Consider the following 144,179-nt stretch of genomic DNA (forward strand, 5'->3'; position numbering starts at 1 on the left):
AGCCTTAAAAATTGACTTTGCCCTGGTCGAGGTGCGGCCAGAGGACCAGATTGGCGCTTTTTGTTTCTAGGTGCTAAAAAAACACTTAGGGCCAGATGTAGCAATTTCCGAATCACAAATTCGGATGCAGAACGGTGTCTCAGACACCTTCTGCGAGTCGCAAAGACACACCTCATTAATATTAATGAGGTGGGTTGCATTTTGCGACCCCATAGCGATTCCCTGCACTCACAGGGATGGTGGCCTGCTGGAGACAGCAGACCTCCATGTCGGTGACTGCTATTTAAATAAAGCAGGTTTTTTTTTGTATTGCAACCCGTTTTCCTTAAACGAAAATGAGTTGCAATACAAAAAAAATAACAAAACTATTTGGTTTCGTTTTTTCAGAGTAGGCAGTGGTCCATTGGACCACTGCCTGCTCTGAAAAAACATTTTTGGCAACATTCACAAAGGGGAAGGGGTCCCCTGGGGACCCCTTCCCTTTTGCAAATGGGTTACCACCAGTGTGACACTGGTGGTAACTGCGAATTGCTTTGCGACCGCGTTCGCAGTCACAAAGCAATTTAGCATTGGGATGTGAGTCTCAAATAGGAAGGGGACAACCCTTCCTATTTGCGAGTCGCATTCACATTTTGCGAGACGGCACAGACTCGCAAAATGTGAATGAGCATCGCGATGCACATTTTGCATGGCGCAAACTGTGTTTTTCGCAGTTTGCACCATGCAAAATGCTACGTACGTCTGGCACTTATTCTATAAAAATTAATGTCTTTGGTTCACCTTGTCCGATTTTATTTGTTTTGGTGTCTTTTTAAAGATAAAAATATACTCTATTATTATAAATTGGTGTTGTATTTTTATTGTGTTTTGTGTTTTACTTATTTACTGTTTTGTAATTTTTAAATGCTTTACACACTTGTCTCCTAAGTTAAGCCTTGTCGCTCGTTGCAAAACTACCAAGGGTTGAGCTGGGTTTAATTTATTGAGACCTAACTGGACCTAAGTGGAGGTTAGTGACTATTGCTAAGTTGTAAGGGTACTTACCTGCCCTTACGAATAATCCACTTTCCAACAGCTGGCCGACAGCTACTCCCAATGGCGAACCCCCCTAACCACCCAAACCTACTCTGCACATGGCCCTTTGGCCATTTACGTCCAGAGTTGACCCCCGCTCATCTCTCTGTTTGTGAGAATAGGTGTAGGAGGATTAATTGGGGTGAGAGTGGCTGTGAGAGTTTCTGCCTGGGTGTGAGAGAGCATGCATCAGTGTCTTAGTCAGTATGTCAGTGTCTGCGCAGGTCTGTGAGTAGCTACATGAGGGTGTCAGTAGGTTTCTAAGTGGGATTGTAAGAGTTTGTTTGTGTCTGCGAGTGGGTATGTGACTGTCTGGATGGGTCTGTGAGTGGATGTCAATTAAAAACAGTAAGATCACCTTTCAGCCTTAAAGAATGGTAGTTGAAAAAAATGAAGGCAGGTAACAAGTCCGGCTGGACCCGAACCTTCAATGCTCAGTGAGAAAGTCTATGATCTTTACAGCTATTCTTTTATGGTTTTTTTAGCCCTTTATGGGCTATCCGGGACTCTGAAGGGCTTCCCATTGGTCCCTACTTTTATTTTATTTTTATATGTGTCCTTTACAGGCTATCTGGGACTCTGGGGGAAGTCTTGAGGCCTCCCCTGCGGTCCCATTGCTTCAGCAAGCAGGGATCTTCTTTAAGTAGCATCTCAGTGGTTACTGAAGCAAAGCTTTCATCTCTCTCATTTTCACACATACCTGTGTGCAGGAAACAGAGATGATACTCCGCTTTCTGACAACGGGACCTGCTTTTTAGCCTGGGGTGTTCCTCTGGGACCCCCACAACCATAGCTAAGTGTTCAGTGTGAGTGTACCCTAGCCCCTTTTCTTTTTTTTAAATGTTTTTTTCTGGGAATCGGCTGCCGAGTCACAAGATGGCTACCAACACTTTCTGTTTGAAGTGTTGACAGCCAATCATATCTCAGCACGAGACCAGGAGGGGTTGTGAATCCTTCACATCCCTATATATATACATTTTATTTTCCTCTTAATTTCTCAAAAACTACACAATGGATTTAAATCAAAACAAAAAAGGCTGGTTTCTGTACCATGAGTTACCTTTCTGCCAAATTTGGCGTAATGCTGTCCAGTATATTCAGCACTGTCGCTGTTCAAAATCCCTATGGAAAAATGAATGGGAAAAAGTGTTTTGTTGCATTAAAATTACACTAAAATGACAAAAATCCAAGAAAGGGAACTGGAGATATGAATTTCTAAAGAATGAATGTTTTTTAGCGCATGGAAACTAAAAGCTCCAATCTGGACATCTCTTTGCAGTCGACTGGGGCAATTTGAGGCCTACCACAATGGAGCCCTGATTAGCTACAGTTAGCGGGAGGCCTCAGTTAAAGTTTTACCTTTGGACTTAGTCTTTTTCCTAAAGATTTTTTGGACCGGGACGAAGTCACAAATTGAAGCCGACCTCCCTAGAGCCCTCCTCGGATCCACTGCATGGGAAGCCTTGGTCAACTTTTTATGTTCAGACTTAGAAACTGTTTTAGAGCTTATTCTTTCTGACTTCGGATGACCCTCCTCAGCAAGCCGATGTTGAGTCGACGTTGTCAGGTTGCCGTTCCATGAGCTCCCCCTGAAATCCTGGAAGTCTGAGGCCCCTGAGCTTTTCAGGGGGAGAACCTGCAAGTCTGGCCCTGCCGCGGTCGATGTAAGCCAGCTTGACTCATGACATCAGGCCAGTCCACTAACAGAGCTTTTTTTCAAAGTTGCTCGAAACGTCTCCAAACATATTGAGTTTCTTCCAGAAGGTCTTTGAAGGTTCTTGAGTAGTCCACAACTCACCCCAAGGTTCTGGAAGCTCTGCGTTCCTCCTTGGGAGTTAGGACTCCGACTCCCAGAATGCAACTAGTTCAAATCCAAAAATGACCACTGGTCAGCTGGTCTTCAGGGCTTAATGCAGGGGACTCTAGTCAGCTTTTTTCTACCCGTATCAAACAGGGAGTCCCTTCTTAAAGCAGTAGAAGCCAGACAAAGACCATTTAGTGGTGTAGCCCAATGGGGCAGCTGCTGCAGTCCTTCAGGGTGCAGTGTCCAAATACAGGCCAGGGGTCCAGCAGGGCTGTCCTCCTCTTCTTCTTCTTGTCCTGTTGCTGTAGAGATCTGAGGTGGAGTGCAGCTCTGCCATTTTACCCTTGCTCTTGGATAGGAAAGTAGGGGGGCCTCTTGTCAAATTATGTGCAGGCCACCTCCCTCTTGAGTGATCACTTCCTGAGAAGTGTAGCAAAAATCAATCCCAAGGAGCAACATTCTGCAAAAATCCAAATTTGCAACAATTTGATCTCAGGAGTTAGGTCTGGCTGTGCCCACTCACTGGTGTGGCTAGGTTCCCCTTGGCACACCCCTTTCCAGCCCCTCATAATCTTATCAGGGGCACCTGGATGTCAGGTTTTGCAGGAAATGGGGGGAGGTACAGTGGCTGTCCCAAATGTCCTTCCCTCCTTTCAAGACCAGATTGGCTGCTCTCACCCATCCTGTTCTACCATCTACTGAGACAGATCTCCTCCCACAAGTTGTTTCCTGCGTCCTTGTGTGCCAGCCCAGGCCACTACACACCTCATCAAGGCAGCCTGGCACAGGCTGCAAGAGGCTGACCAATCACAGAAAGGCACTACAGGGCCGAAGTTGGTAACTTTTATGAAGAGTTCTAGAACTCTTTCTAGGTACATGTTATATTAAATTCAACAGTGGAAAATTGTTGGATTTATTATAACTTTTAATTTGATAGTAAACATGCCAGATTTAGCTCCTTCCTATAAAAAATGAGACTTTATTATTTAAAAATAAGGTCTCTCTGTGTAAGCCTATAGAGCCCATTCACTACAATGGGGGAAAACAAATTTAGCAATTTTTCCCTCACCAGGACTTAAAAACACATTTTATTTTATTTATTTATTTTAGTCCCTGCTTATAGCTGAACAGCACCCAACCCTGGGAGCACCTACGGCACACCTTATGGGTGACTTATATGTACAAATAAGGTAGTTTAGGACTTTGGAAGTACATTTTATTCCAAAGTTGAATTTGGGGTTAACTGACTTAAAAGTGCAAGCAAGACAGGCCTGCCTTTATTTAAAATGACACGGGGCACCATAGCAGTGTCGTAGTTGGACTCTTGCTCTAGGCAAGATTGCTGGTTTAGGGCTGACATCTTTTTTGTTTTTAGGTGACTAAGCCAATCCTACAACATGTCCCAACTGTCAGCCCAACCCTCCCGGCTCACAAGCAGTACCTCCCCAAAAACCCAAACAGTAAAAAGTGATTTCTGGCAGTCTTTACGCATGGACTCTAGAGTGTGACATTTCATGGGAATTGTGGTTAAATGGAGATTACCCTTTTCTCACATGAGCAACAAGTCTCATCCACACACAGGCAATGAAAGAGATGCGGTAAAGTCTTCAATAGGTTTTAGTAACAAGGCTGCTATCTACTGTAAAATGCATCAGCTGCAATGATCAGGATAATGAACAATGCAAGAAGCAGAATTGTAAAACTGAGGGCCGTGATTACAAAGACCCCCACCCTCTTGCAAAAATCGTAAGATGTAAAATGGGCCCTAATTTTCTAACAAGGAGAACCTAATCTCTAACCTAAATCTAATCTTCCAGTACCATGTCCATGAGAAGCACCCCCCAACTCTCGTCACCTTGGAATGAGGTCTCTAGATCAGACTCCATGGGGACACGAAGGCTGGGTCTGCATCAAGGAGACGTGTAGCATAGATAGCGTTGATGGCATCTGGTAGGAATCCCTCTCATGATCGTGTCTGCGTCAAATGTATTTATACAGATCTTGTACGACCCCCAACACAGTTATGTTCCCAAACAATAGATAATAAGGCATGCTTGGGGTGGCAATTATATAAACAATTCTCTCCAAAAGTACATTATGTTTCTGTCACACATAAGTGGGAAAGGGACATGATGTGAATACCTACGTATATCACTTGTCTTTGATGCTGATAGTGATGCCTTTACAGAGTGACACTGATAAAGTGAAATCAAACGTCTTCCTAACTATAAACATAACAGTCATCTTGGAAGAAATATATAAATAAATGTGCTAAAACAGAGTAAGGTAAGTCGGTTAAAAGTCACTAGGTGACAGGGGCACAGGTCCGCAAACCAGAAGACTAAGAACTCCTGATTCCCAATAAAACCAAACAAGATTCACTACAGCCGTGCACCTGGAGGTGCACTACCTATGCTGGGGTCCCTAACTCTACATGCCCTACCATATACTATGAACTTATACGTAGGTTGATACACCCAGTATATGTATATATCTTCACACCAGTTTAACAATTAAGTCAAGGATGCAGCACTCACAGGATTTCAATCCGGTAAGTGCCGCATCCTTGACTTAATTGTCAAACTGGTGTGAAGATTAATATGGGGAACAGGTCCTTCCCTGGTGCAGGCACCGACATGAAGTGAGCGCGCCTTTTTGGACTTGTTGGAGTTGATATATATAATTTTCAAAAAAGCGGTGAACTCGATCAGACACCAAAAGGCTGCACAATATCGAAACAAGCTTGTGGAATGTAGAGAGTGAAATTGAAATTTTTTAAATCACTAATATACAAAATCGTCAGCTCCATTTTATTGAAAGAGTTCATATAAAGGGAAAAGTAATAATGAACAAAAATAAATAAATGAATGGCACTTTCAAAAATTATTCCTCAATGCAAAAATCTGTGAAGTGCCTACAATGAACAAACAAACACACGCTATCCCAGCCAAATGTCGACGCCGCTTTCTGCCGTGCTGGTATTACGACCCACAACTCAGAATCCGCCACAATACAGACACCCACACAAGTCTGCCACAACAAAGGTCAGTGATAAACTGGCAATACCAAAAGCTACACAGTCACGCCAACAAGAATACACCCACACTATCACGACCCACGAATCAATGTGGCAGTCTTTCAACCGCGGCAATCCATTGGCGGTACACACCGCTGTGCTCAAAATACACACACACTTACAAAACACAACCACATTGGACAATTCAAAATACACACACCTGATACACATACACACACCACACACACACACCACTATAAAACACACACCCACATTACCCACAAACCCTTACAACCAACAATTACGAAGAAGGCCAGAGAGAGAGATTAGCTAACACAACACCAGCATCCACTGACACACAACACCATCACTTATACAACATCCATGCACCTCAAACAACACACACCAACACATCCCCCCACACAACAGACCGCACCTCACACAGCACCCACACCACATCATGGCACCTCAAAGACACCCAAGGTTTTCAGAGGAGGAGCTCAGGGTCATGGTGGAGGAAATCATCCAGGTAGAGCCACAGCTATTTGGATCACAGGTGCAACAGACATCCATTGCAAGGAAGATGGAGTTATGGTGGAGAATTGTCGACAGGGTCAACGCAGTGGGACAGCATCCAAGAACACGGGATGACATCAGGAAGAGGTGGAATGACCTACGGGGCAAGGTACATTTTGTGGTATCAAGACACCAGATTGCTGTACAGAGGACTGGCGGTGGACCCCCACCTCCTCCCCCACAACTAACAACATGGGAGGAGCAAGTCTTGGCAATAATGCATCCTGAGGGCCTCGCAGGAGTAGCAGGAGGGCTCTGGTAAGTCAAAACGTAACTACTTTATCCCCCCCACCCCACCTGAATGCCATAACATACTCCCACCCTTACCCTCACCTCATCACACCATCATCTCCATATGTCCCACTATCACAACCCAAACATTTCAATAACAAGGCCCTGTATGCAACACCTATGCTTGGACCACCGTCACCAAAGCATGTCCAGTACAGAAACCCACACAGACCCCAAACCAACTATCACAAAAGGGCTAACACAATGACGCAAGCACAGGAGTAGAGGGTACCTCACCCAATGCACAAGATGGCACACACAGATACTAAAACTATGCATTTACACCCCAACAGGACCCCTACGCAATGTCACCGGACAGGAGGTGCCAGACATATCCAGTCCCCCCACAGAAGAGGCCCATAGTGATGACAGCAGCTCTGCACGCCTGGATCAAGATGACCAGCCTGGCCCATCAGGGACCTCGGGACAGTTGGTTCCCCTGACACAGTCCTAAACCACCACAGAGCCTCCCCCTCAGGAAACACCACCACAGCACCCACCCAGAGGGCCCATCCCTCTGTCCCCAGGACACATCAATCAGCAGTGTGTCCACCACTACAGGGACCCCAGGCAAACCCACCAACCAAAGACAATCAGGGACCTAGGGTCAGTGGCAGTGGGCACACGGTTCAGGGGACAGAGCTACAGAATAACAGGGAAGCTGGGAGGACTGCTGTGCGACAGGGGGAGGACAGGCCCAGGGAACCGACACTCCATGAGGCACTCTCCAACATCATGGGAGCTTACCACCATTCCCAGGAGACCATCGGCACGGTACTGGCCAAGTTTCAGGAGACCCAGCGGCTGCAGGAGGAACACTACCTGGGGATCAGTAAGGACTTGAAGTTCATTAACACCACCCTGGTCACCATTGCAGGGGTGCTGGCAGACCTTGTCAACACCATGAGGGACACAGTGGCGCACAAACGCGCCCCTGACACTAGCCTGGACGATTAACTGCCCTCCACCTCTGCCGGTGCTAGCGGACAGGAGGCACCGCAACAGGACCAACAGGCCACCAGCACCCCACCCCCTGCAGAAGGAGAACCAGCCCCAAACGGTCCCTGAGATCCAGGAACAAGACAGATAATATTGCCAAGACCCCGTCAGGAAATAAGACCATCCTGAATGTCACTCTTCTATCCCACTTTGTCACCCTGTCCACCTTAAACTGCCATAGCTCAACTTCCTATGCCCCATTGGACAATGCACCTGTGAGACCAAGAGACTGGACTCTGCCATGGACATTCCTCCAGCATCACCCCAGCCCATTTCACACCCCACTCCACTTATTTGCACAGAAATGAACACCCTTGAATCACAAATGTGTAATTGCAAAATCTCTGTATTATAGCAATGTCAACGTACTTGTTCACATACCAATGTTACACAGCTGTAGGCCAGGAGTAAACATAGCAGAGGGCACAAATTGGGACCCAGATCTGTGAAATGGAAAGCCAAAGTGACAAGTCAGGGTCCATACACAGAGGTAAAAAGGCATACTTATGCTAGGTCCTACAATAATATGAGATGCGGGAAGCAGTTCCATCTTCTTACCTGTGTCTCACTGGAAGTATTGCATGATGATGTTGTTTCGGTTGTCTACATCTTCTTCTTCTGCATCCTCTTCTTCACTGTCCACAGCTGCCACAAGACCACCATCATGCCCATCCTCCTGCAGAAAAGGCACCTGGCATCGCAAAGCGAGGTTGTGCAACATACAGCATGCCACGATGATCTGGCACACCTTCTTCGGTGAGTAGTATAGAGATCCACCTGTCAGATGGAGGCACAGGAATCTGGCCTTCAGGAGGCCGAAGGTGCGCTCTATTATCCTCCTAGTTAGCCCATGTGCCTCATTGTAGCATTCCTCTGCCCTTGTCCTGGAATTCCTCAAAGGAGTCAGTAGCCATGACATATTGAGGTAACCAGAGTCACCTGCAAATATTGAGGGACAACTGTTAGACATCCTCCAAACATTAGGGAATCTCACATACCCAGACAGCAAATGAAACTGTGTGGGGACTTTAGGCTCACCTATGAGCCACACACAGTGCCTCTGGAGTTGGCCCATCACATAAGGGATGCTGCTATTCCTCAAAATGTAAGAGTCATGCACTGAGCCAGGATACTTGGCATTCACATGGGAGAAGTACTGGTCTGCCAAACACACCATCTGCACATTCATTGAATGGTAGCTTTTCTGGTTTCTGTACACCTGTTCAATCCTGCAGGGGGGGCAAATGCCACATGTGTACCATCAATGGCACCAATGATGTTGGGGATATGTCCCAGGGCATAGAAGTCACCTTTCACTGTGGGTAAATCATCCACTTGAGGGAAAACGTTGTAGCTGCGCATGTGTTTCAGCAGGGCAGACAACACTCTGGACAACACGTTAGAGAACATTGGCTGGGACATCCCTGATGCCATGGCCACTGTTGTTTGAAAAGACCCACTGGCCAGGAAATGGAGTACAGACAGGACCTGCACTAGAGGGGTTATTCCTGTGGGATGGCGGATAGCTGAAATCATGTCTGGCTCCAACTGGGCACACAGTTCCTGGATTGTTGCACGATCAAATCTGTAAGTGATAATTATGTGTCTGTCTTTCATTGTCGACAGGTCCACAGGGGTCTGTACACCGGAGGATGCCGCCATCTCATCACCTGCCACAGCGGACGTGCCCCATGGAGGAGAACAGTGATCAGAGGGTCATACAACAATGAGGTATCACAATGCTGTTTTGCAAAAACGTAACAATTTCTCTATGTGTCTTTGCATGTCCATATTCCTGGCCCAAATAGGTGTGACGCAGTTATTTGGCCTGCCATTTGGCCCCCTGAAATGGCAGCTGCCTGACCTGTAAGGTGGAACAAGGGGAAATGAAGTAACTGTGCTGGCGTTGGACAACGTCGCGGTAGGCCGGCGAAAACCGTGGTGCAATTCAGCATTGGTTAACATTGGGCCCTATGGGTTCCAGGAGCCAATGACGGTACGCACCGCTGCAGACGTGGCCGCCATTTTCTAACTGTTCATTCACTTGATACCTGACCTTCAACAGGAAAGGACCTACACTGCAAGTGCTGCTGTGACCTGTGTCTGGAAGCGACAATGGCTACAGTGTCTGGGAAAAGGGCCCTTGCCTTCCCTTCGGAGGAGTTGGAGAAACTAGTGGATGTGGTCCTCCCCCAGTACACGCAACTCTACAGACCTCCAGACAAACAGGTGAGTACACTGTGAGCATGGTGGATGGGACATGATTGTATGGAGTGTCGTGGATGGAAGAGGGAGGGGATGGGGACAGGCCAGCATGTGAGGATAGTGTGTGTGTATGTATGTCTGGGCCAAGGTGGGAGGTTTTTAGGTAATGCGTGAGAAGAACAGTACGGGATAGTAACATCCATTATTACTTCACTTTTCCTCTAGGTCAGCGCCCACCAGAAGAAGGGGATTTGGCATGCCATCGCCAAGGAAGTGTGGACCCTGCGGGTCTAACATAGACGGAGCACCCGCTTCCGGAAAAGATAGGAGGACCTGCGCCGCTAAAGCAATAAGACGGTGGAGGCCCAGCTGGGGATGGCCTCCCAATGTGGAAGGGGTGCCCATCGCACCATGACCCCCCTGATGTACCGGATCCTGGCGATGGCATATCTGGAGTTGGAAGGGTGCTTGAGGGCATCACAACAGCAACAAGGGGGTGAGTACACTCTCATTCAATTGACCCTGCGCGCTTGACAAGGTGTCTGGGTGGGGATGGTGGCCTCTGGGCTCCCCTAGGCAAGGGCATACATGCAAAGCTAAATCCATTGTTTTGCAACCTCATTCCCAGTCCAACCCCAAAGGTGGTATTTGTCCTCTACACCTAGTCAGGCTCCCATGGGTGCCAGATGTGCATGAAATGGGTCTAGACAGAGTCCCCCTTGGGCATATGCTTTTCCCCTGCACTGTTAGAACATGGCTTAGTGCATAGGGCTGCTCCCTGTGTGTTGTGTCCGCCAACAGTAGTGGTGTTGCATGCACTGACCATGTGTATCTTCTGTCTTCCCCCCCTTTTTGTTTTGTCACCCTGTTCTTGTGTGCATTAGCATCATCTGGCGGAGGAGCAGTGGCACCGGAGCAGGAGGGAGCTGCATCCCACATGGCCCTGGAGGGTGAAGTAACGGAGTCTGAAGGCACCAGTGGGACAGAGGGCGAGGGGAGCTCCACGACAGGGACAGGAGCATCCACCAGCGACAGCGACTTCTCTTCTGATGGGAGCTCCCTTGCGGTGGCGGGCACCTCTGTGCCCACTGCATCAACAGGTGCAGCCGCCACCCCCTACCAGCACCGCCCTCCCAGCAGCCCCTCAGCGTGTGTCCCGTGCCCGCTCACCCAGGAGGGTGGGCATCTCCTTCGCCCCAGGCACCTCAGGCCCTGCCCCAGTCAGCCCTGCTGCCCTCAGTGAGGAGGCTATTGACCTCCTGAGATTCCTCACTGTTGGTCAATCTACCATTTTGAATGCCATCCAGGGTGTTGAGAGGCATTTGCAGCAAACAAATGCATACCTGGAGGGCGTTCATCCTGGGCAGGCGGCCCAACAGAGAGCATGTCAGGCTCTGGCCTCAGCTCTGATGGCAGCCATTGTCCCTGTGTCCAGTCTCCAACTTCCACCACTCAGACCCAACCCTCTGTACCTCAGCCTATCCCAAGCACACCATCAGACCAGCATGCACACTCATCAACACACAAGAGTAGACATGGCAAACATAAGCACCACACATCCCACAGGCACTCACACAAGCACCATCCCCATGCAGACACAGCAACATCCACTGCCTCCACTGTGTCCCTCTCCTCCACGTCCTCCTCCTCCCTCCCTGTCTTGTCTCCACTCACACCTGCATGCACTACATCCTCAGCCACTACCTCCATCACCAGCACGCCCATCACCACACACCGCTCAAGTGCGCTAACCACCCCACTACCATTCACACATCCCCTGTGTCTTCTCCCAGTGTGTCTGTGAGCCCTCCTCCCAAACTACAAAAATGCCAGCACACACTCACCCAACAGCCATCCACCTCACAACAGCCTCCGGCCCATGCACCTTCACCCAAATTCAGCAAACGTACACCTCCTACAACCACTACCTCTAACTCCACTCCCAAACCCCCTCCATCTTCCCATCCCAGTGTGTCTAAGAAACTTTTCCTGGCTAACATTGACCTCTTCCCTACACCCCCCGTCCTTCCCCTAGGGCCAACTGTCCAGGTCCCAGCCCATCACCTCAGCCACCAAATCCCCAAGCACAGTGGTCACAGCAACTCCGGTCTCATCACGGCCACCACACATCAGGGCTGCCAGTGTGCCACCTAGCGAGGCCAAGCAGCAGGCCATTCCGCCACCTGCCAAGGTGAAGAAGGTGCCCATATGCCGGAGGGAGAAGCCGTACCTACCAGCAAGCAAAGGCTCCTTCAAACCAAAAGCGGACAGTGGCAAGAGACCAGCAGCAACATCAAAGGTGGGGAAGGAACACAAGCCGAAGAGGAGGTCAGGACAGGGCACGGTGGCTCTGGCTGAGGGACCAGAGTCACCCCTTCTGGGTCCTGCAGCCAACCCCTGCTGTGTATGGCCGAAGGCCATGCACAGCATGGGTTTGATTAATGTAAAGTAATTAAAATTACTATACATTAAAAAAAAATATATACAGATTCACTGAAAACCCCAAAGGTTACAGGGACATTGTAGTTAGGAAATAGAATTTAAAAAACAATAGAAATTCACTTAAAAAAAAACAAAAGTTTACAGGGACGTTATTCACTGCTAATTACTCCACATATTACAGCATTCATGACACCTTTAATAACATCATTAAAAATATCAATGTAACTTTAGCAGTCAAATTATTGAAGAGAAAACTGTGCATGGTGCAGTCGTGGGTTGTAGTTCACTTAGGGCGCAAGTTCTAGTTACTTGAGATAATTATGACTACTAAATTTCCATGGTTTTGTGCGAGTAAATTCAGAACCTAACTTTACCGTCCCTCTAACCATTGGTTTTATAAGTGAATAAATATATATATATATATATCTCAAAACAAAAGATCATGGCCAGATATGGTGCACTCCAACTGCCTGTACCATTGGTAGGAGGTAGACCAATCCTCCTCAATATGTAAATCCAAAAGAAAGAAACCACTGCACCCCATTTCTCCAGAAATAATTACCAATATTTTACTCCATGCCAACAACAAATATCAATATATATATATATATATATATATATATTTGTTCCACAAATGCCACTCATGTTACGGAACACTTCGAGATGGGTGCTCCTTTGTGCAAGCAGCATGCACCTAAAATACAATCACAACAAAAGGCTTCACTTCAGAGTCATCAGGGACAATCTTAGGATTCACAGCCACATTCATTTCATTTCTCCAGCATGACACGTCTCGGTGACTAGCCTTTCTCAAATGCCGGTAGTTGAAAGACATTCAAACACAGGTGTTTAAGTACGTGTCTTTCATTGCTTTTAATCATTATACTCGTAAGTAAAATAGGGCTTCCGTTTCCCCTAAATCACATAGCTAAATCTGCCGCCATCATGACATATCTTATAAGTTGTTTCGTAGTCCCAGTTATGATTTCTCCATGGTTGATTGTAACACCCAAACGGTTCTGGGCACATCACTGTAACCATTATGTCAGGCACACTCTCAGACTTAATCCTTTACCTTGTTGTTAAATATTGTTTTTTTTAAAACATGTGAATGTCATGTTATGAATAAATACGCTGAGCCATATCATTAAGCTGTATATTGGCCACAATATATATATGTATATAAATATATATATATATATATATATATATATAAAAGTCATTTTGAGACTTCTAAAATTCCTAATTGGCTAACGGAGGGAAACAAGGGTTTCTTCTGCTGCAGAAAATGTGAAGCATGTAAAATTGGATGCAACAAAAAGGTCATAACAGATTTTAGAGGAAGAAAGATTGTGATTAGAGAAAGAATCACATGTGCATCATCTTTTGTGGTATATGTTTTGGAATGCTGATGTGGTCTCAGATACGTAGGGGGTACCATATGTCCCTTAAAAAAGCGTATCTTGGAACACATCAGGACTGTGCAAAATGAGGATACTACTTATGCTATGACCAAGCATCTAAAAACTCATTCAGAATTAGATTGTCTGTCCATGAAATACTATGGTATTGCAACAATACAGAAACATGAACGGGGAGGTGATAGGGTTCAGAGATTTAGATGTTTGGAATTGAGATATATCATCAGATTGAAAACTAAGATGCCATTTGGGATCAACTATGATGAAGAATTATATTGTCATCTCTAATTATGGCTGCACAATATGAATAATATTATACTGTCTTTGGAAAAAGTAATAGATCATATTATTTGTAAAAAATCGAATAGCTAAAAGTTACAGTAGTTGTGGTGCTAAACCCCATAGGGAGGTGATTGAATTTGAGCGGAAATCTTGTCCGAGAAATTTGAGATTGATCTGAAATATTGATCTACATAATTGTGACATTGGGAGTTAAATAATGAGGACAGTGTAATATCATAATTAATTGAAGTAATGAGTGAAGTACCTGTTTTTATGTTTGTCTAGTTGTTTGTTAGTTTTCTTTGTCATAGGTATGTATTGGTTGTAAATAAGGGTATTGGTTTAGTGTTGATAGGTGTACACATTATGTAGACTACATATCCCAGAATGCCACTTAAGGGCATGGCTGAGAGGATTAGTATAAATAGTTCACATAATGGACTGTGTAATCACCGTGATCAAGACCGTGAAGGTCGAAACGCGTTGGTGTTAGGTTGTTTGGGGTCATTTCATGTATTAAAAGAAGATTTATGCAATCCTGTGAGTGCCGCGTCCTTGACATCACTGTCAAACTGGTGCGAATATATATATATATATATATATATATATATATATATATATATATATGTAAATCCAAAAGAAAGAAGCCACTGCACTCTGTTTCTCCATAAATATATACAGTATATTCCTTCTGGTAACTGCCAGTAGGTAATATATATATATATATATATATATATATATATTTATATATATATATATATATAATATATATATGTATTACCTTTTGTCAATTACTAGAGGTAGTTATAGTTAGAATCACGTTTCCATAGAAAAGAAGTTTTTTTACTTGCCTATATATTTGGCACCATTTGACGAATCTTTACACATTTTTTGCAAAAAAGTGGCCTGCGGAATCTTGTTGCACACAGGGAGTTTTGGGGTCCAAGAAAACAAACATTGCATGTTATTTCCCACATGCCCTGTCCCCACATCTACAGCTCGAACCACTGGACAGAATTACACTAAATTTAGCAGAAAGCTAGCTTTCAGCATGCAGGTTGTGCTTTTTGTTATTTGGTGTAGATTTGTTCAGTAGTTTAGGAGATGTTTATGGGTAAATACGTTTGGCAAAGTGACTAGTTATAATTACATTAGGACAAGAGTTATAGCTACTTGAAATAACTCGAACCTATAACTGCTGAATTTCTATGCTTTTGTACCAATACATTCAGAACCTAACTATAACGTCCCTGTAAACTTTGTATTTTTCAGTAAAGGTAAGTATTAAGTATATGTTTTCTATACTTAATATGCCACATATGCCACATACGTTGACAATATATATTTTCCTGGGTGCGAAGATATTGTGATAAGAACAGCAATGCTATGTGCACTCACATTTCAATGTTTTGTCCCTCGTTATTTGGTCCACAATATTAGAGCATCTGAATACTTCTAGCCTCGATGTTCCGTGGTAAAGTCATCTGTTTTATCTTCAAGTAGAGAGACGAGTTCGCTGTTGTAAGAGATGCTCAACAACAATAAAAACAAGTTAAGACATTCTCTTTAGTAAGGTAGGGTGGGTTGTTTATCATTTCCGTGGAGCACCAATTGGGGTGTGCTGAAACTGACAGCATTTCCGAAGAAGGCGGCGGCAGTGGGGAAATGTGAATAAAAGGTTGACAGAAAGTTGAAGAGAAATGTCGTGAATATGGGCATTTTGTTCCAGAAGATACTGAAAGAGTAAAGTACAGCTACGAACAACTCAAACAAGCACATATTTAAAATGTAAAAGGAATCAGGAATATCCGCTAACATTTATAGTTTACATAAAGATGAGCTATAAAGCATAAAATAAATATTCCTGCACATAAAACAGAACATCATTTTTATGGGTAGCAGTTTATAGTTGGTTGTAAAGGAAAGTGATTACCATGATTCATTCCTTAAGCTACAAATGCGTAATATTCGCTACTTCATACTTGAATATATTAATTTTATGTACGCCCAAGTGTAAGCTCCATTGAGAGACAGTGGCCCTCTTAAATCGTGATACACAATTGTGAACTTAATTATGATGGGAATGAGGCTCTCAAGTTTCCTTGTTGCCTCGTCGAGGACACCAGCTTGACTTTCAAAGCTGCTTAAGCTGTCATTGATAGATACATTATGAGGTATTATCAAGGTGCAATAATACTACTGCATGTTGGCCTTGCAGAATTACCTCTGGTTTCAGAGTCCAGATAATGAAGAACATGTTGTAAAACCTGAGGAAGAGTGCACTAAAGATGGCACCTGCTATAAGGCACGATTTTCCGGATATGTTGAGCGTGTCTATTGCCATCTGGTTGCTGGCGGAAATTATGCGGTACTACCACATTAAACAAACTCAGGCCAACTGTGCAGTAATTAAATTACTGTGCAATTCTTCCATTAATAGGGGGTTCTAAACGAGCATTTTAGTGTTTTCTCCTCTGCACTGACAGTGCTGACACACGCTTGATCAGTGCCACAGATCTAAGCATGATCACAGTAGAATCTGCACCTACCTCTAAGACAGCACATTGGTGAGTAGGGGAAAGCGAGACCAGCAGCTGGATTTATATTATTGTTAAATTAATAGCGCATTATGGAACCTACCCTGAAATTCTTTTTTAATTAAGCAACATCCCAACCATCTTAAATGAGGAAATGAAGCAATGGGCAGGTAAATACATAGTAATGTAAACTTTACACTTGTACAGCATACTACTCACCCGTTAGGGTCTCAAGGCGCTGCCTGCATACCACCATGGAACCCCTCCTGGCTTTTTCCTGTGAGGCACCCACTCTAGGGCAACCCCCAGGGTAAAGCAAGGCATCCAAGCACTGTCAAGGCCACTGCAGAGATTAGGCAAGATATTGCCCAGAGTTACAAAGTGGGACCCATTAATTAGATTAGGCACCAAGGAGAGAATTATCTAGTCCAAGTGAACTGAGCCCAAGACCGCCAAGGTGGGAATTGAACCCTGGTCCAGGGCCAGATCTCTGCAATCAGGGTCTGTGGCTCTAACCATTGTGCCACACTTCTCCACTAATGTACAATATAGAAAAATATAGAAAAAGAGAACAATGTAAGGTAAGCCATATAGAAGGTCAGATTCTTTCAGCACTAGAAGAAACACTCATCACTCACATTTTTTTGTTCAACCAAGCTGGAAGTTGGCAGCCGCACACCACAGTTGGACTCATCGGAAAACTAAGAGGCATGTTTAAAAGCCCCTAGCGTCTCCTTGCACCACATTAGCATAATTTGTTTTTCACACCAAGGTGGTGTTAAGGAGGCATATTTGCCACACCATATCTACAAGGTGGCGCAATGCATGCATTGCACCACTTTGTAACCCCTTGTGCCACATTATACATGCATCAGGCATAATGTATGCAAGGGGGGCATTCCAGCTCCAGGAGACCTGCAAAAATGGTGCAGTGAAATTTACAACTTTTCACTGCGCCATTTTTGGCATCATTGTTAAAGCCTGCTTAAAGCAAACATTAAACTGATGCATCCATAGTAACCTATGAGCCTTCTTGCACTTTGCTCTACTAGCAACAACATTTTTGACACTAGTGTAGCAGAGCTCCACAAAGGCATCAAAAATTCTGACGCTATTTGCCTCACGACTGCCATGGTGCGCCGTATTGTAAATACGGTGCACCAATGATGTCCTTAGGTGCAGGTAGGGGGTGCAAAAAAGTGGCACATCATCTATGATGCACAGCTTTCTTGTATATATACCCTCTAAAGTGTAGACCTACATCACTCCTAGCCTGTTGACCAGCACTGTCTGCACCTCCAAAAGTACATCAGCTTCAAGACCTGCTGAGTCCCAGGCTAAGCACTAGCAACCACTGTGCCACCCCTCTTAAAAAACTCACAATCTCATATAATTCCTATGCAACACATAACGCCATGACATTATAAGACATAAGAAAAAACTGCAAATAACCAGAACAGTTTCTTACCTAGGAAAGGTAGGCTACTTTACTACTCCACATCATTAAGAATAGGAAACTTCATTTTGCAATGAGTACCTCAGTTTCTCGAAAGGAGAATACTCCAAGAACAAGTTTGTCTAAGGTAAAATTAAAAAAAGAATCCACCACCTTTTGCATTCGTACAGAGAGTAGAAGGTCCCACTATCATTTACACACCTGGAGCGTTAGCTAGAGCTGCAGTTTGAAGCTCCATTACACATGAATTCCACCCTGCACAGAGTGTAACACGTCTGCTTATAGTCTGATTGTGAGTTGTGTGAAACCACACCCAATAAATACCATTCACCTAGGGTCAAATATTTATTGGGTGCGGCGCATACCTCCTATTACATATTTCGCCGCAGGAATAAGGCACACAATGTGGAAGTGACATTCATCACACCAACATCTGCATGGTTGAATTGTTCCGGAAATTTCTCCACAATATTTTTCACCTACTAAAATACGTCAGGGGATAGCTCCGAGGTTGAAATAATTAGAGCAGGTGCCCCTGCTCAAACCTGTGTTTGCTATGGCATAGGGTTTTAGAGCCTTGCTCCTAATCTGGCGGTGGGGCTCTCCTGGTAGCAGAAGAGTGCAGAGGAAAGATCCTCTCTGTCCACTTTCAGCCTCTCCCCTTTCATGTAAAGTCCAGTCTTTGACCGCCTGAATTTATAATAAACAGGCAGTGGAAGAGGATTAACAGAAATATCTACTCTAGATCCTGTTTTTAACTTTTATGGCGCCAACACATTTTCTCTTAATCTGCACTATGCATTCGCAAGTAAATTGGTGTTGAAGACATTGCTATAAATATGGGAGTTACTGCCCTTATTCCCAACCCCTGCTTTAAGAATGATATCAGTATTTCAGATTTATTGTACATTTGTGTTGGCCACAAATAGCTGGGAGCGACATATTTCGAGGTAGCAGGTGGGTTTGCAATGCAGTAAATAGTACGATTTTTCAACAGAAACTGTGAGGTACATGTATTTTTCTCCTTTCTCAGTCATTGTAAATAAAGCTCTAATAAAAATACAAACTCTTTCTATTCTTACCACTATAGCACAAAAGAACGGATGACAACACTCAATATTACTTCCTTTAAGAAAGAGGGCGGGAGGGGTGGGGGGGAAGAGTCTCTTAATAACTCCTGTCAGTAATTAAAATTGACGACTTCATTTTACTTGTATATTTCTAGAGCAGACAAAATAATCCAATCAGGTATTTTACTAACAAAACAGATTTTGTGCTCAGTGATATTTCCCTTCATTAAACCGCAGATTGTGGAAATCTAAGAGGACTAACTTGCCCCTCACAGATACACAAGTGCAGATTTCCCGTTAAAGCCCCAAATTCGCAAACGAAGGTTATGTGCAAAGTGAGCACCGGCCAAGCAGCCCAAGTTCTGTGGCACCTTTCTCGGTCTGGCCCTTCTTCCATACTACAGCAGCGGGCATGGTATTTTAGTATTCATTGTCTACCATGTGCCACGGAGTTACAGTCAGGTACCCGTTTACATCAGCACATTTTCTCCCACATAGTCCATCTAGCGCATTTCCCTGGAAGACCTTAATTGGCCCAAGCAGAGAAATGTGCCATTTAATTTGGATCTTTAAACTAGATGCAGACTTTAGTACACTAATGATCTTAATGTTCCTTGATGCAGATGGACCTGAAAACATGCAAGGAGCATATTTGGTGGCCATATTATGATCAAGTTCGGAACCTACACACTCAGGCAGACTACAGCTGTGCGCACATTTGTCACAAAATCCATCTGTTTACAGTGCATGCTCCTAATCAGTAAAAGTGCATGTTAAAACATGAACTGCACACAGCTCAGCTCAGAAATGCTCACAAATATGGGAAAGCAATGAATGCTGTGTGTATCATGCAGGTATGGCTCCTCCATAAGGGCGGAGGAGCATAGCCCCTCCCGCCAGCAGCAACCACTGCAAATCCTTTCACAGGGAAGGAATAATATACTGTGTTTATTATACCGTCCTTGTGAAAGGGGCGGGGTATTGGGGTGACAAGCAGAGGGGAGTGCACTGTGCACTCCCTCCAGAGCGCAAGTGTGTTTCACTGGCCGTCTCGGGCCAGCCAAACACACATGCCTGTAGGCTCAGCTGGAGAGAGACTGCACAGCTTCCTAGTCTTCCTGGGAGGACCCTGGTTGGGTGCGCCCAACCAATCCTGACACTGCTTTGAGCAGAACCAGGATTGGCCACAGGGCAGGCAGGGAGCCTGAGCCTGCAGCCTGCAAAGGAGCGAGCAGCAGCACGGGAGCAGAGGTAAGTTTTTTAAAATATATTTTTTTTAATGATAATTATTATGTGACTCCCCTGTGCGCTGCCCCGTCCCAGGAATCCCCATGAGCCAAGACTGGTATCATGGGTGTGCTATCTGCAGTGCAAGTTCTAGCTTCTAGTGTTAATGACATCTTGTAAAAAGGTTTATGATACATCTCCAATGGGTGATTTTACATAAACAACAAAAAGTGCCCCCTCACATCGGACATGTGTTAATTACACGAGGGCGGCAGATTTTTCTAACCCCCTCTCAGTAATTCAGATAGTGTCAACACTCATTTTGCATTCTTGGGATCTTAAACCAACGCTCCCTCATTTGCATGGAAGAATGGCATCAAGCAGATGGGCAAATGACCTTGCCCTTCTGTCTGCACCGTAATATAGACGCAGCAGCTGTGACAAACAAGGCATCAACTGGGGGACTGGTTATCACCACATATGAAGTGGCTCAAAGTCTGTGCCCCCTATCCTGAGGAATTCCTATGAAAGGGGGGCATGTTGATCCCAGGGATCTTCATGCATTGCCCACATGGAGATGCAGGCACACAATGCACTAATTTACCTGGTTTTGCTTGAATTAGGATTTGCGATAAAAACAAGAGACAAGAGGCACCGGACAAAACAGGAAACAGTATGTTTATTTAAATATTACAACCAGGAGAGCAGTTACAGCACCAGGGTCTGAGGACTGTCTCTCATAGTACATTGAAATGACGCACATTTTATACATTTCTTTGGGAGTAATAAATCCATAAAGCATTCTTTCCCTGGTGAAATATGTGAACTGTTGAGAAGGAGTCATAGATACAATTTCCAAATAGGGAATGCAGGTGGGCATCGACCTGGCATGGACACTATGTGGCCCAGTGAGCACATGTCCAGATGTCCAACCTGAGGGGCACATGGACACTACATGTGCTGTGTGTGCTGTGCCCTTATGGCCTAAGTTTACATAACTACATGTGGCATCTTACTTTATGGTGTTTTGAGAATGCATACTCCCTTTGCCCATTTCTGTTTTGTTGGGGCCAAACTCTGGGGACTGTTGTAGTGTTGCTGCCTTTCTGTAGGATCTGATCTAAGCTTGTGTGTTTGGCCATCGGCTAAGTGTTACCCCACCTCTGACCTGTCAGTCATTAACCTTCAGGCCTGGGCGGCAGAGCCTGCTTGACGACGGATCTATGTGTTGAGGTTGACAGGACAGGGGAATCCAACATGGATGATGTGACTTTGTGTATAAAAATGTATTATTGTGTATAAAGGTGTCTTGTTGTCGTGTGCCTTGCGTAATCCAATAGCAACCCTAGGAATGCACCCCCCCTTTAAAAATAAGAATGTAGAAAGTGAAAGAAAGAGCCATTGGTGCACTCCTTTGCTCTCTTGTGAACTTGCATAGCCTTGCAGTTATGTTCAATAAATATATTCTCAATGTGCTAGGGTGTTCTCCCTGGTCAACCAATTTGCACACCTCTTTTCTGCATGTGTAGAATTCATTATAAAATCACAGGTAGCATTTCACCCCAGTGCATTTCTTTTCAGGGAGATAACTTGGTCAGTAAGATTGGGGGAGGGGAGGTGAGCTTCAGGGTTCTCAACAGCCATGTTGGCATATCCTCTGAAAATACACTACTAGAGAAGCAGGCCAGAAGGAGGGTTTGAGGGGTTGTGGAAAGGGAGCGGAGTGCAGATTGTAAGGGACACGTAAAACAAAATCTTTTGTAAAATAATTTAAAAAAAATGAAGGCTGTCAGAACAGATACAGAGGGCCTCATTATGAGTTTAGCAGTCTGACGGTAAGACCGCCGCTGTGGTGGCCACCAAAAGACCGCCATGTTGGTGGTAACCCAGCTGCTGTATTAAGAGGTACACTGAGAAGTCAGCCAAAAAAGAGCCACATTTCTGAAACCACCAGAACACTGGAGGATGCAAAAGAGGCGGTCCCACAACCAGCAACGCGGCCCTATATAAATCCACTCATCAAATTACGATCCACAAATCACAACAGCGGTTCATTCATGGCAGAAAATCATTTGCGGTGTGAACCGCGGCGGTCTCAACTTACATCACAAGGAAAACAGCACCACATTGGATAGTTTGAATACCCCACACCTGACACACATCCACACACCCAACACATCTACACACTGCAGTATATAACACACCCCTACACAATCCACAATCCTTTGTGACCTGAACACAATGCACTGCCACAGACTAAATTGTTCAAAGAAATAGAAAAAACAACATTAGGCATCCAAATACATTTCACTATGCACACATCACACACCTGCACAACATACACAACACATATTTTCCTATCACACTTAATCGACAACAAGCATCACCCACTCACATCACAGCACTTACACCTCACCATTTACCTTCTACTGCAGCCTTTTGTTCTTTTAACACTACCACACTGTCCTCACCACCACTACCATGTCCCCACAAGAACACCCAAGTTTCACAGATGAGGAGCTGAGGGTCATGGTGGACGAAATTGTCAGGGTAAAGCCACACCTGTTTTGAGCACAGGTCCAGCAAACATCAATTGCCAGGAAAATTGAGTTGTGGCAAAGAATAGTCGACATGGTGAATTATCAACACACAAGGGAGGACATCAGGAAGAGGTGGAGCAACCTCAGGGGGAAGGTACGTTCCATGGCATTAAGGCACCAGGTGGCAGTACTGATTACTGGTGGTGCGCCCCTACCTCCTCTCCTACATCTTGGGAGGAGGACTTACTGCATCCTGAAGACCTGACAGGAATACCTGGAGGACTGGAATCTGGCAAGTACCCCCAAATGTATGTAAACTAATTGTCATGTCCTGCATGCTCCCTCACCACCTTAACCCACTCTAATTCACATACCACACACAACACCTCTGTCCAAATGTTCCAATCCCATCTGGCATGCCACCTGTCCACTAAACTCACCTGGCTCCACAGCCCTTAAAAATGGAACGTGAAATACTGGCACCTCATATCACTACAATTCCCAGAATGCAGTATCCCACCACTGTGAAAATCACAACAGTCCACCAAATGTGAGATGTCATACTTGTGAAACTAACTACCAATATAAGCCATCTATATTGTGCAGGTGTGAAATAGTGAATGGCAATGACGGCAATGCAAAGGCCCACTTCCACTAACATCACAAGCAAAACACAGCTATATCTGAGTTCCCAATCACAATGCTCATAGAATAAAGATTCCTAAGACTGAAATATACCCACCTGGGTTTGAAATCTAGATGCCAAAGTGGATGCACATGCAGTACATACAATTACAGTACAATGTCTATTGCTTACTCCCATACTGTGTCACTACTCTTACACTATTGTGCTTTGTGCACCTCTTTTTTTGTTATGTATCACATCAGACACTTCAGTAGGCAACAAAGATGAATACCCATGCCAGTCATCAGACAACATAAGATGGTATCAGCAGTCTATTCACTACCAGCATCATTTAACAGCTACAAGCATGTGTGTATGGTACTGAAATTACGGAGTTTCATGATTTACAAAGCAAGATTGTGCAGCAACTGTCATTGTCATTTCTGGTAATCATGTTAAGGCACTGTCTGCATCTCTCACAACATCAATAATACCCCAAATGTAACAGCAATTCTGTGTTCCACTTTTCCCACAGGTAACCTTGCCAATGTCACCATGAACAGGATACCAGAGGAGACTGCCACAACACCTCTGCCTGAAGGCTCCAGTGAGGACAGCACCCCTGGATGTGTGGACACTGAAGAGGAATCTGACTCATCAGGGACACATGGTCAGTCAGCAACTATTAGCCTCGCTCTGCCCACATCCACTCTTAACAGCCCTGTTGCATCTACATCACAGGGAACCATTAGCCCCCAAACCTGTGTCCCAAAGACTGTATCATTCATTGTGTGCCCCACAGTACAGGTACTTGAGTCTCCTCTTGCCACCCCTGACAATGATGGCCCTGCCACCACTGGGAGTGGGCACACTGTGCCAGAGGCACAGTCACATGGAGTAGGGTACATGGGAGGAATGGTGTGGTCCAGCAAATTGGGGCTCAAAGGGACAATACTGACCAGGAAACCATCTCCTAAGTCTTGGGAGCATACTAAAGGTCCCAAGGCATGATGGCCCATGCAATCACCATGATGGGGGAAAACCAACAGCTGCAAAGGGAGCCAACATCAGGAAGTCAAGGAGCAGTGGCAGGCACAAAATGCCTGCCTTGCTTCCATTGCTGGGGTGCTAAGGGTCATCAACACTATCCTGAATAGGACTACACCACATATGGCCTCTTTCACTAGTAATGAGTCATCAGGCCATATGCAGCCACTTGTAGAATTGACCCCTTCCAGGGGAAGGACATGACTCAGACACCCCACACTCTGTAGCAGAAGAACCCCCACAAACATGGACATCTACCCCAATATCCAGGAGGAACTGATGTGTTCCCCTTGTGTGACATGGATATACCCCGTTGACTGTTCTTAAACCAAACTCCATTTTTCCATGGTACAAGAACACTCGACTTGTGTATCCTAATGGTGTAGCAGCTACCCTCAATATTCCAGCCACCATGACTGAACACTTCACTGTTTATATTGTGTTTTTGTCAGTTACTAGTCATGCATGTTGTTTTACTGTTTACAATAAACCACCCTTGAACACAGGTGCTGTGCATGTGTCATTTATCAACCATGTACAAATGTTATGCATGGCAGCTCTGCTATCAATATATCTCTCTGTATTGTACAACCTATGTTATGGACACCACACGTGGACTCTACCAGCAGCAGACTCATTAAATTAGGATTCCAATGTGGACAGATTCAAAAACTGTTGTAAGCTGCATGTACACACATTTATTGGTAGACATGCAAACAGCACATAGAGTGTAAGAGATAGTAACATCAGGATGTTTGCTAAGATGTCAGACTCTGCTAAGTCACAGGATCCAGACGTTAGAGACATGTCAGTGTTCCTACAAGCCAGAAGGCGTACAGATTCGTCCTTTGTATCACCTGGTAAAGCCTTATCACATTACCATACCTTAGCTTCCTAATATACATACCCCAAGGTACAGACAGATATCAGTACCGATGTCCCCAGTCCAGGGATCTTTCACTTACATTGGTCACATATCTGTAGGCTTGCCACTCACCTATGTCAGTCTACAAGTTATCTTGATGGGTAAACACAATTTTAGCCTGGTGTCCTGACAGTCTGGCCATGTTACTTACACTCCACATATTCATTGCAATCATTACCTGGTTTCAGCCATGTCCACTTCTCATGTGTGCCTGAAATTCCCATCTTCTTTTGACACTGTCTGTGACTTGCCAAGGATGAGCCACATTGGAACTCCTCGAATCTGTGATTGGCATAGATAGGAGCTAGGACATACCAGAAAACATGCCTCAATTCAGACAAGTCATGTTCACAAGAGTGACTTTGCATGTGCATTAACAATACATAACACTGTAGACCACTCTGTTCTGTCCACAACACCAAATTACAATCTGCCTGCACAACTTACTCAGAGGCATTGGCACAACCTATTACCTCATAGCTGATAGCAAAAAAGGAAGTGACATGCTACCCATCAACCCAAGGTTACTAATTCAACTCACTGCATCAAGAATCCATCTCATACCTTGAGACAGTTGGATTGCTGATTGATGAGATCTGCCCTGGAGTCTCCTGCTTCATCCTCATCTGGCTGATCATCAATTGGCAAATCTGCATTTCCACCAACAGATTCTGCTGGCTCCCCCTCATCTGGTAGGAATGGTATCTGACATCTCAGGGAAAGCGTGTGGAGCATGCAGCAGGTGACAATCATTTGACATACCTTATTGGGTGAGTAGAGGAGGGTTCCTCCTGATCTGTTCAGTCAGCAAAATCTTGCCTTTTTGAGCCCAATGGTCTGCTCCATGACATGCCTTTTCCTTCTGTGGGTCTCACTGTAGTGGACTTCCCCTGGCGTGATGGGCTACCTCACTGGTGTCAACAACCAAGGACAATTAGGATAGCCAGAATCAACTGTAAGAAAATAGGTAGAAATACACAAACATATATCGAGGACGTGCACAATTGTGATAGCAGGAGACAAACTTTAAATGCACACTTGTCAAATCTGACTTACCGACCAGCCATGCCCTCTATGTGTTGATTCATTGTGTCAGAAGTGGGATATTGCTGTTCCACATGATGAAGGAATCATGGAATGATCATGGCAACTTTCCATTGACTTGTGAAATATAGCAGTCTGCTAAACAGACAACTTGAACGTTGATGGATTGGTAGTTTTCCTGTTCCTAAATACCTGTTCATTGGCACTGGGGAGAACCAAGGCTACATGGGTGCCATATATGGCTCCACCCACATGTGGAATGTGTTCCACTGCATAAAACTCTGCCTTCACATAGGCCAAATCCACTCATTGGGGAAACCTGATGTAGCTGTCAGGTGTTTCAACAATGCTGACAGTGCATCCTTCAAAACCAAGCTGAACATGGGCTGAGACATCCCTGCAGTTAGGGCCACTATAATCTGAGAGGACCCAGTGGCCAGGAAGTGTAGCTCTGACATCAATTGAATGATGGGAGGTATGCTATAGGGATTGCGAATGGCAAGCATTAGATAAGGCTCCAACTGATCACAAAGATCCATGATTGTACACCTATTCAGCTGATATGCCTGGATAGTATGTCTCTCTTCCGTGGTCTGCAGGTCTACTAGTGGGTGGTATACTGGAGGATGTCTTCCTTTCCTCATGTCAGGGTAACTATGCGGAAACATATGGAATTTGTATGTAACATGAACAATGCACACATAAAGAACATATACATATACAACTCACACATATCTGCAATCGAGGTTGGTTACAACATCTGACATCTACAGGACCGCAAATTGCTATGCATCCTATGACACTCCCCTTGGTGCTCATTCCCTCAATTATCTAATGTACAGTGTTTGTTAGTCCAACAAACTTTACATGTGAATCACATTTTTAGCACATTATCTGCATTACCAACGCACTTAGTATGTTGAGAATAGGTGTACGTTTATATCAGCATAAATCCCTCTGTTACCCTGATTTAACTACTCACATGCACAAACAGACTAATAAGCCTGAATGTAGCACTTAACGATAAGTAGCACAATATGGGGATTTGTTAATGAAGCAGATTCAAAACCTTTTGTATACCTGAAATGTGCTAAAAATGTCAACCACCTCACCTACTGTAAGGGACATGTGGACGTGACCTAACTCCACCAGCTCATGTCGGCATGGGGGTATGTGGACACACCTGCCGTGTAAATTGTCATTGGAACACATTGCTGCCTTTCTTGGACTTGTGCCAGTGGCGATGTCCACCGGCAGTGATGGTCCTGCACGTGGTGGACATAACCGCCATATTCTGCAGTATTGTTCACTTGACTCCTGACACTGCTGCCAGCAAGGCCTCCTCTACCTGAGCTGCTGTTTAGTGCCTCCGGGAGCTATCATGCCACGTCCTGTGGGTGATAGGGCCCCAGTCTTCACCCCTGAAGAGCCAGACAAGGTCATACCCCTGTATGGATAGCTACATGGTACACCAGAGGAGCAGGTGAGTCCAATGGTATACCGATGTGTGTCAGCTGAGGTGTATGATGGTGTACCTGAAATGTGAAGTTGTGTTAGGTGTTAATGTATGCAGATGATTAACTGTGCATGAGTATGAACTGAGAGGATTGTAATGTTTGCCTACTTGCTGTCACTGTAGTGTTCTGTCCACTAGTGTTGGTGTGGTGCATGTGGACCTGACTTTTTGCTGTTATCTGTGTCATCCATGCAGGTCAACACCCATCACTAAAAGGGAACCTGGTGTGCCATCATCAAGCAAGTGCGGACACTGGGGCCACAGCTGGCAGAGCATCCACTGTAGGAAGTGGTGGAAGGACCTGAGACACTGGGCCTGGAAGGCCGCAGATGCCCAGCTGGGGATGTCCTCCCAATGAAGAAGGGGTGACCATCAGACCCTCACTCCCCTATTTGCCCGCATTTTGGTGGTTGTCTACCCTGAGGTGGATGGGCGTTTGAGGGCAGGACAGCAGCCACCAGGGAATAAGTACTGATTTAGCACATGTTTATGGCTATGCCAGTTAGGTGTATGATGTCTAAGTATCTCAGCTGTGACAATGTGGTTATTGGTACAGGTAAGGGGTCTCTTAGGGAAAAATAGTACTACAGTTGCCACCTTTGATACACAGATGTGGACATAGTATTGTGTATAGGGACATGTTACTCACCAATGTCAACCACATAGTATGACAGCATGTGGTGATGCACATGTGACAGTGTCATATGTGTACCTCTACACTGCTATGCATATGTGTTACCTGCAATGTCATCCTTCCGACCTAATGTTCTACAGTCCATATATCCAATTGGTAAGTTGTCCAGCTCTTTGGTCTCCGATCAGTCCTAATTCACTGGATCTAGCTCCATGTGCAACATAGGGTCTGCTAGATGAGTAATAGGGCCAAGTTATCCTGTGTCCTGATATCATTAGGAACTTCATGTGAGGTTGTCATCCCAAATCTGATTGTGACATGGCATACTTACCACACATCCTCTGAGGTGTAAGGAGGTGTCCCCATTGTTATGTCTGAACTACACATTGGTAATTGTGATGTTTGATCAGGGTGGAGATTCTACATTGAGAAAAGCATGGTGTTATAAAACATTAACAGCACCAGACATATTATTGACATTTGATTTCAAACATTTTGTACCATGTATATGGTGTTCAGAAGGTAAGTGGTTAGCCTGATGATCCCTTAGGCCATGTATCTTGCCAATGCTACGTAGGGCTGTACCATACCTATATAGGCGCAACATAAACTGTTTTGTTCCTACATCATGTATCACTTGTTACATTGTGCCTAGTGTTATGTTGAGGCCTCTATTTTGCCAGACTTACCTTTGCTAATATGAGGCAGTTGAGACAGATTTTGTAATTAAACAGATTATTTCTGCCTCACTTAAGAGTGTAGCTGGGGTTCCATTTGACAAACACATGTAGGATGCAATGCGATATTTTGTTAGTCAATTTGCTGGACTCTGGGTTATGTGTCAATCATGGTTACATTAGTAGCGGGTTACATCAGTGTTTCTTCCGTCCTAAGGTGTTAGATTACACATGTCTAGACATTTGTTAGTTATATAGGTGTTTTGATGTATGCATGTTAAAGTTTATATTCAGCATGAATAGTGGAATGGTATGTGATTGTTATGCACATGATTAGTGTCCATTGTATTGAAGGTGTTGGTATGCTCCCTGTGGTTATCTGTGGGTGTATCCTATGTGCTAAGTAGGCCACTGTTGCTGGACATGTAATTTGTTGTCTATGTGTCAATGAGTAAGATTAGTGTGTTGCCAAACTCTTTCTAACCCTTTTCAAGATACTTTTGATACATGTTTGTATGACATGCTGTGCTATTTTATGAGGCTCACAATTTGAGTATGCCACATGTAGTGGTTTCATCTGGGGTATTTGACATTGTGAATGTTATTGACAGTGCCACATGATAGGCATGCGATTGCAAAGCTACATGCTGTGCTGTATTAGAAGTGAGATGAGCTTACTTTCATGTAAAATGACTACTGGTGATGGACTGGGCAAGAGTCGATTAGGGTAAGACATGATATTGTTTTGTCAGTTAACAGCATTTTCTAAGGGTGATTTGTTGATACACGGTGGTGATCTGTATAGAGAGAGACTTTTGATGTGGCCAATTTATCTCTTTCAGGAATCGTTTGTGTTGCAGCTGGTTTGATGGGATGGTGATGTAGTGTTAAGATGGTTCCCTTATGTTGTGGTGATACAGTCGTCTTATTGGATCGTTGGAAGTATGTAGTTATGACATGATGTAGGCTCTAAATGGTTTTTAACTGGGGCTTTTTTAAACATAGATGTATTGTTAAATTACATGTTGTGCATTGTGTAATGTTTGTGTATATGTTATGAATGTGATAACCATCTCTCTCCCTCTGGTTCTCTGCATCAGCATTGTGGGGCAGAGAAGACAGGACACAGCCAAGTGAGGATACTGCTTGCCATGGGACCTGGAGTGCTGATACCACTGACACTAAGGGACCCAGTGTCCTGGAGGGTGAGGGGAGTGCCACAAGAGAGACAGGATTCACGTCTTCTTCTTTGAAATCCTCCTCCAGTGGCCACTCCCTGGGGGGCACCTCTGACCCTGCCACTGACAGCCCTGCTATCCTTAGTGAGGAGGCTATTGACTTCCTGAGGTTGATCTCTGTGGGTCAGTAGACCATCATGAATGCCATCCAGGGACTGGCAACTCAAACCGAGCTGAGTAATGCGTTCCTGGAGGGCATTAATAGTGCACTGGCTGGCCCACAGGGATCCTTTTAGGCTCTGACCTCCACCACAGCCAGTCACCCTTTGTCTACCATCTTCCCTCCATCTTCCTCTTCCAAATCCTAAACCCCTCTTTCCAGACCCAGCCAAAGCACACAGACAGACAACCATGCAGCCACCTCAATGTCCAAGGGTAGCTCTGACAAACACTAGCACCACAAGACACACCACCAGCATGCACACAAGCTACATACATCTGCATACACAGCAAAAGTCACAAAATGCCCTGACACCCCCACCACCCACATAATCACAGACATCACATCATTAGTTGTGCGTCTGTATGTGTGGGTGTGTATTCTGCTTAGGTTTTATGTGATGTTTAGGCAGTACGTGAGGTTGTATGCAGTGCTTTTGTATTAGAGTGGTATGGTATCCAGTATGGGATGGACATGTGTGTGTCTAACAGGTTTTGTTGTTTTGGTATTGTTTGTTATTTGTGTTGAGATGTGTTTGTTGGTGTGCTTTGTGGCTTTGTGTGCTTTGACCTTGTGCATGTTATGTGCATGAAATGTTAGATACGGTGTTCTTGGTAAGTCAATCTGTAAGTTGTGTGACTGTGTATTTGTATGTAATGTTTTGCCTGATAGTGTTACGTTGTGATGTATGTGTGATGTGTCCCCGGGTAGTGTCCCTTGTGGGTTCCTGCCAATTGATTGGAAATGGTGATGTTGTGTTGTGTTTGTGACTTGTTGTGTGGTACTGTGTGAGTGTGGGTGTGTGCAGTGTTTCTGTTCGTACCTGTGTGTGTTATTTACATGTGTATATGTGTGTGTGTTTGGTGATCGTGGAGTGTTTGTTGTGTATGTGCGAGTGTGTGTGTGACTGTATGTGTGTGTCAGTGTGAATTTACATGTGTGTGTCACCCTCACACCCCCTTCCTGAATGTCTGTTGTGTGCGTGTACAAAAATTGCAAATCTACAACAGTATCAGGTAAAACTGTGTACTTATGGTTGCTGTCGTCGTCGGCATTGCAGATTCCATAGTCTTTGGGCAAGCAGGAGTATTGGGAAGATATGTAGTTTGATTCCATGGAGGCTCAGGACGAGTATGTCCTCCTGAAGGTGAGTGTCTCCTTTTATGCTATTGGTTTCCTCTTGGGTTTCTCTGGAGGTGCAACTGTGGAGAAAATGTTTGGCTGTGTGCAACCTCGTAATCTGTCCGGTGGAAACATGGTCTCCGCTGGCCTGCAGGTGGCAACCGTAGTTTGTGGCAGCCAGACTGCAGTGGCAATGCCAGCGGCGCTTTGGCTGTATTATGTTGTGAATACCACCATAGTAATAATTTGGTGGTCTTCTCCGTCAGCCTGTTGGCAGTAAGACCGCCAATGTGGCTGTCCGGAGACCGCCAATCTCGTAATGAGGCCCTGAGTGTGAGACAAAATATGTGGGGGTGGTTTTTTTTGTCTGTGCATGTATGTAAAAATTCCAGGAGATATCCACAGTCTCCTTACCATTCCAACTGAAAACACCTGTACCTATTTACTAGAGAATAGATTTATTGTCAAACAACCCCCCTGAAGCTACACCCTGTTTCCTTTTCCTGTCTGTAGCCACGGGCAAAATTAGTTTTCTCTGCAAGATGCATACTTGCACATTGCAAATAAAATTGTGGTCAATCCAGCCCCTAGAATTCGGCCTGTCAGCTGAAGCTGGATTTTTTTTAATTGGGGGGTCAACATATATTAAAAGTTAATAAGGCTGTTTTCTTACATCAGGTGTAGCTTAAACAAACTTAGCCTAACATACATCAACATTTGGAATGCTAAGAGCTGGTGCCGTTCAATAGTTAAGCTCATATCTAGTAATGTATTGTGGATCAACAATTTATTCTCACCCTTCTCTGTTTGTTATCTCTCACTCTGATTATTCACATTCACCAAACTGCAGTAGCAGCAGGGGCGGCTCCTCCATTAGGTCGGAGGAGCGTCACCCCCCAACCCCCCCCACCACCACCAGCAGCAGCAGCAGCAGCGGCAAAACCTTTACAAGAAAACAATAATAAACTGTGCTTATTATTGTTTTTTTGTAAAGGGACGGGCAATGGGGGTGACGAGCAGTGAGGGGAAGTGCACAGCACTCCCCCTCAGAGGATGTGTGTGACTGGCCAGCCAAACACACATGCTCAGTTTACTGTGTTGCCAGGCTGGAGAGAATAGGCCCAGGCTCCCAGTCTGCCTGGGAGAACCCTGGCTGTAGCTCCCAGCCAATCCTGATGCTGCTATGAGTAGCCTCAAGACTGGCCACAGGGCAGGCTGGGAGCCTGTGCCTGCAGCCTGTGACGGAGGAGTGGAGTGATGTGGCAGTGAGTGAAGGTGTCTTTTAAAAAAAATGTAATTAATGTTTCTTCCTCCCTCTGCATGCCGCCCCACCCCTTCTGCGCCCCTCGAGCCGCGACTAAGTAACAGTAAGAACCGTTTCCGCAAATTAAAAAAAATACATGTTGCATCAATCCAGTCCATTCATACTTCTATATACGTACCACTTTCGGGTCCCTCTGGAAGAAGCTAAGCGCGGAAGGACATTTTATCGAACACCCTTTAAGGCCAGACAATACAGTGACCTAAATTTCATATTTTTGCTTAGCTGTGCACGAAAAGCGTTGTGATTTTTCTTTTGTAAAGTGTTTTTAAAAATAGAAAAACAACCGTTCCCCGTTTTCTGAGCGATTCTCGGGATTGTTAACCTAAGGCTCAAGACAATGGTATTGGCCCGCTCTAAGGTCAACCAGATACTTCTGTTTTAACTAATTAGAGACTTCCTCCTTAACATTTTTTGCATAATTTCTGCAGATGTTATTTTAAAACGCGTAAAATCTCTTGGGAGCTCATGTCGCATGATTACAGATTGCCTCTCACCTTCCCCGTGCAGGCTCGCGAGTGACTTGTGTATGAGACGACTACCCTCTAGCACTGGAAATAGACTCCGTGCTCTGCGAATATAACCATCCGTGAAAAATCACCCACGCTTCAAACAAAAAATGTGTTTGTTATGACTTAATTTATGTTGAGACTGCTGAAGGGTATTGCACTCTACTTTCAGGTGAACTTGAAGTTGCAGAGTCCAAAACGCGGAAGTACCCCCACCACCCTCCAAAAACATGATGCAATTAGTGTGAGTGCACATTAAAATTCACCTGTCCGGGAGTTTTCATTTATCATGATTATGACTGAAGCTAGCGGGGAAAGGTGCTGCTTCTTCATTTAATACAAAGTATGATTTATCGTCCTGGGTGTTTTTGGTAATGGTTTGGCTCTAATGGACAGTTCTGCATGACAAATCATTCATCCTCACCGCGAAATTAGACATGTTGTTCCTTCATGTAGAACATTTCTCAGCGATTCGTTGGACACATGATACTCGTAGCAATAATGAATTGCCCTGCAGCATATCCGGTTTCTGAAAATGAAGTCTCTATTCGCGGCAATATCGGTGAATGCTGTGCTGACATTTGCTGGTATAAAATTTTAGGCAGAGATCTTCCAGTAGGATTTACAGCGCAGGTAGGATTGAGCTGGTTGCAGTATAATAATTTTGTGTAAAACAGTTTTAAATCCAGGTCTGCCAGGCTTTATTTGCTCCAGTATAAACCGTTGGAATGTTTAACATCTAACACTTAGTTTTACTACAAGATGAAGGTAGAAACCTTGATAATTTATAGTATCTAAACACACCTAAGAGGCAAACATAGTTGCAAGGTACGAATGCTGATCTTGAAACAATAATTTGAAAAGTGTTTTAATTTAGTGTATATTATTTATGTGCTGCATGCAGAATATGAGCAGCCAAAAAACAACCTATGACTCGGTTATAATATTTGCACCGGTGTCAGACAAGTTTACAGTGGTACTGGTGCAATTTGCATCAAATGACAGTTGAAAACATATTTTGTGCATATACAGTTTTAATATGGTTTTGTGCCAGTCAGTTGCAGCACATAACAACTCAATCAAGGTGGAACCTGTGTTGTGCAGGCAGGTCATATTTTCTTCAACATACAAAAAAGGTGTACACTGTTCCAAATGGAAAAATATAATCACTAGGGGAACATTAAAGTTCAGGAACAAGAACCCTCACACATCCGAGAGGATGTCATGCTTCATCATCGGGTAGCTCTTCATCAGACCGGTGCTGCAATGTCTGACGGGCTCAACCGTAAGGGGGCTCTTTGCCGGAGATCTTTTAGGTAGCAGCCGTGGTAGCGGACACTACAAGACCTGGTGTTGTGGTCAGGCGCCAATCCTGGCAGGAGAGTGAAAGCTAAAATTGGTTCCCAGTCTTAATAGGAGCGAGTCAATTTAATTAATCAATGGAATAAGACCGGGACCAAGATTAAAAACAGAAGGAAAGTGTAAAATGAGGAATAATGCTCAACCACTTTCTGCATGGTGCTGGAGCTTAAGGAGATTATCGTCGGGCTCCTAGGACATGGTCAACATTTTTCGCGTACAGTGGTCTAACAAGATCCTATGACGCTTCTTCAGGACCATTACATAATAAGACTTCTCCTGTCTATATTACCGAAAGTTTGCAAAAATGTCAAACAAATCATATAGTCACTTACATTGAAGTTCACTAATTGTCAGAAACCTCTAATGGTCGCCCATCCCTTGGTACATGGGGGGCCCCTTGGGAAGTAGCATGCCGAAAGCGGTCACTATTTGTGGATGACGGCAGTCTGCAGGGGAACCTACCCTGACGTGCTCTCCCGAAAAGATACTTTCTTCAAATCACGTGTTTTGATCAGTTTGGCAATCTCATTGTTACATTCGAAGACCTATAACTTGATATACTTGGATGCTGGGAAGTAAATAACCCAATACGCAGATATAAGGTTTCGCCACACCAGACAATCGCAGTGCTCCCGCAGTGGCTGGTGTTTGGTCAGTGTGTCCTGCCCCTCTATTAACTCCTCCTTTCCCTCCTTTATTACCATGCTGGGTTTAGTTCTAAATCTGGGCGAAGCACATGTTGACACTCTGTCCCAGCACAACATACTCCCCCTTTTCCAATTTGAGTTTTTTTTCATCTGTTCAGTGAATGTTTGTGATTATTGGGTGGCTCTTGCGAATTCTTGATGTGCTAAGTGAAATGATTTCCTGATTCAAATGAGGACAATTGATGTTCTGAGTCCGCATCATGATACTTCCTGGAGTGAGATATGTTTTGATGATCAAGTGCTGACATGATGTGACTGAAATCAGGATTCCTTTCAAATGAGTACCATGCAGGGGAGTACTGTCACTCTAGCGGTACAGGCAGGGCACCGGGGGGCTTCTCGGGCAAGCCACCAACTGGGCTAGGCAGAGGGTCGCATGGGGGATCACTCTTGCACTGAGGTTCGGTTCCTTCTGGTCCTGGGGGCTGCGGGTGCAGTGCGTGGTCCAGTCGTCGGGTCCCTTGTTACAGGCAGTCGTGGTCAGAGGGAGCCTCTGGATTCTCTCTGCATGCGTCACTGTGGGGGTACATGGGGGTACAGGGGGGACGTCTCGGGCTACTCATGGGGTCGCAGTTGCCAGGGAGTCCTCCCTGTGGTGTTGGTTCTCTGGATCTCGAGCCGGGGGCATCGGGTGCAGAGGGAGAAGTCTCACGCTTCTGGTGAAGTCCTTTAGAAGTCACAAGGAGTTGCAATATTGTTGCTGTTTCTTGAGCAGAGCCGCTGCTCATGGGAGTTTCTTGGTCCTTAGGTTCAGAGCAGTCCTCTGAAGCTTCAGAGGTCGCTGGTCCCTGTTGGATGCGTTACTGTTGCAGGTTTTCGAGTCAGGAGACAGGCCAGGTGGGCTGGGGCCACAGCAGTTGTCGTCTCCATCGGCTCTGCAGGGCTTTCAGGTCAGCAGTCCTTCTTCTTAGTTCAGGTTGCAGGAATCTGATTTCCTGGGTTCTTGGGTGCCCCTAAATACTAAATTTAGGGGTGTATTTAGGTCTGGGGGCAGTAGCCAATGGCTACTGTCCTGGAGGGTGGCTACCCCCTCGTTGTGCCTCTTCCCTAAGGTGAGGGGGGCACATCCCTAATCCTATTGGGGGAATCCTCCAAACTTAAGATGGAGGATTTCTAAAAGCAGGGGTCACCACAGCTCAGGACACCTTAGGGGCTGTCCTGACTGGTGGATGACTCCTCCTTGTTTTTCCCATTATCTCCTCCTGCCTTGCCGCCAAAATTGGGGGCAGTAGCCAGAGGGGCAGGCATCTCCACTAGCTGGGATGCCCTGTGGCACTGTAACAAAAGGGGTGAGCCTTTGAGGCTCACCACCAGGTGTTACAGTTCCTGCAGGGGGAGGTGAGAAGCACCTCCACTCAGTACAGGCTTTGTTCCTGGCCACAGAGTGACAAAGGCACTCTCCCCATGTGGCCAGAAACTCATCTGGATGTGGCAGGCTGGCAGAAACTGGTCAGCCTAACACTAGAAGTCAGATTGGTATTCAGGGGGCATCTCTAAGATGCCCTCCGGGTGCATTTTACAATAAATTCCACACTTGCATCAGTGTGCATTTATTGTGCTGTGAAGTTTGATACCAAACTTCACAGATTTCAGTGTAGCGATTATGGATCTGTGGTGTTCATGCTAGACAAACTCCCTGACCAAATACTCTTATGGCTACCCTGCATTTACAATGTCTAAGGCTTTGCTTAGACACTGTAGGGGCATAGTGCTCATGCACATATGCCCTCAATTGTGGTATAGTGCACCCTGCCTTAGGGCTGTAAGGCCTGCTAGAGGGGTGACTTACCTATGCCACAGGCAGTGTGAGGTTGGCATGGCACTCTGAGGGGAGTGCCATGTCGACTTAGTCATTTTCTCCCCACACGTACACACAAGCTGTGAGTCAGTGTGCATGTGCTGAGTGAGGGGTCCCCAGGGTGGCAAAAGACATGCTGCATCCCTTAGAGACCTTCTCTGGCATCAGGGCCCTTGGTACCAGGGGTACCATTTACAAGGGACTTATCTGAGTGCCAGGGCTGTGCCAATTGTGGTAGCAAAGGTACAGTTTAGGGAAAGAACACTGGTGCTGGGGCCTGGTTAGCAGGGTCCCAGCACTTTTAATCATAACTTAGCATCAGCAAAAGGCAAAAAGTCAGGGGGTAACCATGCCAAGGAGGCATTTACTTTCACGAACCCACCCCCCCCCCACCAAGAGGATGAGACTAACCTTTCCCAAGAGAGGCTTCATTTTCTAAGTGGAAGAACCTGGAAAGGCCATCATCATTTGTTTGATACAGGACTGCTCCTATCCCACGCTCAGAGGCATCTGTCTGCACAATGAACTGCTTAGAGTAATCTGGAGCTTGCAAAACTGGTGCTGTACACATAGCTTGCTTCAGGGTGTCAAAGGCCTTTGGACAGTCCACGGTCCAGTTCACTTTCTTGGGCCTTTTCTTGGAGGTAAGTTCTGTGAGTGATGTCGCTATTGATCCATAACCCGTCACAAACATCCTATAGTACCTAGTCAAGCCAAGGAATGCCCTGACTTGAGTTTGGGTTTTTGGAGCCACCCAGTCCAGAATGGTCTGGATCTTGGGTTGAAGTGGCTGAACTTGGCCTCCACCTACAAGGTGACCCAAGTAAACCACAGTACCCTGCCCTATCTGACATTTAGATGCCTAGATAGAGAGGCCTGCTGCTTGCAGGGCCTGCAAAACCTTCTTCAGGTGGACCAGGTGATCCTGCCAGTTGGAGCTAAAGATAGCAATATCATCAAGATAAGCTACACTAAAGGACTCCAAGCTAGCAAGGGCTTGATTCACCAACTTTTGGAAGGTGGCATTCTTTAAGCCAAAGGGCATCACAGTAAACTGGTAGTGCCCATCAGGTGTAGAGAATGCTGTTTTCTCTTTTGCTCCAGGTGCCATTTTTATTTGCCAGTACCCTGCTGTCAAGTCAAAGGTACTTAAGTATTTGGCAGCACCTAATTTGTCCATTAGCTCATCTGCCCTTGGAATAGGGTGAGCATCTGTCTTGGTGGCAGAGTTAAACCCTCTGTAGTCCTCACAAAACCTCATCTCTCTCTTACCATCTTTTGTGTGAGGTTTGGGGACCAACTTCACTGGGCTAGCCCAAGGACTGTCAGAGTGCTCAGTCACTCCCAGCTCCAGCATCTTGTGGACTTCCATGTTGATGCTTTCTTTAACTTGGTCAGACTGTCTAAATATTTTTTTTGGACAGGCATTCAGTCACCTGTGTCCACATCATGGGTACCCAGGTGTGTCTGACCAGGGGTTAAAGAAAAGAGCTCAACAAACTGCTGGAGGACTTGCCTGCAGTCAGCCTGCTGTTGGCCAGAGAGGGTGCCTGAATAGATCACTCCATCTACTGAACCATCTTTATGGTCAGTGGAGAGGAGATCAGGGAGAGGTTCACTCTCACCTTCCTGTCCTCATCTGTAACCATTAACATGTTTACATCTGCCCTATCATGAACGAGTGTGAGGCGGTTCACATGGATCACCCTCTTGGGGGTCCTGTTACTGCCTAGGTCAACCAGGTAGGGGACCTAACTCTTTTTCTCAAGAACTGGGTAAGGGCCACTCCATCTGTCCGGAAGTGCCCTTGGAGCCAAAGGCTCCAGAACCCAGACTTTCTGCCCTGGTTGAAACTCAACCATAGCAGCCTTTTGGTCATACCACATTTTCTGGAGCTGTTTGCTGGCCTCAAGGTTTTTGCTTGCCTTTTCCATGTACTCTGCCATCCTGGAACGTAGGCCTAGTACATAGTCTACCACATCTTGTTTAGGCTCATGGATAGGTCTCTCCCAGCCTTCTTTTACAAGAGCTAGTGGTCCCCTAACAGGATGGCCAAACAGACGTTCAAATGGGGAAAACCCTACTCCCTTCTGAGGCACCTCTCTGTAGGCGAAAAGCAGACATGGCAAGAGGACATCCCATCTCCTTTTGAGTTTTTCAGGGAGCCCCATGATCATGCCCTCCAATGTCTTGTTGAATCACTCAACAAGGCCATTGGTTTTTGGATGGTATGGTTTGGTGAATTTGAAAGTCACCCCAAACTCATTCCACATATGTTTCAGGTAAGCTGACATGAAGTTGGTACCTCTGTCAGAAACCACCTCCTTAGGAAATCCCACTCTGGTAAAAATACCTATGAGTGCTTTGGCTATTGCAGGGGCAGTAGTGGACCTAAGGGGAATTGCCTCAGGGTACGTAGTAGCATGATCCACTACTACTAGGATGTATTGGTTCCCTGATGCTGTGGGAGGTTCAAGTGGACCCACTATATCCACTCTCACTCTCTCAAAGAGGACCCCCACCACTGGAAGTGGAATGAGGGGGGCCTTTGGATGGCCACCTGTCTTACCACTGGCTTGACAGGTGACACACAAGGTGCAAAGCTCCTTTACCTTCTGGGACAGATTGGGCCAATAGAAATGGTTGACTAACCTCTCCCATGTCTTGGTTTGTCCCAAATGCCCAGCAAGGGGAATGTCATGGGCTAAGGTCAGAATGAACTCCCTAAACTCCTGAGGCACTACCACTCTCCTAGTGGCACCAGGCTTGGGATCTTTTGCCTCAGTGTAAAGGAGTCCATCTTCCCAATAGACCCTGTGAGTTCCACTGACATTTCCTTTTTCTTGCTCAACTGCTTGCTGTCTTAGGCCTTCAAGAGAGGGACAAGTTTCTTGCCCCTTACACAGCTGTTTCCTTGAGGGTCCCCCTGGGCCCAAGAGCTCAACCTGGTACGGTCCCAGCTCCATGGACTCAGTTCCCTCAGGGGATAGAACATCTTCCTGGGAAGAGAGGTTTTGCTTCTTTTGCTGTGTTGAAGCTGGTTACCCACCCTTCTTTCCTTTTGTCTTGGAAGTTGGGGCCATTATTCCAGACTCCAACACTTCTTTTTCACCCTGCGCCCTGCACTGTGCCCTTGTTTTGAAACACACCAGTTCAGGGATACCCATCATGGCTGCATGGGTTTTGAGTTCTACTCAGCCCATGCTGAGGACTCCAGATCATTTCCAAGTGTACATTCTACTGGGATTGCAGAAGAGACTACCACCTGTTTCAGGCCAGAGACCCCTCCCCATTCTAAAGTTACCATTGCCATGGGATGGACTTTAGTCTGACGGTCAGCATTGATGACTGGATATGTCTGTCTGTCACAATAGTGACAGTGGCACCTGTATACACAGGGCTTCTACTCTAGTCCCATTGATTAAGAGCTGCTGCCTAAATTTTTGCATGTTAGGCAGGCAAGCAGCAAGTGTGGCTAGGTCCACCCCACCCTCTGAGACTAATTTATCTTCAGTGTGAACCCTGATTTGCTCTGGGCACACTGTTGATCCCATCTGGAGACTGGCTATTCCAGTTTTAACTGGAGTAGTAGTTGTGGGACTTTTCTTGGGACAGGCCTTGTCTCCAGTTTGGTGTCCATGCTGAGTACAGATGCGACACCAGGACTTTTTGGAATCAAAGTTTTTACCCTTATACCCAAATGAGGATTGGACCCACCCTCCTGAGCAGATTTTTGGGGCCCTGTAGAAGACACTTTGGGGGTCATTCTGACTTTGGCGGGCGGCGGAGGGCGCCCGCCAAAGTCCCGCCGTCAGAAGACCGCTGCGGTAATTCTGAGTTTCCCGCTGGGCTGGCGGGCGACCGCCAGAAGGCCGCCCACCAGCCCAGCGGGAAACCCCCTTCCATGAGGATGCCGGCTCCGAATGGAGCCGGCGGAGTGGAAGGGGTGCGACGGGTGCAGTTGCACCCATCGCGATTTTCAGTGTCTGCTTGGCAGACAATGAAAATCTTGGTGGGGCCCTGTTAGGGGGCCCCTGCAGTGCCCATTGGCATGGGCACTGCAGGGGCCCCCAGAGGCCCCACGACACCCGGTACCGCCACAGGATGGCGGTAAGGGGGTCGGAATCCCCATGGCGGCGCTGCAAGCAGTGCCACCGTGGAGGATTCCCCAGGGCAGCGGGAACCCGGCGGGACACCTTCCGGTCTCCCGTTTCTGACCGCGGCTGTACCGCCACGGTCAGAATGCCCAAGGATGCACCGCCAGCGGATGTCTCAACACTCTTCCCCTGGGGAGGCTTTGTGACCCCTTTCTTTTGGTCACCCCCTGTGGAAGTCCTGGTCACCCTAGTCTTGACCCAATTCTTGGGGAGACGTTGGACCTAGGCCTACCAGATGCTGATGCAGTTTGTCATTGAAACAATTACTTAACAGGTGTTCTTTCATAAACAAGTTATATATCCCATCATAATCATTTGCACCACTGCCATTTATCCACCATCTAGTGTTTTGACTGAGAAGTCAACAAAATCAACCCAGGTCTGGCTCGAGGATTTTTGAGCCCCCTTCCCCCCCCCCCCCGGAACCTAATCCTGTCCTCCTCAGTTGAGAATCCAAAGCCCTCAATCAGGATAGCCTTCATGAGGTCATATGATTCTGCATCATTACTAGAGAGTGTGAGAAGTCTATCCCTACACCTTCCAGTGAACATTTCCCAAAGGAAAGCACCCCAGGGAGATTTGTTTACTTTTCTGGTTGCACAAGCCCTCTCAAAAGCTGTGAACCATTTGGTGATATCACCATCTTCATTCTGTGTTACAATCCCTTTGGGGATTTTTAGGATATCAGTATTCTCTCTGACCCTATTTATGTTGCTGCCACCACTGATGGGAGCTAAACCCATCTCTTGTCTTTCCCTCTCTATGGCTAGGAGCTGTCTCGCCAAAGCCAATCTTTTGGCCATCCTGGCTAACAGGAGGTCATCTTCATTGAGGCTGCCCTCAATGCTTCCAGAGTTTCTGGTCTCCCCTGTGGAAGAACCAGACCAGCCTCTCTGACTATCACTTGTGGAGTCAGGGTTTGAGGGATCCTGGTCTCCCCAATTATGATAGGAGGGAGGGAGTCATCCTCCTGGTCACTAATTTCTCCCTCTGTAGGATTATCCTGAGAGGGGATGTCCGTTGCAAACTCTGCCAAAAGCTCCTGGAGCTTTACTTTGGTAAGGTTGGACCCAGTCTTTATATTTTTTAGCTTACAGAGAGTCCTTAACTCTGACATCCCTAGATGCAGGTAAGGAGGCGGAGGTTGAGTTCCACCACCATCTCATCTCTGCTAGACATTATTTCTCTAAAAGTTGGGATTGCTTTTTAAGAATCTAAAACTACTTCTAGAATTTAAATACAAACTTTTAGTAACTTTTAAACTCTAAAAGAAATGCTAACAGGGACTTACGCAAGGCTCTAGCAGGACTTTTTTTTTTTTTTAATTAGCTAAAATTTCGAAAATCAGTTTCTAATGACAATTTTTGGAATTTAGTTGGGTGATCAGGTATTGGCTGAGTAGTCCAGCAAATGCAAAACCTTAGACCCCACCGCTGATCCACCAATGTAGGAAGTTGGCTATGTATATACTATCTCAAAGTAAGAGAGTGTGCACAGTGTCCACAGGTTCCCCTTAGAAGTAAGATAGTGGCAAAATTAGATAATTCTAATGCTCTATTTTGTGGTAGTGTGGTCGAGGAGTAGGCTTATCAGAGGGTAGTGTTAAGCATTTGTTAGACACACACAGGCAATAAATGAGGAACACACACTCAAAGACTTAACTCCAGGCCAATAGTTTTTATATAGAAAAATATATTTTCTTAGTTTATTTTTAGAACTACAAGTTCAAGATTTGAAGTAAATACATAAAATGCAAGGTACTCCCCACAGGGAAGTTAGGAACTTTGAATTAGAGCAATAACATATGCAGTTTTTGTAAAAATGGCAATAAGCTGTGCAAAAATCAACAGTTCCTGGGGGAGGTAAGTATTGGTTAGATTGTGAGGTAAGTAAGACACTTACAAGTCTCAGTTCCTGGGCTTAGACAGCCCACTGTTGGGGGTTCAAGGCAACCCCAAAGTTACCACACCAGCAGGTCAGGGCCGGTCAGGTGCAGAGGTGAAAGAGGTGCCCAAAACACATAGGTGCCTAGGGAGAACAGGGGTGCTCCGGTTCCAGTATGCCAGCAGGTAAATATCTGCGTCCTTGGGGGCAGACCAGGGAGGACTAGAGAACAATTACCGTCTTTGTTAGGCATGTGTGAATTTTTTTTAAGGATTTTGCCAAGAATACTGAATGTTCCAGGTCATTATTAAAGAAAGGAGCTCTGTTCACATGGTCTAATGAATGTGAAACTATGTTGTTTCAAAATATAGAACAGGAAATGACAAGTTCTGCACCATTGCAACCATTTGTGGAAGGGATGAAAACCATTGTGACAGTGAAAGCATGTGAATATGGTTTAGGAGCAGTTCTGTCACAAAGTGAAGGTAAACATCAAAATACAATAGGTTTTGGTTCAAGAACTCTACGCCATTTGTGTGGAGTGTTGAGAAATTCAAACAGTATCTAAGGGGCAGATCATTTGTTTTGAAGACTGACCATCACCTGTTAGTGGACATTTTGGCTCTCATTACGACCCTGGCGGTGAGTGATAAAATGGCAGTAATGCCGCCAACAGGCTGGCGGTAAGTTCTGCCAAATTATGACCATGCAGTGATAAGTCCCATAGACAGCCAATGTACCGCACCAACCGCAAGGGCGGAAACAACACTCAACAAAACGGTAGCCGCCAACAGCCAGGTGGAAGACAAAGTACCGCCCACCATATTAAGACACTTGAATCCTCCACCTTTTCCAGGGCGGTACCAATGCCATAAAATCCCTGGAGACACAGAGAAGAACTACGCCACCATGGAACCCAAACTGCAAGTCTTCCCGATGATCTTCTACCTTATGCTCCACCTGGAAGACCAATGCCGATGAAGACAACAATGGTGAGTAAAGACGCCTAGCACACAAGGGAGGGAGGGTGGAAAATGAGATTGACACACAGAAACGCACAACACACAACAGACACACACACATTATACACACAACCAGCTGCACATGTAAACCAATGGAACACGACACACGGCATAATAAAACAAGGACCAGATTTCAGAAGTACTGACAATGTATTAGCATAGCAAAACCCACCACACAAACCAAATATAAAGGGCACACAAGGCCACAGGGCACAGTCCAAGACCCAACTTGTATCCTGGCACATCTGGAGAGAACACTGCAGAGGCATCATTTTTCAAGTGGGCAGGCACCTCAGGGGGGTGTGGCGGCAAATCAGCCGAATATGGGAACTTCACCACTGGTTCTGGAGGGGACTCCATGCCCATTTCTCTTTGTTGGGGAGAGCAAGGCCACAGTCTCTGAGCTGGGGAACTTGACCACTGGTTGTGGAGGGGGCTCCATGTCCATTTCCCTTTACTGGGGAGTGCAGGGCCACAATCTCTGAGCTGGGGAACGTGCCCACTGGTTCTGGAGGGGGCTCTATGCCCATTTCTCTTTACTGAAGATTGCAAGGCCACACTCTCTGACCAGAGGAACATGCCCACTGCTTCTGGAGGGGGCACCTTGTGCAGCAGTCCTCTGCTGGTGGTGATAGCTGCACTGCCTCAGCTGGTGGGGAGTGCTGCTCTGTGGCAACTAGTGACGGTGCCTACTGGCCTGCCACTGCTGGCAGTGATAGCTGCACTGCCTCAGCTGGTTGGGGGTGCTACTCTGTGGCAACAGGTGATTGTGCCTCCTGGGTTGCCTCTGCTGGTGGTGATATCTGCACTGCCTCAGCTGGTGGGGACTGCTGCTCTGTGGCAACAGGTGATGGTGCCTCCTGGGCTGCCTCTGCTGGTAGTGAGGGCTCCGTGACCACAGGTGGTGGTGGTGGTGGTGGTTTCACCCTTCCAGCCTCTGATGGAGTTGAGGGCTTCATTGCCTCCATGGCAGGATGTGTAGGCTCCTTCCCCTTCCTGGCTGTAGGTGTTGTGGGCTCCTTCACCTTTCTGGCTGTAGTTGTGGGCTAATTCCCCTTCCTGGCTGTAGTTGTTGTGGACTCCTTCCCCTTCCTGGCTGTAGTTGTCGTGGGCCCCTTCCTGGCTGTGGGTGTTGTGGGCTCCTTTCCCTTCCTCGCTGTAGGTGTTGTGGGCTCCTTTCCCTTCCTGGCTGTAGGTGTTGTGGGCTCTGTCCCTTTCCTGGCTGTAGGTGTTGTGGGCTCCTTTCTGGGTGGGGGAGTGGTCCCTCACAGTCCTGCCTCCACAACTAGGAGGTGTCTCCACTGTCCTTGTGGACTGTTTGTCTCAGGTGCTGGGCTGGCTGACTGGCACCCTGGTTCTATGAGCAGGACGGGGGTAGGTGGAGGAAAGAGATCGAGTTGGGCAAGGAAAAGCTTTTTAGGGACGGTGGGGCGGGAGGAAGGAGGAGGGATAGGAGGGGAGGTTGAGGGAGTGGTTGTTGGAGATGTACGTCTGCTGGGCTTGGGTGCAGGTGCATGGGCAGTGTGCGTGTGTGAGGTGGATGGCTGTTGGGTGTCTGAGTGCTTGCGTTTGTGTCCTTTAGGAGGGGCCAGACAGGGAGGGAGAGGACACAGGGGACAAGTGGATGGATGTTGTGGAGGTATCTGCCAGTGAGGTGTGTGTGCTGCTTGGTGTGGTGATGCTGGTGGGGGATGTTAAGGCAGTGCATGCAGGTGTGAGTGTGGACATGACTGGGAGGTAGGTGGAGGAGGAGGAGGGGGAGACAGTGGAGGTAGTGGATATGATTGTGTATGCAACTGTATGGTGTTTTCGTGAGTGCTTGTGGGATGAAGTGTGGTGCTTGTGTCTGCCAGTGACACTCTTGGGTGTTGTCTTGTGTGCATGCTTGTCTGTATGTGTGCCTGGGATAGGTTGGGGTTCAGGATAATGGGACAGGAAAATGGTAGTTGGAGGTGGAACAATGACTGCCATCAGTGAGGAGGGCAGAGCCTGAATCGATCTCTGTTGGGCCGCCAATCAACTGTGAATAACCTCCAGAAATGCATTGCTTTGATGCATCTGAGATGCCAGGCCCCGGATGGCATTCAGAATGGTTGATTGCCTAACAGAGATGGATCTCAGGAGGTCAATAGCCTCCTCACTCAGGGTAGCAGGGCTCACTGGGGCAGGGCCTGTGGTGCCGGGGCGAAGGAGATGCCCACCCTCCTGGGTGAGCGGCACGCGGAACTCGCTGAGGGGCTACTGTGAGGGCAGTGCTGGTACGGGGGTGGCGGTTGTACCTGCAGTTGGGATGGTCACATAGGTGTCCGCCACCACCAGGGAGCTCCCATTGGAGGTAGTATCTAAGTCTGTGTTGTCTCCTCCAGTCTCTGCCTTGGTGCTCCTCTCACCCTCCGTCCCACTGGTTCCGTCAGTGTCAGTGGACTCTGCCCCCAAGGTCCTGTGGGATGCAGCTCCCTCTATCGCTGGTGCCCCTACCCCTCCGCCAGATGATGCAAATGCACACAAGGACAGGATGACAAAACAAGAAAGGGGGGGAGACGAAGGATACACTTGGTCAATGACTGGCCCAACAGCACTATTGGCATGCACATCACCGTCTCAGACAGGGAAAAGGCTTAAACACTATGCATTGCACTACCAGTGATATGGCTAGTGTAAGGAAATGCCTCCTTGGCATGGTTGCCCCCTGACTTTTGGCCTTTGCTGATGCTATGTTTACAATTGAAAGTGTGCTGAGACCTGCTAACCAGGCCCCAGCACCAGTGTTCTTTCCCTAACCTGTACTTTTGTATCCACAATTGGCAGACCCTGGCATCCAGATAAGTCCCTTGTAACTGGTACTTCTAGTACCAAGGGCCCTGATGCCAAGGAAGGTCTCTAAGGGCTGCAGCATGTCTTATGCCACCCTGGAGACCTCTCACTCAGCACAGACACCCTGCTTGCCAGCTTGTGTGTGCTAGTGAGAACAAAGCGAGTAAGTCGACATGGCACTCCCCTCAGGGTGCCATGCCAGCCTCTCACTGCCTATGCAAGTATAGGTCAGTCACCCCTCTAGCAGGCCTTACAGCCCTAAGGCAGGGTGCACTATACCATAGGTGAGGGTACCAGTGCATGAGCATGGTACCCCTACAGTGTCTAAACAAAACCTTAGACATTGTAAGTGCAGGGTAGCCATAAGAGTATATGGTCTGGGAGTTTGTCAAACACGAACTCCACAGCACCATAATGGCTACACTGAAAACTGGGAAGTTTGGTATCAAACTTCTCAGCACAATAAATGCACACTGATGCCAGTGTACATTTTATTGCAAAATACACCCCAGAGGGCACCTTAGAGGTGCCCCCTGAAACTTAACCGACTGTCTGTGTAGGCTGACTAGTTCCAGCAGCCTGCCACACTAGAGACATGTTGCTGGCCCCATGGGGAGAGTGCCTTTGTCACTCTGAGGCCAGTAACAAAGCCTGCACTGGGTGGAGATGCTAACACCTCCCCCAGGCAGGAGCTGTAACACCTGGCGGTGAGCCTCAAAGGCTCACCCCTTTGTCACAGCCCAGCAGGGCACTCCAGCTTAGTGGAGTTGCCCGCCCCCTCCGGCCACGGCCCCCACTTTTGGCGGCAAGGCTGGAGGGAACAAAGAAAGCAACAAGGAGGAGTCACTGGCCAGTCAGGACAGCCCCTAAGGTGTCCTGAGCTGAGGTGACTCTAACTTTTAGAAATCCTCCATCTTGCAGATGGAGGATTCCCCCAATAGGGTTAGGATTGTGACCCCCTCCCCTTGGGAGGAGGCACAAAGAGGGTGTACCCACCCTCAGGGCTAGTAGCCATTGGCTACTAACCCCCCAGACCTAAACACGCCCTTAAAGTTAGTATTTAAGGGCTACCCTGAACCCTAGAAAATTAGATTCCTGCAACAACAAGAAGAAGGACTGCCTAGCTGAAAACCCCTGCAGAGGAAGACCAGAAGACAACAACTGCCTTGGCTCCAGAAACTCACCGGCCTGTCTCCTGCCTTCCAAAGAACTCTGCTCCAGCGACGCCTTCCAAAGGGACCAGCGACCTCTGCATCCTCTGAGGACTGCCCTGCTTCGACGACGACAAGAAACTCCCGAGGACAGCGGACCTGCTCCAAAAAGACTGCAACTTTATCCAAAGGAGCAGCTTTAAAGAACCCTGCAATCTCCCCGCAAGAAGCGTGAGACTTGCAACACTGCACCCGGCGACCCCGACTCCGCTGGTGGAGAACCAACACCTCAGGGAGGACCCCCGGACTACTCTACGACTGTGAGTACCAAAACCTGTCCTCCCTGAGCCCCCACAGCGCCGCCTGCAGAGGGAATCCCGAGGCTTCCCCTGACCGCGACTCTCTGAAACCTAAGTCCCGACGCCTGGAAAAGACCCTGCACCCGCAGCCCCCAGGACCTGAAGGACCGGACTTTCACTGCAGAAGTGACCCCCAGGAGTCTCTCTCCCTTGCCCAAGTGGAGGTTTCCCCGAGGAAGCCCCCCCTTGCCTGCCTGCAGCGCTGAAGAGATCCCTTGATCTCTCATTGACTTCCATTGCGAACCCGACGCTTGTTCTAACACTGCACCCGGCCGCCCCCGCGCCGCTGAGGGTGAAATTTCTGTGTGGGCTTGTGTCCCCCCCGGTGCCCTACAAAACCCCCCTGGTCTGCCCTCCGAAGACGCGGGTACTTACCTGCTGGCAGACTGGAACCGGGGCACCCCCTTCTCTCCATTGAAGCCTATGCGTTTTGGGCACCACTTTGAACTCTGCACCTGACCGGCCCTGAGCTGCTGGTGTGGTGACTTTGGGGTTGCTCTGAACCCCCAACGGTGGGCTACCTTGGACCAAGAACTGAACCCTGTAAGTGTCTTACTTACCTGGTAAAACTAACAAAAACTTACCTCCCCCAGGAACTGTGAAAATTGCGCTGTGTCCACTTTTTAAATAGCTATTTGTGAATAACTTGAAAAGTATACATGCAATTGAAATGATTCAAAGTTCCTAATGTACTTACCTGCAATACCTTCAAACAAGATATTACATGTTAAATTTGAACCTGTGGTTCTTAAAATAAACTAAGAAAAGATATTTTTCTATAACAAAACCTATTGGCTGGATTTGTCTCTGAGTGTGTGTACCTCATTTATTGTCTATGTGTATGTACAACAAATGCTTAACACTACTCCTTGGATAAGCCTACTGCTCGACCACACTACCACAAAATAGAGCATTAGTATTATCTATTTTTACCACTATTTTACCTCTAAGGGGAACCCTTGGACTCTGTGCATGCTATTCCTTACTTTGAAATAGCACATACAGAGCCAACTTCCTACATTGGTGGATCAGCGGTGGGGTACAAGACTTTGCATTTGCTGGACTACTCAGCCAATACCTGATCACACGACAAATTCCAAAATTGTCATTAGAAATTGATTTTTGCAATTTGAAAAGTTTTCTAAATTCTTAAAAGACCTGCTAGGGCCTTGTGTTAGATCCTGTTTAGCATTTCTTTTAGAGTTTAAAAGTTTGGTAAAAGTTTGAATTAGAACCTAGAAATAGTTTTAGATTCTTAAAAAGTATTCCAACTTTTAGAAGCATAATGTCTAGTGCAGAGATGAATGTGGTGGAACTCGACACCACACCTTACCTCCATCTTAAGATGAGGGAGCTAAGGTCACTTTCTAAAATAAAGAAAATAGTAATGGGCCCCAGACCTTCCAAACTACAGCTCCCGGAGCTGTTGGCAGAGTTTGAAAAGGCCAACCCCTCTGAGGATGGCAACACAGAGGATGAAGATAGTGACTTGGAGGAAAATTCCCCCCTACCAGTCCTACTTAGGGAGAGCAGGGCTTCTCAAGCCCTGACTCCACAAATAATAGTCAGAGATGCTGGTTCCCTCACAGGAGGGACCAACAACTCTGAAATCACTGAAGATAACTCCAGTGAAGAGGACATCCAGTTAGCCAGGATGGCCAAAAGATTGGCTTTGGAAAGACAGATCCTAGCCATAGAAAGGGAAAGACAAGAGATGGGCCTAGGACCCATCAATGGTGGCAGCAACATAAATAGGGTCAGAGATTCTCCTGACATGTTGAAAATCCCGAAAGGGATTGTAACTAAATATGAAGATGGTGATGACATCACCAAATGGTTCACAGCTTTTGAGAGGGCTTGTGTAACCAGAACAGTGAACAGATCTCACTGGGGTGCTCTCCTTTGGGAAATGTTCACTGGAAAGTGTAGGGATAGACTCCTCACACTCTCTGGAAAAGATGCAGAATCTTATGACCTCATGAAGGGTACCCTGATTGAGGGCTTTGGATTCTCCACTGAGGAGTATAGGATTAGATTCAGGGGGGCTCAAAAAACCTCGAGCCAGACCTGGGTTGACTTTGTAGACTACTCAGTAAAAACACTAGATGGTTGGATTCAAGGCAGTGGTGTAAGTAATTATGATGGGCTGTACAATTTATTTGTGAAAGAACACCTGTTAAGTAATTGTTTCAATGATAAACTGCATCAGCATCTGGTAGACCTAGGACCAATTTCTCCCCAAGAATTGGGAAAGAAGGCGGACCATTGGGTCAAGACTAGGGTGTCCAAAACTTCCACAGGGGGTGACCAAAAGAAAGGGGTCACAAAACCTCCCCAGGGGAAAGGTGGTGAGACAGCCAAAAATAAAAATAGTAAAGAGTCTTCTACAGGCCCCCAAAAACCTGCACAGGAGGGTGGGCCCAGAGCCTCTTCACAAAACAATCCTGGGTACAAGGGTAAAAACTTTGATCCCAAAAAGGCCTGGTGTCGTAGCTGTAATCAGCCTGGACACCAAACTGGAGACAAGGCCTGTCCCAAGAAAGGTTCCACTCCAAACTCCAATCCAGGTAACACTGGAATGGCTAGTCTCCAAGTGGGATCAACAGTGTGCCCAGAGCAAATCAGGGTCCACACTGAAGCTACTCTAGTCTCTGAGGGTGGGGTGGATTTAGCCACACTAGCTGCCTGGCCGCCTAACATGCAAAAATACAGGCAGCAGCTCTTTATTAATGGGACAAGTGTAGAGGGCCTGAGGGATACAGGTGCCAGTGTCACCATGGTGACAGAGAAACTGGTTTCCCCTGGCCAATACCTGACTGGAAAAACCTATACAGGCACCAACGCTGACAATCAGACTAAAGCACATCCCATGGCAATGGTAACTTTAGAATGGGGAGGGGTCAATGGCCTGAAACAGGTGGTGGTCTCCTCAAACATCCCAGTAGACTGTCTGCTTGGAAATGACCTGGAGTCCTCAGCATGGGCTGAGGTAGAACTAAAAACCCATGCAGCCATGCTGGGTATCCCTGAACTGGTGTGTGTAAAAACAAGAGCACAATGCAAGGCACAGGGTGAAAAAGTAGAGCTGGAGTCTGGAAGAAAGGCCCAGCCTACCAAGAGAAAAGGAAAGTCAGTTGGGAAACCAACTGCAACACAGTCAGAAAAAGAGAACCTCTCTTCTCAGGAAGAAGTTCTGCCCTCTGAGGGAACTGAGCCTTTGGAGCTTGAACCTTATCAGGTTGAGCTCTTAGGCCCAGGGGGACCCTCAAGGGAGGAGCTGTGTAAGGGACAAGAAACCTGTCCCTCTCTTGAAGGCCTTAGGCAGCAAGCTGCTGAAGAGTCCAAGGGCAAGAAAAATGGAACACATAGGGTCTATTGGGAAGATGGACTCCTGTACACTGAGGCCAGAGACCCCAAACCTGGTGCCACTAGGAGAGTGGTAGTGCCTCAGTCATTCAGAGAGTTTATTCTGACCTTAGCCCATGATATTCCCCTTGCTGGGCATTTGGGACAAACCAAGACGTGGGAGAGGTTAGTCAACCACTTCTACTGGCCCAATATGTCCCACAAGGTTAAGGAGTTTTGCCTCTCCTGCCCCACCTGTCAATCCAGTGGTAAGACAGGTGGGCACCCAAAGGCCCCCCTCATTCCACTTCCAGTGGTGGGGGTCCCCTTTGAAAGAGTGGGTGTGGACATAGTTGGTCCACTAGAACCTCCCACAGCTTCAGGAAATATGTATATCCTAGTAGTAGTGGATCATGCTACTAGGTATCCTGAAGCTATTCCCCTTAGGTCAACTACTGCCCCTGCAGTAGCCAAGGCCCTCATTGGTATCTTTACCAGAGTGGGTTTCCCTAAGGAGGTGGTGTCTGACAGAGGTACCAACTTCATGTCAGCATACCTAAAACACATGTGGAATGAGTGTGGAGTGACTTACAAATTCACTACACCATACCATCCACAAACTAATGGCTTAGTTGAGAGATTCAACAAGACATTAAAAGGCATGATCATGGGGCTCCCAGAAAAGCTCAAAAGGAGATGGGATGTCCTCTTGCCATGTCTGCTTTTCGCTTACAGAGAGGTGCCACAGAAGGGAGTAGGATTCTCACCCTTTGAACTTCTGTTTGGTCACCCTGTAAGGGGACCACTTGCTCTTGTTAAAGAAGGCTGGGAGAGACCTCTTCATGAGCCTAAACAAGACATAGTGGACTATGTACTTGGCCTTCGCTCTAGAATGGCAGAGTACATGGAAAAGGCAAGCAAAAACCTTGAGGCCAGCCAACAGCTCCAGAAGTTTTGGTATGACCAAAAGGCTGCAATGGTTGAGTTCCAACCAGGGCAGAAAGTCTGGGTTCTGGAGCCTGTGGCTCCCAGGGCACTTCAGGACAAATGGAGTGGCCCTTACCCCGTGCTAGAAAGGAAGAGTCAGGTCACCTACCTGGTGGACCTGGGCACAAGCAGGAGCCCCAAGAGGGTGATCCATGTGAACCGCCTTAAGCTCTTCCATGACAGGGCTGATGTAAATCTGTTGATGGTAACAGATGAGGACCAGGAGGCAGAGAGTGAACCTCTCCCTGATCTTCTGTCATCAGACCCAAAAGATGGCTCAGTAGATGGAGTGATCTACTCAGACACCCTCTCTGGCCAACAGCAAGCTGATTGTAGGAGAGTCCTACAACAGTTTCCTGAACTCTTCTCCCTAACCCCTGGTCAGACACACCTGTGTACCCATGATGTGGACACAGGAGACAGCATGCCTGTCAAAAACAAAATTTTTAGACAGTCTGACCATGTTAAGGAAAGCATCAAGGTGGAAGTCCACAAGATGCTAGAATTGGGAGTAATTGAGCGCTCTGACAGCCCCTGGGCTAGCCCAGTGGTCTTAGTCCCCAAACCTCACACCAAGGATGGAAAGAAAGAGATGAGGTTTTGTGTGGACTACAGAGGGCTCAACTCTGTCACCAAGACAGATGCTCACCCAATTCCTAGAGCTGATGAGCTCATAGACAAATTAGGTGCTGCCAAATTCTTAAGTTCCTTTGACTTGACAGCAGGGTACTGGCAAATAAAAATGGCACCTGGAGCAAAAGAGAAAACAGCATTCTCCACACCTGATGGGCATTATCAGTTTACTGTTATGCCCTTTGGTTTAAAGAATGCCCCTGCCACCTTCCAAAGGTTGGTGAATCAAGTCCTTGCTGGTTTGGAGTCCTTTAGCACAGCTTATCTTGATGATATTGCTGTCTTTAGCTCCACCTGGCAGGATCACCTGGTCCACCTGAAGAAGGTTTTGAAGGCTCTGCAATCTGCAGGCCTCTCTATCAAGGCATCCAAATGCCAGATAGGGCAGGGAACTGTGGTTTACTTGGGCCACCTTGTAGGTGGAGGCCAAGTTCAGCCACTCCAACCCAAGATCCAGACTATTCTGGACTGGGTAGCTCCAAAAACCCAGACTCAAGTCAGGGCATTCCTTGGCTTGACTGGGTATTACAGGAGGTTTGTGAAGGGATATGGATCCATTGTGACAGCCCTCACTGAACTCACCTCCAAGAAAATGCCCAAGAAAGTGAACTGGACTGTGGAATGCCAACAGGCCTTTGACACCCTGAGACAAGCAATGTGCTCAGCACCAGTTCTAAAAGCTCCAGATTATTCTAAGCAGTTCATTGTGCAGACAGATGCCTCTGAACATGGGATAGGGGCAGTTTTGTCCCAAACAAATGATGATGGCCTTGACCAGCCTGTTGCTTTCATTAGCAGGAGGTTACTCCCCAGGGAGCAGCGTTGGAGTGCCATTGAGAGGGAGGCCTTTGCTGTGGTTTGGTCCCTGAAGAAGCTGAGACCATACCTCTTTGGGACTCACTTCCTAGTTCAAACTGACCACAGACCTCTCAAATGGCTGATGCAAATGAAAGGTGAAAATCCTAAACTGTTGAGGTGGTCCATCTCCCTACAGGGAATGAACTTTATAGTGGAACACAGACCTGGGACTGCCCATGCCAATGCAGATGGCCTTTCCAGGTTCTTCCACTTAGAAAATGAAGACTCTCTTGGGAAAGGTTAGTCTCATCCTCTTTCGTTTGGGGGGGGGGTTGTGTAAGGAAATGCCTCCTTGGCATGGTTGCCCCCTGACTTTTTGCCTTTGCTGATGCTATGTTTACAATTGAAAGTGTGCTGAGACCTGCTAACCAGGCCCCAGCACCAGTGTTCTTTCCCTAACCTGTACTTTTGTATCCACAATTGGCAGACCCTGGCATCCAGATAAGTCCCTTGTAACTGGTACTTCTAGTACCAAGGGCCCTGATGCCAAGGAAGGTCTCTAAGGGCTGCAGCATGTCTTATGCCACCCTGGAGACCTCTCACTCAGCACAGACACCCTGCTTGCCAGCTTGTGTGTGCTAGTGAGAACAAAACGAGTAAGTCGACATGGCACTCCCCTCAGGGTGCCATGCCAGCCTCTCACTGCCTATGCAAGTATAGGTCAGTCACCCCTCTAGCAGGCCTTACAGCCCTAAGGCAGGGTGCACTATACCATAGGTGAGGGTACCAGTGCATGAGCATGGTACCCCTACAGTGTCTAAACAAAACCTTAGACATTGTAAGTGCAGGGTAGCCATAAGAGTATATGGTCTGGGAGTTTGTCAAACACGAACTCCACAGCACCATAATGGCTACACTGAAAACTGGGAAGTTTGGTATCAAACTTCTCAGCACAATAAATGCACACTGATGCCAGTGTACATTTTATTGCAAAATACACCCCAGAGGGCACCTTAGAGGTGCCCCCTGAAACTTAACCGACTGTCTGTGTAGGCTGACTAGTTCCAGCAGCCTGCCACACTAGAGACATGTTGCTGGCCCCATGGGGAGAGTGCCTTTGTCACTCTGAGGCCAGTAACAAAGCCTGCACTGGGTGGAGATGCTAACACCTCCCCCAGGCAGGAGCTGTAACACCTGGCGGTGAGCCTCAAAGGCTCACCCCTTTGTCACAGCCCAGCAGGGCACTCCAGCTTAGTGGAGGTGCCCGCCCCCTCCGGCCACGGCCCCCACTTTTGGCGGCAAGGCTGGAGGGAACAAAGAAAGCAACAAGGAGGAGTCACTGGCCAGTCAGGACAGCCCCTAAGGTGTCCTGAGCTGAGGTGACTCTAACTTTTAGAAATCCTCCATCTTGCAGATGGAGGATTCCCCCAATAGGGTTAGGATTGTGACCCCCTCCCCTTGGGAGGAGGCACAAAGAGGGTGTACCCACCCTCAGGGCTAGTAGCCATTGGCTACTAACCCCCCAGACCTAAACACGCCCTTAAATTTAGTATTTAAGGGCTACCCTGAACCCTAGAAAATTAGATTCCTGCAACAACAAGAAGAAGGACTGCCTAGCTGAAAACCCCTGCAGAGGAAGACCAGAAGACAACAACTGCCTTGGCTCCAGAAACTCACCGGCCTGTCTCCTGCCTTCCAAAGATCTCTGCTCCAGCGACGCCTTCCAAAGGGACCAGCGACCTCTGCATCCTCTGAGGACTGCCCTGCTTCGACGACGACAAGAAACTCCCGAGGACAGCGGACCTGCTCCAAAAAGACTGCAACTTTATCCAAAGGAGCAGCTTTAAAGAACCCTGCAATCTCCCCGCAAGAAGCGTGAGATTTGCAACACTGCACCCGGCGACCCCGACTCGGCTGGTGGAGAACCAACACCTCAGGGAGGACCCCCGGACTACTCTACGACTGTGAGTACCAAACCCTGTCCCCCCTGAGCCCCCACAGCGCCGCCTGCAGAGGGAATCCCAAGGCTTCCCCTGACCGCGACTCTCTGAAACCTAAGTCCCGACGCCTGGAAAAGACCCTGCACCCGCAGCCCCCAGGACCTGAAGGACCGGACTTTCACTGCAGAAGTGACCCCCAGGAGTCCCTCTCCCTTGCCCAAGTGGAGGTTTCCCCGAGGAAGCCCCCCCTTGCCTGCCTGCAGCGCTGAAGAGATCCCTTGATCTCTCATTGACTTCCATTGCGAACCCGACGCTTGTTCTAACACTGCACCCGGCCGCCCCCGCGCCGCTGAGGGTGAAATTTCTGTGTGGGCTTGTGTCCCCCCCGGTGCCCTACAAAACCCCCCTGGTCTGCGCTCCGAAGACGCGGGTACTTACCTGCTGGCAGACTGGAACCGGGGCACCCCCTTCTCTCCATTGAAGCCTATGCGTTTTGGGCACCACTTTGAACTCTGCACCTGACCGGCCCTGAGCTGCTGGTGTGGTGACTTTGGGGTTGCTCTGAACCCCCAACGGTGGGCTACCTTGGACCAAGAACTGAACCCTGTAAGTGTCTTACTTACCTGGTAAAACTAACAAAAACTTACCTCCCCCAGGAACTGTGAAAATTGCGCTGTGTCCACTTTTTAAATAGCTATTTGTGAATAACTTGAAAAGTTTACATGCAATTGAAATGATTCAAAGTTCCTAATGTACTTACCTGCAATACCTTTCAAACAAGATATTACATGTTAAATTTGAACCTGTGGTTCTTAAAATAAACTAAGAAAAGATATTTTTCTATAACAAAACCTATTGGCTGGATTTGTCTCTGAGTGTGTGTACCTCATTTATTGTCTATGTGTATGTACAACAAATGCTTAACACTACTCCTTGGATAAGCCTACTGCTCGACCACACTACCACAAAATAGAGCATTAGTATTATCTATTTTTACCACTATTTTACCTCTAAGGGGAACCCTTGGACTCTGTGCATGCTATTCCTTACTTTGAAATAGCACATACAGAGCCAACTTCCTACAGCTAGTCACTAAGGCACGTAGAGGACCACACACTGCCAACTGCAGCACATCTGGGACCCATGATGCCCTGCCTGAAATGAACTGCTAACAAGCTAGGTTACCAGTATTTGCCATGCACCAATTACCCTTCAGTTGACCCATGCTGCAATGTCTGGCCCGGCCTTAGGGGCACCCAACAACCGGATACCACCCCACCAGCCAAAATATGTAATGATATCCACTGTACTCAACCCCATGTGGCTGCTGTGATTCCCTCAAGTGTCCATCCAGCTCAGGGTAGGCCACCACCAGTATGCAGGCCATCAGGGGGGTCAGGGTCCAACAGGCATCCCTTCCTTGTTGGGAGGCCATCCCCAGCTGTGCCTCTGCGGTCTTCCATGCCCAGCGTCTCGGGTCCTCCATTTCTGACAGTGGGTGCTCCGCCTGCCATAGACACCCAGGGTCAACATGTCCTTGGCGATGGCACGCCATAATCCCTTCTTTTGTTGGACGCTGACCTGCAAGGGCAAGACAGACAGGAGAACACCATTGAAAAAACAGTTCGGCCTGTCACACAAATGGCCCACCATACCTGTTTCCATCACCATTGGCATACATGGGCCAGCAGACAACTTGTACACCGCCAACAGGCAATCGCCCCACTCCCCACCCACCCTTACATGATGCTTTCAAACACACCTCCATGCATTCATGCCACATGCATTGTGGCCAAAGTGAACTCACCTATTGGTCTGGTGGCCATACAGCTGTTTGTACTGGGGTAGGACCCCATCCACCAGTCGCTACAACTCCTCCGAAGTGAAGGTTGAGGCCCTTTCCCTGGTCACACGGGCCATGGTAGGTTCCAGACACAGGTCACAACAGCACACGCAGTGTAGGTGTTGTTCTGTTGAAGGTCAGGAAACAAGTGAGGAATCCAATAGAAAATGACAGTCACGTCTGCGGCGGTGTACACCGTCACTACTGGCATAGATCCCCATTGGCCACTGTACTCCATAGAGCCCCATATTATCCAATGAGGAATTGCACAGTGGTGCAAGACCGCCTTTCGCCACGACGCCCAAAGTCGGTGGAATTACCTCACTTCCACCTGTCCCTCCATACAGGACAGGTTGTCGCCATTTCAGGGGAGGTGAAACAGGCCTATCGACAATTACTGCATCACAGATTAGATTGGCACATACTTCGCTATTTACACTGTCCCAATACATAAGTGCACCATGTGGACTGCCGCTGTGGTTTTGCTGTTCCAGTTGTGACAGCCTACTTACTCGTGTGCCCCTTAGATACCTACAGCTGCGGATGAATAGGAGGCGGAGACACAACTTTGTGTACAGTCCTCTGGTGGATTTGGCTACACTGGAGGACAGGCACATAATACTGACCTATAGACTCTACAGGGCCACAGTCACAGAGCTGTTTGCCCAGTTGGAGCCTGACCTGATCTCAGCTATCTATCATCCGACTGGGATCCCTCATCTAGTGCAAGTTCTATCAGTGCTCCATTTCCTGGCAACTGGGTCTTTAAAAGTGACAGTGGGCGTGGCAGCAGGCATGTCACATCCAATTTTTTCAATTGTGCTGGCAAGAGTTTTGTCTGCCCTGGTAAAACACATGTGCAGCTACATTTCTTTCCCCCAGGTGGAAGATTTGGCCACAGTGAAGGCTGGAAATCTATGCGTTGGGGCATATGCCCAGTATTATTGGTGCGACTGATGGGACACATATTGCGTTTGTCCCCCCGCCAGAATGAACAGGATTTCAGGAATCGTAAGAGTTTCCACTCAATGAATGTTCAAATGGTGTACCTAGTGGACCAGTACATCTCTCACGTCAAGGCTAAGTATCCTGGGTTAGTGCATGATGCCTTTGTTCTGAGAAATAGCAGCATCCCAAATGTGATGGGACAAATACAGAGGCACAGGGTGTAGCTAATAGGTGAGCATTGGTCCCCACCCACTGTATGTTAGAGTATGCCTCTGGTCTCAACCCCATAGGATTGCGTGCAGGTAAATGGTGTCCCTCAATACTTGCAGGTGACTCTGGCTACCCAAACCTATTGTGGCTGCTGACCCCTGTGAGGAATGCCAGAAAAAGGGCTAAAGAACATTTTAATGAGGCACATGGGTGAATCAGATGGATCATCGAGAGAACATTCGGTCTCCTGAAGGCCAGGTTCAGGTGCCTCCATCTGACAGGTGGATCCCTGTGCTACTCACCCGAGAAGGTCTGCCAGATAGTCGTGGCATGCTGCATGTTGTACAACCTGGCCCTCAGATGCCATGTACCTTTTCTGGAAGAGGAGGAGCCTGGAGATGCCCCTGTGGCATCTCCAGGCTCCAGAGGAGAGAGGGGATGAAGATGCTGAGGATGAGGATGAGGATAACAGAACATCAGTAATCAGTCAGTTCTTCCAATGACACACAGGTGAGACAGTGTAGATTAATATTTCTACACTATTGGTGTATTCTGTGTGGCTGTGGCAAGATGGCATTCACTTCCTTTTAAGTCTACTTACTGTCACCTATGGTTTGTCATACTGCAGATATTGGTGTTATAGCAACTGTGTACTGATGTGCTGACTACAGCCAGCTACAGGTCATTATTTCTATGCTCTCACAATGTACAGTACATTTACAATGGATGTAACTGTTTCCATGAATACACATTTTCTACACATGACATACAAGTAGTCGAGTTGTGTCCAGGGTGTTTATTGTAGTGCTAAAAATTGAGGGAAATGTGCAATGGAATAGGGTGATAATGGAGGAAAGTCCCTGGTATTGTTCCAGTCTGTTTGTAGCACAGGTGCAGTGTCCAAGGGGCCATAGGAAGGGGACCAAAGGCAGTTCAAAGTGGACAAGGTGACAGTTTGGGACACAAGGAGGACAATCAGGAGAGTCTAATTTCCTGGCGGTGGTCTTGGCAATTGTTTCTGGCTTCTGTCTGGGTCTCAGGGAACCTTTGTGGGGTGGTTCATCTTCTGCAGGGGGAGGGATGCTTGTGGCCTCTGGGTCCTGTGGCCAGGCCTCCTGCCCACTAGCAGCAGCAGCAGCAGCATCAGAAGTGGAGGGATAGTCGTGGGACTAGCTAGTGGTAAAGGACCGCTGGCGTGCTGTTGCCTCCCTCATGATGTTAGCCATGTCTGCCAGCACCCCTGCTATGGACATCAGGGTGGTGTTGATGGCCAGCAAGTCCTCCCTGATCCCCTGATACTCCTGCACGTTGTCTAGGATCTGGCCCATTGTGTCCTGTGAATGTTGGCAGGCTCCCAGGATCTCGGAGAGTGCCTCCTGGAGAGTCGGTTCCCTGGTCCTGTCCTCCCCCTGGCACACAGCAGTCTTTCCAGTGTCCCTTATGGCCTGTGCCTTTGTCCCCTGAACGGTGTGCCCACTGCACTGACCCCAGGTCCCTGATTGTCTTAGGGATGAGGTGTGGTCTGGGGTCCCTGTATAGGTGGAAACACAGCTGATTGACGTGTCCTGGGGACAGAGGTGTGGGTACGCTGGGGATGTAAGTGATGTATTATGCTTCATGTTTATGACATATTGTACATCACTGGCTTCCCCTCCATGGTTGCTGTTGCCCTGCCACCTTTATTTGTTTATGGTGATGTATTGTGGGTTTGTTAGTTTCCCTATGCTGTGCATGGTTTGGTGATAGGTGTCCATACAGGGCTGGGAGGGGTGTCCATGAATTGGTATACCATGCAGGGGTTGGCATTGGGGTTAGTCATATGTGTAGGTGCAATGCGTAGGTTGTAGTGGAGTGACGGGAGTGAGGGTGAGGGTGTGAAATGACATGCAGATATGGGGGGTCATAAGTGGTAAATGTTGACTTACCAGTGTCCAGTCCTCCGGCTACTCCAGTGAGTCCCTCAGGATGCAGTAATGCCAGTACTTGCTCCTCCAATGCTGTGAGCTGTGGGGGAGAAAGTGGGGGTCCACCGCCAGTCCTCTGTATGGTGAGCTGGTGCCTTGCTGCTATGGAATGTACCTTACCCCGTAGGTCATTCCACCTCTTACTGATGTTATCCCTTGTTTTTGAGTGCTGTCCCACGGCATTCATCCTGTTCACGATTCTCTGTCATAGCTCCATCTTCCCGGCAATGGAAATCTGCTTTACCTGTGCTCCTAACAGCTGTGGCTCCACCCTGACAATTTCCTCCACCATGACCCTTAACTCCTCAGTGAAGCGGGGTGCTTTTGTGGTGCCATGGGTGTTGTATGTTGTGTGTTGGTGAGAGTGTGTTGAGTGATGTGGTGGGGTGTGTGATGTGGGATGCCTGAGAGATGTGTGGGTGTCAGTGGTGTGTTTGTAGTTGTCTCTGTGATGTTGGTGGCTAACTCTTCTACCTTTTGGTGCTGGCAAAGGGTTGGGGGTACTGTGGGTGTGTGTTTTTCATAGTGCTAAGGGTGTGTGGGTGCGGTGGGTGTGTGGATGTCAGGTGTGTGTCTTTGGTATTGGCCAATGTGGTGTTGTTTTGTATGTAGGTGTCTATTCTGAGCACGGCGGTATGTACCGCAATGGTTTACCGCCATTGAATGTCCGCCGTGGTGATTCGTAGGTCATAATGTGGTGGGCGTTGTTCTGTTGGTGTAAAGGTATGGGTGTTGGTACCGCCACTTTAGTACTGACCTTTGAGCTGGCAGATTTGTGTGTGTGTCAGTATTCTGTCGGATTGGTGAGTGTGTGTGTCATAATATGGTTAACAGATATCCGCCACCCCGATGGTATCTTGGCAGCTGTCAGCGTGGCGGTAAATGGGATTTACCGCCAGTGTCATAATGAGGGCCTTTGTCTCTGTAAAAAGGTGAAATGGTCTACAGCCCGCATTGCAAGGCTGTCTGCCAAACGGTTGGAATTTACGTTTACTCTTGAGTACATTCCGGTAGGAAAAAACTGCAGGGCAGATTGTTTATCTAGGTTATCAATTGTAGATGCAGAAGGGGAAGATTGGGAGACAGATATTGAAGAATGCTTTGTAGCATATATTGACGACAGTAATATGTGTGTGGAGGAAAAGGAATGGGTGGATGCAGTAAATGAGGACAAGATTTGGAAAGAAGCATTGACCTTAATCAAATCTGTATGGCCTCAAGAAAAAAAAGGTTTTCACAGATTTGCTGATGTTCTGGAAGGCAGCCGATGAGTTGTCCATTGAGGGTGAGAAGTTAGTATGGGGAAACAAGCTGATACCTTCAGAATGTTTCAGGCAAAAAATAATGTCAACAGTTCATGCAGGTCATTTTGGATTAACCCTTACAAAAAGGAAAATAAGAAATTACTTTTGGTGGCCAAGAATGGATGGAGAAATTGATGATTATGTTAAAAGGTGTGTAAGTTGCAATACAAGTGATAATGTGTTGGTCACAGAAGGGAAGGTTGCACCTTTTGTTCTTTCACCACATAGAGCATGGCAAAGATTAGGAATTGATTTTTGGGACCTTTTCACATTCTACCCCATGGCATGAGTTCTTTCAATGTCATCATTGATCATCTGTCCAGATGGGTAGAAGTAGAATCAGTGCATCTCCTGACTACTAGACGTTTAATCAATTGTTTGAGAAACATATTTATGAGAGAAGGGTTTCCAGAAGAAATCTTAATTGACAATGGTGTGCAGTTTGTATCCGCTGAAATGCAACAGTTTCTGAACAGGTATGCAATCAAGCACATCAGAACTCCCATATATGATCCACAAAGTAGTGGCAAAGTTGAACGCTTTAATAAAGTATTAGTAGGCTGTATTCAAGCAGCACACATTAATAACTCATGTGTTGATCAGGAAGTAAAGGATTTGGTGTGGTCATATCACACTACGCCACATGTAGCCAAAAGCAACAGTCCATTTGAAGTAAAGAGGGGAAGGAAAGCATCCACAGAATTATGTCCATTCTTGGTGGTGAGGTTGTTTCATGAAGGATATAACATGGAAGATGTGTGGAAGAAAGCTGAAAAAGTTTCTAATGAAACAAATACTGAAAAGGCTCAATAATCAGTTCAATACTGAAGTATGCAAACTGAAAGTTGGTGTTTGGGTATGAGTGAAGAATCCTGCTATTAATGAGGAAGGGGTTATCGAAATGTAAGTATTGTCAGCAAAATTGTGAAATGCAGTACAATTAAACAGATGGATGTTGGTGGATTACACCCATGTGGCCTTGGATCCTAGTAAGAAATATGGAGGCTCTGAACCGGTTTAGCGTTTTGGGAAACTTATTGTTGAAAATGGTAGTAATGATCTAATGCCAAAAAGAAAGAGGTTGTGAATGTATATCAAACCTAAGAAGTTGCAGGATTCTATGACTTCATGAAATTAGTACAATGTTTTGCATTCTGCCAATAGTTATGTACTTAGTTAAAAAGAAGAAACTTAAATTTATTTTTCTGCATTCGGTACTTTAGATGCTAAACTTGAAAATTTATGTAGGTTCAGTTTTAGTTTGTTTTTATAATGTACATTAAATGTTTATGTACTGTAGGATTTTGACCTTGTACTTAAAAGAAGGGAGAAGTGTGGTTATGTCACTGGAGGAGCATAGAACATGATGACATCGTTGGAATATATGACATAGGTGTGTCCTAAGTTTCCATTTGGCAGTTGCTTTCTGTGGCCTTTTATGCACCAGACGTATTTCCTTCTCCTGGTAATAAATACCAATTAATAGAAAAAGAAGAGCGTAGACATTCATCAATACAGGACACTTAATAAAGTCATCAGGAGAGAACACACTAACCAACAACCTCTTGGTGAGCCATATACTCATTCTTATTGGGTACCAACAAGCTCCTCACATGACCACTGGCCAAGCACCAGGACATCTTATTATGGGATGAGTGATACACGCTCCATCCCTCATCATCCAAAGTGGACACCCAATCCAATAGATGAACACCTAGCCCTCAAGAGGAGACAGGTGACCAACACCTGAGCAAATAGACAGAGATGAGCAAGAGCACTGGACCTACAAGTAAGAGACCTAGGGCCAGATGTTCAAAAAGCACATCGCAATGCCCAATCCCCGTTTTGCGATTCGGTAACCTGGTTACCGATTCGCAAAACGGGACTACGAGTCGCAATTAGGAAGGGGTGTTCCCCTTCCTAATTGCGAGTTGCAGCACGATGCTGTATTGTTTTGTGACTGCGAACGCGGTCACAAAACAATCGCAGTTAGCACCCATTTCAAATGGGTGCCAGCCATTCGCAAAAGGGAAGGGGTCCCCATGGGACCCCTTCCCCTTTGTGAGTGGAATTGAAAAAAAAAATTCAGATCAGGCAGTGGTCCTATGGACCACTGCCTGCTCTGAAAAAATGAAACGAAAACGTTTCATTTTTTGGTTTTGTAATGCATCTCGTTTTCCTTTAAGGAAAACGGACTGCATCACAAAAAAAATAAAAAAAACACTGCATTATTTAAAAGCAGTCACAGACATGGTGGTTTGCTGTCTCCAGCAGACCACCATCCCTGTGAGTGCTGCAAGTCTCAAGGGGGTCGCAAATTGCGACCCACCTTATTAGTATTAATGAGGTGGGCCTTTGCGACCCCCTTGCGAGTCGCAGATGGTGTCAGGGACACCATCCTACATTCTGAATTGCGACTCGCAAATTGTGAGTCTCTCTCACTCGCAATTTGCGAGTCGCAATTCAGAAACTACTTACATCTGGCCCGAAGTGCTTGTCAGACCTCGCTTTCCACGGAGCACATTCAGTCTGCTGTTTGAGCGGCACCCATGTGTAGTTGTTCAGAGGCAAGGCACCAGATTGACAGCCAGGAGGGAATGTGAATTGCTCACTTGAAACATTTCACGCTTCAAAAGATTGTATCCTATGCCCCTGCCCCCTTCAGTTGGCAAGGGACCTAATGATGCAGAGTCCGAGAGAGACAACGAGGAGTGGTCAGGTCCCCAGAACGATGGAGAATGTAGTGAAGTGATTACCGCTACTGGATACTGGAGAGACCTCAAAGTAGGACATTGAGGCTGACTTTACCCAAGGACAAGGCTGAGAAGTGAAAGCAGGTTCCCCTGGGAGTCTAGTGGGCCAGGAAGGGTATACCAGGTATTGTCTCTGAAGGACTCCCGCCCCCAACCCTGAGGCTACAGGATCATGTTGCGTGAGCAGGCACTTCATATATAGCCAAAACATGAGTGATGGTGTGTAGGTAAACACAAGTGTTGGGGCTAGTAAGATGAGTTTATTTGTTCTGAAGTAAATGCCCTGTAGTTTGCTTTTTGTTTTCCTTTGAGTTATAGTATGTTTTACTGAAATGGAGAAGGAATGTAGTGTGTTCCATTGACATAACTGGTATGTACTCAGGTCGAGTGGGATTAGTTGGAGGGTGGTTTATGTGTATTCACCTGCAGGGTGTGGTGGTGCAGTCCCACAGTCACATGGGCTGTAGTAAATAAAATGGGAGTGCTGAGGGGTGTGGTTCAGTACACCACCACTGCCAGTGTCCTACAAAGAATAGCCATTTGTCTGTCTCCTTCAGGGGCTAGGCCCTCATGCTGCCTGCACAAGCCCAGCCTGACCCAGCACCTCTTAGTGCCAGCCACACCACCACAAGATTGAGAACAAAAATGCCAAGTGTAGAAATAGCAGGAACAATTAGGGGAGTGTCTGGCAGTGTATTAAAGGGGTCTGGAAAGGATTCAAGACTATGCAGCCTTTGTATTTGGTGCACTGACGTTTAATAGCCCTAGCCGCAGCGTCTGAGCAAAGCATTGGGCACTGGTATGCTTTCTTTTGCAATTTAAGCACTGGGTGCTACTTTAACTGCAGCTCTTTGTACACTTATGACATGGCACAAACACAGGTGCTGCACAACACTTTTGCCAAACATCTGGAAACATGTTCAACACTGAAACAGCAGTGTTGTAAAAGCCTCTCAATTCAGAGCTTTTCACTACACCTTACACCACTTAAGCCACAAATACATTCAACTGCCATTCTCATGCCACCTAGCATCTGTTGTACACGGCCGCAGAACTGCTCCCACAAATTCTAGTAAGCTTGTGAAAAGTGGTGAAAAAACAAGGTCATGTTTCTCAGAAAAGTTCTCCTCATGCACCTGCTACTAGCTCCCTGTGGCTGTGTGCGTTGCTACTCAACTTTGACATAGAAAAGCAATTACTATAAAAGTCTCTCCCAAACTGTGCCAGCCCCATATTTCTTCTGGTAAATAAATTACTTACTATAGCAATAGACAATGGAGAATCCAGAAAGTAGTTTACTAAAGTATTTCACCAAAGGACGTGAGCTAAATATAGGGACATAAATCTTGCAGTCCATAACAACTACTCAGTGCCAACAGAATCACAACAAAAACAATATTACTACTACTGTAAGCATAACTGATACGGAAATACCAACTAAAATATTATTAACCACAAGAACTTTGTTTTAATTTTCAACTACAGGTAACAGTTTCCACACAATGCTTCCTCCTCAAAATCTAAACATGGAAGGATTATTTTGACAAAATGTATCGCCAATGTTTCTATAACAAATAAAATCAACACAAAACTAAACTGTGAAGAACCCATTAAAATGACATGCTGGACCTGATATAAAGTTTAGTTTGTCCATTTGATAGTTATTGCACCAGAAAAATATGACACTGACGTAATAAAGCATGTTGGTCTAGATGTCGGGCGGCTGCTTGCTCATGGCTGACCCGGAAGGTCAGGTTACTCTTTCCCGGGGATGGGTGACAATAGATAAATGGGAGAAGGACGACATAGGGTCTTTCCTTCCCGCCAAACCATCACCAATATCAGTCTTTCATTTAATGTGCACCATGCCATCAGCTCGTGTGTGCCGCGAGGGCATCACAGCATTACACTGGCAAGGAGGGGGCCCTGCTCATGCGAGCATCGGACAGCGTTGTCTGCAGAAGCTTCCCAGGAACGTCACATTGGTGCGATTCAGCGGACATGTGAGCTGCAGTTAAGTGTAGCCACATGGTGAAGAGGCCCGTTTTTCATGTACCTGTGGACCAGCGTCGGCGTGCCGGCGAGAGACCCATGGAGGTCCTGCCCCTCCCCCGATGTGCGCAGCGAAGAGGTCGCGATTGGCTGGTGGCAACTGGTACCTACCATCATTCGACAGTCTCGACAGGCGGACCTTCGCCCTGTTCTGCCAGGTACACGCACATGGACGAGAGGGGCATGATCATTGCAGAAGTGACAGCATTTGACTGGCAGGCTGTCTCACAAAGTAAGTGGATGTGCTCCCTGCCCAAGCCTCAAAAACAAGATCCACCGCTGCATAGATGTTGTTCCACCAACACGAATTGCGCCAACATTCACGTTTAAGGCCCTGCAGACCACGTGGGGCTGTGAGGTAGCCCACAGCATTGGTGTTTGGTTAGGCCCCACAGCCTTTCGCTCTGCTGCACGCAATACCTATGGTTAACGACACAGCACCACCTACCCATCCACCGTCCCAGGCCTCCATGGTTGGGGCGCTCCCTTCTTTCAGTGAGTTAGTGGACCCAGCAACAGTGTCGCCCAGGTGGAAAGTCTGGATTGGTCTACTCGATAACTACTTTATAGTGACCCATGAATGGGTCGGCGCAGTTAAGAGATCCCTACTCCTTCATTTTGGTGATGAGATCTGCAAGCTTTTCAGGCACCTCCCGGACACAGGCAGATATAATGACTATGATGCAGCGGTGAGAGCTCTGAATGCGCATTTCCACCCGCAGCTCAACCCAGACTTTGAATACTTCAAACTTCACCAGGCACGCCAAAGAGAGGGGGGATATATTGACCAATTCTATGCCCGGCTCCAAGAACTGGCAAGCGCGTGCACAGAAGACGACCAACAGAAGGAGATTTGTGCACAGATTATCCAAGGCTGCAGAAATAAGACCCTCGGAGGCCTGATACTGAGACAACCTCTTATCAGCCTTAACGAGATATTAAATATGGCATGATCTCATGACTTGTCAGCATCTAGGGCAGCAGAAATGGACTTGGCCATATCTCCAGCACCGGAGAAGGCTCAAGTGTTCAAGACAGAATGCATGGACGCAGTGCATCCACAACCAGTGAAGAGGAAGACAAGCTCGCACACCCTAGCCAGGCAAGGAGTGCTGTGACTATTGTGGAAGAGATGAACACAATGCAAAAGACTGTCTAGCTCTGGGTAAGTCCTGTTCCAATTGTGGGAAACTAAACCATTTTGCCGCTATATGCAAAGGACGTACGTGGGGAAGAGGAATGAGAGGACGGAGGGCACCCACCTGAGCGATCAGACAAATGTCGTTAAATGACTCCGCATCCCGAGACATCCAGCATCCACCGCCCTGTCACACGCAGGAGGACTCCTCCCCTGAAGAAGAAGAGGAGGTATTCCTAATATCATTAGCAAACGTTCTGAAGAAGCAAAGGAGACCACAACCTTTGAAGGGTCGCAAGTCAAAGCACTGATAGACACAGAAGCTTCAGTGAATGTAATGGGCATCCAACAATATCAACCACTCTGACCTCACCCGAAACTGACACCGTCCAACACCAAAATATTCACATATGGGAGAGGCACACCCCTGCCTCTAAAGGGGCGCATGGCAGTCACCACCCAGACAGAAAGTAAAGCAATCCACACCACGTTCCATGTCATTGACAGAGAAACTGACGCCCTTCTCGGCAGCCAGTCAGCAGAAGAGCTGTGTATGGTATAATTCGCAAGAAGCATAAGAACTTGACAGGTAGAAGAGGTGTTGAAGCAATTCCCAGAGCTATGTACAGGACTGGGCTGTTTGAAGGCACCCTGGTAAAGCTGCACATTGACAAAAAAGTAAAACCTGTCACTCTGCAACACCGGTATGTCCCATTTCATCTCCAACAGCTGGTAGAAAAGGAGCTCAACAGCCTGGAGGAACAGGGAGTCATAGATAAGGTGTCGGAACCCACTCATTGGGTCTTGCCGATGGTTATAGTTGAAAAACCGAAACAGCCAGGCCAAATCAGACTTTGCATTGACATGAGCTCCCCAACAAGGCGATTAAAAGGGACAGACACATCACTCCCACTATATACGATATTATCGCGGACCTCAGTGGGTCCAAGTGGTTTTATAAATTAGATCTAAATGCTGGATACCACCAGCTCAGCCTTTCCGAAGACAGTAGCTATATCATGACGTTCTCAATGCAAAATCAGCTAAGCTTTGCATATCGTTGGGTGCTGAGGTGTTCCAGGATGCGATCCGTCAGACTCTGGTGGGGCTACAGGGTGTCATGAACATCAGTGATGACATCTTGATCTTCTCTGTCACTGCTGAGGAGCATAACCATTCTTAAAAGCCACCCTTAAGCGGCTATCTGAACATGGGCTCCCCCTACACAAGAACAAATGCTCATTCTTCCAGAACTCAATAGACTTTTTTGGGTATGTGTTCAGCCAAGATGGCATACAAGTGGGCCCGCGCAAATCCCATGCCATTAGACAGGCTGCAGCCCCCCGAACTGTGACTGCTGAGCGTAGATTTCTGGGGATGGCAGCATATTACGGACGCTTCATCCCGCAGCTAGCAACACTATCTGAGCCCTGACAAAAGCGGGTGTGCCATGAGTGTGGGGAAAGAGAGAAGAGTAAATGTTTCATGTGTTGAAGGATAACCTCCTGTGCGAGACCACCACGGCATATTTTGACTCGAAAACCAAACTGGTAGTTGGTGCAAGCCCGGTGGGTCTTGGCACCATCCTAACACAGGAAGCTGAGCCGGACAAGTGGGTTCCGCTCGCATATGCCAGCAAGGCTTTAACCCACACCGAACAGCACCACCTTCAATTCAAGAGGGAGGCCATGGTCATCAAGTGGGCGTGTGCCCATTTTCATCTATATCTGCAAAGGAGACCGTTTACTGTTGTCAAGGATTGCCAGCCTCTTGTTTCTCTGTTCAAGGAGACAGCGCCACACCTACAGCTCAGAACGGAACAATGGGCCATTCAACTTCAAGAGTACTGCATGGAAGTGACCTATCGACCTGGCGCCAGGAACCCTGCTGATTTCCTATCACATCACCCCAGGGAACCAGTTCAAATTGCCAGCGCTGATGAGGAGGCAAGCGAGGCACATGTACAAGCACTAGCTCTCACCAGTTGTCCCAACACACTAAGCCTAAAAGAGATCTCTGATGCCACTCAAGAAGATGTTGCCCTATTCTAAGTAAAACAAGCCATTGAACATGGATCCTGGCAAGACTTCCTCCAAGGCACAAGTAACTGGGATGGGGCAGAAAGGGACCATTTGGTCAAGCTGTGGAGAGTGAGAAATGAACTGAGTCTGACTCCTAATGGGCTGATACTGCGTGGGCACCGGCTGGTGATCCCTCTCCATCTACAGCAACAAGTAACCTTACTGGCGGATAGAGGACATCAAGGGATGGCTAAGATGAAAGCCTGCATGAAGGAAAAAGTATGGTTCCCTGGTTTGGAGGCCGGGGTAGATGACTGTGTGAGGCGATGTCCTGCTTGCCAACTGACTGCCACCACGAGGTGCCAGCTCCAGTCATCACACAAGAACTGCGCCTCATCCCTTGGTCGAAAAGCAGCCTTGATTTCAGAAGCTTCCCGGATGGCTGGATCACCATAGATGCTGTTGATGGATACTACAAGTATCCAGTTGTCGAGGTGGTAGACTCAACGGTATTCGCAAATGTTATTCCTTGAGAAGCTGTTTGCGATGTTTGGTCTCCCAGATGAGATCAAGACGGACAAGGAACCTCCATTCCAGGGGTCTGAGTTTCAGGGACTTGTAAAGAGTTTGGGCATCTGCCATCAGTGGGTTACACCACAGTGGCCTCAGGCCAATGGTTAGGTCTTCATGCAAACACTTAATAAGGTCCTTCGGTTTGCCACTTTGGAAGGTACTGAGCCTGTGACCAGTCTTCATCTGTTCCTGCATGAATACAGAGGGATGCCCTACTATACCACAAGCTGAACCCCCTGGTCCCTGATGCTCATGGGGCAGCAACAAGACACCATCCTGACTTACTCAGAGTGGCAGCCAACTCCCTACCACCCAGAGCACACATAGGTTAAGAAGAAGAAAACAAATGACTGAGCGAGTCGAACATGGCGTGCTGCTTCACGGGATATTCAGGCTGGTGATCGAGTGGTCATAAAGGACTGGAGGCCAGGGTGGAAATTCTGCACACCTTACGAACCAGGGATATGGACTGTCATAAAAGTAACTGGCACCATGGTGATGGCAGGGAGGCGAGGAGAGAGAGTGATGCGAAACATCTCCTTGTTTTGCCAAGCCACGTTTGAAGAGCCTCCAGAAGTGTTGCATGATGCTGATTATGCCATGAAGTGGTCAGCGGGCGAATGCTCTGAGCCTAGGTGTGAGGGCAACTCATCAGTAGAATGGGACACACTCATTCCAGCATCCTGAGCCTTAGCCAGCCCTAGAACCCCCCTGAGTGAAGACTGGTCGCTGTCACAAAGATACTGTCTGATGCCCAACCTTCAGCCCAGTCAAAGACTAAGGCCCCATTATGACCCTGTCTGTAAATCCCGCTTACTGCCACGCTGACGGCCACCAACTTACCGCCACAGTGGTGGATATCCGTTCACCATATTATGACAAACACACACCAATCCAAGAGAATACAGCCACAGACACAAATCCGCCAGACCAAAGGTCAGTGAGAAAGTGGCGGTATCAAAACCCACAGTTACACCAACAGAACAACCCTCCCCCCCATTATGACCCACAAATCACCATGGCGGACATTCAACAGCGGTAAACCATTGGCGGTGCATACCGCCGCACTCACGATGAACACCCACAGACAGAACAACACCACATTGGCCAATTCAAACAACACACACCTGACACTCATACACACACCTAACACTAATACACACACCACACCCACACACCCACACCACTATAAAACACACAACCACAGTACCCACAACCTCTTACGAATACAAATCATTGGCATGAGACTGACACCAAGACCACTGACACAGCTACAAATACACACCACATACACCTATACATCCCTCATGCACCCCACTTCACACACCCCAACACATTACCCAACACACCCTCACCAACACACATCACATAACACTCATTGCACCACAAAGGCACCCCTGTTACACTGAGGAAGAGTTAAGGGTCATGGTGGAGGAAATTGTCAGGTTAAACCCACAGCTATTTGGCGCACAGGTGCAGCATATATCAATAGCAAGGAAGATGGAGCTATGACGGAGAATTATGGACAGGGTCAATGCCATGGGACAGCATCCCAGAACAAGGAACAGCATTAGGAAGAGGTGGATCGACCTACTGGGGAAGGTACGTTCCATAGCAGCAAGACACTAGCTCGCTATCCAGAGGACTGGCGGTGGACCCCCATCCCCTACCCCACAGTTCACAGCATGGGAGGAGCAAGCCTTGGCAGTACTGCATCCTGAGGGCCAGGCCGGAGTTGAAGGAGGTCTGGACTCTGGTGAGTCAACTCTCTACTATTATCACCCCCCTACCTGCATACCATCACATACCCTCACCCTCACTCCCATCACTCCACTACATCCCACACACTCCACCATCACATATCTTCAATACCAATGCCAAGCCCTGTATGGTGGACCAATGATTGGACACCCTCACAGCTCTGCATGGACACTCATCACTAAAGCATGCACAGCGTAGAGAACTAACAATCCCACCATACACCAACATACACAAGTAAAAGCTGGCAAGGCAACACCAACCACGGACGGAAAGCCAGGGATGTACAATATGTCATACACATTAACCATAACACATAATTTACATCCCCATAGGTACCCCAGCCAATGTCACCAGAGAGGAGGTGCCAGCACTATCCAGTCCCCCAACTGAAGAGGTCCACAGTGATGACAGTAACTCTGCTCTTCATGATCTGGACAATCCATCTGGCCCATCAGGGACCACTGAACTGTTGGTTACCCAAGCCCAATCACAGACCACCACAGAGCCTCCCCCAACAGGAAACAACATCCCAGCACCCACCTAGCATCCCCAAACCTCTGTCCCCAGGACACATCAATCAGCAATGTGCCCACCTGTACAGGGACACCAGGCCACACCTCGCACACAAGACACTCAGGAACCTGAGGTCAGTGGAAGTGGGCACACCGTTCAAGGGACAGAGACACAGGCCACGATGGACACTGGGAGGACTGCTGTGCGCCAGGGGGAGGACAGGATTAGGGAAATGACTCTACATCAGGCACTCTCCAAGATCCTAGGAGCCTATCAACATTCCCAGGACACGATGGGCCAGATCCTAGACAACGTGCAGGAGAACAGGTGGCTGCAGGAGGGACAGTACCAGGGAATCAGGGAGGAGTTGCAGGCCATCAATAACACCCTGATCTCCATAGCAGGGGTGCTGGCGGACATGGTCAACATTATGAGGGAGGCAGTGTCACACCAGTAAGCCCCTGCCACTAGACAGTCATCTGAACAGCCTTCTACTTCCGCTGCTGCTAGTAGCCAGGAGGCCCAGCCACAGTACAAACAGGCCACAAGTACCCCTCCCCCTGCAGAAGGTGAACCACCCCACAAACATTCCCTGCGACCCAGACAGAAGCCAGAGACACTTGCCAAGACCGCGCCAGGAAATGAGACTCTCCTGATTGTCCCCCTTGTGTTCCACTGTCACTCTGTCCACCTTGAACTGCCATTGCTCCCCTTCCTATATTCCCATGGACAGGTACCTGTGCTACAAACAGACTGGAACAATACCCTGGACTTTCCTCCATCATCACCCTATCCCATTGCACTTTCCCCTCTATTTATTAGCACTATAATAAACACCCTTTGATACAAATCGATTTTGAGTATGTCATGTATTTCAAATATGTATTGATTGAAACATGTACAACCATTGCAAATGAACTGTACATAGAATGAGCATAGAATTAATTACCTGTAGCTGGTTGTTGTGATCACATCAGGAGTATTTGTCAAATCACTAACATCTGCAAAATAAACAGACAGAGGGAACAGTAAGTGGGCATGGAAGTGGGAAAAACCAGCATGCCAATGCCACACAGAATACAAATAAAGTCAATGAAATGTAAAGGTGCACTGTCTCACCTGTGTGTCATTGGAAGTATTGACTGATTACAGATGTTCTGTTGTCCACATCCTCATCCTCTGCCTCCTCATCCTCACTGTCCACAGGGTCCACTGCCGCCACAGGGGCATCTCCAGTCTCCTCCTCCTGCAGAAATGGGACATGGCGTCTGGGGGCCAGGTTGTGCAACATGCAGCATGCCACAACTATCTGGCAGACCTTCTTGGGTGAGTAGCACAGGGATCCACCTGTTAGATGGAGGCACCGGAGCCTGGCCTTCAGGAGGCCAAAGATCCTTTCAATTGTCAATTATCCTTCTGGTTCGCCCATGTGCCTCATTATAACGTTCTTCAGCCCTTGTCCTGGCATTCCTCACAAGGGTCAGCAACCATGATAGGTTTGGTTAACCAGAGTCACCTGCAAATATTGAGTAGCCAATAGTGATTCACACCAGAGGTGACGGTACCGCTGCGGATGTGACCGCCATTTTCTATCTGATTCCTCACTCCTGTCCTGACCTTCCACAGGAGAGGACCTACACTGCATGTGATGCTGTGACCTGTGTCTGGAACCTACCATGGCCCATGTGACCGGGAAAAGGGCCCCAGCCTTCACTTCAGAGGAATTGGAACGACTGGTGGATGGGGTCCTACCCCAGTACGAACTGTAAATTGTGGGCACGATGCATGTGGCATGAATGTATGGAGGTGTGTGTGAAGGTATCGTGTAAGGGGGAGGGATGTCCTCTTGGCTGAGTAGAAGTTGAGTTCTGGGCTATGTGTGTATCAATTGTGATGGAAACGGATATGGTGGGTCATATGTGCTACAGGCTGTAATGTTTGGCTAATGGTGTTCTCCTGTCTGTATTTCCTCTGCAGGTCAGCGCCCATCAAAAGAAGGGTATATGGCGTGCCATCGCCAAGGAGGTGTGGACCCTGGGGGTCTATGCTAGGCAGATCACCCACCGTCGCAAACGGTAGGAGGACCTGAGACGCTGGGCATGGAAGACCGCAGAGGCGCTGCTGGGGATGGCCTACCAATGAGGAAGGGGGTACCTGTCGAACCCTTACCCCCCTGATGGCCCGCATACTGACAGTGGCCTATCCAGAGCTGGATGGGCGCTTGAGGGCATCACAGCAGCCACAAGGGGGTGAGTACAGTGGCCATCATTAAAGGAAACGTCTGGAGGGGTGGTTTCCGGGTGGTGGGTGTGTGTCAGTGGGTGCCCCTAGGCCAGGCCGGAAATAGCAGAGTAGGTCCTCTGGAGGCTAAGGGTCTGAAGGGGAAATGCTGCCTACCTAGCTTGTTAACATCCACTACTGGTCAGGGCTGTGTGGGTCCCAGGTGTGCTGCAGTTGGTGTTGTGTGTGACTCCTCATGCCTTGGTGGCTAGCAATATCATTGGTAGTGCAATGCATAGTACGTAGGCCTGTTCCCTGTGTGTGAGGGTGCTGTGTACGCCAACAGTGGTGTTGGTGCAGCCAGTAACCCAGTGTATCCTTTGCTCTCTCCCCCTTTCTTGTTTTGTCATCCTGTCCTTGTGTGCATTAGCGTCATCTGGCAGAGTAGCAGAGGCACTGGCAACGGACGGATCTGCATCCCACAGGACCCTGGAGGCAGAGTCCACCGATGCTGAGGGCACCAGTGGGACAGAGGGGAGCACCATTGCGGAGACTGGAGGGGACAATACAGACTCAGATACCTTCTCTGTTGGGAGCTCCCTGTTGGTGGTGGACACGTCTGTGACCACCCGAGCTACAGGTACAGCCGCCACTGCCATACCAGCACCGCCCTCCCAGCAGCCCCTCAGCGAGTTGCCCATGCCCACTCACCCAGGAGGGTGGGCATCTCTTTCGCCCCAGGCACCTCAGGCCCTGACCCAGTGAGCCCTGCTGCCCTGAGTAAGGAGGCTCTTGACCTCCCGAGATCCATCTCTGTAGGGCAATCAACCATTGTGAATGCCACCCATGGGCTGGCAGCTGAAATGCAGCAAACTAATGCATTCCTGGAGGGCTTTCACAGTGGACTGGCGGCCCAACAGAGATCGATCCAGGCTCTGGTCTCCTCTCTGATAGCAGCTATTGTCCGTGTTTCAACGGTCCCCACTGCAACTACCACTTCCCAGTCCCATTCTCCTCTACCCCAACCCATCTCAAGCACACAGCCAGACGAGCATGCACACAGGACAACACCCAAGAGTATCACAGGCAAACACAAACACCACACTTCATCACACAGGCACTCACACAAACACCATTCAGTTGCAGACACAACAACATCCAAATGTCTCCCCCTCCTCCTCCTCTTTCACCTCATTGTAATGTTCTTCAGCCCTTGTCCTGGCATTCCTCACAGGGGTCAGCAGCCATGATAGGTTTGGTAAATCAGAGTCACCTGCAAATATTGAGGGACAACATTTAACCACACACTATCCCATATGACCAACACCATAGCCATACACCAACATATACTGGGTGGGAACAATGGCTCACCTATTAGCCACACCCTGTGCCTCTGGAGTTGGCCCAACACATATGGGATGCTGCTATTCCTAAAGATAAAGGTGTCATGCACAGAGCCAGGATATTTGGCATTCGCATGGGAGACGTACTGGCCCGCCAAACACACCATCTGCACATTCATAGAGTGATAGCATTTGCTATTCCTGAAAACTTGTTCATTTCTCCGGAGGGGACAAATGCCTCATCTGTACCATCACTGGCACCAAAGATGTTGGGGATATGACCCAGGGCATAAAAGTCTTCTTTCACTGTGGCCAAATCCTCCACCTGGGGGAATGCATTGTAGCTGCACATGTGTTTTATCAGGGCAGACAACTCTTTTGTCAGCACTATTGAAAACATTGGCTGTGACATTCCTGCTGCCAAGCCCACTGTCACTTGGAAAGAACCAGTTGCCAGGAAATGGAGAACTGATAGCATTTGCACGAGAGGGGGGATCGCAGTGAGATGACAGATAGCAGATATCAGGTCAGGCTCCAACTGGGCACACAGCTCTGTGATTGTGGCCCTGTCCAGTCTATAGGTGAGTTTTATGTGCCTGTCCTCCAGAGTAGCCAAGTCCATCAGGAGTCTGTACACAGAGGTATGTCTCCATCTCCTATTCATCCGCTGCAGTAGGAATCTAAGGGACGAAAGAATGAGGAGGCTGTCAAAAACTGAACAATGGAGCCACAACAGTGGTCTGCAATCTGTAAACATTTTATGGGACAGTGTGCATTGTCAAGTATGTGCCTATTCACCCTATGACGCAGCATTATTCCATAGGCCTGCCCCCCCCGAAATGGCACTGCCTGTCCTGTGCGAAGGGACAGGTGGAAGTGAGGTAATGCCACTGACTTTGTGCAACATGGGGGGAGGCGGTTAGGAACCGCTCTGCAATTCCTCATTGGTTAATATTGGGCCCTATGGGGTACAGTAGCCAATAGTGATTCATGCCAGCGGTGACGGTATGTACCGCTGCGGATGTGACCGCCATTTTCTATCTGATTCCTCACTCCTTTCCTGACCTTCCACAGGAGAGGACCTACACTGCATGTGCTGCTGTGACCTGTGCCGGGAACCTACCATGGCCTGTGTGACCGGTGAAAGAGCCCCAGCCTTCACTTCAGAGGAATTGGAGTGACTGGTGGATGGGGTCCTACCCAGTATGAACTGCTGTATGGGCCTCCAGACCAATAGGTGAGTACACTGTGGGCACGATGCATGTGGCATGAATGTATGGAGGCGTGTGTGAAGGTATCATGTAAGGGGGGAAGGGTGTCCTCTTGGTTGAGTACAAGTTGAGTTCTGGGCTATGTGTGTGCCAATTGTGATGGAAACGGATATGGTGGGTCATACGTGCTACAGACTAGAATGTTTGGCTAATGGTGTTCTCCTGTGTGTATTGCCTCTGCAGGTCAGCGCCCATCAAAAGAAGGCTATATGGCGTGCCATCGCCAAGGAGGTGTGGACCTTGGGGGTCTATGGTAGGCAGATCACCCACTGTCGCAAACGGTAGGAGGACCTAAGACGCTGGGCATGGAAGAAGGCGGATGCCCAGCTGGGGATGGCCTCCCAACGAGGAAGGGGTACCCGTCGAACCCTGACCCCCCTGATGGCCCGCATACTGGAGGTGGCCTATCCAGAGCTGGATGGGCGCTTGAGGGCATCACAGCAGCCACAAGGGGGTGAGTACAGTGGCCATCATTAAAGGAAACGTCTGGAGGGGTGGTATACAGGTTGTGGGTGTGTGTCAGTGGGTGCCCGTTGGCCAGGTCCGACATAGCAGAGTAGGTCCTCTGGAGGCTAAGGGTCTGAAGGGGAAATGCTGCCTACCTAGCTTGTTGACATCCACTACTGGTCAGGGCTGTGTGGGTCCCCGGTGTGCTGCAGTTGGTGGTGTGTGTGCCTCCTCATGCCTTGGTGGCTAGCAAAATCACTGGTAGTGCAATGTATAGTACGTAGGCCTGTTCCCTGTGTGAGGGTGCTGTGTACGCCAATGGTGGTGTTGGTGCAGCCATTGACCCAGTGTATCCTTTGTTTCTTTCTCCCTTTTCTTGTTTTGTAATCCTGTCCTTGTGTGCATTAGTGTCATCTGGCGGAGTAGCAGAGGCACTGACAATGGAGGGATCTGCATCCCACAGGACCCTAGAGGCAGAGTCCACCGATGCTGAGGGCACCAGTGGGACGGAGGGGAGCACCATTGCGGAGAATGGAGGGGACAATACAGACTCAGATTCCTTCTCCGTTGGGAGCTCCCTGTTGGTGGCGGACACCTCTGTGACCACCCGAGCTACAGGTACAGCCGCCACCGCCATACCAGCACTGCCCTCCAGCCGCCCCTCAGCGAGCTGCCCGTGCCCGCTCACCGAGGAGGGTGGGCATCTCTTTCGCCCCAGGCACCTCAGGCCCTGCCCCAGTGAGCCCTGCTGCCCTGAGTAAGGAGGCTATTGACCTCCAGAGATCCATATCTGTAGGGCAATCAACCATTGTGAATGCCAGCCATGGGCTGGCAGCCGAAATACAGCAAACAAATGCATTCTGGAGGGCATTCACAGTGGATTGGTGGCCCAACAGAGACTGATCCAGGCTCTGGTCTCTTCTCTGATGGCAGCCATTGTCCCTGTTTCAACCGTCCCCCCTGCAACTACCACTTACCAGTCCCATTCTACTCTACCCCAACCCATCCCAAGCGCACAGCCAGACGAGCATGCACACAGGACAACACCCAAGAGTGTCACAGGCAAACACAAGCACCACACTTCATCCTACAGACACTCACACAAACACCATTCAGTTGCAGACACAAAACCATCCAAATGTCTCCACCTCCTCCTCCTCTTTCACCTCCCACCCAGTTACGTCCATACTCACACCTGCATGCACTACATTATCATCCACTACCTGCATCATCACCATACCAAGCAGAACACACACCTCACTGGCAGACAACTCTGCAACATTCATGCACACATCCCCTGTGTCCTCTCCCATCGTGTCTGTCCCCTCATCCTAAAGTACACAAACGCAATCCCTCAGAAACCCAACAGCCATCCACCTCACAACAGCATATAACCCATGCACCTGCACCCAAATCCAGCAGGCAAACCCCTCCAACAACCACTCCCTCATCCTCCATTCCCATTAGTTCTCCCTCTTCCCACCCCAATGTCCCTAAAAAGCTTTTCCTTTCCACCATTGACCTCTTCCCTACTCCTCCCCCGTCCTGCACTCATCGCCAGGGTATCAAGAATCCAGCCAAGCACCTCAGCCAAACAGTCCACAGGCCTAGTTTCATCAGCACCTACTTGTGGTGGAAAGGATTCCAGGACACAATTACTGCAGGGGAAGGAGCCTGCGCAAGCCAGCAAGAAGGGAAAGGAGCCTGCACCAGCAAGCTAAGAGGAGAAGGAGCCTGCACCAACCAACAAAAAGGGGAAGGAGCCTGCTCCAGCAGCTGTCACAGATCCCCCACTGCCAGCCATGGTTGTGCAGCCACTAGTGAGTGTAGGGGCTGAGCATGAGCCTCCAACAACCACCACCACCACAGTGGAGCCATTGGAGGGTGCAGGGGCTGAACAGGAGCCTCCCACAACCACTGTCACCAAAGTGCAGCCATCGGAGGGTGCAGGGGCTGAGCAGGAGCCTCCCACAACCCCCACCACCACAGTGCAGCAATCAGAGGGTACAGGGGCTGAGCGGGAGCTTCCCACAACCACAACAATGCAGCAATCGGAGGGTGCAGGGGCTGAGCAGGAGCCTCACATTACCACCACCACATTGCAGCCGTCACTGCCGGCGGGTGCCATATGATCCAACCTCCATTAGCTGCTGTGTGGCCTGCCCCCAGCAGAGCCAGTGGGGTATTCACCCACCTGAGAGACTGTGGCCTTGCAATCCCCAGGACCAAGCACAAGGCATGCTGCCTCCTCCAGAACCAGTATGCAAGTAACCCACTTCAGAGACTGTGGCCTTGCACTCCCCAGGACCAAGCACAAGGCATGTTGCCTCCTCCAGAACCAGTATGCAAGTAACCCACTTCAGAGACTGTGGCCTTGCACTCCCCAGGACAGAGCACAGGGCATGTTTCCCCTTCCAGAACCGGTGGGCAAGTCACCCACCTGGGGGAACACGATGTAGCTGAGCATGTTTCAGCAGGGCAGACAACACTCTGGTCAACACGTTGGAGAACATTGGCTGAGACATCCCTGATGCCATGGCCACTGTTGTTGGGAAGGAACCACTTGCCAGGGAATGGAGCACTGAAAGGACCTGCACTAGAGGGGGGATACCCGTGGGCTGGCGGATAGCTGACATCAGGTCTGGCTCCAATTGGGCACACAGTTTTTGGATTGTGGCCCGATCAAGTCTGTATGTAATGATAATGTGTCTGTCCGCCATTGTTGCAAGGTCCACCAGGGGCCTGTACACCGGAGGATGCTGCCATCTCATATTCATCCTCAGCGGCTGAAGCCTATGTAAGAGAACGGTGAGCAGAGGGTCATATTCCCACATTTATTGCAATAATGATGATTTGTTTACTTTACAGAAACAAAATGTGATCCCGACAATCAGTTGCTGTGCCAATGTCTTCTGTGATGCAGTTAGGTGCCATGCCCTGTGCCCCCCTGAAATGGCGGCTGCCTGACCTGTGAGGAGGGAGAAGTGGAAATGAGGAAATTGCACTGGCGTTGTGTGCCATCGCGGTAGGTGGTCGATGACCAACTTCGCATTGGTTATCATTGGGCCGTATGGGTTCCAGGAGCCAATGACGATGTACATCGGCAGTGACGGTACACACCGCCGCGGACATCACCGCCATTTTCTATCTATCCGCTCACTTGCTACCTGACCTTCAACAGGAGAGGACCTGCACTGCAAGTGCTGCTGTGACCTGTGTCCGGAAGCTACAATGGCTCATGTGTCTGGGGAAAGGGCCCCTGCCTTCACTGCAGAGGTGTTGGAAAACTGGTGGATGGGGTCCTACCCCAGTACACGTTACTCTATTGTCCTCCAGACAAACAGGTGAGTACATGAGTGCAGCATGGAAGGTGGACAATGTATGTGCGTCAGGGGATGGGAGGGATCAGGTGGGCCATGACGGTCTGGGCGGTTGACTAATTTCATTTTATGCTGTATTTCCCTGCATGTTAGTGCCCACCAGAAAAAGGGTATTTGGCGTGCCATCACCAAGGAGGTGCGGACCCTGGGGGTCTTTGACAGGCGGAGAACCCACTGCGGCAAGAGGTGTGAGGACCTGCGTCGCTGGGCAAAGAAGACGGTGGAGGCCCAGCTGGGACTGGCCTCCCAACGAGGAAGTGGTGCCCGTCGCACTATGACCCCCCTGATGTTCTGCATCCTGGCGGTGGCCTATCCGGAGTTGGATGGGCGCTTGAAGGCATCACAGCAGCCACAGGAGGGTGAGTATAGAATCTGACTCCTGACTTTGCACCTGTTAAGAGGTACCTGGGTGGGGGATGTGGGCTATGGGTGCCCCTAGGCCAGGGCGAAGATGGCAGGGTAGGTCCCTTTTTGGGCAGGCTCTGAAGCACTCCTACCCCAATAGTGTTAGTGGGCATCTACTACTGGACAGGGTCCTGTGGGATTCTGGTGTGCAGTTGATGGCGTTAGGCATTCTACCCCATGGGCTGGTGACTATCTTAGTAACTGGTTGGGCATGGCCTAGTGCATAGGGCTGCTCCCTGTGTGTTGTGTACGGCAACGGTAGTGGAGTTGCTGGCATTGACCAAGTGTATCCTCTGTCTCACCCCCTTTTTGTTTTGTCACCCTCTCCTTATGTGCATTAGCATCACTGGCGGAGGAGCAGAGGCACCAGCGACGTAGGGAGCTGCATCCCACATGGGCCTGGAGGCTGAATCCACCGACGGTGAGGGCACCAGTGGGCCAGAGGGCGAGGGGAGCACCACAATGGGGACAGAAGGGGAGACCACAGACAGCGACTCCTCCTCCGATGGAAGCTCCCTGGCGGTGGTAGACACCTCTGTGCCCACCCAAACAACCGGTACAGCCGCCACCCCCCTACCAGCACCGCCCTCCCAGTAGCCCCTCAGCGTGTTTCCCATGCCCGCTCACCCAGGAGGGTGGGCATCTCCTTCGCCAAAGGCACCTCAGGCCCTTCCCCAGTCAGCCCTGCTTCCCTCATTGAGGAGGCTATTGACATCCTGAGATCCCTTACTGTTGGGCAGTCATCCATTCTGAATGCCATCCAGGGTGTCAAGAGGTATTTGCAACAAACAAATGCATACCTGGAGGGCATTCACTCTGGCATGGCGGCCCAACAGAGAGCATTTCAGGCTCTGGCCAACTCCCTGATGGCAGCCCTTGTCTCTGTGTCAAGCCTCCCCCTCCAATTTCTTCTACCCAGTCCCAATCCCCTCAACCCAAGCCTATCGCAAGCACACCTTCAGCATCCAGAACATGCACCTTCACCCAAACTCAGCAGACAGACACCTCCTACCACCACTCCCTCTTCCTCCACTCCCAAACCCTCTCCCTCTTCCTGCCCCAGTGTGTCTAAAAAGCTTTTCCTGGCAAACATTGACCTGTTCCCTACCCCTCCGACCCCCCCGTCCTTCCCTTTGGGCCAGGGTGTCCAGAACCCATGCCAGCACCTCAGCCACCAAGTCGGAGTCCACTGTTATACCTGCAGCTTCCAGAGGTTCAAAGGGGCATCCGTCAGGCCAGCCAGTGTGCCACCAACCCCTGCAAAGGACCAAACCATTCTGCCCCCTGCCAAGGTGAAGAAGAGGACATCATGCAGCAAGGACAAGGAGCACGACCCACCCAGCAAGGTCTCCTCCAAAACTCCAGCTGCCAGAGCCAAGGTAACAACAGCATCTGCCAAGGTGAGGAAGGGGCAAAAAACCCAAGGCAAGGCACTTCAGCCGTCAGAGGCTGCAGATGAAGGCCTGGTGCCCACCAGCAGAACCGCCAGCCCCGCCACCTGCACCGCAGGCAGCACCACCAGCAGCCCAGCCACAGGCAACGCCACCTGCACCGCCGCTGCCACCACTACTGACAGCAGCAGCATCCCCAGTGGGCAGCCGTCCGAGGCTGCAGGAGAAGGGCTGGGGCCTACCTCCACCACTGGCAGCACTGCCACCTGTACCACGGCCAGCACCGCCAGCAGCCCCACTGCAAGGACCGCCACCTGCACCGCTGACAGTGGGACCACTACCAGCACCAGCAGCCCCAGTGGGTGGCCGTCTGAGTCTGCAGGAGACGGGCTGGAGCCTCCTACCACCACTGGTAGCACCCCCACCAGCACTGGCACTACCACCAGTTTGCAGCCTTAGGCACCGCAGGATGGAGTCTAGCCCTGCCTCCATGGACTATCATGCAACCTGGTCCCTGAAAATCTCATGTGTCAGACACCCAGGTGAGGGAATGTGGACTGCCACACCCCAAGTGCTGCATCACACTGCACAAGGCCCCCTCCAGAAACAGTGGAGATATGCATCCACTCACCCCCTCCTTGGCAGAATGAAGCACACTGGGCACCAAGCCCCCTCCAAAACCAGTGGAGAAAAACATCTACTCACCCTATCCTTGGCAGGATGAAGCACACTGGGCACCAAGCCCCCTCCAGAACCAGTGGAGAAAGGCATCCACTCACCCTATCCTTGGCAGGATGAGGCACACTGAGCACCAATACCCCTCCAGAATCAGTGGAGAAAGGCATCCACTCACCCTATCCTTGGCAGGATGAAGCACACTGGGCACCAAGCCCCATCCAGAACCAGTGGAAGATGCCATCCACTTGAGGGACTGTGGCCTTGCACTCCCCAGGACCAAGTAGTGGGCAGACCACCCACTTGAGAGACTGTGGCCTTACACTCCCCAGGACTAAGCAGTGGGCAGACCACCCACTTGAGAGACTGTGGCTTTGCAATCCCCAGGACCAAGCAGTGGGCAGACCACCCACTAGAGAGACTGTGGCTTTGCACTCCACAGGAGCAAGCAGTAGGCAGACCACCCACTTGAGAGACTGTGGCCTTGCACTCCCCAGGACATTGCTGTGAGTATGGAGCCCCTTTGAGGAGCAGTGGCATTATTCCATCTTCCGGCTGAGGTGCCCCCCTTCCCCGTCCCCCTGAGGTACCTGTGTGTTTTCGACCTGATACCCCTCCAGTGTTCTCTCCATATCTAAGCAGGAGTCAGGTGTCTGCTTGGCCCATGATTTTAGGCCCAGTGACCCACAGGCATTTGGAAAGGACAATGTACGGCTTTATGTACATATTGTATATTTTTGTAAATACTGTTTTTATAATCGTTACGTATATCTGCCTATTTCTGAAATATCAATGATTTAACTCTTTTGTCCTTGTCCTTGTGTTCTTCCAGGGGTTACGGGGTGTTAGTGTAATGTTGCTGCATGTGTTTGTGTGTATGGTGTTGTGGGTAGGGTTGGGGATGGGGGTGTTGCGTGTTGCATGTGTGTCACTCTTTTCTTCCTACCCCCTCCCCTGTGTACTAGGTGCAGTACTCACCGTGGTCGTCGCAGCCGCCGTTGGTATTCCTGGTAGATGAGTAGGTAGACCAGCATGGGCAGGACCTGTAACTCGGGCTCCATGGCGTCCTGGTTCTTCGCTGAGTGTCGAGAGGTGAGTGGTTTCCCTTCCAAACACTGTTTCCACCGTGCTTTTGATGGCATTGCTACTGCCCCGGAAAAGCTGGCGGATTGGCGGGTTTAATGCGGTGGGGGGTACATTGTCTTCCGCCTGTCTGTTGGCGGTAACCGCTGCGGTGTTTGTTGCTACTGCCGTGGCGGTCGGAGTGTTAAAGTGGCCTTCTGTGTTGGCGGTTTCGGCTGTGGTCGTGATCCCATTTTTTTTACCGCCGGCTTGTTGGCGGTATTATTGCTGCTTTAACACCGACTGCCAGGGTTGTAATGAGGGCCTTTGTGTGTGTGTTGTAGCTTTTTTTCGTATTTGGATCTAGTTGAGGAGGGATGTAATAAAGTGTGTTGGTCGAGTTGTCGGGTGGCTGCGTGCTCACGGCTGACCCAGAAGGTCAGATTACTGGGGACAGGCGACGATAAATAAATGGGAGAAGGATGACACGGGGTCTTTCTTTCCCGCCAAACCATCACCAGTGTCAGGCTCTCATTTAATGTGCACTGCGCCATCAGCTTGTGCGCACTGTGAGGGCATCGCAGCATTACAACTGAGATGTTCAGAATTTGTAAAGGTGCAATAGTTGTGCTATTCTGACTTTTTAGGGAATAACATGAGAATTTTGGTGCTCATCACACCAAAATACTTATGTCTAGAAAACACAAGTTCTTTTTCCCTTATACATTCTGGCCTGTTTGACTAGCCAAAATTTAACAGAGGGAGAGAACTCGGTTGGGTATGATAAAGTTCACTCTACTGATAATTACCACCGCTACCCCACAAGTTGTTGTGTAGCCATTTTAGTTATAGCTTCATACATGCTATTTTAGCAAACTAGGCCTGCCGCTGTGCACTTTAACCTAGACATATTTTATTTAGCTTTTTTTATTTTAATAAAAGCCACATTTCCGGTCTTGTTTTATTTTCTCTATCTTGCTGTTCTTTGCCTAGGTCAGCATGGAGTTCCTAAACAAGACATTTCTTTCACTCTGTGCTTTTCTTAAGGCTGCAGTAAGATAGGTTGCTGGCAAACGTGGTAACGCTTTGTCTCTATTGTTCATAGAAACACACACACTCTTACGTAGGGATCCTTTCTTGGACCATTGGCTGTTTTATGACCTGGGTCTTGGCGGTGAGCCTCTGCCAGTCCTTGCACAGGTCTGCACTATATCTGCACTGATGTACGCTCAAATTTGTTACTCCTTACTTCTAATATTTTAACCTGCTCATATTTTTTTACTTCATACTTTTAATGTTTGAATCTGACGATAATTTTAGGAGCTTGGGGTGGGGGAGATCCAGGTTTTATTGAAACGGTTGTGTGGGAGGTTTTTAAAGCTGTTGGCCCATGTTCAGTGGCCCTTATTTCTCTTTTGGTGTGAATCTGAATTTTTGTAATAGTGCCCAGATTGCGGCCACCATTTTTATCTAAGGCAAGAAGCACGTTCTTTAGCCGCCATTTTAGGGGGTTGAACTCATCTATAATTGAAGGATCAGTTTGAAGCCTGTGGAAACATGCGATAATTAAGCCTCTACTTAAAAAACCCACTCTGGATCCTGGAGTTCTTAAGAACCTCAGGCCTATTTCCATACTACCTACCCCCGCCAAGATACTAGATAAACATATTAATCTTCAACTTTCTTCATTTCGAAGATAATAGTCTCCTACATCCTACTCAAACAGGCTTTAGACCAGGGCATAGTAACGAAACAGCACTCATTGCTGTTCTGGAAGAAGCCAGGAAGTGCGTTGATCAGGGACGTACCACAGTGATCATCATGCTGGACTTAAGTGCAGCATTTGACACTGTAGATTATAGAGTTGTGATCCGGAGGATGAGAGAAATTGGTATTAGGGTTCTAGCTCTTGCTTGGCTCTCATCCTTCCTGGAAGACAGGTCCTTTCAGGTCGTGGATCGCTCTTATTTTTCAGACACCCTACAGTGTCAGTGTGTCGTCCCACAAGGCTCATCTCTGAGTCCGACAGTATTTAATATATACATGGCTCCCTTAGCATCTTTGTTGGAATCTTTTGGATTAACGCTGGTGTCTTATGCAGATGACACTCAATTGGTCGTCTCCTTCTCCTCTAATGTAGACCTAGAAGGGGTCACATTATCCTCCTGCCTACAAGCGGTTTCAGGTTGGATGGCTGACAGCAAATTACAGCTAAACGAGGAGAAAACAGAAATAATGATCCTGGGTCCGGAACCCAGATCAGGAACCCTGCGTTGGATCCCACAGGTCCTGGAGGAATTTCCCCCTCCTAAGATGGAGATAAAGAGTTTAGGCACCTGGCTTGACCCCCTCTTGTTGCTAGACATTCCTGCGAAGCACATCTCATCGACGTGCTCCGGCTTACTTGGACTTCTAAGGAAGGTCTTTTCTATTCTACCTGCATTAGTAGGAAGGCTCATTTTGTAGGCTATCATTCTATCCAGATTAGACTATGGTAATGGACTTTTCCTTGGCTCTCCTTCTTATGTAAAGAAGAAACTGCAAAGCGTGCAAAATTCGGCGACATGTTTGCTGCAAGAAATCTCAAGATGGTCTTCAGTAAGGTCTGCTCTAGTTACTTTACATTGGTTACCCATTGAACAGCGGATACAATTCAAGGCCTTATGTTATATACATAGGTCCCTTTATTATAAAGGGTCCCCAATTCTTAAAAATCTCACCACCTTTTATAAACCTAATAGAGTACTTAGATCGGCCACTATCTCTCTGGCCATCCTTCCCAATATGAAGAAGGTCAGATGGGGAGGCTCCACATTAGCTTTTCTGGGTGCTAAGTTGTGGAATTCCCTACCTCTTAGCTTACGACAGATGAATCAAGAATACACCATTCGTAGGGCACTGAAAACCTGTCTGTTTTAGCTTTGTTATGGGTTACGCCGTGCCTAGGTCATGGTCTGATAGTGCAGGGAAACCCGAGGGTAGCCATGCGCTCTAAAAATAGCATAACATAACACAACATGACAAAAACACTACGTTGACCAATGTAGGTCAGAGGGAGATTCCAGCCAGATGACCCCGACGGCATGCTGATTGCTAAACGCTTCCCTGCAGCGGCTTATGTAGACTTCAGGTGGGTGTCTTGCTCAGGTATCAAGGGTAATGTCTTCCTAGGGGAACCTGAAGTGCAGAACTAGAGCTTAACATGCTGTGTTCTAACATAGCCTAGGTAGGAATTATTTTAAAGATTCTAGTGACAATACAGTAGCATTATTTTTATGCATTACTCTCCTTGAAACAATTTTAATCCTGTCATGCTTCATCCTCCTAGTTATTGCAGTACATATTATCTAAGATGCAGTTGCTTCATTAAAACCTTATTGAAATATATAGGCCCACATTACAACCCAGGCGGTCGGTGATAAAGCGGCGGTAATATCCCAAACAGGTCGGCAGTAAAAAAAAGGAATATGACCACGGCGGAAACCGCCAACACAGACAGCCACTTTAACTCACCGACCTCTACGGCAGTAGCAACAAAAACCACGGTGGTAACTGCCAACAGACAGGTGGAAGACAATGTACCGCCCACCATATTACAACAAGCCAATCTGCCAGCTTTTCCGGGGCGGTGCCAACGCCATCAAATGCACGGCAGAAACAGTAAACAGAAGGGAAACGACTCACCTCTGGACACTCAAGGAAGAACCACAACGCCATGGAGCCCTAACTACAGGTGTTCCCCATGCTGGTTTACCTCCTCCTACACCAGGAATACCAACGGCGGTGAATGCGACCACAGTGAGTACCGCACCTAGCACACAAGGGATGGTGGAGGAAAAAGAGAGTGACACACACACACGCAACACGTAACACCCCCACCCACACCTCCCACACCATACACACAAACAGCTGCAACAACAATACATATCCAGCCCGTAACTCTCAGGAATAATGCAAGGACAAAAGGAAGTGAGTAAAGTCAGTGTAATAATATAAAGTTCTAGAAATATGTGCTCAAATCATAAAACAGTATTTACATATACATACAAATGGAGGGACACTGCCCAGTCCATAATGTCCATGGGCCACAGGGCCCTATCACATAGTCAAGGCCACACTTGACTCCTACCTCAATATGGAGAAAACACTGCTGGGTCATCAGGTCAAAAATACACAGGCACCTCAGCTGGAAGATGGAACAATGCCAATGCTCCTGGAGGGGGCCACATGCCCATCACTCTGTCCTGGGGAGTGCAAAGCCACAGTCTCTCTAGTGGGTCTGCCCACTGCTTGGTCCTGGGGAGTGCAAAGCCACAGTCTCTCTAGTAGGTGGTCTGCCCACTGCCTGGTCCTGGGGAGTGCAAAGCCACAGTCTCTCTAGTGGGAGGTCTGCTCACTACTTGGTTCTGGGGAGTGCAAAGCCACAGTCTCTCTAGTGGGTGGTCAGCCCACTGCCTGGTCCTGCGGACTGGAAAGCCACAGTCTCTCTAGTGGGTGGTCTGCCAACTGCCTGGTCCTGGGGAGTGTGAGGCTACAGTCTCAAAAGTAGCCTGCCTTCTCCACTGGTTCTGGAGGGGGCCTTCTGCCCAGTGTGCTTCATCCTGGCTAGGAGCGGGTGAGTGGATGCCTTCTTCCACTGGTTCCGGAGGGGGCCTTGTGCCCAGTGTGCTTCATCCTGCCAAGGAGGGGGTGAGAGGATGCCTTCTTCCACTGGTTCTGGAGGATGCATTACAGTCCATGGAGGCACGACTACACACTGCCCGCCAACGGTGATGGTGGCTCAGTGGTGTCAGTGGCGGTGCTTGTGGCAGTGCAGACAGTGGTGGGGGGAGGCTCCAGCCCTTCCCCTGCAGCCTCGGATGGCTGGCCACTGGGGCTGCTGCTGCTGGCAGTGGTGCTGGTGGTGGTGCAGGTGGCGGTGCTGGTGGCGGTGCAGGTAGTGGTGGGGGGAGGCTACAGCCCTTCCCATGCAGCCTCGGACGGCTGCCCACTGGGGCTGCTGGCAGTGGTGATGGTGGCGGTGCAGGTGGCGGTGCTGGCGGCGGTGCTACCTGATGTGGGGGGAGGCTCCAGCCCAAACCCTGCAGCCTCGGATGGCTGAAGTGCCATGGCTGCTGTTGTTTGCTCAGAATCTGCTCCAGCACCAGGCTCCATATCCATCCTATGTGCGTCATCTGTGCCTTTGTCATTGCCCTTGGCAGCCAGTGGTCCCTTTTTGCCCTTGCAGCTGGTGGCCCCTTCTTGCCTTTGCCAGCGGGTGGTCCCTCCTTTCCTCTGCCAGCTGGTGGTGCCTCCTTACTTTTGGCAGCTGGTGGTGCATCCTTGCTTTTGGCAGCTGGTGGTGCCTCCTTGCCTTTTCCAGCTGGTGCTCCCTTTTTGCCCTTGGCAGCTGCTGGTCCCTTCTTGCCTTCGGCCGCTGGCACACTGACAATGTGGATGGGTGTCTTCTCGGAGCCTCTCACAACTGCAGTGGCTGCAGAAACGACTGTGTCCATGGAGTGGGTAGCTGAAGTGCAAGCCTGGGTCCTGCCCACCCTGGCCAGACGTGAAGGGCGGTGGGTGGAGGGGCAGGGAATAGGTCAAGGGTGGAGAGGAACACTGGTGCTAGAAGAGGGTGAAGGTTTGGGAGTGGAGGAAGAGGGAGTGGTGGTAGGAGATGTCTGTCTGCTGTGTTTGGGTGCAGGTGCATGGGCTGGATGATATCATGAGATGGATGGCTGTTGGGTGTCTGAGTGCTTGCGTTTGTGTACCTTGGGAGGAGGGGGCACAGACACAGTGGGAGATGACACAGGGGACATGTGCATGGATGTGGGGGTGGTGACTGCCAGTGAGGGGCGTGTAGTGATTGGCGTGATGGTGATGGGGGTAGTGGATGAGGATATAGTGCATGCAGGTGTGAGTGGAGACGCTACTGGGAAGGAGGTGGAAGACGAGGAGGAGGGGGACACAGTGGAGGCAGTGGATGTTGGTGTGTCTGCATCTGGATGGTGCTTGTGTGAGTGCCTGTGGGATGAAGTGTGGTGCTTGTGCTTGCCTGAGCCACTTCTGTGTGTTGATTTGGGTGCATGCTGGTCTGATGATGTGCTTGGGATAGGCTGGGGTTGAGGGGAATGGGACTGGGTAGAGAAAGTTGGAGGGGGGAGGCTAGAGACAGGGACAATGGCTGGCATCAGGGAGTTGGCTGGAGCCTGGAATGATCTCCGTTGGGCCACCATGCCAGAATGAATGCCCTCCAGGAATGTATTTGTTTGTTGCAAATGCCCTGCCATACTCTGGATGGCATTAACTATGGTTGACTGTCCAAAAGAGATGGATCGCAGGAGGTCAATAGACTCCTCACTGGGGGCAGCAGGGCTGACTGGGGCAGGGCCTAAGGTGCCTGGGGCTAAGGAGATGCCCACCCTCCTGTGTGAGCGGGCAGGGGAAACACACTGAGGGGCTGCTGAGAGGGCAGTGCTGGTATGGGGGTGGTGGCTGTACCTGTACTTGGGGTGGCCACGGAGGTGTCACCACCACCAGGGAGCTTCCATCAGAGGTGGTATCACTGTCAGAACTGTCCCTTCCAGTCTCCGCCGTGGTGCTCCCCTCATCCTCTGTCCCACTGGTGGCCTCACCGTTGGTGGATTCGGCCTCATGGGCCATGTGGGATGCAGCTCCCTCCATTGCCAGTGCCTCTGCTCCTCCTCCAGATGATGCTAATGCACACAAGGACAGGGCGACAAAACAAAAAGGGGGGAGAGACAGAGGATACACTTGGTCAATGCCAGCAACAACACCACTGTTGACGTACACAACACACAGGGAACAGCCCTATGCACTAGGCAATGCACTACCAGTTACAATGCTAGTCACCAGGCCATGGAGTACAACGCCTAACGCCAATAGCAGCACACCTGAAACCCGCAGGACCCTGCCCAGTAGTAAATGCCCACTAGCATATTTGGGGCTGGAGTGCATCAGAGCCTGCCCAACATGGAACCTACCCTGCCATGTTTGTCCTTGCCTAGGGGCACCCACAGTCCCACATCCCCCACCCTGATTATGCCTCACCACGTGCAATTTTCTGATTCTGAAACTGTACTCACTCCCTTGTAGCTGTTGTGATGGCTTCAAGCACCCATCCAACTCCGGATAGGCCACCGCCAGTATGCGAAACATCAGGGGGTCCAGGGTTGGACAGGCACCCCTTACTCGTTGGGAGGCCATCCCCAGCTGGGCCTCTGCCGTCTTTCTTGCCAAGCGGCGCAGGTCCTCCCACAGCTTGCGACAGTGGGTGCTCCGCCTGTCAAAGACCCCAGGGTCCTCACATCCTTGGTGATGGCACGCCAAATACCCTTTTTCTGATGGGTGCTGACCCGCAGACAATGATACATAGGAAATGGGATCAACCATACCATCCAGCCTGTTACACTCATGGCCCACCATGTCCCTCCCATCCCCTTACGCACATACCTAGACCACCATACATGCAGCACTCTTCCCAGGACCCCTTAGCCACCCCCCCTTACACAAGGCTTACACACACAGCACTCCATGCATCGTGCTCACAGTGTACTCACCTGTTGATCTGGAGGACCATAAAATAAACGGTACTGGGGTAGGACCCCATCCACTAGTCTCTCCAACTCCTCCGAAGTAAAAGGCAGGGGCCTTTTTCCCAGACACTCGAGCCATGGTCGCTTCCAAACCCAGGCCACAGCAGCACTTGCAGTGTAGGTCCTCTCCTGTTGAAGGTCAGGTAGAAAGTGAGTGAACAGATAGAAAATGCAGGTCACGTCCGCGGCGGTACGTACTGTCACCGCCGGCATACATCACCATTGACTACTGGAACCCATAGGGCCCAATGATAATCAATGAGGTGCTGCACCGCAAGGTCAGTGGAATTACCTCATTTCCACTTGTTTCTCCACACAGGTCAGGCAGCCTCCATTTGAGGGGGGAACAGGATATGGCACCTACCTGCGTCACAGCAGACACAAGCACATTTACGGGACTACACGTTCACATACTGTTTCTAACACAACATGCAAGGCATTTTACTTTGAGGATATGTATGAATATGACCATCTGCTCACCGTTTTTCATCCTAGAGTTCAACCGCTGCGGATGAATAGGAGATGGAGACATCCACCTTTGTACAGACCACGGGTGGACCTGGCAACAATGGAGGACAGGCACATTATCCTCACCTACAGACTTGATAGGGCCCCAATCTAAGAGCTGTGTGCCCAATTAGAGCCAGACCTGATCTCAGCTATCCATCACCCCACTGGGATCCCCCCTCTTGTGCAAGTCCTATCAGTGCTCCATTTCTTGGTAAGTGGCTCATTCCAAGCGACAGTGGCCATGGCAGCAGGGATGTCACAGCCTATGTTCTCAAACGTGCTGACCAGAGTGTTGTCTGCCCTGATGAAACACATGCGCAGCAACATCGTTTTCCCCAGTGGAGGATTTGGCCACAGTGAAGGCTGACCTCTATGCAAAGGGACATAGGGACATATCCCCAACATCATTGGTGCTATTGATGGTACACATATTGTCTTTGCCCCCCCTCCCCCGGAGAAATGAACAGGTGTACAGAAATCGAAAGAGCTTTCACTCTATGAATGTGCAGATAGTGTGCCTGGCGGACCAGTACATCTCCCATGTCAATGCAAAGTATCCTGGGTCTGTGCATGATGCATATATCCTGAGGAACAGCAGCATCCCATATGTGATGGCTCAACTCCAGATGCACCGGGTGTGGCTAATAGGTGAGCCCATGGTCCCCACCCAGTATAAGTCGGTGTATGGGTATGGGGTTGGCCCTAAGGGTGAGTGTCTGGCTAACAGGTATCCCTCAATATTTGCAGATGACTCTTGTTACCCCAACCTCTCATGGCTACTGACCCCAGTGAGGAAGGCCAGGACAAGGGCAGAGGAACGTTACAATGAGGCACATGGGCGAACAAGGAGGATCATTGAGCGCACCTTTGGCCTACTGAAGGCCAGGTTCAGGTGCCTCCATCTGACAGGTGGATCCCTGTGCTACTCACCGAAGAAGGTCTGCCAAATCATCGTTGCATGTTGCACAACCTAGCCTTGAGACGCCATGTGCCTTTTCTGCAGGAGGATGAGGCTGGAGATGGTCGTGTGGCAGCAGTGGAGCCTCTGGACAGTGATGAAGAGGAGGCAGAGGAAGAGGATGTGGATAACAGAATGACTATAATACAACAGTACTTCCAGTGACACACTGTAACCTCACCTTCCATTGCTGTTTTGTGAAGTGAAATTTCTCTGGCTGGCTGCTGTTTCCATAACAAAGGCCACTTATTGTACCCTTTAACATGTCTATTTGCAGATATTTGCACCCTCCTGTGGCTCCTGGTGTATTAACTGCAGCACATTACATGTCATAACTATGTATACATCACTGTACAGTCTATTTGCAATATCAACAGATTGTTAAATAACTACATCCTTAAATCATTTGACATACTCCATACTTGTTTTTTCCAAGGGTGTTTATTTCAGTGCTGAGAAGTAAATGGGGATGTGCACTGGGCTTGGGTGATGGTGGAGGAAAGTCCAGGATAGAGTCCAGTCTATTGGTATCACAGGTGCATTGTCAAAGGGGGCAAAGAAAGGGGAGCAATGTCAGTTCAAGGTGGACAGGGTGATAGAGTGGGACACAAGGGTGACAATCAGGACATTCTTATTTCCTGGCGGTGTCTTGGTAATGTTCTCTGGCTTCTGCCTGGATCACAGGGACTGTTTGCGGGCTGGTTGGTTCTCCTTCTGCAGAGGGTGGGGTGCTGGTGGCCTGTTGTTCCTGTGGCGGGACCTCCTGTCCACTAGCGTCAGCGGAGGTGAAAGGCTGTTCATCAGTGTGGCTAGTGTCAGGGGTCCGTTGGTGTGCCACTGCCTTCCTCATGGTGTTGACCATGTCTGTTAGCACCCCTGCAATGGTGACCAGGGTGGTGTGGATGTCCCTCAGGTCCTCCCTGATCCCCAGGTACTGTCCCTCCTGCAGATGCTGTGTCTCTTGCATCTTGGCCAGTATCTGGCCCATGGTCTCCTGGGAATGGTGGTATGCTCCCAGGATGTTGGTGAGTGCTTCATGGAGAGTCAATTCCCTGTGCCTGTCTTCTTCCTGTCACACAGCAGTCCTCCCACCTCCCCTGTTGTCCTGTGCCTCTGTCCCCTGAACTGTGTGCCCACTGCCACTGACCCCAGGTCCCTGATCGTCCTGTGTTTGTGGAGTTACCTGGGGTCCCTGTAGTGGTGGACACACTGCTGATTGACATGTCCTGGGGACAGTGTTATGGGCCCGCTGAGTGGGTGCTGTGCTGGTGTTTTCTGAGGGGGGAGGGTCTGTGGTGGTTTGGGACTGTGGCAGGGTACTCAACTGTCCAGAGGTCCCTGATGGGTCAGGTTGGTCATCCTGATCCAGGCGTGCAGAGCTGCTGTCATCACTGTGGGCCTCTTCAGGAGGGAGACTGGATGTAGCTGGCATCTCCTCTCCAGTGACATTGAGGATGGGTCCTTTGGGGATGCAAATGCAGTGTTAATGTATCTGCGTGTGCCATCTTGTGCATGGGTGTGTTTCCCTGTATGGTAGTGATTTCCCTGTCAGCTTTGCCTTGTGTGAGTGGTGATTTTGTGGGCAGGGTGAGTCTCTCTACTGGGCATGCTGTGGTGATGGGTGTCCATGCAGGGCTGTGAGAGGTGTCCATACACTGTTGTTGCATGCAGTGCTGAGTACTGGAATGGGTGGGTTGTGATGGTGGGGTGTGTGTGAAGTGGTGGGGTGATGGGGGTGAGGGTAGCGTTGGGGGTATGTGATGGCATTCAGGTAGGGTGCTGAAAGTAGTAAAGATGTGACTTACCAGAGTCAAGTCCTCCTGCTACTCCTGCCAGGCCCTCAGGATACATGATTGCCAAGACTGGCTCCTCCCATGTTGTTAGTTGTGGTAGAGGAGGTGGGGGTCCACCGCCAGTCCTCTGTACAGCTATCTGGTGTCTTGCAACCACAGAGTGCACCTTCCCACATAGCTCGTTCCACCTCTTCCTGATGTCATCCCTTGTTCTGGGGTGCTGTCCCACGGCATTGACCCTGTCCACGATCCTCCGCCATAGCTCCATCTTCCTTGCAATGGATGTCTGCTGCACCTGTGATCCGAATAGCTGTGGCTCTACCCGGATGATTTCCTCCACCATGACCCTTAGCTCCTCCTCTGAGAACCTGGGGTGTCTTTGTGGTGCCATGGGTGTAGTGTGAGTGGTGTGTGTGAGGGTGTATGGGGTGATGTGTTGGGGTGTGTGCTGTGAGGTGCGTGGATGGTGTATGGGTGATGGTGTTCTGTGACTCTGGTTCTGTGGGTACTCCTGGTGTGTCTCTCTCTCCGTTGTAAATTGTAGTGGTAAAGGGTTGTGGGTAATGGGGTGTTGTGTTTTATAGTGGTGTGGGTGTGGTGTGTGTATGGATGTCAGGTGTGTGTTATTCAAATTGTCCAATGTGGCGTTGTTTTGTTAGGCTGTGTGTATCTTAAGCGCAGCGGTATGTACCGCCAATGGCTTACCACGGGTGAATATCCGCCGTGGTGATGCGTGGGTCATAATGCTTTGGGCGTAGTTCTGTTGGCGTAACGGTGTGGGTTTTGGTACTGCCAGTTTATCACTGACATTTGGTCTGGCAGACTTGTGGGTGTGTCTGTATAGTGGCTGATTTCTATATGTGGGTCATAATACAGGTAGCAGTAAACCACCACGGTCGCGGTATGTTGGCGGCAGTCAGCATGGCGGTAAGTGGCACTTTCCGCCAATGTCATAATGAGGGTCATAGTGCCTTTGAATGTCCTTGTATATGTGAGACTAATGTAACTGAAAGAAATGGATGTGATCTGAGTGACCACGATGTACCTGAGGAATCAATTGTGTCATGCGCTCAGCCGCCCAGTCATCCCTGCTCTTGGGTGGAGATGAGGCACTGCTAGTTAGCAGAAGCAAAACCCGGATTAGACCAATAGGTGTCACCTGCAGTGGGTTCAGACTCAGTCCCCCACAGTGCAAGTGATTCTGCCACCCAAATCCAGTAGTCTCATTAGAATAATGAGAGCCTACGCAACAAAGTGTTTGTCAGGGATACCAATGTTACGGGCTACTGGCAATCAAACCTATTGTTATGCCATCAAATAAATCTTTTGCTTTTCCATTCTTTCTTCCTACTTGCCTATGTCTCCAGTCTCACCAGCAGAGCTTATTTATTTATATTTTAAGCAGCACCAGTAAGACGAAAATAGATATTACAGACATTTACATAAAATCCAATAACACTGGATGAAACAGTTTCACTGCATGCAGGGAACAGTTTCTTGGAAGGTTCACACAAGAACACGTTCATATTGCATAAAAACATTTATAGATTCGAAATCTGGTTTTTCAAAGGTAACAGGGGTATGCAATTTCATATAACATTACATGCCCAATTATTTAATTACTTACTAATGTTAACGTTAGTCAAAAAGGAAGATACCAGGGCTCTTGCTAGGATTAGTGCGGGGTTGAGTGAAACTTATTCAAAATGCCTGTATGTATGGATTTTCTCCATCAAGTCAATCTACTATATGGTCACCACGACAAGACTTCTAAGTTAATGTACGAAGGGGAGATCGCCTTTTGTGTGTCTCCGTCCATCGAAAGTTCCAATGTTGATGAGAGGCCAACACTGCATACCTCCAGCATGACCTCCTGAATTCTGCACTATGCGCTTTAATGCCTCCTGGAGGGTTTTCCACTTGCATGTAGCAGGGCCAAGAAGGATATATTTACAAAAGTGGCTTGACACAGAGTGATGGATGGGACATCGCAGTGCAAACAGGGATATGGTTTCCAGATCGGAAAGGTTCTGTGTCAGATTGGTGTACCGGGCCCCAAATATAACAACTGGGGTCTTCTTCTATTGGTTTCCTGGAGCTCCCATAGTGCAAAGCTCCTTACTGAGAACCAACTATTCCTTTTTAGAACTTGGCTTTCAGAGTGGAGAGGGAATCCTGTCCAAGGAGGTGTTTTGGGCTTGACACTCAGCAATTAGCAAAGCAGCAAACAATAGTTAAACAATGCTGTCCAGGCAGTGTTTTTTCTTAAAAAAAGGAGAAAAATATATTAGACACACTAGGCAATAATGTATGCTGGAGCATTTCATCCTTCGCAAGAATCAGTGCTCATCGAGGTCGACAGGCATTTGGACTCTACAACAGGGTGGGGGAGAACCATATAAACCAATTTCATTACAAACCAATTAAATTGAACAGTATGACCCACTTGGCCTTACAAGGAAAACTCCAGTCAGGAATAAAGTTAAGGAATTTACTACAAACTCAAGCTCAAAGTCATGTAGAGAACTCTGAAGACAAATTATAAAGAAACAGAGTCACCAAGGGTTTCTCAAGGCGATGAAATAAATTATTTAGACTGATTAATGTTAATGAAACAAATCATTCAATAAGAAAAGTACAGAACATTAACAAAATTAGTTGTGATATAGAAATCACATGTTGCTCAGGCTTAGCAAGCATCAATCAGTTTCAAATCATCAAAGCTATAGTTTTAGCTTAGCAAAGGGAAATCCCTACAATGCCAAATTAAGGAATGATGTGTGTGAGGTGGAACACATGCAGGCAAAAAACAAAAAGGGCTAAAAAAAATTGGAAAAAGTAAATCTAAAAAAACAGGGTACTAACTAAGGTGGGCACAGATAAGTAATAAGGGAAAGTGTCAGCATGTCAGAAGCTCAATCAAGAGTCTTCTGCAATGATCAGACAGAAAAATCTGTAAATATCAGCTGGACATCTCAAAGGGGAAATGCAGAGAAGAAGATACCTTTCCAAGGGGCTAATCTCTCGGTTATTCTTCATCAGCAAGAGTTCAAGAACTTCTGAGATCTGACCAAGGTCCAACTGGTCAATGATATATTAAAGTTCACAAAGCAATCTGATTCACTCTGAAAGACAGTCTATATTACATTTCAGGGGAATCATCCAAAAGTAATCAATCACATGACTCTAGGTTGCAACATCAACATCTATTCCCAAGTCTTACATGGGAACCTCATCCATCCATGTAGCTCCACACAAGGTTGAAACATTTGTATAACTTGCTAGTCCACTGCTTAGGATGTTCAATACTCAAGGTCACGTTGCACTTCTTCCTATGTCTAAACAATAGGGCTCTATTACCAAAGCTTGAGTAACAAATTCTGAAAAAATAAATTCTGAAAAAAGCTTATGTTATGAAAATGAATCAGCAATTCCCACACAGTTATGAAATAAAAAACATTATTGAAGCATACTAAAGCTGGTAAAGTGGCTGTTCATACTGTTGTAGTAGCAGTGATTACTCAATCGCATACTAGAATAGATGATGACAATATGGGTGCCATCACTGTTTCAGCTAGTGGCACATTCCTACCAAAAAACTATTGAACAAAACACTTCTATCTGTTCAAAGCCCAAAATATTTCTTTTTCCCGAATTCACAGAGTAGGTGGTTGAATGATACTCAATCACGACCGCGGGTTGAAATGAATAATTGCTGCTCATGAAGGATTAGCGCATGCCCACTATGGTGTAGCAGCTACAATTTTCGTGTTATAGAAACACTATGGCTGGTGGGTCCTTATAAACAGACTAAAAAATGTGTCCTTTGTTGTGACATTTGTCAACAAATTAAAAGTTCCACCATACATTCACACCACAAACGTCTTCTAGTTTCAAATACGCCATTACAATGTACAATTTAGATCATTGCGGACTACTCTGTATAGATTGTATGATAACATTTAGTTTATTGGCTGTTGATTCATGTTTTCCATTTCTATGGGTGTGTCTACAGTGACTGGCTGATGCTGGAACTGTTACTAAAGATTTGCAGGTTTGTATTAGTGCATATGCAGGGGTGGCATTCCACTCGGACCAGGGATCCATCTTTGCCTCTAAGGCTTACTGGAATACCATGAGCACCCTTCATTTTTGCTGTACATTATTGTGCCCCCTAACATCCTTAGGGACATTTGATATTGGAACGTAATAATCGTGACTTAAATCAGTCCTTAACAGCTATAGTATTAAGTTCAGATAATATTAGTACCAATCACCTTTATGGAGTCCAGAAAGCTTTAAATAATCTGCCTAAAACAATGTTGAGTGGTCTGACCCCCGATGAGGTCCTATTCAGGTCCAAATGTATGTTTCAGATCTCGATAACCCTGGCACAGTGGTGGCAGATGTGCCGTTTGAGATTAATTAATGTTTCTCTGTCTTACAGGAATTACAAGTCTTCCGAGAGGAGCCCTTGTATCTGAATTCTACATGTCCTGCCACTGACAAAATGAAAGCGCAACCAGCAAATTCTGTCTGAATTCCTAAAGTTGGTGATCTAGTCCAGGAGAAGATTGCAGACAGGACAGAGTTTCCCTGTCTTTCCATGCACCTGTCCTTGCTGTTCAAAGTACTCAAACTGTGATTTTGTCACTACTTGGTGGTTATAAATAGAAACAACAAGTTTTCATTGACTTGATCAAATTACATCTTTTGGCCAGTTTTCCACAGGATGCCACGGGGGTATCTGGGTAGTTTCTTATCTACTCTATCTACCCGGCAAGAGATGCCTCTACATGCATTCAGCAGTACTAATATTTTTACTTTCCAGGTGGGTTCTTCTGATGCTGATCTTTTACTAGTGCCTGTTAGTATTGCCATCATTAGATACATTTATGATGTGAGTTTATGGTCTTCTACTGCTGCCCCGGGCAATGAAATTGTTTAAAAACCTTTGTTTTATGAATTTCCTTATTTTGCGCAGACAGCCTCTGGTTACTATGCTGACATTGATGATTTTTCTTCAAATTCTTCACATATTTTCTTGCATGGTGCACTTGCTCCGTTGTTTTGGTTGGAAAAGACTCATCTGATTCCTTCATGGTCCTAACTTTGGATTTTTCTTGCACTATTTATTCCCGTCTTTGGATTGGGTTTGTTATATTGTTCCTTCTGCTGATGAATAGACATTATCTTCTAGATCACTCTTTTCCAGAACTGGTAGTTGAAGAACTTAAGTCACATTTATCCCCACATAAGGTCTAAAGAGACTTTTCACTTGTGAACATTACTGCACTTCATGGCCATGATGTTACTGTTTGGCAGAAGGTCCCATATGACATTTTGGGTCCTACAGAAACTTTTCGAATTCTGTAAGTTTTTAAGATTGCTATGGATGACATTGTCACCCCAGGTTCTATTACTGATGAATGGGACGTTGTGACTGTTCCTAATATGCTATCCGAAATAGAATCCTATACAGCTTTCTAAAATTGGATTTGTAGTTGAACTCTGCAAACTATGGTGAAATGTTTTGCTACCATCATTATGAACATCACTATTTGCACTGAATTAGTACTCCATGTTCTCTGTTTAAGTATACACAGTCATAACACTGCCTAACCCCACCTGTAGGGCATCCCCAACAATAATTGAAAAAGTTCCCTTATATTTTTGGTCATGTCCCCACAGGTCTAGCTTTATTTCATTATAGGCTTAAACCTTCGCACGCAAAGAAAAATATGCTGACACAATCAAAATTGATTTATTCTGATTCCTTTATTTCCCAATTGACCATACAGGATTATGAATATTGGAAAGGCAATATTCTTTTTATGTTAATTTGGGATACACAACACAGGCATGTCAAGGGCACTGATACCTTATTTAAAGCTTGTCTGATCCCTAGCCAAATTATATTTTTAAACATATCTGTACAACAAGCTATGGTCCTGATTTTGACATTGCCAGTCTTTTACAAAGACCGCCAATGTTGAGCCAGCCAAATGACCTCCAGTGTTGGCGATCTTCAGACCGCCATATCATGGCTGCTGGCTGCTCTCCACCACTATTCGGCGGGGAAGCAGCCAGCAGCCATACCGGCGGTCGGCTGTCTAGTGGAGGTTGCTCCACTGCCACGTCACCACAATACCACCCGCTGAATTGCATCACTGTAAACGGCATGGCAGTAATGTGGTGGCAGGATGCTGGCGGCGGAAGAAGCAACGTGGACTCCGTTCCCTCCCGGACGACCACCAGGTAAGGTGATCAACCGACAGGGATGGGGGGGTTGAGTGTTGTGTGCATGGATGGGGGGGGTGTGTTTGTGTGAATGGAGGGGGGTGGGGGTGTTTTGTGTGTTTGTGTGTATGTGAATGCAAGTGTATGTGTGCTTGTGTGAATGCGTTTATGCGGGGGTGGGGAGTTACAGAATGGGGATCGGGGAGGCGGGTGTCAATGCTTGGGGGTTGTGGGGCTTCTGATGGGGTTGAGGGGTGAGGGGAGGGTTCTACATGGAGGGGATTGGGGAGTCCTGCAGTGGCGACAGGAATGAGTCGCCAGTATCGTTACAGCCAGGGATTTCGCGGTGGGGCTGCCGCCACGGAATCCCTGGTGGTAAGGATAGTCAAAATACCGTGGGCGGTGTTAGGTGGACCGTCGGGTCGAAGGTGTTCAACCTTCGGCCAGGCGGTCCTACCCCCCCTGGCGGTACAGGTTGTGAACTGGCTGCAGTGCACTGCACTGCCACGCTGTCGGCGGTCTGGCTTTCAGCGCCGGCGAGGTGGAGCAAAACTGCCAGGGTCATAATGACTGCCTACATGTCTTGGATTAGCTAATGTTAAACATTTAAATACACCTATCATTCCCTCTGTTCTTTGGTTTGAGAATTGGCAACAGTATATTTACTTCACAGAATAACAGCTTAATAAAATTGTGCAAAATGGTCGGTGTGGACCCTTGACACTAATAGCTGCAATTCACATTTTCTAAACTCTTCCATGGGGTTTGAAGCTAGCAGACCCGACCCCCTGTATATTCAGTCACAACACTTGGGTGTAGTATAGGCCTGGGCAGACTTTGCAGTGTTCTGCTATGTGGAACTCTGTAAAGTGACCAAAAACTCTGCCGCGCTACACAGAATTCCCCAAGAAGCAGAGTTTGGGTAAGCTGCACTGTTGGCGGTGATTTTCGGCACCAGGATTTCCTCCTGAGCCGTAAACTCAGTGCAAACAGCATCATGCAGAGAGCCAGAGGGAGGTAATCTCTATCCGCTGCTTGAGTAGATTTTCTACTCGAGCAGCAGCTTCCTCAATGTGAATGGCAGCTTTCTCAGTGTGGGCGGGCGTGACCTCCTGCAACCACTTGACTTCAGAAATCTTGCCTGCGCTCGCCAGAGATTTCTCACGCTCACCAGTTTTTCAGAACTTCACATTCCGGGCAGAAGGAGTGGAATTCTTCGCCCACTGCTAATGTAGTTACTACCTATAGCATTGGAAAGTTATGCCAACAATGGTTAGAACATCCACCTTATCCACAGTTTAACAAAACTTGTCTCTTCTTTGAGATAGCATGGATGTACAAGATTTTTGTTAGGCCCACATCTCCGTATTCTACGTTTCATATATGCCACTTATAATGAAAATGTTCAATTACAACCATACAACCATAGAGGGAAACATACCCATGCACCATATATCACACACAGAAACATTTACATTGCATTTACATACCCACAGGACCCCCACACTACATCACCGGAGAGGAGGTGCCAGCAACATCCAGTCCACCCCAGGAAGAGGCCCACAGTGATGACAGCAGCTCTGCACGCCTGGATATGGATGACTAACCTGGCCCTTCTGGGATCTCTGGACAGTCAGTTACCCACCCACAGTCCCATACCACCACAGAGCATCGCCACTCAGGAAACACCACCACAGCACCCACCCAGTGGGCCCATCCCACTGTCCCCAGGACACGTCAATCAGCAGTGTGTCCACCATTACAGGGACCCCAGGCAACGCCACAAACACAGGACAATTAGGGACCTGGGGTCAGTGGCAGTGGGCACACGGTTCAGGGGACAGAGGCACAGGACAACAGGGAAGCAGGGAGGACTGCTGTGCGACAGGGGGAGGACAGGCCAAAGGGGCCGACCCTCCACGAGGCACTTGCAGGGTTCCTGGGAGCATACCACCATTCCCAGGAGGCAATGGGCCAGATACGGGCCAAGTTGCAGGAAACCCAGTGGCTGCAGGAGGGACAGTACCTGGGGACCAGGGAGGACCTGAAGGACATCCACACCACCCTGGTCACCATTGCAGGGGTGCTGGCAGACATGGCCAACACCATGAGGGAGGCAGTGGCACACCAAAAGGGCCCTGACACTAGCCACACTGATGAACAGCCTTCCACCTCTGCCAATGCTAGTGGACAGGAGGCCCGCCACAGGAACAACAGGCCACCAGCACCCCACCCCCTGCAGAAGGAGAACCACCATGCAAACGGTCCCTGCGATCCAGGCAGAAGCCAGAGAACATTGCCAAGACCCCTGCCAGGAAATGAGACTCCCCTGAATGTCACCCTTCTTTCCCACACTGTCACCCTGTCTACCTTGAACTGCCATTGCTCCCCTTCCTATGCCCCCTATACAATACACCTGTGATACCAATAGACTGTTGTCTATCATGGAGTATGTCAAATGATTTAAGGATGTAGTTGTTTAACAATCTGTAGACATTGCAAATAGACAGTACAGTGATGTAAACATAGTTATGACCTGTAATGTGCTGCAGTCAATACACCAGGAGCCACTGGAGGGCACAAATATCTGCAAATAGGCATGTTAAAGGGTGCAATAAGTAGGCTGTGTAATGGGAACAGCGGCCAGCCAGAGAAAATTCACTTCACAAAACTGCAATGGAAGTTGAGATTACAGTGTCTTACCTGTGTGTCACTGGAAGTACTGTTGTATTATAGTTATTCTGTTATCCACATCCTCTGCCTCCTCTTCATCACTGTCCACAGGCTCCACCGCTGCCACACGACCATCTCCAGCCTCACCCTCTTGCAGAAAAGTTACCTGGCGTCTCAAGGCCACGTTGTGCAACATGAACATGCAACAATGATCTGGCAGACCTTATTGGGTGAGTATCACAGGGAACCACCTGTTAGATGGAAGCACCTGAACCTGGCCTTCAGGAGGCCAAAGGTTCGCTCAATGATCCTTCTTGTTCACCTATGTGCCTCATTGTAACGTTCCTCTGCCCTTGTCCTGGCATTCCTCACTGGGGTCAGTAGCCATGAGAGGTTGGGGTAACCAGAGTCACCTGCAAATGACAAGGGATACCATTTAGCCACACACTCACCCTTAGGGCCAATCCCACACCCATATACCAACATCCATTGGATGGGAAAAATGGGCTTACCTATTAGGCACACCCGGTGCCTCTGGAGTTGAGCCATCAGATATGGGATGCTGCTTTTCCTCAGGATATAGGCATCATGCACAGACCCAGGATACTTTGCATTGACACAGGAGATGTACTGGTCCTCCAGGCACACTATCTGCACATTCAAAGAGTGAAAGCCTTTTCGATTTCTGAACACCTGTTCATTTCTCCGGGGGGAGACAAAGGCAATATGTGTACTATCAATAGCACCAGTGATGTGGGGTATATGTCCCAGTGCATAGAAGTCAGCCTTTACTGTAGCCAAATCCTCTACCTGGGGGAAAACGATGTTGCTGTGTATGTGTTTCATCAGGGCAGACAACTCTCTGGTCAGCACGTTTGAGAACATGGGCTGTGACATCACTGCTGCCATGCCAAGAAATGGAGCACTGAAAGGACTTGCACAAGAGGAGGTATCCCAGTGGGATGACAGATAGCTGAGATCAGGTCTGGCTCCAATTGGGCACACAGCTTTTGGATTGTGGCCCTACCAAGTCTGTAGGTGAGGATAATGTGCCTGTCCTCCATTGTTGCCAGGTCCACCTGGGGTCTGTACACAGGGGGATGTCTCCATCTCCTATTCATCATCAGCGGTTGAACTCTAGGATGAAAAACGGTGAGTACATGGTCATATTCATACATATCCTCAAAGTAAAATGGCTTGCATATTGTGACAGAAACAGTATGTGAACATGTAGTTCCGTTAATGTGCCTATGTCTGCTGTGATGCAGTTAGGTGCCATATCCTGTTCACCCCTGAAATGGTGGCTGTCTGACCTGTGTGGAGGGACAAGTGGAAATGAGGTAATTCCGCTGGAGTTGTGCGCCGTTGCGGGAGGCGGTCGACGACTGCCGTGCAACACCTCATTGGTTATCATTGGGCCCTATGGGTTCCAGTAGCCAATGATGATGTGCGCCAGCGGTGACGGTACGCACCACCGCAAACGTGACCGCCATTTCCTATCTGTTCACTCACTTACTACCTGACCATCAACAGGAAAGGAGTGCTGCTGTGACCTGATGTCACGCATCATGGCGGTGGCCTATCCGTTGTTGGATGGGCGCTTGAAGGCATCACAGCAGCCACAAGGGGATGAGTACAGTTTTAGATTCAGCAAATTGTGCTTGTTGAGGTGTTAGCTGGGTGTGGTATGTGGGTCTCTGGGTGCCCCTAGGCAAGGACGAACATGGCAAGGTAGGTTCCATGATGGGCAGGGTCTGATGCACTCCAACCCCAAATATGCTAGTGGGCATCTCCTACTGGGCAGGGTCCTGTGGGTTTCAGGTGTGCTGCTATTGGCGTTAGGCATTGTACTCCATGGCCTGGGGACTAGCATTGTAACTGGTAGTGCATGGCCTAGTGCATAGGGCTGTTCCCTGTGTGCTGTGTAGGCCAACAGTGGTGTTGTTGCTGGCAGTGACCAAGTGTATCCCTTGTCTCTCCCCCCTTTTTGTTTTGGGACCCTGTCCTTAAGTGCATTAGCATCATCTGGCGGAGGAGCAGAGGCGCAGGTGATGGAGGGAGCTGCATCCCAAATGGCCAATGTGGTCAAATCCACCAACGGTAAGGGCACCAGTGGGACAGAGGGCGAGGGGAGCACCACGGCAGAGACTGGAGGGGACCGTTCAGCCAGCAACACCTCATCCGATGGAAACTCTCTGGCGGTGGCGGACACATCTGTGGGCACCCCAACCACAGATACAGCCACCACCCCCGTACCAGCACCGCCGTCCCAGCAGCCCCTCAGCATGTTTCCCGTGCCCGCTCACCCAGGAGGGTGGGCATCTCCTTGGCCCCAGGCACCTCAGGCCCTGCCCCAGTCAGCCCTGCTGCCCTCAATGAGGAGGCTATTGACCTCTTGCGATCCACCTCTGTTGGGCAGTCAACCATACTAAATGCCATCTAGGGTCTGTCAGGGCATTTGTAACAAACAAATGCATTCCTGGAGTGCATTCACTCTGGCGTGGCGGCCAAACAGAGATCATTCCAGGCTCTGGCCAACTGCCTGATGGCAGCCATTGTCCCTGTCTCTAGCCTCCCCCCTCCAGCTTCCTCTACCCAGTCCCATTGCCCTCAACCCCAGACTATCCAAGCACACCTTCAGACCAGCATGAACCCAAATCAACACACAGAGGTGGCTCAGGAAAACACAAGCACCATACTTCATCCCACAGGCACTCACACAAGCACCATCCAGATGCAGACACACCAACATCCACTGCCTCACTGTGTCCCCATCCTCATTGTCGTCCACCTCCCTCCCAGTAGCGTCTCCACTCACACCTGCATGTATTACATCCACACCCACTGCCTCCATCACCATCATGGCTATCACTACACACCCCTCACAGGTAGTCACCACCCCCACATCCATGCACACGTCCCCTGTGTCCTCTCCCACTGTGTCTGTGCCCCCTCCTCCCAAAGTACACAAACATGAGCACTCAGACAGCCAACAGCAATCCACATCACAACAGCATCTAGCCCATGCACCTGCACCCAAACACAGCAGACAAACACCTCCTACCACCACTCCCTCTTCCTCCACTCCCAAACCTTCACCCTCTTCTAGCCCCAGTATCCCTAAAAAGCTTTTCCTCTCCACCCTTGACCTATTCCCTGCCCCTTCCCCGTCCTACACTTCGGGCCAGGGTGGTCAGGACCCAGGCTAGCACCTCTGCCACCCAGTCCACGGCCACTGACATTTCTGCAGCCACTGCAGTTGTGAGAGGCTCCAAGAAAACACCCGTCCATACACCCACAGTGCCAGTATGAGCTGCCAAGGGCAAAAAGGGAGCAGCAGCTGCCAAGGGCCAAAAGGGAGCCCCACCTGGCAAAGGCATGGAGGCACCACCAGATGCCAAAAGCAAGGAGGCAAAACCAGCTGCCAAAGGCAAGCAGGCAGCACCAGCTTCCAAAAGCAAGGAGGCATCACCAGCTGCCAGAAGCAAGGAGGTTCCACTAGCAGGCAAGGGCAGGAAGGGAACACCAGCTGCCAAGGACAGGAAGGGAACACCAGCTGCCAAGGACAGGAAGGGAACACCAGCTGCCAAGGACAATGAGAAAGGCACAGACGCCGCTGCCAGGATGGATAATGACCACACAACACCAACCATGGCACTTCAGCCGTCCACCCCCAGCACTGCCACCTGAACCGTTACCAGCACCACTGCCACCACCACTGCCAGCAGCCCCAGTGGGCAGCCGTCCGAAGCTGCGGGAAAAGGGCTGGAGCCTCCCCCCACCACAGGCAGCACCGTCGCCAGCCCTGCCACCAGCATCATCACCAGCACCACCACCAGCACCACTGCCATCACCACTGCCAGCAGCAGCAGCCCCAGTGGTAGCCGTCTGAGGCTGCAGAGGAAGGGCTAGAGCCTACCCCCACCACATGCAGCACCACCGCCAGTACTGCCACCAGCACCGTCACCAGCACCACTGTTACCACCACTGCCAGCAGCAGCAGCCCCAGTGGGCAGCCGTCCGAGGCTGCGGGGAAAGGCTGGAACCTACCCCCACCACAGGCAGCACCGCCGCCAGCCCTGCCACTGCCACCACTGAGCAGCCGTGACCGCCGGTGGGCAGTGTGTAGTCGTGCCTCCGTGGGCTGTAGTGCGTCCTGGCCCCTGCAAACTGTAGGTGTGACACCCAGATGAGAGACTGTGACCTTGCAACCTCCAAGATATGCATCACAGGGCACAAAACCCCCTCCAGATCCAGTGGAAGAACGCATCCACTCACCCCCTCCTTGCCAGGATGAAGAACACTGGGCACAAAGCCCCCTCAAGAACCAGTGGAAGAAGGCATCCACTCACCCCCTCCTTGCCAGGATGAAGCACACTGGGCACTATGCCCCCTGCAGAACCAGTGGAAGAAGGCATCCACTTGAGAGACTGTGGCTTTGGCTTTGCACTCTCCAGGACCAAGCAGTGGGCAAACCACCCACTAGAAAGACTGTGGCTTTGCACTCCCCAGGGCCAAGCAGTGGGCAAACCACCCATTTGGGAGACTGCTGCTTTGCACTGCCCAGGACCAAGCTGTGGGCAAACCACCCACTTGAGAGACTGTGGCTTTGCACTCCCCAGGACCAAGCAGTGGGCAAACCACCCACTAGAGACACTGTGGCTTTGCACTCCACAGGACAGAGTGCTGGGCATATGGCCCCTTCCAGGAGCAGTAGCGTTGTACCATCTTCCGGCTGAGGTGCCCCCCCTACCCCTTCCCCCTGAGGTGCCTGTATATTTTCGACCTGATGACCCAGCAGTGTTCTCTCCGTATTGAGGTAAGAGTCAAGTGGGCCTTGGCCTATGTGATATGGCCCTGTGTGCCACAAACAATTCGGACTGGGCAGTGTCCCTCCATTTGTATACACTGTAGATACTGTTTTGTGCTTTGAGGACGTATTTATTGAAATGTATATTATTACACTGACTTTACTCACTTCCTTTTGTCCTTGCGTTTTTTCTTATGGTTATGAGGTGGATTTGTAATGTTGTTGCATCTGTTTTTGTGCATGGTGTTAGGGGTGGGGGTGTTGTGTTTTGTGTGGTGCGAGTGTGTGTCACTCTCTTTTTCCTCCCCCACCTTGTGTGCCAGGTGTGGTACTCATCATGGTCGTCTTCACCGCCGTTCGTGTTCCTGGTGTAGGAGGAGGTATACCAACTTGGGAAACACATGTAGTTCGGGCTCCATGGCGTTGTGGTTCTTCCTTGAGTGTCCAGAGGTGAGTCGTTTCCTTTCTGTGTACTGTTTCTGCAGTGCTTTTGATGTCGTTGGTACCACCCCGGAAAAGCTGTCGGATTGGCTTGTTGTGGTAGGGTCGGGGGTACATTGTCTTCCACCTGGCTGTTGGTGGTTACCGCTGCGGTGCTTGTTGCTACCGCCATGGCAGTCTGAGTATTGAAGTGGCTGCCTGCTGGTGGTTTCCGCTGTGGTCATAATTCCATTTTTGTTACTGCCGGCTTGTTGGCGGTATTACAGACGCTTTATCACCGACCGCCAGGGTTGTAATTAGGGCCTTATTGTTTTTTAGTGCATAGAAATGAATAGCACCAATCTGGTCATCTGGTCACACCTCCACCGGGGCAAAGTGAAATTTTAAGGCCAACCACAATGGAGCCCTACTCGCCTACAGCACGTGGGAGGCCTCAGTCTAAAGTTTACCTTTGGACTTAGTTGTTTTCTTAAAGATTTTCTTCAGCAGAACAAAGTCACCAGCCCAATCTGACCTCTCTGGAGCCCTTACTTCGATACAGGTCGTGGGAGCCCGCGGTGAAGATTTCTATGTTCGGACTTAGATGATTTTTCGAGATGACATTTTTTTGCCCGGGCCGAACCTGAATCTTCATCCAAAATCCATGGAGCACTATTCAGATACACTATTTGGGAGGTCTCGGTCAATTTTCTATGTTGGGACATAGTCCCTTTTTTGGAGATTTTCTTCAGTGGAACGAACCTGAAAGTCAGGCTGGGTCACAGTTGAGGCAAGCTGGCTAGAGTTGCCATGGCGGGTGGTCCCTTTATGGAGCTTTTCCCAAAAAGTTCTCCAGTCTTCTCCAAACTTCTGGATCTTCTTCGAGAAGGTATTTTAGGGTCCTTCTGGAGTCCACAGCTCACCCCAAGGTTCCAGAAGCTCTGAGTTGCTCCTCGAAGGTACGGAATACAACTCCCAGAATGCACCTGAATCAAACTCCAAAACGGCCACTGGACAGTGGTCACATGGTAAGCTTCTTCATGATCTGAGGCAGGGGACTCTGGTTAGCATTTTTTCACCTGTAGCAAACAGGGAGTCCCTCCTTGAACCAGTTAAAGCCAGGCAAAGTCCTTCATGTGGTGGAGCCCAAGTGTGCAGCTGGCGCAGTCCTTCAGAGTGCAATGTCCAGGTGCAAGTCAGGAGTTCAGCAGGGCAGTCCTTCTCCTGATGTACTTCCTTGTAGGGATCTAGTAGGGATCTGAGGTGTGGGTGTAGCTATGCCATATTTATTCTTGTCCCTGGGTGAAAAACAAGGGGTCCTGGTTCTACAATCCGATGCAGGGTCCTTCCCCTGTGATGACCACTTCCTGGGAAGTGTGGCAAAAATCACTACCAGGGAGCAACATTCTTCAAAAATCCATCATGGCTGTAACTGATTTTTGGAGGTTACATCACCCCTCTCCTGCCCTCTCCTCATCTAATCAAGAGGGCACCTAATTGACTGTGGTTGCAGGATGTGAGGAAGGTGCTGGGTTGCTCCAAATGTCCTTCACTGCCTTTGAAGACCAGTTTGGCAACCCTCAACCTTCCTGCTTCCCCATCTGCTGAGGAAGTGCTCCTCCCACAGGCACATCCTTTGTAGTGAGCCACTTCACACCTAATCAAGGCAGCCTAGTCAGACTGCCAGAAGCTGACCAATCAGAGAAGGGCACTACAGAGATGAAGTTGACAACGTTTTAGGTAAAGTTTAAAACTCCTTACCTGATCTAGTTAAATCACACAACTGTAAGTTGTGGGATTTATTTTAACAATTAATTTGATACCAAACTTGATGAATCCAATACTTAAAGGGACTCTATTAATTAAAAGAAAGTTTCCCCATTTTAGCCTATGGAGGCCATTCGCTGCAGTGAGGGAAACAAATGAATTTGGCTATTTTACCTCACCAAAGCTTATAAACCTTTTTTATAAGGTCCCTGCTTTTAGTTACATGGCCCCCAATCCTAGGAGTATGTAGGGCACACCTTAAGGGTGACTTATATGTAAATATAAGGTAGTTTAAGGCTTTGAGAGTACTTTTAATTCCAAAGTCGAATTTGCATATAACTTTAGTTTAAAAGCAGCCAGCAAGGCAGGCCTGCATTTAAAATGACACTGGGCACCTCAGCAGTGCACCTATGGGTGCAGCACCTATGCTGGGGTCCCTAAACCTACATGCCCTACCGTATACTAAGGACTTGTAAGTAGGTTGACATAGCCAATTATAATCAGCCTGATTTGAATACTCATTTTACATAGAGCACTGGCCCTCAGACCAGTTAGCAGTATCCAGGGCACCATCAAAGTCAGGAAAACACCAGCAAGAAGTGAAAACTGGGGGCAAGGTTTAGGGGTCTTCTGCAATCAGCCCTGTTTTCTCACACTGTTTATCCTTACATCTGAAATTTCTGCCAGGGAAGTAGTGTATATGTTTCTCCTGTGGGCAAGACGGACCATTGCAAAACAGAGATTTATGAATAAGACAAAGACATTTGAACAAGGATCATTTTGTTACTGGAAGAAAGTGAATTGCTTTGAGCATAGGGACAGATGGGGAGCCTGAAGGAAGTTTACTGACGAGGTGGGAAGCTGTATTTTAAAAGACCTGCGATTTAAAGAGGTGCAACTCATTGGATGCTACCACCAAGGCATTCCTATAGTCATGATGACTCATTATAAGGACTTGACTAAGAGTTCTGCTGGACCTTAATGGGAACAAAGCACCAGAAATATATTTTTTGAGCAGGTGCATAGTGCCAAAATAACCACTACTGGTAGACATAACCTGATCTCTCATAGACAGGTTCTCATCAACAAAAACAGCAATATGTTTAACTTCCTTTCTGGGGCAAGTGGCCAAGCCTAACTCAAAAGGCCAGTAGCTGTCCGACCAGTAGGCCTGTGCCTTACCAAACAGCAAAATCTTAGTCTTGTCTCCAATGAGCTATAAAGAGTTCAGAGTCATCCATGTGGTGATTTTCCTCAGACCATTGGTAAACCTGTATCTTACATTTTCTGGATTGTGCACGCCAGATTAATTGGGTGTCATCTCCATTAGATAGTATTTCAAAGCTACAGGACTAAACTATCTGAGCAAGGGGTGCCACAGAGATGTTAAAAAGGGGAGCTCAAGGAAGATCCTTGGGGGACTGCCTTGTCCAAGAACGTGGTCCGAAATTTAAAAGTGTTAAGTGAGACCATTTGGGTCCTTGATCCAGAAAATCTTTAAGCCAATCCAGGCCCTTCCCATGGATGCCTATCTTGTAGAGTCTTCGAGCCAAGATGGAATCATAAACTGTGTCAGATGTGTCTAGCAGGTCAAGTAAGACTAGCATTGTTGGTTTTCTGGGATCTAGTGTTAGTCTGATGGAATCAACTACAACCACCCATGCTGTTTCCATGCTGTGCAAAGCTCTAAAGTACGAGTGCCATGGTTCCAGTAGAAGGTGTTCATGAAATACCATGAGAGTTGTTTATTCACAAGAGCTGTTAGAACCTTGCCTAGAAAAGGGAGGAGCAAATGGGCCAATGGTTGGAAGAGTTATTAAGGTCAGTATTAGATTTCTTTAAAATAAGTGAAACCTATTCACATTTCCACTCCAATAGCATCATAGCTGAATTCAGTGATTAAGGTGAATGAAGACATTATGGTAGGTGTAAATTAGCTTGACAGAGAAGCAACTATATAAGGGGAACAAGGATCAGAAGGTGATCCCGATTTGACTTGAATCAGCATCTCCAATTCTCTTGAGTTAAAGGTTCAAACTTCTGAAGCAAGGTTGGAGAATTTCTGGGAGAGTGGTTATTGGTAGGTGAACCAGCAAGGGGTGAAGTTGCATTGTGAAAATTCCGCAAGGTTATCACACAAAGCTTGTGATGCTGGGATGACAGAGGTACAGACGAGGGGCTTAGTGAATTAATTTAGCATATTAAAAAGTTCTCTAGCAGAGTTTCCTTCTTTTTCAATCCTATTAATTGTGTATAGTCTACACAATTCTCTAATCTTCTTATGGTAGACCCCTCAGGCCAATTTGTATGACTTTTTTGTCAAGGTAGATTTCATGACACGCCATAACCTTTCCAGTCTTCTTCAGATCTGCCATTGAGTACCATGAAGTATGGTGTCTGACAGCATTGGGAGAGCCCTGTTTAAAAGGGGCAACTACCCCCAAAGCATGACAGAAAGATTCCTGGAAGTCGACTGAGGCAAGGTTGATGTCTTTAGGGTTTTTCATGTCTAGGGTTTGAAAGACTGGTTCAAGGGAATCAAGACTTACCCACTTCCAGGGCCTCACAGTTCTTCTTGCCTATTCCCTCATACTTGAGGTAGACACCCTTAACCATAAGCCGAATGCTGATAGAGTAATGATCAGTCCATGTTAAGGGCCTGAGGGGATCAATGGGGAAGTGCTGGAAGCTAGTAAACACTCGGTCCATTATGTGGCTGGCTATATGAGTAGGGACATTGACTTTCTGGTGTTGTCCTAAAATTTCAAGTTCAGTGAACAGGTGAATTACACCAGTTTCTGACACCATTTCAGTACCATATAAAATCACCCACCAGGAGAAAATTATCCATGGCAATTTTATGTAGTGCTAGACATTCTGTCATCTTATCACTAAAGTTCTTCTTAGAGCTAAGAGGATGATACACTAATGCATCCTCGTAGAGGTCAGCAAAAGTAGCATCTTAAAACAATAAATCTCTATCCATTCAGAGAGGAAATAGTAAATTTTTCAAACTTCAGGCTGCGAACTGTGACTGAGATGCAACCCTGCTGACTGTGACCTTCTTCCTGCCAAGGAATATAGCCTGTATGCCAAGGCAGGCTTCCTAACACCTAAGACTAAGGTATGGGGGTTAGTCTGTCCCAAACGATCTCGCATAGGATATACCCGCTATGCTTTTAGTATTGTTTTTAGAGGGAAATAGGAGTGAGGTAATATTAGTAAAAATTAACATGGTTTAATTGTTTGTATTTTTCACCATTCTAATAATGCTGATTATAGTAATATGTCTCAACTGTCTAATATTCACAGCTAAGTTTTGAAAAAATAAATTGTATCTTTCTTGTCTATACCTTTGGCATGCAAGGGTAACACAATGAAAGAGTTATATCTCTTTCCACAAATTCCTTGGGAATCAGAGTGGTCATGGTCAAGGTTCCCCATAACATCTGTTACCCTGGTAAGGTTACAGGTTTGGATATGGTACTCTGAGCTAGCCAAAACAAACCAATATTTACTGATAATAAACACAGACTAACTCTCTCTATTATGATGTTTTTGTTGACAAATACACAGTTTCTCTAAAGTTGTACGAACAGTACAACACTTGCACCCACCCAGCTAACCTGCTGCACAGGACCTACCTGGACCTGCAACTGGACCTGCCTGAGCCCTGATGGCCTCTGCTGGAGTGAGTTCCTGATCTCCAAGAGGTACCTCTAAAGTCCTGGACCCTTGATGTGGCATCAATTGAAATCCTCTTTGAAGAAAACAGAAAAGCCTGAGGTCTTGGGCTTTTCATGACTGCAAAGAGGACTGTTCGCACCAAGATCTTGCCAATTGCCCTGACTGCCAACACAAAACACCAGTGAAGCCAACTCTTCATGCTACAGCTAACACCAGTGATCATCAACAGCTCCTTGTGACTGTTAATGTGAATTCCCAGGAATGGACGTCCATAACGCCCAACAGGATCTTCATGCTGGCAGAGAAAAAATGATGAAATTCACATTCCTTATTTTGACCATTATCAACTTGGCATCACGCTGTCCCACATTTTCTGTCCGTGCCTGGTACATTAGAAAACACATCAATTCCATGGAAGCAGAATGGACAATCCTTATCTTTAATACAATCATACAACGGATAGGATGGTCTTTATTTCGTCCCTCTCTCACATGTCCAGCTATCCTAAATCTCAACTCCCTGATGCTACCTCCCACATAACTCTTATCACAGCAGTTGATTATGGGCTAAAAAAGGAACATGAATTTCATCATTCTTTTTTGTAATGTGATCAGGAACAAAATGTGTCTGTTAGATTGTTGGCTAAATGTACCAAGATTATGTTGTGTCATTATGACAGGTGTTCTCAGATAAATAATATCACAAGGTTAGAGATTCATTTAAGGACTTGACTTTCCTGGAGAGGGAGCAAATGTATGTCCTTGTCATTATGAGGTTATCCTCTGCTAGCTGCTGTAGATGAGGAATTTTGGCCTTTGAAGACCTGATGGTATAACACATTATAGTCTTTTCTGTGGTCAGGTTGGTTTTGTAATTATCTTTTAGTCATACATTAGTTAGTCAATATGTTACTAGCCCTTTGGCCAAGTTTGAACTCTTAGTATGAGAACTGGTTTTCCCTTTCAAGACACCAGCCAGTTGATAAATATAAGGCAAAGCTAGTTTGATATATTTTTAAGGTGATCACTTAGTTGCCCAATGTTTGTGTGCACTTGTTGAGCGTCTATGTTTTTGGTATACTAATGTATGTACTCCTTAAAAGGAGACCCCTAATTACTCTCCTGAGATTGCCATGCATTCTATGATTTACAAGTAGGATGCTGAATGATGTTGATAGAAGGCTATGGAATACTGTTATGGAATGGGGTTGAGAAATTGTTGTCTGGTTATGGGGATGCTTTTTATTTATCTTTATGAGAGGGTTTTCTCGTTGATAAATTACTTTGTTTGATTGACTTTCCAAAATATAGTTGTTGTCTTGGATACCACTTTAAGATGGTCACCATGGTAGGTTGTGCACACAAGTATAATGCCTACAGGTTATGCTTAACTTCTGAGTCATCCTCTATAAGTAGAGGGAGTTGGCAATATGGTGTCCTGTACACACGCAATCACAACTTTACTCCCTGTTTGTGAATTAGGAGTTAAGAGATTGAGTGAACGAGTATTGGATCTACTTCTGTTTATCTGACAGATATTCACAGGTTTAATCCCTATGGTATTTTAATCGTTGTTGCAGGAAATGACAGCTGCAGTGCGCACTATGTCTGTTCTTTCTCTGTTGAAATCATATTATGCTGCAGTAGAGGAGTGGCGGACTGGAGAGGTGAGTCTGGATACCGGGTGGTTGTTAGAGCCTGGTGCAGAAGTTGTCTGAATGTTGGTTTGTATTTTTTATTGCCTGGTTAGATTGAATAATAATATAGAAGTATTGATTCTAAGCTGTTGTGAACATATGTAGTTGAAGTCTTGGAATTGGTTTAGTAAGTGATTGTGATAGGCTATACAGATTTGTCATGATTATTAGACATGTGTAGAACACTATCTATTGATGCTGTTCAGCCCTGATTTTATCTCTGGGTTTTTGGATTGGTTATATATTAAACATTTTGTATTTGTTACTTTTCAAGTATGTTCATAATGATTGAACAGAACAGTACGCATATATTTTCTGGGGCGCTCATGCTCCTGCCGAATTGATGAAGACATTTTGGGATTATATATGAGCAATGTTGGAATCACATTTTGTGGTAAGATGTAAATGTGTTTTATTCTTTTGCGTGTATACATTTTGTAATAAATACAAATGTATGTAATTAAGAGTTTAAAAGAAATGCAATTAGGTAGGTCCTGTTAGGTTAGAAATATGTTGAGGGAGGAATAAGGGTACAATTATATGTTTTGTGACATCTCTCACAACCATGGAGTTACTTATTACGTGCACTATCAAAATGGGGCATATATGGCACACATTTATGAATTTCAATTGAATGTACATGTGCCATATGTTCTTTTAATGCTTAGGATTGAGCTTGTTTAAGGTTCCAAATCCTAAACTGTTTAAATTGGGTTAATTGTACGCTATTGTGTTTTTCTCTGATCTTTAAACTGAGTTGTATTTTGTAAATGTATGTTTGTACGTGCTATATATGTTGCAAATTGTGGTGTTTTATGTGTTTTTTTATCAGCCCTGAAGAAGTCCCACTATTCATGAGATTTAACGCGTTGGCTGTGTCCATTACTTTTTTGTGTCTGATAAGATGAAAATAAAGAACAAGTTTTAATATACTTATACAGTGGTCCAAGGTATCCTGATAAACACACTGGACTCTTGCACAAGATCTATTTGTTTTTCTTATACTTTGCTCTGGCAATATTGGATTTTTGGAATAAAATGTATGGAGTGCTTCTCCCATATTGTTTTATACATATGTTTGAATTTGGGGCTTTGTTGGGATTGTTAGCCTTGGGAGTTGAGCACCTGTTTCTTGGGAACGACTGTGCGTACAGTGACTTATGTTATAACTGTTCCTTAGCATCACTTAAACATACATCTCTACATTATGGTTATAGAGATTTGTAAGATTTACACACATTAAATGTTGAATTTATGCTGTGGGAATTCCAAAGGGAGATTAAATTGACTATGATAAAAATGGCTTTATTGTCAAATATATCTGTCTTGATTGAATCCTTGAAAAAAATATGTTTTATTCTCAAAAGCTGAAAGCTGTGACCAGTCGTCTGAACGTACAGATGTCATAACTAATTTTGTAATTTATGGGTACTATAGCCATCTGCTATTCTGAAACAGCTTTTCAAAGTGGAGATATTCACTGAGGTTATGCAGTGAAAAATGAAGCATATTCTCACTAAGGTGACATAGCAATCTTCGCCTGACAAGTTCTGTTTTACAGGCACCTTAGAACATATCTGAATTGTATTTTGATGCTTTTGCAGCATTCTGCAGCAAATGTCAGAGTATTAGCTAGCATCAGGATTATCAGATCAGTTCCATATACAATCAAACTGCTTACCTCAGGAAAGGGTGCTACCAGTATAATTCAAGGCAGGTGTTTTTGATGTGAACCACGGCACTGAGCACCTATTTTTCCTTTTTAGACATTTCCTGGAGCAAGAGAGGGAAAAACACATAGGAGAAAGATCTGTAGTGTATACTAGTGATGTAAGTGGCATGCAGTCAGCTGTGCGGGAGTGATAGTGAGGTCTTGCAGTCATTTGGCCTGCAATAAATAAAGAGGGAGTGTGGCCAGGTGGGGTTTTTTACACCAGCAGCGCCAGTGTCCCACAAAGAATAGCCATGTGTCTTGTTTATGGGTTAGGCCCCAATGCTGTCTGCACCGCATCAGCCCCATTCCTCTTAGTGCCATTCATGGCACTGCATTAGCAAGGAGGAAGGGTGCATCAAGCACATTGCTCCTGCCCTTCTCTGCTCATTGTGCTCATGTGGCGGCCACTAGATTCTTTGACTCTACAACATGCTCATATCACATGCCTGCCATTTTGGCCACAACCCCACCACAATTAGATGCCAAAGCTTGGGCTGCAAGTGGGAAAGAGACAGACAACTGCCTCCTGCATGTGAGGGGCATGACTAGAGTGCAGCCCTGGGCTTCCTCCACTATCTGTACAGTGATAGGTCCCATGACCACACACTCTTTCACTAAATGCCAGGGTGTTGGAGCCATTCTGTGGCAGCCATCATCTCTGATCTTCACTCCCATGATTCCACGTGGGAAGCACTGTTGTGAGCCCAGGAGCTCCTGTTGGAGATTGCGGCATGCACACCAGGTTAGTGGTTACCATTTTCATACCACAGCAGCATTCCCCTGCTGAGTGCTTTACCACAGTCAATAGCACCCGAAATCATCATTCTTCTCTGCCACCACACACCAATTGGTGATGTCTCCCATACATCTGCGATGGCCAACATCCCTGCAGTTGAGCCATTAGTTGTGAAAGGAGCTCCCTTGGGGCAGGCATCCAAGTGGAGGGACTGGGGTAGTGCTTAGAACTTTATTTCGAGGCCACTGAAGTTGAGGATGACAGGAACCAAGCTCACAAAATCTGAAAAATGGTTACAGAAGCAAACCCAAAAACATACACCAAGCTAGTTGCAATGTCAATGCATATTTTGAACTGATGGCCAATCGAGATCATGAAAGCTCAATATTCAGATAAGCAAGACAAGGCCGGAGAAGTTGATTGGTGCATTCTACCCTAGACTGAAAGAACTTCCTAGAATGTGGGCATTTGCAGACGAAGATGAAGAGATACAAGGGCAAATAATTCAGGGATGTGCATCTACAAAGCTGAGAGAACACATCCTAAAGGAATCAGGGTAGTCACTGAATGGCATCCAGAACATGGGATGCTCCAAAGAGCTGTTGAAGGCCTAAGCCTCCACATAGAAGTGACCCTGCAAGTGACAGTAAAGCAGGACTTGCCTATGTGGTTTTGCCTTAAAGTGGACCTGAGAAATCAAAGAAGGTCCCTGACACACCCCAAACATGGGGACACTGCAGAGGCCCTGTCCATCGACCCACAGACTCTCCGGCAAAGGGCAAAAAATGAACAGGGTGTAGAAAGCAGAATTATTTCTTGAGTCTGTCAAGCACAAAAAACCCATACATTCTGCATGACAGTCAATGGTCTGCCGGATGCCCAAGAAGAAACAAGCGACATGGATGATGATGGAGTTACGGAACACACAGTACACTTTTCGCTGTGGACTCTCACATCACCATAAATCATTCACTGCTCCGGTGCCAGATTAGACTAGGAACAAATAAACTGACTGCTATAGTGGACACAGGTGCCACCATTGACATCATGGCAGTGGAAGTATTAAAAGCCAGGAAGCTGGCTTTCCCTCTCCAAAGAACCACGGTGAGAGTGTTCACCTAAGAGCAAGACAAACCATTACCCATGCTAGGCATGTGAGTGCACCCATCACACATGGGTTTCCACCGTAGGCTCTCATGTAAATGTGGCACAAGGAGGGTAAGCACAAGGTAGAAACCCTTGGCATTGTCAATTGTGCATTTGTAGTGCACAATGATGAGCTCTCATACCTCCTGACAGAATTCAGCAATGTGTTCACTGGCATAGGGTGCCTGAGAGGGAAAGTCATCAAGCTGCACATTGGTCAATACTTCCAACTGTAGCACTTCAACATCGAGGTATTGCATTTCATCTGATACCTATAGTTGCAAAGGAGTTGGAGAAGCTCGAGGCAAGTGGAATTATCAAGAAGGTATCCATTCCCACCCTCTGGATGTCCCCTATTGTTGTCACGAGGAAGCCAAACCAACCAGGTGAAGTCCGCATATGTTTGAACATGGGACTCCCCAATATTGCAATAAAGAGGGAACAACATCTAACCCCCACCATTGATGATTTGATCAGAGAACCGAGAGGAACCTGCTGCTCTCAAAAGTGGTTCTGAGATCTGGATATCATCAACTCAATCTGGCTGAAGAGTAAAGATACATTACAAAGGTTTTCACCCATGTTGGCCTGAGGAGGTATAAGAGGCTCAATTCTGAGATATCAAATGCCTCTGAAGTGTTTCCAAACACAGTACAAGAACTACTAGTAGGACTACCTGGCATTGTCAATGTCAGACAGACAGAAGAGCACAACATGAGACGGAGAGGTGTCCTCCAACAGATACTAGAGTTTGAGGTCATTCTACACCAGAGAAAGTGTGAATTCTTAAAAAAGATACATTTCTTCAGATACACCTTCTCAGCAGAGGGGGTGGCCCCAGAACCTGAAAAATGTCAGGATATCAAGTAAGCGTCCCTGCCATCCAACATATCTGAGGTATAAAGCTTTTTATTTATAGTCAATTATTGTGGTTGTTTCATCAAGGATTTGACTAATTTAAATCATTGGTGGAGCCCTAACTCCTACAGCACCACTGTGGTCGAATATGAAATTGTTATAGTTCCTGTCAGGATTCTGGTATGCCCCTTTAAACTACAGACTTACTTTGATGTGACCAAGAAAGAAACCATTGTATTTTTTCTTTCTCCTCTTTTGTCTTTTTACGCATACACATGCCAGCCATTTTAATTCCACTGGGAGCTTCAGCTCTTACTTTGGGGCATCTGGGTATTGGGGATACATGACCATGTGGGAGCTGAATTCTGCAAAGCCTGGCCAGCTGTCACCGCAATAGCTGTTGTGTGCTAGATGGGGAGTCAGCTTCCTTCTTTGCAAGCCCATTGTCAGCACAGGTAGGTAACTTTGCTGTGTGTGTTGCGCCTTCCCCTTGACACAGACAGTAGAAGTGACACCCAACAAACCTCTGAGGGGGCTCTGGCATATCAGTACTCTTTGAGGTGCCCCCAGAAGGTGAGCACAATATGTTTGAAGCAGACTGGTTCACCCCTGAAGGCTATGTGAATATAGAACTTTATAGGACCGTGCTTCTAAGGTGAGCTGGTCCGTCAAAGCCCTGGTCATTTCTTCCATTGATAAACACTGAAATACTTTATTCAGTTCTTTCGTCTGGTGGCACTGGGGACTCACAGTGTAGCTCATAAATAAATTAAACAAACTAATGCAACTCTGACTGGCACTGTTGACCCCTTTTAGATGGGGTTTTAGTGGCATTTTGTAGTTACCAAGAGTGTTATTACCAGCATTTTTTTTTTAGTTTAATTAGCTTTATTATGCAACATGTGAAATGAAATTCAAACACTAGTCAACATCACAAAAAGCAATAAAACTACAAAGCTAATAAGCAATATACAAGATAAAAGCTGTTTACAATTTTATACTATAGAAGGACGAAGATTGCTATAAAAGGGGAGAGGGGAATACAAGTCTTTATTTAGAGATTAGGTAGGTAGATACAATAATATATAAATGTGGTGAGAAAAATAGAACCATGTTTCTGAGAAAAGAAGCAGAGAAAAACAAATTACGGTGGTTTAAAATACTCAGACCTAATGGATTGACCACATTGTTTAACATTGTTGTTAACAAAATTAAATAATGCAGATGAATGTAAATCTTTATTTACCAGAGGCCTACAAACAGAAGCTAAAGTAATATCTATGCGATGATAATGGCATACGTTATTCCACCAAGCTGTAAGAGATATGCTAGAAGAAGATTTTCAGTTAATTGTAACTTGTTGAAAAGCTAAGGCCAACATAAGATCAAATAATCCTTTTTCGTTACCCTGTAATTCAATTTTATCTGATAAGCCGCCTAAAATATTTGAGATAATCGTCATATGGCAATTTTTAAAATTGTCTTATGTTGGTCCCAGACTTTCTGCCAAAAAACAGTAGTGGGGGGGCAAAAAAAAAATATGGAGCAAGTCCCCTTTCGAACAATGACATGACATGACCATCAAGTAGCGCTAGACATATTACCAAATACGGCCAGGGATGTTGGTGTATGATATAATCTATGATAAAGAAAAAAAATAGCTTGAGGGTTAGAGTCTGATCTTGAAATTTTAAAGATTCTGGACCATATTTTGTTCAAGAAAAAAACGGTCCAATCACATCTCAAATTCACTTCCCAAGTAAGTTCTACTTTGGTTTTAGGACGAGAGGGATCATATGTCCGAAAATATTTGTATACAAGAGAGGCTTTAGGATGCAGAGACAATAAGCGAAATAATGAATACGGGGGGAGAGAGGGAATGAGGTATGGAGTCAACCAATTCGTACTTCCTCGATATTTCCATAATCTTCAGGAGCAGATTCTGAACTCCTTCTGAAGAGGGAAGGTCATCGCAAAGAGTTATTGAAGCCTGCACTCACCACAAAGGATGTTGATGTACAAGAACCTCAGCACCATTTCTGTGGCAGCCGCAGGCTTTAAAACAAACTGGCACTTCACAGAATGGGGGTGTCACGTTCCAGCTTCCCTCATTTCTGACATGGAAAGAGAGGCAAATTGTGTTATTCAGCCTATAGGAGAGAGAAAAACTAGTCTATCCAAGAAGCAAATATCGCTTCTACCATTGGTGAAGGGTAAGGAAGCACACTTATGGGCCCCTCTGACCTCCACACACGAAAGAAATGACTTGGTTGTTTTCAGGATGGGCCAGACTGACTCCTGGAGCCTGCATAAGCATCGCTGCACAAAATGCTCAGCGTAATATGTACCACATTCAACAACTCCGTCTCTCTCTAAACTGCAAAAGGTGGCACTTTGGGGCATGTAGCTTTGTTGCCAAATTAATTGTAAATGTGAAAAGTGCTGCAGGTAAAAAAGTGTGGACAAGCAGGAGGCACCACATGTAATGCAATTGTCTGCTGTGTTATGCATGTTGGAAATAAGGGGGTGAGAGGTCTGCTTTTGCCCTTCTTTTGGTGATGCCACTCATAGCCCTTCTATGAAAGAATTCTGATATTCACCAATTCCACATTAATATGTTTTCAGCTATACTTTCTGAGTGACGTCATAAGCTATTCGAACTTCATTCTTGTTCATCAGATATGTGAGGATTCAGATTTAAATGTAATGACTGCAAATTTTGCAAGAAGGTTAGACTGAACTGGACAATGGGCTGGTATTGTGATGTGGAGTTTGGATAAAACAACCACGTAACAAATCTTAAATAAACTGGTAGCACCCTCATGGAAAAAAACAAACAACTTCACACGTACCTATTAAATACTATCAGCTCCTGTAATGGGCTTGGAAGAGATGCAATGATTATTTGTTAAAAATGTTGTGATTATCTGGCAGGGAGGAAGTCAATATCAGGTGATTCCCATTCAATACATACAGCCGAATTATTATTCTGGAGATGACTTCAGACTTGTGCCATTGTAAAAACATACAGAGGACTATACACTTTTTTACGTAACTTCTTGTGTAAATATATGTCTCTGTACTAACTAGTATTCCATACAGAAGCCAATTCAACTGTAATGGTCTGACGATGTGAAAGAAGATGTTATATGGAAGGTTTGGGATAGATGTTTAGTATAATAGTGTACCTTAACTATATAATCTATACTACAAAATGATCATTTTTATGGCCAATATGGTAACATACTAATGAGAAAGACATAATTCACTCGTCCAATGTATACATAGGATGTGTACTTGTTCGAAGCTTGAGAAAAGTTAGGTGCAGATTCATGATAAAACAATAGCATATTATAGCAATCTATGTACTTGATGAATCAGATGAAAGATCCAATTCACAAATCTATTCCGCTGTTCTGACTGACTGCATTAGAAAGGGGGCATTTTATGGATGTTAAAATTTAATACACAAATCTTCAAAATATCAGTAATACCCGTTAGAGTCCTGTTAATGTTGTTAAAAGTTGCATAACTCTGCAAAGGGGTGTACCTGGTGAAATCCGTCAAATGGCACAAGTAATTGAAGTAGTAGGGTAGTGGGCATGTGCTCATTGCATTACAATTCATTGAGAGCCAATCATGATAATACAATGCACGCCTGACCCTCCCATCTGATTGCAGACCGGTTATGAATATTGACCTGCATGAACTGGAAGTTCTTCCTTAAAATTTGTCATTCACAAGCTTGGACAGAATTTTCTTCCAAGCATAGTCTATCATCAGAACTTAAATGCAATAAGAAAATTACACCACTAATTACACCACACCTGGGACTTAATTACAAGCTAAATCAGAAGGCTGTAAGTGACAATACTCACAGACAAAAAATTGCCAACCATAACATGTCATTCAGAAGATCGACTCCCACAATAAGTGTTAGAAGTTAGGCGGACTACGTTTAAGCCTACAAGAAACCTGTATAAGTTCTATTAGCAAAACAAGCAGAGTGTAATTCTTCTATGTAAAGCAGCAGCCTATTGCCTGTTAACATCTGATGCTAACCCCTTCTCAATGTGTATGTATTTTTATAGGGTTTTATATCCATTGCTGCAAGTCATAATATGTGTCATAGAAACCTAGGCTCAGCTTGCAGGTACACCTTACTCACATTAGAAAAGTGAGCAAATGTCTTAAAAGGGACAACAAATGTGATAACTTCCATATACTGAACCAGCCATTTGCAAATCCTCACTTAGTAGTGCTAAGCATGAAACTGGGGCTAAATATGTAAAACAGTAGAGAACAGAATAGACCATGTATAATATGTGTATGATACAAAAAAACAGAGTGGCAGTAAATGAATCAGTGTGGCATTAGCTATTGCTGTGTTTTAAAGCAATGTTCCTTCAATTCCTCATAAGTATCCTTGAGGTAAATAGATATAGTGGCAAGAATTGGAAACTTCCACATACCTTCACACTATTCTGCTAGTAGAGCTTACAGACCCAATACTTTGTCATAACACTCTTCAAATCTAGATATAGTGGTACAATACCCAATCACATTGCCTTTACAGGCACAACCAGCACTAGTCCTACTAAGTATAAAATTAAATGTATTTCAGGTAGACATTGCTGCATATATAAATGCTACTAACAATTGTAGCTGTGTCTCATCATGTTATAAAATAACCAGACTATGTTTCACATCACACCAATACATAGCAAAATGGTTTTGTAGATTTCCACAAAATCTTTGCCATATAACTTATGCTCTCCTCTTCCGTAATTGCAATACCTAATGGTGTCATCAACAAGAGGCATTTCATAATGCATTTAATAGAAATCTATATGCAAGTTTAAATATTGGACTGTTATTATTTATTTTTTATCTATATGTCAAGATTGGAGGGATCCTGTATTATAAGAAATATAAAATGTCCACCTAACTTTACTTATATTTTAAATCACATCAACCAGGACCATAGGAAGATATTGGGACTGCAGTGTGGTGCCTCTCTATGCTGATGCAATTCCTTGGAGTCTTGAAATATAAAGGTTACATAATCCTGAGGTTATTTTTCCCTATCTACAAAATATTTCTAAGAAATAGTAATACTAAAAACAAACTAATCACCCGATAGTAACTGGTTGGCCTGGATTAGAACATCTACATCTATGGTGTGTCCAACGTAATTATCCCTGAAGTCTGATGAATCTAGTTGGAAGCATTCTGTCTGGGTTTAGTCTGGCCACGTACAATAAGAAAGCAAAAGAAATTACACCTTATTTAATTGCAACATCTACACATTGCTTCAGTGAAAGAAATTGACAAAAGAGCTTACATTCATATATTTTTTTAAGTCCTTCTTGTGCACACTGTAAGAATGTGAATTATTAATTTGGGTGAATGGCAAACCACCACAAGTGATAAAGTCAATAGCCTGTAAGGTCCGGTCAAAGGTTTCAATAATTTAAACCTGAGCTTAATCTCAGTAACTCTGGCACAAAGCAGACAGACAACACTTAGAAAGAATGTGTAAAGCATTTAGAAGCACCAAAATAGTTAAAAATTCAAAGGCACAACATAATAAAAATACCACCCAGGGCTATAAAAATAAAGATACTTTTAATAGGCAAACTGACACCAAAATGAAAATAAAGCATCCTGTGTAGTTCAACAGTTGGGGTAAACCAAGAACTAGATGCAATTTCAGGTCCATTGTGATAGAGCCTGTCTCCTTTGTACCACAGCAACCAGGGGTTGAGCCCAGGTTTAGGTTATTGAAATCTTTGATTGGAGTACCTCATCTGGTCTTCCTGATAGATGAAAAAAACACCCAGGGTATTGTTCCTCCGGAAGTAGTGTTCACACCTCACTACATTCAAGCACTTGATTGACAGCTGCTGGAAAGAAAATGCAGAGTAGACTCTATAAGCTTCAGGTAGGGAAAAGGTAACTTTCTTCAAGTTAGTCTTCCTAAATATTCATTAAAAAAACAAATTCACCATTGAATTGGGTTATTACTAAATAGCAGTGAAATTATTTTTTCATCTGGCCCCAAACCTGGGTACAGAACTAATATTTTATTATGTACTCTAGTTTTCTCATAGAACAACCAGGGCCTTTCACAGTAAAAATAGCTTTTGGGGACATGGTAACATTAAGAGCCAGATGTAGCAAAGCTTTAGCGACTCGCAAACGGCGAAAATCGCCGTTTGCGAGTCGCTAAAGACACTTTGCTATGTGAAATGCATTTTGCGAGTCGGAACCGACTCGCAAAATGCATTTCCGAGTCGCAAATAGGAAGGGGTGTTCCCTTCCTATTTGCGAGTCGCACTGGTATGCAATTTCATTTGCGACCGCGATTGCAGTCGCAAATGAAAGCGCAGTTACCATCCACTTGAAGTGGATGGTAACCCAGTCGCAAATGGGAAGGGGACCCTTTCCCCTTTGTGTCTGGACCAAAAAATTATTTTTCAGAGCAGGCAGTGGTCCAATGGACCACTACCTGCCCTGAAAAATGCAGAAACAAAAGGTTTCGGTTTATTTTTCAAAGTGCAGCTCGTTTTCCTTTAAGGAAAACGGGCTGCACTTTGAAAAAAAAAACTGCTTTATTTAAAAGCAGTCACGGACATGGTGGTCTGCTGTTCCCAGCAGGCCACCATCCCCGTGAGTGCCCTGAATCGCTATGGGGTCGCAAATTGCGACCCACCTCATTAATATTAATGAGGTGGGTCTTTGCGACCCCATAGCGACTCGCAGAAGGTGTCTGAGACACCTTTCTGCATCCCAAATTGCGACTTGCAATTTGCGAGTCGCAGGGACTCGCAAATTGCAAGTCGCAATTTGGGAATTTGCTACATCTGGCCTTAAATGTCTACATGTGTCAATGTTGATTCCCTTGCACCCTACTTTGTGAAGTACAATTCATACATAGGGGTGACATAATAATATTCAAAAGGAAGATTATTTACTACCAAATATGTTTGGGCTGCTGGTTTAAACTGTGGCAGTCAAGCTACAGTGGTTGGCCTGAAGCAATATTTTCCTTGTCATGCTTGTGGAAGTCAGAATCAGTGTTGCAGTTCACAGATGACATTTAACTACGCATGAAATGGGTATCGTTTCTAAACTCTATACTATTTAAAGGAGCAATAAATATACCCATATACTTTCAGTTTATAGAATGCAAAAACCAGCAATAAAATTCAGTAAATTGGAGGTGACCACAGAGAAAGGGGCATTTTCTCACACATGCTTAGAGTATGCAGTCATACATTCTTTTGAAAACCTGTTTATTTAACTGTTTGATTTTTTTTTCTTCCCATTTGATACTGCTTTAACATTATATACCTCTCCACTGGACACACACCACCTGTAAAAATTGACTATTTTGATACACCTTCACATACTTTCCACATCACTTACTGCAGAACTGACAGGTGTGGATTCTAGGTGCTGAAATGTATGGGAAATGTCATCACTATATTTATGTATGACTGTAATCATGTTTACTCTGATTGCCTTTTTCTCATACCACTGCTTACTGTATCACATGATTCACTTCCAATCCAGGCAACATGTGAACCAGACGGAGCCAATGTCCTAATCCACACAATCTTGCTAGTATCCGTAGTTAAAATGTAAGGAGGGGCTTAGTCAATGGAACGCCTCTGACCAAATTCGCAGGATTCATCAACCATTGCTGATTCCTCCAAACTCTGTTATTGGTACCAAGTTCAGTAGGTCCTGCTCTATTATCTGTTGCATCCATGTTCCAGAAACCTTTCTTTTCAAACTTGAAAACTATTGGAAGAGTGTCCACTAATAGAGTTCCAGCATAGCCAAGACACCTTCCTAGGTTTTGGTTGAAGGGCAGGAGGTCTTTAGTTCTGCCCTCCAGACTAGAAGGCTTGATAACATTTGCCTTTTGTCATTTGAAATAGAAACTCTGCTAACACCTTTTTTCAGTGGTCTGCTAGTAAAATCTGGCTTAATTTGAAAGGAGCATGTTTATTTTTATAAGTGCTCCACAGAAACTCGTCTAGCTAATCACTGAACAATTTGTTACCTGAAAATTACATATGAAGAAAATCAGCTTTTTGGAGGCTCTCTGCCTTGCAATCTCTAAGATAAATAAGTAATTTTGCAGCAACGTTAGATGCTATGGTGAATCCTTGAGGCTATGAAATGTCAAAAACGGGAAGTGTGGTTGGTGCTGTCTTATTCACTAAATGGTAAACAGGAAGCGCAATTGATGCGAAAAGAGGGAAAAGTGGGGTTTTTAATTTTGGATTGGCTCATCTAGGGTCACATGGTGCCTAGATGAGAGCTGGGCCACCTCATGTAATAAGAAGTGGTATGAGAAAGGGGTTGAGAAGGCAATCAACGCTTAATTACTACCCAGCTCAGACTATATTATCATGATGTTGCTCCCCACAAAACACAGTGATCTTTCAATATTTCAACTATTTAGAATGAGACAATTGAAGATGAGTAACCAGCTGAGTAAGTACACTTTTAAATGTTTGATTGATTAAAATCTTACATGAGTAATAATCAAAGACAGTTAAATACGTTAATATGCCAAGACAGATTTTTCACCTGCTGGCACTGAGTACAAACATTTAAAGATAGGTAACAGAACCAGTAGTAACTCTTACAATTATGCCACTAAACAGAATGTTATCTTTAAAGACGTGAGTTGTATGTATATAAAAGATTTAAATTGTGGGGTTCCAGGTGCAGCATTATAAAAATAACAATTTCATAAATGTTTCTACTAAAGCTGCTTTCGTGTTACCTAAACCTACTTCCACTGTGCCCAGACTACCACTGGAGTGAGTTTTAGTAATAAATAAAAGCCTGAAGGCAAAAAAACATAACGCTGAAGCTAAGTGATTAGTAAAACATAAATGAATTATTTGGAATTAAACTTTATAACAGTTGCCTAACATAAAATATACCCTCCAACCCCTCACAGAAAGTGGTGAGGTGCCTGTAGCCTCCTATATCTCATAGATATTTATAGGCTTAGGGCTGAGTGGGGTCTACCTGAAAGGCACTCCTTCAGCACTACTGGGGCTGTCGGAGCCAGCGTTATTCACAATAAAAAGCATTGCAGCACTGGCCACTGTTATAGTTGTAATATCTTCATTCTTTAAACTAAAACAGTTTGCATTTCCACAATTCCTAATCACCACTTTTAAGAAGCAGGTCCTCCCTTTCTCCAATGGTTGAGGGCAGCAGCAAAAAATATGGATCAGAGATTCATATTTATAATTCGCAAATTCTGTGCTTCCCAATGAGACAGCTTAAGTACTGTTCTGAGGGTTGTATGACAGAATCATGCATGCCATTACCATGCATGCTTTTACAACACAGCCCTTACAATGCAGGGACCATTACCACACATGACATTTATGCCTTTACCATTCATGCCTTTACAACTAAATTCTTTGTGAAGGTGAGAGCACACCCAGGCTTATCTGTTTTTGTCATAGTAACTAATAAGCAGATGCTTCATTAAGGCCAATTAACCTTTTGACTCGTTTGAGATTATCATACCCTAGGTAGCACATAAAAACATCAAATTAAACAATACAGATCTTTAGAGAATCAGGAAAGTACGCACCATGATCCATCTGCCCATGAATAAACAAACCTTTGATATCAGTTAAAATGTTTATTTCCCTATATTAACAATGACAAGATCATGCAAATTAGTCTCAAAACCATATGGTAAAAGTATAAAAACAACACAGGCCGTCCAAAACACCTAAACAGTCTTAGCTTTATCAGAGCTACAACAACTACGAATTCAATAGTGATGGTACAAATCAATAGTAATACTAACTGAGCAAGGGTAATAACATACATTTGATCACCAATTTGAATACTGTCATTGTTAAAAAGCAAAGAATAGAAGGAAACACCTCACTAACTCCAGATTAGCATCAACATGTTGGGCTGCATGCAAAGGTTTTAGTAACATACATTTAGAAAACATCTAGCTATGACTCTATCAAAACAGCAGTTGGTACCTGGAAAACAAAAGATAAACAATAATAAATATTTCAATTTATACATATCATGAAGGATCAGCAATGAGTGTCTTTATCAGGGGGACATCAGCATCAGGACAGAGGGGATTTGGGTAAGGGGAATGGTTCAGTATTTGGACACTAAGGCCCTCTACACAACCCTGGCAGTAAATCCCGCTTTCCGCCGTGCAGAAGACCGCCAATATACCGCTGCAGCTGCAGAATTCCGCTACAGGTATTAGACCCACAGCTCGGAATCCGCCACAATACAGACACCCACACAAGTCCGCAACACCAAAGCTCAGTGATAAACTGGCGATAACAAAACCGACACCGTCACGCCAACAAAAATACACCCACACTATCACGGCCCACGAATTAATGCAGCGGTCTTTCAACCGCGGTATTCCATTGGTGGTACACACCACCGCGCTCAAAATAAACACACCTTTTCAAAACACAACCAAATTGGACAATTCAAAATATACACACCTGATACACATACACACACTGCTCCCACACACCAAATCCAATATAAAGCACACACCCACATCACCCACAAACCCTTACAACCAAAATTTTGAAAGAAGGCCAGAGAGTGAGACTACCTAAAACAACACCAGCATCCACAGACACACAACACCATCACTTACACAACATCCTCGCACCTCAAACAACACACACCAACACATCCCCTCACACATCACAACAGACACCACCTCACACATCACCCACACCACATCATGGCACCTCAAAGACACCCCAGGTTCTCTGCAGAGGAGCTCAGGGTCATGGTGGAGGAAATCATCCTGGTAGAGCCACAGCTATTCAGATCACAGGTGCAGCAGACATCCATTGCAAGGAAGATGGAGCTATGGAGCAGAATTGTCGACAGGGTTAACGCAGTGGGACAGCATCCAAGAACACGGGATGCCATCAGGAAGAGGTGGAACGACCTACGGGGAAGGTGCGTTCTGTGTTACCAGACACCAGATTGCTGTACAGAGGACTGGCGGTGGACCCCCACCTCCGCCCCCACAACTAACAACATTGGAGGAGCAAGTCTTGGCAATTGTGCATCCTGAGGGCCTCACAGGAGTAGCAGGATGACTCGACTCTGGTAAGTCAAATCTTTACTACCTAATCCCGACACCCCACCTGCATGCCATCACATACCGCCACCCTTACCCTCACACCCATCACCCCAACAACCCACAGATACCCCACTAACACAACCCACACATCCCAAAATCAAGCCCTGCATGTAACACCAATGCATGGACACCCATCACCAAAGCATGTACAGTACAGAGACTCACTCATGCCCCAAAATCACCAATCACACAAGGACCAAGCCAATAATGCAAGCACATGAGTAGAGGGCCACTCACCCATTGCACAAAATGGCACACACAGATACAATAACTATGCATTTACAGCCCAACAGGACCCATACCCAATGTCACCGGGTAGGAGGTGCCAGACATATCCAGTCCCCCCACAGAAGAGGCCCACAGTGATGACAGCAGCTCTGCACGCCTGGAACAAGATGACCAGACCGGCCCATCAGAGACCTCGGGACAGTCGGTTCCCCTGACCCAGTCACAAACCAACACTGAGCCTCCCCCCTCGGGAAACACCACCACAGCACCCACCCAGAGGGCCCATCCCTCTGTCCCCAGGACACGTCAATCAGCAGTGTGTCTACCACTACAGGGAACCCAGGCAACCCCACTAACACAGGAGGATCAGGGACCTGGGGGCAGTGGCAATGGGCACACGGTTCAGGGGACAGAGGCACAGGATAACAGGGAAGCTGGGAGGACTGCTGTGCGACAGGGTGAAGACAGGCCCAGGGAACCCACTCTCCATGAGGCACTCTCCATCATCATGGGAGCTTACCACCATTAATACACATGGAGAGAGTATGCGGGAGAAAGGGGAAATTAGGGGGAACACAACTGTACTCAGCTCCCTATATAACCAAAAACACACAAATGGAGTACGGGGTTCTTCTTCTGCGTCGAGGGATAGACACCAAGGGTACCAATTGTGCCTTTGGTTCCTCGTGGTCCTCGTGGTCCTCTGTTAGAAGGGGGTCAGTGTGAGGTGGGGGAGCAGTGGAAAAGAGAACCACACCAAACAGACCCTATTATTAAATTTCACACAGGTATCTGTTCAGGTGTTTTTATTCCCTAGATTAGCTGGATCCCGATCTTTCCAGACCTAGAATTGATTTACACACTCCCTTCTGTTCTTTTAACATTGAGGTTGAGTCCGCCCAGGTGGCACTGTCCTACCTGGGTGGTGCTAGGTTGTCAAATGATGAAGCATGACACTTTATAGTGTGTGAGACCACCTAGTCCGTAAAGGAAATTCCCCCCTTATTCTCTATTTCCACTGCTCCCCCACCTCACACTGACCCCCTTCTTCTAACAGAGGACCACGAGGAACCAGCTGGGTATGGCCTCCCAACGTGGAAGGGGTGCCCGTCGCCCATGACCCTCCTGATGTCCCGGATCCTGGTGGTGGAATATCCAGAGTTGGATGGGCGCTTGAGGGCATCACAGCAGCCAAAAGGGAGTGAGTACACTCTCATTCAGCTGACTGTGTACGCATAAGAGGTGTCTGGGTTGGGGAGGTGGGCAGTGGGTTCCCCTAGGCCAGGGCAAAGTTGGTAGGCAAGGTCCCTTGTGAGGCAGGCTATGTGGCACCCCAACCCCACTAGTGGTAATAGCCATCTACACCTAGTCATGCTCCTGTAACTTCCAGGTGTGCAGCAATTGGGCTTAGGTCAGGTGAAATTTCTAGGAACTGTTAGTGCATGGCATAGTGCAGAGGGCTGCTCCATGTGGGTTGTGTCTGCCAACGGTAGTGGTGTTGCATGCACTGAACATGTTTTGCTTCTGTCTTTCCCCCCCTTTTTGTGGTCTCCCTGTTCTTGTGTGCAATAGCATCATCAGGCGGAGGAGCAGTGGTACCGGAGCAGGAGGGAGCTGCAACCCACTTGGCCCTGGAGGGTGAAGTAATGGAGTCTGAAGCCACCAGTGGGACGGAGGGCGAGGGGAGCTCCACGACGGGGATAGGAGCATACACCAGTGACAGTGACTCCTCCTCTGATGGGAGCTCCCTTGCGGTGGCGGGCACCTCTGTGCCCACCACATCAACAGGTACAGCCGCCACCCCCCTACCAGCACCGCCATCCCAGCAGCCCCTCAGCGTGTGTCCCGTGCCCGCTCACCCAGGAGGGTGGGCATCTCCTTCGCCCCAGGCACCTCAAGCCCTGCCCCAGTCAGCCCTGCTGCCCTCAGTGAGGAGGCTATTGACCTCCTGAGATCTCTCACTGTTGGGCAATCTACCATTGTGAATGCCATCCAGGGTGTTGAGAGGCATTTGCAACAAACAAATGCATACCTGGAGGGCATTCATTCTGGGCAGGCGGCCCAACAGTGAGCATTTCAGGCTCTGGCATCAGCACTGATGGCAGCCATTGTCCCTGTGTCCAGCCTCCCCCTCCAACTTCCTCCACCCAGACCCAATCCCCTGTACCTCAGCCTATCCCGAGCACACCATCAAACCAGCATGCACACACATCAACACACAAGAGTGGCTCAGGCAAACATAAGCACCACACATCCCACAGGCACTCACAAAAGCACCATCCCCATGCAGACACAGCAACATCCACTGGCTCCACTGTGTCCCCCTCCTCCACGTCCTCCTCCTTCCTCCCTGTCTCGTCTCCACTCACACCTGCATGCACTACATCCTCAGCCACTACCTCCATAACCAGCACGCCCATCACCACACACCGCTCACATGCACTCACCATCCCCACTACCATTCACACATCCCCTGTGTCCTTTCCCAGTGTGTCTGTGAGCCCTCCTCCCAAAGTACACAAACGCAGGAACACACCCACCCAACAGCCAGCCACCTCACAACAGCCTCCGGCCCATGCACCTTCCCCCAAATTCAGCAGACGTGCACCTCCTACAACCACTTCCTCTTCCTCCACTCCAAAACCCTCTCCATCTTCCCATCCCAGTGTGTCTAAGAAGCTTTTCCTGGCTAACATTGACCTCTTCCCTTCACCTCCCCCCGTCCTTCCCCTAGGGCCAGGCTTTCCAGGTCCCAGCCCAGCACCTCAGCCACCAAATCCCCAGGCACAGTGGTGCCAGCAACTGCGGGGTAATCGAGTGCGCCACCCATCAGGGCTGCCAGTGTCCCATGTAGTGAGGGCAAGGACATTCCGCCACCTGCCAAGATGAAAAAGGTGCCCACAACCCGGAGGGAGAAGCCGAAACTACCAGCCACCAAAAATAAAAGGGGATAGTGGCAAGACAACTGCGGCACCATCAAAGATGGGGAAGGGCCAAAAGCAGAAGAGCAGGTCAGGAGAGGGCATGGTGACACCAACTGAGGGACCAGTGTCACAACTTTTGTCCACGACCACACCAACCTGTACGGCGGCAAACACCGCTAGCTGCACCGCCACTGGCACGTCTACAGCCTCAGCGACAGTCCCCAGCCTCTTCCCCAGTGGGCAGCCATCCGAGGCTGCTGGAGATGTCCTGCTGTGTCCCTCAGCAGGTGCTGACCCATGCACCGCCACCAGCACCGCTGCCACAGATACCGCCGCAAGCACCACCGCCACAGACACCGCTGCAAGCACCGCCACCAGCCCTGCGACGTATTCGGACCGTGGCACCACTGCTGACATGTCTACCATCCTCAGTGGTCAGTCATCCGAGGCTGGAGAAGAGTTCCTGGACCCTGGGCAGCTTCCATGAGGCATGACTTCCATCACTGTTTGCACCTGCAGGTGGAAGGCAAAGACGCAGCAGTGTGGGGTATGTCTCTGCCTCCATGGCGTATCATGCTACCTGTACCATGCCAATCTTGTGGCACACACACGCAGGTGAGGGAATTGTACCAGCCACACTGCACATGGAGCACTCTGGGCACAAAGCCCCCTCCAGAACCAGTGGAGAGATACATCCACTACCTCAGTCCTTGGCAGGATGAAGCACTCTGGGCACAAAGCCCCCTCCAGAACCAGTGGAGAATCACATCCACTACCTCAGTCCTTGGCAGAATGAAGCACACTGGGCACAAAGCCCCCTCCAGAACAGTGGAGAGATACATCCACTACCTCAGTGCTTGGCAGGATGAAGCACTCTGAGCACAAAGCCCCCTCCAGAACCAGTGGAGAATCACATCCTCTACCTTAGTCCTTGGCAGGATGAAGCACACTGGACACAAAGCCCCCTCCAGAACCAGTGGAGAAAGGCATCCACTTGAGAGTCTGGGGCTTTGCACTCCCCAGGATACAGCAGTGGGCAAACCACCCACTGGAAAGACTTGAGAGACTGTGGTTTTGCACTCCCCAGGAAAGCGCAGTAGGCAACCTACCCACTGGAAAGACTTGAGAGACTGTGGCTTTGCACTCCCCAGGATAGAGCAGTGGGCAAACCACCCACTGGAAAGACTTGAGAGACTGTGGCTTTGCATTCCCCAGGATAGAGCAGTGGGCAAACCACCCATTGGAAAGACTTGAGAGACTGTGGCTTTGCACTCCCCAGGGTAGAGCAGTGAGCAAACCACCCACTGGAAAGACTTGAGAGACTGTGGTTTTGCACTCCCCAGGATACAGCAGTGGGCAAACCACCCACTGGAAAGACTTGAGAGACTGTGGCTTTGCACTCCCCAGGATAAAGCAGTGGGCAAACCATCCACTGGAAAGACTTGAGAGACTGTGGTTTTGCACTCCCCAGGATAGAGCAGTGGGCACACCACCCACTCGAAAGACTTGAGAGACTGTGGCTTTGCACTCCCCAGGATAGAGTAGTGGGCAACCCATCCAGTGGAAAGACTTGAGAGACTGTGGCTTTGCACTCCCCAGGATAGAGCAGTGGGCAAACCACCCACTGGAAAGACTTGAGAGACTGTGGCTTTGCACTCCCTAGAATACAGCAATAGGCATGGAGCCCCCTCGTGCAGCAGTGACGTCGTGCATTCATCTGGCTGAGGTGTCCCCCCTCCCCCTGAGGTGCCTGCATATTTTCGGTCTGATGCCCCAGCAGTGTTCTCTTCGTTTCCAGTCAGGTATCTAGTGTAGGCTTCACCCATGCATTTTGGGACCAGTGGTCCACGGACAATGTTTGGTACACTATCCGGACTTGTGTAGTTGTGCACATATTGTTATATACTGATTTTTTATATTTGACTCTCAGCTTTTTCATGATTACACTGGTTACAATCATTTCCTTTTGTCCTTGCATTCTTCCAGGGGGTTAGGGGGTGAATATGTAATGTTGCTGCATTTATTTGTGTGTATGTTGCTGAGGGTGAGGGTGGGGTGTTGCGTGTTGCGTGTGTGTGTCACTCTCTTCCCCCCTCCCCTGTGTTGTAGGTGCAGTACTCACTGTTGTTGTTGCCGCCGCCGTTCGTACTCCTGGTAGATGAGAAGATACACCAGCATGGGCAGGACGTGTAGTTCGGGCTCCATGGCGTCCTGGTTCCTCGTTGGGTGTCGAGAGGTGAGTGTTTTCCCTTCTGTGTACTGTTTCCGCCGTTCTTTTGATCGCTTTGGTTCTGCCCCGGAAAAGGTGGCGGATAGGCGTCTTGAAATATAGTGAGCGGCACTTTGTCTTCGGCCTGTCTGTTGGCGGAGACCGCCGCAGTGTTTGTTTCTACTGCAGTGGCAGTCAGAGTGTTAAAGTGGCTGTCTATGTTGCCGGTTTCTGCCATTGTCGTGATTCCATTTTTTTTTCTGCTGGCCTGTTGGCGGTATTACCGCTGCTTTAACACCGACCGCCAGGGTTGTAATGAGGACCTAGGTTCTCTGAACCATCAAGGTAATATCTAAGGCAGACAGAAAAGCGCTTTAGTTTTAAGTCTCAAGCGCTAAAGCAAGCACCAGCATCACTGCATGGAGCATGAGAATTAACTCAAAAAATTAAAATACCAGAACATTAGTAGACAGGCTGGCAAGAGTCTAAGTGACCCGTAAATCAGCAAAGAAGTGGCTCTTCACATCAGCAAAGAAAGATTGGCCCGCACTCCAAGTGCAGAGTCATTAAGACAAAGTTGTCCCATGTTGTCCATTGGTCAGAAACATCTTGCGATGAAGATTCTCCAATTACAGATTTTCTACATATCAGAAAAATATGCTAGACAGGCATCCTTACATCAATGATGGATTCTTCTTCATTTGTGTACATCCAGCTGATACAGCAAGAATCAACCTGAGGAAGTCTTCCGTCATTATGTGTGGGTTCATTCTTTATCTCATTTCTAATGTGCTGTGAATCAACAGTTACAGTGATGTAGAAACATTCTTGAGTTCACACTATTTCCTCAAAAGAAATACATTTTAGCAATACGAGCTCTGAACAAGCTTGAGATTTAGGCAAAGAATTTGTTATACAGCGGACATGAGAACGTCCTACTAACGTTACAACTTACAATATTTTGGCAGACGTTCAATTTAGTCTTGGCCCTGTTATACTTGAGGTCGTGTAGTTAGCACAGATAAAGTTCATAATATTTAGCTGCAAGTATAACAGAGTAATGCATTTTCAAGCATCTTTAAACTCTTAATACATAATAACCCCATATACAATGGTGGCCAATCAAATAGGCACATAATGAGTCACACTTCTCTTCAATGCAAATGTTCTTATATGTTAAATCAAATACAGGAATACATGTAAAAATTATTAATGTTAATTTCAGGTCTCACAAAGGTATCCGTGGTAAAGGGATAATCATTGTAAAATCCTGCGTGGTAAAGGTGAAGGGTGGTAATGGTACATGCGATGGTAACAGCTGCATTGTAATTGCTGTTTCCAGCACAGGGATGGAGGATTGAACAAAATGTATTTTCATCTTTTTTTTACCAAATTGCATAGTTCGGTGGCTGGGATAGGTATTCTTGTTTGCTAAATGACTCAGAGGATGGCCTGCCCCAATGGGCAACTTTTTTTCTGTCAGAAATTTTACAGGTTTGCAGTCTAGGATATTATTCTTTGCTGGGATTTGACCAGATATTTGAAGCCAACAAAACTGTATTTCGCCATGCCCCTTCAATGTTTACCTCACTGAATGAGGTTCATAGCCATTTCCTCCAAGAATTCGTATGTTGACCTGGCTCTTCCATGAGACCACTGATTATGGTGCGACTATCAGCCTGTCAGAATCAGCATATCTGATCCAAGAACTTCACAAAAGCAGGGACTGCTCCAGCATTAGGGTGGAGGAATGTCACCCCCACCCCCACCAGCAGTGGCAGCTGCAAAACCTTTAAAGGATTGGCTGGGCGCTGCCAGCCAATCCTGATGCTACTTTGAGTAGCGTCAGGATTGGCCGCAGGGCAGGATGGGAGCCTGTCCCTGCACTCGAGGACGGAGGAGCAGATGGAGCAGTGCAGCGGTGGTGAGCAAGGTGTTTATCTATTATTATTTTTGTTTCATTTTTATTACCGCCCGCCGCCCACACCCTTCCTCACACTTCGAGCCACGACTGCACAAAAGAGATTGTGCTTACAAACTCGTTTTAGGCAGCCCAAATGCCAAACTGTTTTGAGCTTGATTTACACCTTTAGTGAGATGGAAGATCTTCTAAAATTATGAACTTTGGCAGAGGTATCGCAAAGCCTTTTCAGGATAGGCTTCATTGTCATAGGAGATTGTGGTGAGCAGTTTTGCCTAGACCTCTTTTAAAAATGTGGCTTTCTTTTGTGAGCAATCTGCCTCATGCAAACGTTAAACAAGCCCCTTTCTTTATCATGCTGGATAGATATAAACATGGAAAACGAGAATCATTAAACAACATCCTATGAAATTGTATTATGTGACAAAAAGTAGTGGTAAAATGCCCAAATGCCAATTATCAGTGCTCCTGCATCCTTTTCCTTGGCACATCGATGGCCGCGTTGGGGGGGGAGATTGTTTATTTGTGCAGGAAGGGTCATATAGAAAGAGCAAAATACAAGGAGAAATAAACATATTTCCCCTCATTGCAACCTGCTAGTGCCACCCCTAGGGTGCCGCTTGATTTTGACGCTGCCTCAGGTTTGTGAAAACTCGTAAATCTAGGCAGCATCAAAATGCAATGGGTGTTGCTGTGGCACACCCACAGCAACACCCAGTGCATGACCCTTCCACGTAAAGTGCTGTGTGTGAAGGGGCCGTATTTACAAGGTGGTGCTAAGTCACAAAAAGTGGCTTAAAAAGCCAACTTATAAATAGAGTGCAGGGCATAGCACCAACGGAGCGTCACAAAAGGTGACAATCTGGTGGTACTAGGGGCTCATAAATATGCCCCCTAGGTCTCTAAAGGATAGTAGAAGATCTATATGAGTTCTGTTTCAAATTGTAATGCCAATAGCATACTGTAGAATCTGTATTGACTGTTGCAGAGCTTCGAGAACCTTGCCAACGTTTTCTTGTACAATGTATACAAGCAAAAGGACCAGTACGCAGTTTCCTACTAAAGATACTGCAACTGCAACACTGGCTAGTGCTGCAATGCTTTTTACTGTGAATAACGCTGGGTCCGACAGCCCCAGTAGTGCTGGAAGGGTGCCCTTCAGGTAAGCCCCACTCAGTCCTTAGCTATAAATATCTGTAAGATATAGGAGGCTGCAGGCACCCACACCACTTTCATGTCCATTTGTCATGTGTACAAGCAAAAGAACCTGTACACTGTTTTGTTTCAGACCTCTGTTAGTTTCCATTCATTCTGAAGCGTGTCTGGCTTACCCTAATTTTACTCTTATCCATTTATTAGTGTAAGGGGGTTCAACATCGCTCAAAAGTGTGAAGGCGAAGCCACAGACCTTTGTTTTTTCCATATCAAGCCATTGTCTATCCCACCTAATGCTTCTTAGTAGTCTATGAAACAAACATGCAGAATCATCTTAGAGATATATATAGCATGATGTGAAAGGATAGTCAAAGCAAGAACATTGTCTGTCATCCCAAATGAGGCTTGAAACCATCCTTTTTACAATGCACATGCCAATAATGTAACATCAATATGCATGTTGAGCAGGTACAGAGAGTGTGGGGAAATGCAAAAAAGTGAAGTTAGCTATGCTTCTCAGAAAGGTATATTACATTTAAAACCCTTAGCAGGGAAGCCATCAGTCCTTTATCTCCTGCAGCTCTGATCTTATGGAGACTTTGGGGTTATATGTAATGAGTCCTGATGAACTCAGAATATTGCTTAACCTTTTATGATCCTTGCAAAGAGTCCCTGTTGCCGTTCTACCTTCTTCTCCCATAAGCTGCTCGAGAGATCGAGTGTACAATCATTGTCTTCGCTAGCAGTGTAGGTTTAAAAAATGCTTAACTTGGTAAACCTATGTTGCTGGTTCCACACAGGTTCCAGCGAGGGGGCTGCAGGCATCAAGCATATTAATAAATTCCTTTCTTGGGACATAATACTATCAGACGTACCTGGCTAAATACCCTGGTGCAGTAGGTGTCTCTGTTTCAGCCTTAAAGCCTTTCTCAGACACAGTAAATATTCTAATTGAGTATATCAGTAACTGTTGCCTCTAAGATCGATGCAATTTTTTCAGCTGTTTATAGAGAGGTGACTAATTATTGAGAAATCCAACACCTGATGATGGTGTTAGCAAGGCTCAATGAGAAGAAATTCTTTCATTTTTCCTCGTTTTTTTGCTCTTTCTATGTGTGCTGCATTCTGCAGCACACATAGAAGGAACAAAACACCTGTTAGACATGACAGCCTTAGGGTGGGCACCCCTAACTTCTTGGCTGTCTCCCTCCACTTTTTGAATACTGTTTTTGCTGGATTTGTAGACTCTGCCCACTTTACCACTGCTAACCAGTGCTAAAGTGCATATTCTCTCGCCCTTTCAACATGATGACATTGGATCATACCCAATTGTATTATTTAATTTACTTATAACTCCCTAGTAAAGTGCACTATATGTGCCCAGGGACTGTAGATTAAATGCTACTAGTAGCCCCACAGCACTGGTTGTGCCACCCACTTAAGTAGCTCCTTAACCTAGTCTCAGGCCTCCCATTGCAATGCCTGTGTGTGCAGTTTCACTGCCAATTCGACTTGGCATTTAAAAGTACTTGCCAAGCCTAAAACAGTCCTTTTTCTACATATAAGTCACCCCTGAGGTATGCCCTAGGTAACCTATATGGCAGGGTGCTGTGTAGGCAAAAGGCAGGACATGTACCTATGTAGTTTACATGTCCTGGTAGTGTAAAACTCCTACATTTGTTTTTACACTACTGTGAGGCCTGCTCCCTTCAAAGGCTAACATTAGGGCTACCCTCATATACTATTTGAGTGGTAGCTGCTGATCTGAAAGGAGTAGGAAGGTCATATTTAGTATTGCCAGAATGGTGACATGAAATCCTGCTGACTGGTGAAGTTGGATTTAATATTACTATTTTAGAAATGCCACTTTTAGAAAGTGAGCATTACTCTGCACTTAAATCCTTCAGTGCCTTACAATCCACGTCTGGCTGGGTTCAGTTGACAGCTCCC

Source organism: Pleurodeles waltl, chromosome 12, assembly GCF_031143425.1.
Source record: "Pleurodeles waltl isolate 20211129_DDA chromosome 12, aPleWal1.hap1.20221129, whole genome shotgun sequence".
In the NCBI taxonomy this organism is placed as follows: Eukaryota; Metazoa; Chordata; class Amphibia; order Caudata; family Salamandridae; genus Pleurodeles; species Pleurodeles waltl.